General features: G+C 41.4%; 1 protein-coding gene across 1 annotated transcript; it reads right to left on the bottom strand.

Annotated features, from left to right (window-relative positions):
• Nucleotides 1-238: 238 nt before the first annotated feature.
• RBBP8NL (RBBP8 N-terminal like) lies at nucleotides 239-41,487 on the bottom strand. The gene is made up of 13 exons (XM_043985989.1): nucleotides 41,427-41,487; nucleotides 40,105-40,147; nucleotides 38,789-38,884; nucleotides 37,027-37,139; nucleotides 33,747-33,819; nucleotides 31,648-31,811; nucleotides 31,138-31,220; nucleotides 28,220-28,383; nucleotides 23,530-24,391; nucleotides 13,513-13,633; nucleotides 5,308-5,369; nucleotides 4,880-5,009; nucleotides 239-509 (listed from the first exon to the last, which is right to left on the bottom strand). Exons 1-13 carry the CDS (start codon nucleotides 41,485-41,487, stop codon nucleotides 364-366), a joined length of 2,118 nt encoding a protein of 705 aa, XP_043841924.1. The 3' UTR covers nucleotides 239-363.
• Nucleotides 41,488-121,896: the final 80,409 nt, after the last annotated feature.

Raw genomic sequence — 121,896 nt, 5'->3', positions numbered from 1 at the left:
TCACAGTCCTCAGAGTTTGCTATCAAAGATTGGTTATGTTCATTTTACTTAAGAGTGGAGGCCATCTCTTTCTTGCTGAGGTGGTTTGTGCTTTTAGGAACTAGTTAAATCAGGTTTATCCCTGTTCGCCCCTTCCCCTTCCCCTCCCTACCAAACCAAGTCTTCATATTGCCCTCTGCTAGCCTTACTCATTGATTGGGAGAAGTATGGGGTGATATTGAAATCCAGGAGAGGGGATGAAACACAGTCCAATATTGCTGACACTTTGGGGTTTGGAGATACTGGACTTGGTCACTTGGTCATTTAATCTCAAGTTCCTTTTTTTGTGTATCTTAATGAACACAGAACTTCCTGAATTCTCACTCACGGCCCACTCAGGGATGTCTCCTCTGAGGCCCCATTGCTTGAAGCAGGGCTGGGATTATCTTCTTCCTTTGGGCTTCCCTCTTCTTCAGTCTGGGCAGAGATCCCTTTCACTCTCTTTCTTCCTCTTGAGGATTTCTTAGCTACTGCAAAGAAGTCAGATATTGGAATTATCAAGGTGTGAGAACATTTCAGAAAAGAGGCTTCGTGGGTTACTAGATGTGAGAGTCACTGGGAAAAATGGATACTAAGCTAGATCAGATCTGAGACCAGGGCCTGCCCCAGGCAAATTGCTGAGAAGGTACCCACTCACTTTTATTTCTGAACATTTCCTTACTATGTATCAATCCTCCCCATCTATTCTCCAGAAGTCCTGGGCTTTCTGGCTGTTCACAGCAACACTTCTCTCCCTGCTCCGCCCCCATGTCTTCTCTCACCCTTTCCAGTGCTCCATTTTTCCAAATCCCTCCCAATCACAACTCCTAGGCCCTCAATATGGAAACTCTTGGCCAGATGTTAGGAGAAAAGCCTTTGATAAACTAAGTCATACTAATCTGTGAATGATCCATTATCCAATTTTCAAGACTGGAGAGGAGGCTTGTTAACTTAAAGAGCTCTATAATTGGTGCCACTTAAGATTGGAGCAGTTTAAAGAATTTTAAGCCTTGTGGAAGAGGACCTTTTGAGAAGTGCAACCTAGTCCCATGTTCCCAGCCAATAAACATCAAGCAAGTCTTCTGGACTGTGGAGGTAGTCACTTTTGGAAGAACATTATCTTTCAGGGGTGAGGCATTGACTCAGGGAAATGTAGCTTCCTGAGGTTGGAGTGCAGGGGCAAGAAAGGAATAACAGAATCTTTGCATTTTAGGACTGGGAGAGGCCATTAACTCCAGCCCATACCTGAGCAGAAATCCTTTCCCTTCAAAAGTGCCAAATCAGACTTGTTACTAGATTTGATTTTTATTGCCTTGTTTGATAATCAGTTCCAAATTTGGGGGCTGGATATGTGGACATTTGGATGGCTAGTTTCCAAAGAAAGAGGTGACAAGGAAACCCATTCAATGTTCAAACTCTACCCAACACAAGACAATCTTCTTTGGATAATTACAAAGGCAAAGGAGGGTCATCTTTCTGAAGACCATGCAAAATACATAGAAGTAACCTAGTAAGGTGGCAAGTGATGTTGGATTTAGAATTTAGAAGACCTGCCTTTGCCACTTTCTACCTGTGTAACTCTTGGCAAGTCATTTAACTTCTTTGGCCTCAGTTCTTCAACTGTGAAATTGAGGGGTTGGACTAGATGACCCGTATAATCCTTTCCAGTTCTAAGTCTATGATATCTATGATCTAGTATATATATATATATACACATATATACATATATATACATATATATATATACACATATATACATATATATATATATATCTCCAAGCTTAACTTTCTTATTATTTGGATTCTCAATAAATAAGTTTTACTATTAAAAAAGCCTTTTGGGCTACCAGAAACATAGTGCAAATAGTGTACTTTCTCTGGAGGTTGGGCCTATCCTTTTAGTGCTGGGCCCAGGCTGATTTTCCAGTGGTTTAGGCTACTGATGTGTTCCTCTTTTTCATAAAACTCTCTGTTCCCTGGGATAAGGAGATACCCAGACTGGGTATCTTTCCTCTAAAATGATTTGATTTTTAGTGAGTCCTGTCATTGACTTACATGAAATGGAGAAATAATACTTTTTCCTGGATACTTATGGAATAAGAGGTGTAGTCTGAGAAGCATTTGATTTTCTGCTACTTTATGCCTGTAGTGTTTGTCCAGGAAGAATTTTCTTTGAAGGTTTGACTAACTTTGAAGATGTACTTAGGGGATTAGTGGCATTTGCTGATTTCTTATGCTTCCTGTGTGGCAAGACAGAGTCCTGCACCTCAGGGTGTAGGCAGCTACTTCCAGGGAGGTAATTCTTTTTGTTGCGACTTCAGAATTTAATTATAGCACTTGAATCCAGAGTCCCTTAAAACCAGGGGCAAAACCAAACCAAACAAAAACCAAACAAAAAACCCCAACACATATGTGGCAGCTAGTTGGTACAATGGATGGAGTGATGGGCCTGGAGTCAGGAGGACCTGAGTTCAAATATAACCTTAGACACTTACTAGTTATGTGACCCTGGACAAGTCACCTAATCCAGATTCCAACCCCCTCCTTCCCCCAAAGCCCACCAAAACCAGGGCACAGTGAAGATTGCTTGTTGGTAAAACATAAGGGAAGATTTCCTTACAGTGCAAGGAAGCAGATACTCTGGGTGTACATGGCTGAGGGCATGGGAATTCTACTTTTATGGGCCCTTTCTCCACAAGAACAAGTGGTGGTGGCCTGGACCCATGGACAGTGCTTTGTGGGGGGGTCTCCAGGGGACAGTCAAGCTAGCTCTATGGGAGTCTCACTCAGGTAGTACTTGATTATTTTTTCTTTTAATAATATTTTCTTTAAATGAGAGGCAAATAAGAGGTAGTAGCTTGAGGGCTGCTCTTGGAATCAGGAAGACCATGTTCACATCTTGCCTCTAATACGTATAAGCTGCTTGGTTGTTGCTGTTGAGTTGTATCTGACCCTTTGTAACCCCACTGGTGGTTTTCTTAGCAAAGTTACTGGAGTGGTTTGCTGTTTTCTTCTCTAGCTCATTTTACAGATGAGGAAACCAAAGCAAACAGGGTCAAGTGACTTGGCCAAGGTTATATAGCTAGTGTCTGAAGCCAGATTTGAACTCAAGTTTTCCTGATTCCAGGGCCAGCACTCTACTGTGCCACTTAGCTGCTTGGTAAGTCACATAATTTGTCAGTGTCCCTGGAAGCTCTCTAAGGCTATAGGTTACAGATGACTTGCTAATCTTCATCAGCGGAGGGTGTTTCCACACTGGGAATTACCCACACTGATTACAAATACTTATCTGGATCAAAAAAAAAGTTTCAAATGCTCAAAAGGGAGTCAAAAACCAAGTTGTAGGGTCACCCCACATTAGAGGCTGACCCTATTTGCTCTCCCTGTGCATTCAGGAAAATCTATCATGACCAAGATTCCCCAGATGGAACCAGGAATCTCCTGTGAGTTCCCCATCCTGAACTGTACCAACGAAAAGAACTGACTTAATAAACCCACAGCTTCCCCCCCACCCCATGGCCCCACGTGGCCCATTTGTACCACTCTGCAAAACATCTGGTTTACATGATGAGGTAGGATATAGCCACTGAGCTTGGGGCTGCTTAAATCTTGGTCTTATCAAAGGCAATTTTCTGCTTATTCACCAGTAGGAAATAGCTGTACAACCCATACCATTGTTGGAAAGTCCAACCGCTACAGCCGGTCTGGAAAATAAACAGGGGTTGCTTAGAAGCTTTCTCCAAATGTCAATAGCTTATTGTGGAGTGTGTAGCCTCTGCTGTCAATCTACGTTTCTGGGTATTGCTTGGATAAACACTGAGGGACTTGCATGTATTAGCTTGTGTGGGAAAGAGGGCTCTTTCAGAGGCCTGGTTGCCAAGCCTGGATGGCAAACCATTAGCAGGAAGTCCTCTGGGTTGGAGAGATACGTGGGGTTCCCAATGTACAGGGGACCGTGTCTTATCACAGGGAACTCAAACCCCAATGGTATCACCCTAGGCAAATGTTTGAGCAGCCGAACTTCATGTGGTGGGAACAAACAGTCAGGCTTTGCCCTCTCCAGCTCTTCCACTTTTAAATGGAAGTTTAGTTCCCAATCCATCAAGCTCAGGCTTTGGGCCCCAGCATCCTGGGAAGGGGCCCACAGCAGATTCTGACACTTGATTTGGAACCTTTGTTACAGAGCAGGATAATGATAACGGTGATGACAAGAAGTCTCTTTGTATGATACTTTAACTTTTTGTCTCACAAACATTATTTTCATTCATCATTCCCCCCCCCCCCACACACACACCTTTCTCTTCCAAATTGCCTTAAATTACTCCAGTTAGAAGTGACTTTATTTCAGGCCAACCCCTCAATTGACAGGTGAAGAAACTGAGACCCAGAAAAAAGAAAGGGCAACATGGTATGTTTGATAGCATGCTTGATAGAATATAATTTCTTTGAGGTCCAGGTTGTTTTGTTTTTTAAATTTGTCTTCAATGCAAGTGCTTGTTAAGATGTCTATTATGTAGCAGACACACAAATATAGAAGTCAGATAGTGCCTACCCTCAAGGTCCTTACATTCTACCAAGGAGAATAGAATACGTTCAAGGTGCTTTATAGTTTAGGAAGTTTAATCTCAGTTGAATGTACATACTGGGCTGCCTTGCAGTGTGATTCAGGTGGTTTTAACCACACCTTTGAGTAGATCTAGAATTGCTGGGAGGTAAATTCAAACATGATTAGAAGTCAGAAATAACAGTTGCTCCCTGAGGCTTGGCTCTCCTCCCCTATCATCCTCTCCTCTCTCTCCCATAATGCTCTTTGCCACCTTGGAAAAGCCAACTTTTTAGGCTAGGCCCTCTTCCCTTATACCTTTACTCCACAGATCTTGTCCCCGTTTCCGTTTCTTGGGCAATCCCTGTATTTTATCCTTCACACAAAAATACCTTAGGTCTTCTCCCTGGGTGTCTTGGTTGGTTCCTGGGTCATAATGAGGAGCCACCTGAAGTGGATGAGAGACATTGCTTAGGTTAGGATAAAGCACCTTCTAATCCCAAATCATGGAATCATAGGGTTTAGAGCTAGAGGGGTTAGAGATTGTGGAGTCCAACCACCTCATTTTATAGAAGAGTAAACTATGACTGAGAGAGGGACACACAGTTAGGAGTGAAGCTGGGATTTGAACTCAGCTCCTCTGGCTTCAAATCTACAGCTGGTTCCACCCTTTCTTTCATGTTATCTTCTCGTTCAACCATTATCCCCTTTGGTGCCCCTAAATCCCAGGCAGGGCAGGAACGAACCTCACTGTCTGAGGTATCTAGGTCATCAGACTCTGGCTTCGAGGACTCAGCATGGTTGGTATCTGTAAGGCACAAGAAAGAATATCAGGCTCTTGGTTTTAGTGAACAATGGCTTAGAAGATCAGCTGTTTGGGTCCACATCTTATTTCATTGCACTAATGGGTCTTTAACTTCATCAGAATCACCTATTATAGAAACCCCCACTGTAACCCACCCAACAAGTTGTTGGGGTGCCTTGACTTGAAGACCTACAATGAGGGGGAACCCATTACCTCCCAAGGGAGCCTGTGCCACTTTTGGATAGCTCTACTGGTTAGGAGGTTTTCCCTCATGTTAAGCCTAAACTGGCCCTTTTACCCCTTGGCTGATGACTTTGCACAGTCCTGCCTCACTTAAATTCACTTCACTTGCAAGTCATGACATCACCTTCCTGATGTCATTGGTCCTCTTTGAGAATGAAGGAGGAACAGCAAGTGCTCATAGTTCTGCCCCTTGAGGTCAAAATGTGATAAGGATAAGAATTGAGCCCATGATTTTATAGGCTATATTTTGTACCTATAGGTATAAGGAACTCGAAGGTGAGGAAACTTCCTTTATCATTGCAGGTAGAAACTTTCTCTTCAATTTATAGCCTTAGTGAATTGCCTTGAGCATTGAGAGATTAAATGACTTAACCACAGTCACACAGACAGTTTATGTAAAAGAGGTAAAATTCAAACCTTATTTGGAAGCTGGCTTTTTATCTACTATGTCATGCAGTGTCTCCAGGACAAGCAGGACAAGCCTAGTCTTGAAATAGTTGAACACAGCTTTTATGTTCCTCTAGACTTTTCTTCTCCAGGCTAAACATCCTTGAATTGATTCACATATGATATGGACTCAAGACTCTTTACCACCCTACTTTCCCACCTTGTGACAGTTTAGAGCTTATCAGTATCCTTCTTAAATTATGGAGCCTAAGCTAATGCATTAGCTTTTTAGTTCCCATTATATTGTTGACTCACATTGAGCTTGCAATCCACTAAAACCCTCAGATCATTTAAAAAAATATATTTTTAATTTATGGAATAAAGTGAGCATTTCCATAAGATAGCATAATTTAAAAAAATATGATTGCACATGAAATTACAAATCCATTATGTACAATTTACTATTACTTTTAAATATGTAATAAAGTTATCATGTAAATTTATTTATTTTCTTTTTTCCTTCCCTTCCCTCTCTCCACCCTAGAGGTGGCTATCAGATACAAATAGGTTGAATATATGTAAAATTATTCTATACAAGGCAGCTAGGTGGTGTAGTGGATAAAGCACTGACCCTGGATTCAGGAGTTCCTGAGTTCAAATCCGGCCTCAGACACTTGACACTTACTAGCTGTGTGACCCTGGGCAAGTCACTTAACCCTCATTGTCCCCCCCACACAAAAAATTATTCTATACATACTTCTGTTTATTAGTTCTTTCTCTGGATGCAGATAGTGTCTTTCTTCATATGGACTTTATAGTTAATTTGGGCATTTATAATAGTCCAAATGACTTATTTGCTCAAAGTTTTTTTTTTGGGGGGGGGTGGGGCAATGAGGATTAAGTGACTTGCTAGTAAGTGTCAAGTGTCTGAGGCTGGATTTGAACTCAGGTCCTCCTGAATCTAGGGCTAGTGCTTTATCCACTGTGCCACCTAGCTACCTCCCTCAAAGTCATTCTTAAAACAATATTGCTGTTACTACATACAATGTTCTTTTGGTTCTGCTAATTTTGCCCTTCATTATTTCATGCAAGTCTTTTCATGTTTTTCCCCAGATAATTTTCAAACTGCTATCTCTTTGATCTTGTACTTGTGAAGTCTGGGTGGTCCCTCTACAGTGCAGATCACATTGGATGGCAACCTTTTTCTCCATCTTTCTATAAGTCTTCCAAGTAGGGTCCATTCAACATGGAGGAGGTCTTTTTCTAATTGTTTTTGTATCTTTAGTATACTAGTCAGTGTGGTATAACATGTGCAAAACTGAACTCATCATCTTCCCCCACCATTCTTCCTTCTTCCTAACTTTCTTATTCCTGAAGGTTCCATTGTCCTCCCAGTCACCTAGGATGACAATTTAGGTCACTCCTCACTCTCTCTCAACCCCCCATGGTCATATCTAATCTATTGCCAATCTATCTCCCTTTGCAATACCTCTCTCATTTTATAGTTTTCTCTCCATTGACACTGTCACCTTTGGCAACGTCTCCATTGATATTCTATCTCCTTTCCATTGATACTATCACCACCCTGGTGTCAACGCTCATCAATCACCTCAAGCTTAAGCTATTGCAAGAAACTGCTGCATGGTCTTCTTGCCTCTAGTCTATCCTCCATTCAGCTGTCAAATCAATTTTCTTAAAGCTCAGGTCTAATCATATCACTTCTCCATGCAATAAACCAAGTGTTTCCATATTACTTCTCATTTTATATTCCAGTTTTAGTTTTCTAGGCTCCCTGTCATCTCCAGGATAAAATATAAAATAGTCTCTGGCATTCAAAACCCTGTATAACCTGGCCCTTTCCTATGATTCTAGTTTTCTTATGCTTTATTCCTCCCCCATACACTCTGTGACATTGTCCTCCTTGCTGCTCCTCAGCCAAGACCTTCCAGTTTCCAACTCTATGCCTTTTTACCAGCTGTCCCTTTTGCCTAGAATTCTCTCCCTCCTCACTCTCTCCTGGTTTTTTGAAGTCTCAGCTAAAGTCTCACCTACAAGAAGTCTTTCCCAGTTCTCCTCAATCTTAGTGTCTTCTCTCTGAGATGATCTCCAGTTTCTCCTGTCTATATCTTGTTTCTACATGGTTGTTTGCATGTTGTCTCTCCTATCAGGTTATGAGATTCTTGAGGGCAAGGACTGGTTCCACCCTTCCTGGTCCCCCTTATATCAATAGTGCTGAGCACTGTGTTTTGCATAGAGGAAGTGTTTAACTTCAATTCTTGTTGACTTGAATTATAGGGTCTCCTAAAGTCATAGTCATTCACAAAAGTTCAACCTAGCAACCTCCATGGTAATAACTTAAGTGTATGACGAATGCTTATTATCCAGGTTAATTGTAGTTGGGTGAACTGCCAACATTGAGCTGATCCAACAGTATAGACACAACAGATGGACACTGAATTGTCTAGAATTTTGAGTAGTAAGAAGAATAGGTTGGATTGCATTTGGAAAATCACCCAGCCCTTTGAATGCCTTTGTCTGCTCTTTGAAACAAAAATCAACAAGTTAAGTCAACAAACATTGATTTGGTTTCTACAATAAGTCAGGCATTGTGCTAAGCACCAGGAATACAATAAGGGCAAAAATAGCTCCTGCTTTCAAGGAGTTTACTCACAATATAATGGGGAGACAACATACAAACAACTAAATATCAACAAGATATACATCATAAATTGGAGTTAATTACCATAGGGAAGGCACTAAGATATAGGAGGACTGGAAAAGGCTTCTTATAGAAGGTGGGATTTAAGCTGATCCTTGAAAGAATCAGGGAAGCTAGGAGGCAGGGACTGAGGAGGGAGAGAACTCCAGGAATGAGGAACATGGGGTAGTAAAATTTGTGGAGCTGAGAGACCTGAGTGTCTCGAACAGTAAGGAGGTCAGTATCACTAGATTGTAGAGTATGTAGAGGGGTGTAAGAAGACTGAGGAAGTAGGAAGGGTCCTGGTGATGAAGGGCTTTAAAAGTGAAACAGGGGAGTTTATAGTTGATCCTGGAGACAATAGGGAGTCCTTGAATGAGGGAGAGGAAGGGGCATTAGGAGAGCTTCACTTTAGGAAAGTCAATTGAACAGATGGGCAGAGGATGGACTGGAGAAGAGAGAGACTTGGAACAGTGAGACCAGGGAGCGGGCTTTTGCATTGGTTCAGGTGTGAGATGGCAAAGGCTTGTTCCCTAGTGGAGGCAGTGTCGGGAGTGGTCAGCCAGCTAAATCCTGCCCAATAGCAGTGACTAGAGGCATGCACCAGCACATTTGACTAAATGCCAAAATAGCTGTCTTGTCACCTTTGAATCTCTTCCTCTTCAGGTTAACTGTTCTCAGTTCCTTCAGCTGATCTTCAGATAGTATGGTTTCAAATACCTTGGCTACCCTGGTGTCTATGATCAAGTAGTACTCCAATTTACCAAAGTAATTACTGAAACAAACCCAGAACTGAAACCAATATTCCTTTCCTGCCTGGATTCAAGGCACAGCTAAAATCTCACCTTTTGCAAGAAGTCTTTCCCACAAGACTTAGAAGAACTGATGCAAAATGAAGTGAGCAGAACCAGGAGAACATTGTACACAGTAACAGCAATATTGTACAACGATCACTTAGTTCTTCTCAGCAGTACAAAGACCCAAGACAATGCCAAAGGATTCATGATGAAAAATGCTACCCACCTCCAGAGAAAGAACTGGTGGAGTCTGAATGCAGATAGAAGCACACTTTTTTTTTTAAACTTTATTTTTCTTATTTGTTTTATTTTGGCTTTTTTGGGGGGGGGTTGGGTTTGTGTTTTCTTTAACAGCATGGCTAATATGGAAATATATTTTGCATGGCTGCACATGTATAAAATATGTCAAATTACTTGACCCTTCAAGGAGGGGAAAGGAAGGAAGAGGTGAGGAAAGGAGACTTTGGAACTCAAAATTTAAAAATAAAGAATGTTAAAAATGATTTTCACATGTAGTTGGAAAAAATAATTCTTTTCCATCCCTACCCCTTTAATGCTGATGTTTTTCATCTGTCAACAATCACCAATTTGTCTTGTATATATCTTGTGTATGTAGTTATTTTTATGATATCTTCTTCATTAGACTGTGAGTTCCTTGAGGGCAAGGATAGATTTTTGCCTTTCTGTCTATTTTCAGTGCTTGGTACAGTGCCTGACATATAGTAGGTGCTTCATAAATGCTTGTTGATTGACTCTTCTCATTCTTAGTACATAACCAGCCCACCTTCCTTTCCAGTCATCCATATCCTAGATTATGTCTGATTTCTTTCATAACCAGAATGTCAATATGGATGTGGTTCAGTTCCTCCAGCAATATGTCAATTTACTGACTGTTGGCCAAATAGCCCATGTTAAGAATATGAACAATTAAATGAATGTTTGTATACTGTATAAGAACTGTGTAAATAATACCTTCTGTACCCTGCTTCATCATTATAGAAGCTAAAGGGAAAGAGGAGCAGGTAAGACTGAGGACCATTTTGCATTTTGTTCATTTCCTGGTCTCTGTACTCTGCCTCTCCCACCCCCAAATAGTCATCATTCAGTGGGACACCAGCCCTCTGGCAATGTTCCTCTCTGCACGTAGCTAGGACAGCAGATTCACTCTGTAGGTGAAAGTCTATGTGGACAATAATAACAACCTTTTTCTGTCTCATCAGGGTATACACAGCACTTCACAGTGGCTTGCAAAATATTTGAGAATGAATAGAGCCTTACTTGATCTTACTTGATCTGTACTGCAGTAGACAGGATAGAGATAATTATCCTAATTTTGTTGTTGCTTTCCTACCATCCATCTCTTAGGGAATCGAGCCTTGCTTTTTTAAAAAAAATTTTTAATTTAAAAAATTTTATTTATTTATTTTTTTGTGGGGCAGTGAGGGTTAAGTGACTTGCTCAAGGTCACACAGCTAGTAAGGGTCAAGTGTCTGAGGCCGGATTTGAACTCAGGTCCTCCTGAATCCAGGGCTGGTGCTTCATCCACTGTACCACCTAGCTGCCCCCAGCTTTGCTTTTTTTAGACACCTTGCTGAACTGGAATAGGATTCATCCCTCCCTGTGGGGAATGTAATGCCAGGTCAAAGAAAGCCTGTCACCCAGGAGAGGAACTTCCTCTTTGACATGTCATTTGCTGGCCCCTCCATGCAAAAGAATATATCGATCCCATTCTTGAGAGTAGTTTTTGATTTAGGAAGAGAAAGGGAACCTGAAGAACAAGGGACAAAGGCCCTGGGCCCAGGAAAAGGAGACTGGGAATGTTAAGCTTTCCTGATTTCCCAGTTTGCCAAAGGTCGGCTTGGCCCAGCACTAGGTTTCCCAGCCACACCTCCAACCCAGATCTCCTGATCTCCCCAGAATCTTCTTGCTAGAACCAAGGCTCAGTTTACATAGTGAGCTGGCAGTGGTCAAAGTAGTCCAAGTAGCCACAGCTCTTGAAGTGACTCATGGGCTGGCTCCTAGGCAGTGGGCATGAAGGGAGGTGACTCAATTACAACAACATGGGGAAAGTTCAGAGCATGACTAAAGTCAGAAGGGAAGAGGTAGGAGGAGGATTCTGAAGTTTCAGTCACATAACATTATGCAGAAATCTAGAACTGGAAGGGCCTTCAAAGGAACTCTGGTCTAGCCCCTCCCCATCCAGCTGGGCAAATATCTAAGCCACTCGAGCTACCCCTTGTGAGTTGTATCTTGGTTCTGTAATAACATGGCTTTTATATAATACTTTACATTTTTCCAAGCAATTCTACTTACATAAAACAATCATTCTTTTCCAAATATGTTTACCTCTTTGTCATCTTATCTTCCCTATATGCATATGAGATAGTTAATGTAGAGTTATTCTTTTTCCCATTTTACAGATGATGAAATAGAGGCTCAGACAGATAAATCATCCAAGATCAATGCCCTTTATGATACTACCCTGAACTACTTTTCAGTTTTATCAAGGTTACTTTGAATCTCATCCTCGGCAAACTTGTGGACCATTATTCTCCCTGCCATTGTCTTCATCATCAATAAGCAAATTGAATAAGGTGGGTCGCCAGGATTTGTTCATTCTGGATATCCCTCCAGGTTCACCATGACTCACTAATAATACTTAGTCCATAACATGGATGCAACAATACTAGAGTAAGAAAGAATATTGGATTTAAATCAGGAGGCCAAGATTCTCATACCAGCTCTACCATTTGCCATTGTGTTACCTTGGGGATGATTATAGTCTCACTACCTGGAAAGGCAACAGAGCAACGGGGTAGAGTGCTACACTTAGAGTTAAGAAGACCTGGGTTCAAATCTAACACTTAAACTTGGACCCATGGGCATGTCTTTCTGAGGTTCAGTTTCCTCATCTCTATAATGGAGATAATACCTATAGTATCTAATTCTCATAGTGTGGTTGTGAGGGCAGAAGAAACAATATATGATAAGCACTTTGAAAACTTCAAGGTTCTTAATCAATGTCATAAGTAAATGTCTAAATAAATTCTTACTATTACCTACCTCTTAAAGGATCCAGTGAGATCATGTATATAAACTGCTACAGAAATATAAATGATTTTTATTATGATGACACCCTCAAACTGGATTTGTTCTTTAATTAATAGATCTCTTAGGATCATGGGATATAGAGCTTTAAGAGATCTTAGAGATCATTTAGTCCATTCTATAGTTGAGGAAACTGAGGTCCAGGGAAGATAAAATGGTTGTCCATGGTCATCCAGGGAGTAAGTGGCAAAGACAATACCCTCTATGCAATTGTTTTACATTTTAGCAGAAGACCATGGTTGGGAGAGGGAATCAGAACTGTCCCAGAGATGGAACTGTAACCCAAAAGGGCAACAAGCAATGAATTTTTACTGCTAACAAATCAATATGCTAAATTAAGATATTTAAAAATAATAACTAATGTTTCCATAATGCTTTAAAGTTTGAAAGAGATTTGCATATATTATCTTATTTTAGCCTCACACCAACCCTGTGAGGTAGGTGCTATAGGCATTATTATTTCCCTTATATAAATTTGGGGCAGCTAGGTGGCAGAATAAATTGAGCTCTGGGCCAGGAGTCAGGAAGACCTGAGCTCAAATCCAGACTCAGATGCTTATTAGCTATGTGACCCTGGGCAAGTCACTTAACCTCTCTCAGTCTTGGTTTTTTCATCTGTAAAATGGGGGTAACATTAGCACCAACCTCCCATGGTTGTTGTGAGGATCAAATGAGATGATAATCATAAAGTACTTAGTACAGTGCCTGGCACATAGTAAGCACTATATAAATGTTAGCTATTATTATTGGGAAGCTGAAGTTCCCAAAAGTTAAAGGACTTGCCCAGGATCACACAGGTAGTAAGTGTCAGAGGTAGGATTCTGAACCTAGATCTTCTGGACTCCCAGTCCAGCAAGCAACCTGTCCACTATGTCCCTTTATTTATTATTTGGAGGACTATTAGTAGGATTACCTGATTGACCATCTGCTTCTTGTTTTCGGAGAGACAGCCTCAGCCTGATTCCTGGTTCATGTTCAGCCTCATCTGAATCGAGCTTGCTGGGTTGATGACCTTGTGGGGAAGGCATTCGATCCTAGGAGACAATATGGAGGACAACAGTACTTAGCATCTCTAGTGCCCTGTGTGCTTCCTGATCTAAGCTTCTGATCCTTCCAAAGCTGGAGCTTAAAGAAGCCCTCACTGGTGTCCCTCCTACCCCTACCCTCACCCCCAACTCTTGCTTCAGAACAGGAAATTCCTGGGCTTCAGACGCAGACAACGTTCAGCTATTGTTCCATATTCAATCATATTTCAAGTACCATCCTTTGATATATGAAATGTCATGGGTTTTTCATAGGATTTTACAAATCATAAAGTGCAACCCCTAATTTTTATAGGTGCTAAAACAGGTTCACAAAGTTAAGTGGTAGAGCTGGGATTTGAACTGAGGTCTTCTAACTTCAATTCTAGCATTCTTTCCACCATGTCGGACCACAGCACTGGGTGATTTTTAAGTACCCTCTCTAAGGACTAGATGATCTCTAAGAGTTTATCTAACTCTGGGTAGCTAAGCTTCTTTGGTTCTTGGTTTTCATCAGTTTGCTTTTTGATGATGGGGTAATTTTTTTAAGGAGCCCTATGAGACATTGTTTTGGGCACAGAAAATTTTACTTAAAGTACAATCGATACAATAGTCTAGAAATCACAGTGCATGACTTAAGAAATTTAGAGGCCACTGAAGGCACAGCAGGGTGTTTTTTTTTTCTTTTTAATTTAAACATTGCTATCATTTAACTGTTGTAATCTCTAAGTCCCATAGCTGTTACTGCAAGGAGAATAAGGAAGGTGACAAGCAATTAACACTTTTTCATAAGTATATATAGTTTTCTAATATTTCCTGTGTGGGAAGCTTGTCTCATGGTTAGAGAGACAAGGAGGAGACTTCTCATATGCTCCCCAAGCACAGTGAGCATATATTCTTCTGAGTATAGGTACTATAATTCTAAGCACATGTGGATGGGGTGGGGTTTCAGGTTCTGGAAAAACTTGTTGACTTACTGATCAAACAGGCCAAGAAGAACATGGGACTTGGAGTCACAAGACCTAGGATCTATTTCTAGCTCTGCCATATAATAACAAAAAATAAGTTAAAAAAGCATCACTCTGATTTTCTTTTTGTCTGAAAACTGCCTGTTCATATTCTTGGACCATTTCTCAATTGGGTAATGACTTGTATTCTTATAAATTTGACTCAGTTCTCTATATATTTGAGAAATGAGGCCTTTATCAGAGATACTTGTTGCAAAATTTAAAAAAATTAATTTTATATAATCAAAATGATCTATTTTACATTTTGTAATACTCTCCATATATGGTTTGGTTTTAAATTCTTCACTTATCTATTGATCTAACAAGTAAACTATTTTATGCTCTCCTAATTTGCTTATGGTAACACCCTTTATATATAAATCATGTACCTGTTTTGACCTTATCTTGATGCATGATGTAAGATGTTGGGCTATTGGCTATTCTTAGTTTTTGCCATATTGTTTTCCAGTTTTCCCAGCAGTTTTTTGTCAAATAATGAGTTTTTGTCCCCAAAACTTGGATCTTTGGGTTTATCGTATACAAGATTACTCTGGTCATTTCCTAGAATGTATTGTGTACCTAATCTATTCCACTGATCCACCACTCCATTTCTTTGCCTGTACTAGCTTGTTTTGCTGTATATAACCCATTTCAGATTGCTTACCATCTCAGGGAGAGGGGAGGAAAAAGAGGGATGGAGGGAGGGATAGAATTTGGAACTCAAAACTTTAAAAAAAATGTTAAAAATTGTTTTAATATATAGCTGGGGAGGGGCAGCTAGGTGGTGCAGTGGATAATCCTGGAGTCAGGAGGACCTGAGTTCAAATTCGGCCTCAGACACTTAACATTTACTAGCTGTGTGACCCTGGGCAAGTCACTTAACCCCAATTGCCTCACCAAAAAATAAAAAAATTAAAAAAATATGTAGCTGGGGGAAAATAAAATATTATTCTTTTTTAAATCACTTTAAGATTGACTAAGCACTTTCTTCATAGCTACTCCTATGAGGTAAGTAGTGTGTTATTTTCATTTTACAAATGAGGAATCTGAAACTAAGGAAGGTAAAATCACTTGTTTAAGATCACACAACTAGTAAGCAACAGTCCTGGGATTTGAACATGTCTTCTGACTCCAAGTCTAGCAGACTAGCTGTATAACATTTTACTTTGTGCTTCATTTTTCTTCACTGTAAAATTAGTGAATTGGTCTATTTGGCCTCTCAGGTCCTTCCCCATAGCAGATCTACATTTTTATTATTCTAGGCCTAAGCTACAAGGGGTGGGGGGTCTTAGGCCCCAAGGCAAACTTGTGGATGGGTTGGATGGCAATGGAGCATGGATTACTATGGGAGGTTGGGGTAGAGGAGAGAAATCCCACTTAGAATGCCCTCTCCTCTTTTTTACTCTTCTACCTATCCTTCAAGGTTTGAATCTTCCAAGATTACTCCAGCCCACACTGACTTAGCCGTTTTCTAAATTCTGACCTCACCTGGAGTTCACACTCCATATTTTACTACTTCGTTGTTCTCTTTTTCACATGTGTCAGCCTTGTTTCCTTAGCTAGACTGTAAACTCCTTGAGGGCAGGGTGTTGGCTTTTCTAAACCACACTTGAATAAGATTCTCCTATAATATCCCCAACAAATGGTCAAGTCTTTGCTTGAAGACCTCTAGGGACAGAAGGGACCCACTACCTCCAGAGGCAGCCCGTTCCATTTTTTGGATAACATTAATTGTTATGGGGTTTTTCTTTACGTGAAGCCTGAGTTTGCCTTAGTAACTTTTATCCACTGCTCCTAGTCTTTTTCTCTGGAGCCAGGAAGAAAAGTTTAATCCACCATCCAAGTGATAGTCCTTCAAATACCCAATGACAGTTTTCTAAGTCCCTTGATTTCAAATTCTGTTTTCCCCAGTATCAGCTTGTCATTCTGTCAGCATCCCTGCTACTTGTCTTAGCTCTAGATAATCAGCTACTCATGTTCTGTGACTTAAGGACACTGTGGGATAGAATTCTGAAATGCTGTGTAAAAGGATAGTTTGTAGATATCTCCAAAAAGGAGCAGTGATCATGAGAAGTTGGAATGGCTCCTCCCCAAATGGGGTAATTTAAAAAAGCCTAGCAGCCCTTTTTGTTGTGACAAGAAAATGGAAAGAAAAGGCATGCCCATTGACTGAGGAATAAATGAACAAGTTGTATAAATGAATGCAATGAAACATTATTTGATAAATAATATTTTAAAAGAAATGTGTTGTAAATACTATTTTCACTTTTGTTGTTGCTCTTTTGTTATTTTTCTTGTTTATTCTTTCTTGCATTTTTTCCCCCTTTTTGTTCTGATCCTTCTCTTAAAACATGACTAATATGGAAATATGTTTAACATGATTGTAATGTATAGCCTATGTCAGATTGCCTGCTGGCCTCAGGAGGGAGGAAGGAAGGGATGGTGTGATAAAAAATTTGGAACTCAAAAAATATCTTTGCATGTAATTGGAAAAAACAATTTAAAATAAAACAAACAAAAAAAGAAATATGCTTTAAGTATTAGAAGAAATTATAAAAATGAGGAATTCAGAGAAATGTAGGAAGACTTGTATGAATTAAGGCAGAGTTTAAAAAAATAGAACCAGTAAAACAATATGCAGGACCATAATAGAGTAAAAAAATGCTAAAAGATAGCTGAATGCATAGTAAGTGAAATGACCTATATTGCTTCCAAAGGACAGATAATAAAACATATTTCCCTTTTTCAATAGAAAGGTGATGGACTATGGGGGCAGATGAGGCCACTCTGTAGGTTTATTTTGTTTACCTGTTTGTCAAGATAATGGAATGTGGTAGATGAGATTTAGCAGATACTCAGGGGCCCACCTGGAGATTGATTTAAACTGATTGAATTGGATAAAGTGACTGACTGCTGACTTGAGTTTCATTTTGTTGTTTTTCTTTTTCCCTTCTGTTATTATATACACCATTTGTAATATGTATTCTGTGCAGAGGCCCTCCCTCTGTAGGCAGTGTCAAAGTGCCAGTTCATTAGGGATCACCCCTCTGGACAAAATTTCCCCTCTTTTTTTTCCTATGTTGTTATTTATATATTGTTTGTTAGCATAGGGTGTGTTTCATCAAAGAACACCCTGTTTCTCAAAGAAACAAAGGGGGGAATGTGTCAAGATAATGGAATGTGGTAGATGAGATTTAGCAGATACTCAGGGGCCCACCAGGAGATTGATTTAAACTGATTGAATTGGATAAGGCGACTGACTGCTGACTGGCTTACTAGATTGTAAGCACATCTGGCTGGTATTTAAGAGGGTACTTAAGAAGGTATTGTTCTCAGAAGCTAAAAACTTTGAACTTTACATTGAGACCACCTTTGGGTCCAGTGAACTGATGAATTTGAATGACGCTAGCCAATCATCTTGAAGAACCTCCCATTTCTGGGAGGGGAACATAAAGGAGGAAGCAGACCCTGGGGAGAGAGTTTTTGGCTCTTTTGGTGCAAGAGATTGGTGTGGTGGCAGAGGAATTCAGAAGTGGGAGGTTTAGAAAGGCTAGGATTGCCAGGTTATAAGAAATCTGTTCTCAATCTTTCTCTTTCTTTTATTATATTTTAATAAACCCTTAAAAAACCTAAATACATTGATCAGTGATTTTAGTCAGTTTCCACCTAAAACTGGGGGGACAGATTAGAATCCACATTTAGAATTTTAAATTACACACCTGTTTTAAATTGTTACAAGGAAGGACTCTATCAGGAAATGAAAGTGATGTACAAAACAAAAGGCATTAATTAAACATTAGAAAAGGTCATGCCACACTAAACTTACTTGCTTATGTGACAGTATTATTAAAGTAGTAGATCAGAGAAATATAGTAGATACAATTAACCTAGCTATTAGCAAAATATCTGGTAAAGTCTCTTATGTTATTTTGTGGGAAAGATAGAGAAATATAGGCTAGATGATATTACAATTAGGTATATTTGGAATTGGTTGAATGAATAAATCCCCAAAATAGCCATCTTGTCAATGTCATCTTGGAAGGAGGTGTGGCAGGCAAATATCTGTACTTGGCTTTGTGTTGATAAACATACTCTGCTCTGAACCACCCGGACAGCTCTTTAGCCTCAGCTGAGTATGCTGAGGCATGTTGGAGGGCACAAGGCACTTTGTTGGTAGGCACCATGGCAGGTTCCTTGATGTCTGTTTGAAAGCCAAAAAAAAAACCTTTTGAGGGATGGCATCTCCTTTGGGAACCCCTGTTGATGCTCCTGCTCTGAGGAGCCTGCTTTGGCTTTACAGAAATCATAGATCCAGGTTTGTTTCAAAAGGCAGTAGTTAACGAGTATTATTTCTAGCAGACATCAAGGTGCCTGGGGCAGTGTTGGAAACTCCAAAGGCCCCTCCCCTCCCTAAGTGGTTCAGACTAAAGTATGGTGCCAGTCCATCCAGGAGCTCAGGCATCCCAGTCTTTCTCCTCCCAGTTGAGCCTCCTCCAGCCCTAGACCACCGATCTCCCAGGGTTCCAACTCAAAGTCCACCTCCCTAGGAAGCCTTCCTGGACTCTGCTACCTACTTCAGGCTTTCCCTACGTAGTCTCTATCTTGTCTACACTTTTCAGAGACTGACTTCCAAATCAATGAACAAGAGAAAAACTGTTTACTTTTCAAGTGCCAGGCACTCTGCTAAGCACTTGGGTACAGAGACAAAAATGAAATATTCTCTGACCTCAGGGAGCTAATATTCTAATGGAGGAGATAACATGTGCAAAAATAGACAGATGCAAAGTACATACAAAACAGACACTATACAAGGTATAGTGGGAGGAGAAGGTGGGAGGGTGGGAGAGGAGGTGGGGAGGGTGGAGACAAGAAAGGTTCTCTCAGAAGGTGGCTGCTTAAGCTGAATCTTGTAGGAAGCCAGGGATTCCAAGAGGCAGAAATGAGGAATGTCTTCCCTCTCCAGTCAGGGGAGACAGCCAGTAAAATGCATGAAGATGGGACACAGAGCATGATGTGTGAAGAACAAAAGTATGCTTGGACCTCAGAGTACCAGGAGATGAGTAATGTGCAAAGAAAAACTGAGCCATAGAAGGCTATCAGGAATTGACACAAAGGAAAAAATTGGGACACCATCAAATATTGTGGTGCTTTAAAAAGCATATTGGACGATTAGGCTGGAGGTGGCTTTTACCAGTGATGAAGGAATGAAGAGAGCCATTCAGGACTATGAGAGACAGCAGTAAATCAGCATGACTTTGAATGGTGATGAACTCTCTATTTCCCTCTTGGATGGGGGTAGGGTAGGAGTGGGGGCGGGGGTAACACAAGCAAGAACCAGATATTCCTAAACATAGTAAGAGGAGAAATGGAACAGATATGCTTGCAGTGGGAGTCTGCCAGACTCTAGAGAATTTGAGAGTCACCAGGCAATAAATCAGGATTTGTCACCTGTATCCACAGGAGTCAGAGTAAGGCCACTCGGAATACTGAGAGTAGAGGGGAGGGAGGGAAGGGAGCAGTTAAACCTCAATAATTCCCTTAGGAAGAATAAAAGGATGAACAGTCATTAATGCTGCAGTGGGGCTGCTAGGTTTAGAGATTTAGATCCCCTTTTGTTTACCTGTATTATGCTGGCCTTTGGGAGTCTCCATACTATATTCTCTCTTAATGTCTTGGACTAAACACACTTAAACCATGCTGTGAGCACCAGACCTGCATTCAAAAGGACCTGAGTTCAAATCTGACCTCAGACACTTGATACTTACTAGCTGTGTGATCCTGGGCAAGTCACTTAACCCCCACTGCCCCGCCCCCCCAAAAAAGAAAAGGATGGTGAAATGAAATATAGGTTATGCTTGGATATTTTCTTAGAGCTTAAATTCAGAGCGAAGCCAAAGTACAAGCAGAATTTGTGATGGAATTATGAAATGCAATTTATATTCTGAAAGCTCTAGAAAGAACCTAGAGAAACCTGGACCAAGGTAAGCAAGGGAAGTAAGAAAAAAAAGTAAGGGGAGGGGAAAAGTCAAATGTTTGTTGCATTTGGAACAAGTTTCTAACTAACCTGACAAGTGTCACTTTCACTCCCTATCTACCTTTAATGCACAATTAAATACCTCATCTCATGAGGATCCAGTTTCATAGCTGCCTGTGGAATAAGCATCACCCACCCTATATCCATTGCTGATATAATGTATTAAAGCATTTTGAAAACTGAGCACCATACGTGTCAGCTATTGTTATTTATTATTATCATCGCACCTTTTACCCTTCTTTTCCATGTTAACCTGGGCAAGTCACTTGCCTGCTATGTGAATGAGTCAATTTCCCAAGACTTACCTGTGATGGTATAGACCAGTTAGATGACAATCTTATCAGACTTTCAGATAAGACAAAGCTAATATGATTAGCTCATGCACTAGGTTACATAATGAGCATTCCAGAAGAACTTGATAGGCTAGAGCACTGGGCTGACTTTAATAATATTAAAGTCTTATTCTTGGGTTAAAAAAAATAAACTTCACCAGCACAAAAAAGGCAATGGTGTGGTTAAATGGCTGTTAATCTTAAATTATCTAGGAATTTTAGTGCATTGTATGCTCAGTAGAAGTCAACAGCATTATATGGTAGGTAAGAAACATAATAAATGCAATTTTAAGCTTCATTAACATAGGCCTGATGTCTTATTTCAATAATGTCTGACTTTTGTACAGATTTAGTCAAACAGCTCCTCTACTCAAAACCTTTCCATAGCTTCCTACAGTACAAAGTAGCCAGCACCTAGGACAGTGCATGAATGTACTAAGTGCTTAGTTGATGCTTGTTGATTGATAGTAGATACTTAATAAAAGTTTGTTGAATTCCTTTTGGGTAAGCTTCTGTTTCTCATCAAAGTACAAATACATTTTTAACACATCTCTTCCCCATTAGCCAGGTGTACAAGTACTTGGAGCTGTTATCAGGCACTGACGTTGGTTTATAAGTGTATTTCCTGCTGACTGGCCAGAACAAGGAGAGAGCTATTAGACATCCAGCAGGGAGGTCAGCCTGGCTTCTCTGAGCAGGTGAGTGACAGTGGGTGGGCACCTGAGGGGGGCACTGGGGTAAAAAGAAGCTGCTCTGAAGCCAGACCTGGAGACCTCAATGATCTGAACTGGTCCAGCTTCTGGCTTGTGAGCAACACTGTTAAAAAGAGAGTTGGGAGGTGCTGGGGAGTGAACTTTACTCTCATCAGAATTGCTTCAGAGAGGGAATAACATACACACTCAGTTGGGTATAGTAATCTATCTTACTCTGCAGGAAAGTAGGAGGGGAAAGGGGTAAGGGGGGGTGATAGAAGGGAGGGCATTTGGGGGGAGGGGGCAGTCAGAAGCAAAACACTTTTGAGGAGGGACAGGGTGAAAGGAGATAGAAAATAGAGTAAATGTCAGGGGGAGGGAATAGTATAAAGGGAAATACAGTTAGCAATAGTAACTGAAAAAAATTTGAAGCATGTTTGTCTGACAAAGGCCTCATTTCTCAAACACATAGAGAACTGAGTCATTTATTAAAATAAGAGCCATTCTCCAGTTGATAAATGATCAAAAGATATGAAGAGTTTTCAGATGATATAATCAAAGCTATCTATAGCCATATGAAACAAAAAAGGTCTAACTCACTATTGATTAGAAAGATTCAAGTCAAAACAATTCTGGGATACTACCTCATACTTATTGGATTGGATAATAAGGCAGCAGAGGAAAATGACAAATGTCATAGGGTATATGGGGGAGATGAGACATTAATGCACTGCTCTACATTCTGTAGAGCAATTTGGAACTATGGCCAAAGGACTACAAAACCATGGATACTCTTTGACCCAGTAATACCACTACTAGGTTGCTATCCAAAAAGAGATAAAAACCAAAAAGTTAAAGGACCTATATGTATAAAAATATTTATCCCCCCCAAAAAATACAAAAATATTTATCACGGCTCTTTTCTTGTGCAAAGAATTTGAAATTGAGGAGATGCCCATCAATTGGGGAATGGCTGAACAAATTGTGGGATGAGATTATGATGGACCGCTGTTTTACTATAAGAAATGACCAGGATGGATGCTCTCAGAAAAACCTGGAAAGTCATGAGCTGATGTAAAGTGAAATATAATGTATACAAAGTAACAGCAATATTGGAAGATGATTAGCTGTGAATGACTTAGCTATCTATTCTTAGCAACACAATGATCCAAGACAACTCTGAAGGACTTATGAAAATTGTGATCCATCTCCAGAGAAAGAACTGATGGTGTCTGAATACAGATTGAAGAATATTTTTTTTAGTTTCTTTTTCTTAAAATTTTTGGGGTCTGTTTTCTTTCACAATCTGACTAATATGTAAATATATTGCATGACTACACATGTATAACTTGTGATGAATTGCTTGTGTTCTGGGGGGGGATGGGGAGGGAGGGAGGAAGAGGATTTGGAATGCAAAGTTTTTAAAATGGCTGTTAAAATTGTTTTTACATGGGGCAGCTAGGTGGCGCAGTGGATAGAGCACCGGCCCTGGAGTCAGGAGTACCTGAGTTCAAATCCAGCCTCAGACACTTAACACTTACTAGCTGTGTGACCCTGGGCAAGTCACTTAACCCCAATTGCCTCACTAAAAAAAAAATCGTTTTTACATGTAATTGGAGAAAAATAAAATTCTAAATAAATAAAAAAAAAGAAAAAAGATGTCACTGGGAAATATGAGAGAGAGAGAGAGAGAGAGAGAGAGAGAGAGAGAGAGAGAGAGAGAGAGAGAGAGAGAGAGAGAGGAAAGATTTGGATTCCATCAATCACAGGCTTACTTAGTGAGGCTTGCCTGTGCGCGGTTTTGGGCGGAGGGTGGCGCCCACTTTGAGCTTTGGTCACTTACCAAAGTTGCAGGGGGCTCATCTCTCTCCTGGCTGCTGACTCGATCTGTATCTCTATGAACGTCTGGGGGATTGGAGGCTGGAAATTTGCTTAGGGAATCTGAAGCCAGAAGGGAATGAGCCCCTTTGGCCCTCTGTGCCGAAGATCTCTCCCCCAGCCTTGGACTTGGACTGCGAGTTTCCGGGGGACTAGGGGACTTGAGCCAATCGGGGAGTCTAGGGGCTTCCCGACACCGACCGTAGTCGGAGAGGTCCAGGGGTTTATCCAGGGCATAATTCCGGGTCGCCTCCTCCTTGTCCCTTGGCTCTGAGCAGTCGTTCCCTACTAGGAGCAGGGGTCTCACAGTCTCTGCGCAAGACTCTCTGGGCGGATGCTTCTCTTCCTTCCGTATCTCTTTCCCCCCAGAGTCTGCAGCCTGCTGGGGAGGAGAGGGCTGTTTCTCCTCTGTCTCCGCTGGGGTCGTATCTCGGTCTCTAGTGCTCTCCACCCGAACCCGGAGCCCCCGAAGCTGCTGCTGGGCCAGGAGGTACTGGAGCCTCTCCCTCTGCTCCAGGAACTGGAGCGTGCCCTCCAGTCGCTGGTCTCGCATGTACACGATAGCTCCCGGCAGATCCAAGAAGGCCGGGCGGTCCTCCCAATCCTCCTGGAGCCGACTCCGGACTTCCTCGCCCTCCCCGCCCTTCATCCCACTCCTCGAAAAGCTCTGGGCCCCAGTGGGAGAAGAGCAGTGACTCCGGAGGCCGAAGCGATGCAGGGACAGGTGGCGGTTGAGAAGACAGAGGTGCTCGCTGCGTGCTGTCAACTTCAGGGATTCATAGGAAGAGGCTGCTTCTCGGGAATCCTGTTTGTTCGTTTTCATGTAGCTGAGCCGGGCACCGGGAGAAAAAGACAACACAGGCAACTGACCAAACTGACGTGAGAATGAGAAAAATGTACCTAACCTCCTGGCATCCGTTTCCCTTTCTGTAAAGTGAAGGAGTTAGATTTAGAGGACTTCCAAGGTTCCTTCCAGATCTGACACTGTGTTTTCTGGTTAGAAAAAAAGCTAGGGTGCAGTGGAAAGAACACCATTTTGCATTATCTGCCCCATGTGGTCCATATATTCAGAGGTAGAGGGGACCTTACATTTGATAGATGGAGACATTGAGGCCCAGAGAGATTAAATGACTAGTCCAAAGTTATACAAATGGTAAGCAGGATTTGAATCTAAGCTTCTCTGACTTCAAGAAAAAACACTTTTTAACATTGTTATATTCCATGCATCTTCATTCACTCTCCTTCTAAATCATACTTCATAGAGCTGCCAGGCTTTTGGTCATGTCCCTGCTGAAAAATATGTACTAATCTGAATTCTATGATTCAAGGAAGTTAGCACTTTTACCCCATGTTAGGAGTCTGATGGATGTCCAATGAAGACTTTTTTGTGTGTGAGGCAACTGGGGTTAAGTGACTTGCCCAGGATCACACAGCTAGTAAGCTCAAGTGTTTGAGTCTGGATTTGAATTCAGGTCCTACTGACTCTAGGGCTGGTGCTCTATCCACTGGGCCACCTAGCTGCCCTGAAATGAAGACTTAACAAGCACAATAATGAGTGTCTCCATCCCTCTAAATATTCTTTCACCCTAAAGTAGGAGAACAAATAGGTGATACTTTTTTCTTTATGCCTAGTGTAGTAGCCAGAAGGCTGGCATTGTGGTCAGGAAGCTCTGGATTCAAATTCTGCCTCTGACAAGTACTGGTTATGTGTTGCTGGGTAACTTCTCCATATTCCAGATATTTTTCTAAGACTAAGTTGCAGAACAGTTGCATATCTGAATCATTGGAGGGAGTTTCTAAACTAGATTTCTATCCTGATGAAATCCCAAGTCTAGACTCCTATTGCCTTCTCACACATTCCACATCTGGGGAATACCCCAGTATTGCAAAATTATAGAATATTAGATCTTATGGGGAACTTGAGGTGATCAGTTGTTACTTCCAAGTGTAACTTCTTTCTGGATAGAATGCCTTTCCTATTCTTTTTTTCACCCACAGAATCCCTTAAGAATCAACCAACCCAATGTCAAACTCACAGCTCAGCCACATAGTACATCACTAACCAGATTAAAATATAATTCAGAAATTTTTAGCAAAAGAAATAAAAATACAACATAAAAAAAAGAATCAACCCAGAACTGACTCATTGAGCCTTTTCTATAAAGCTCTTAATGATCCCTCCCACCACTGAGTTTTTACAGTACTTTGGTTTGTCCCATCCAATGGGCACTTATTACCTAGAGCCTTTGATTATTAGCTTGTTTTGCACACTGGTGAGACTTGTTTCTCCAGTAGACTTTGAAGTCCCTGAGGGCAGGGACTATGTCTTCTCTTTCTCTTCTTTCCCCCTACCACAGGACCTTGCTCTCAAAAAAATGTGTTAATTGGTATTAACTGAATTCGTGTTCTCTGTGCTCACACCAACCCAGGGCTTCATGGACTTGAAGCTGTGGAAACCATATGTTGGGGAAATAGAATTGGGGTGGGGGGAAAACCGGCTTGCAAGTACATTTTTGTCACAGAATACCACCAATGAGGAGCTAGACACAGATAATTGAGAGCTGATTCTATACAAAGAGAAAGAAAAATAATTTTGGGGGGTGGGAGGGAATATTTAAATTCAACTCTCACTTCTGCCAATATCCTAATCTTTTCAAACAACTAACTATAGAAAATAAACATCTAGTTTCTGGTGACAGACTTGGATGAATGTGGAGCAACAGGAATATTTCCTCCCACTTGGAAATTTTTGTTTTTACCTTAGATGCAATTTACATCTCTGTACCCCAGATGGATTCTACTGATATAATTTCCTTTTTGTGTGTGTCTGTCCTCCTCTCACAGGGGGACAACTCACAGGGAGAAGCCATCAGGGATGCTGCCTAGTGAGAAACAGCAGCCTGGACTTTCTCCATAATTTAATACTTAGTTATGCTCTCTCAGGAATGAAGAATCATGGGACCAAGGGGATAGTAATAGACCTGGGATTTCATTGGTATAGGAAAATCCAAGGTGGGGAAACCCCCTCTGCCAATGCCGGTCAGACCTTCTCTGCAACTTATGGTGTTAGGGAGAAGCCTAGAACATAGAGAACTTAAGTGGCTTTCATAGGGTCACATAGTCAATATAAGTCAAAACATACCTAAGTTTTCCTGGTTTTGAGAATAGCTTGACTATGCCTCAGTGCCTTTCCATAGGATCATAGAAAAGATAATAGAAGGTTAGAGCTGGGAAGGGCATTGGAGGTCCCCTAGTTCAACCTTCTCATTTCATTTTACAAATAAGTAAACTAACGTCCAGACAGAGGAAATGACTTGTCTATTGTAACATAGCTGGTTAGCAAAATCTAGTAAGGGAATAGCCCCATCAATTAAAACAGGCTCTTTCCTCAAGTGAGGAGCAATTAATTTGGTTATATGATAACAGAGTGTATTCATTCAAAATGTCTCTGTTGTAAAATTCCCCCAGAATTAGTTGGAAGTGATTGAAGCCAGATCCACAGAGGTACCAAGGTACCAATCATTCATTCAATCAACACATATTTACTGCATGCTCAGCCCTATTCTTGGTGCTATGGATTGGACAAGCAAGGAGAATGGTCCTAGCCTTGAAGAGCTCACTGACTAGTTGGGAGAGAGAATAAGTACTCACACAGGAAAGTAGTATATAGTGCATTGTAGAGTAGCAGAATGGAGGGAGGGAGGAGGGTAGGAGTGTGGGGGTGGGGGTGGGGTTCAGGTTCTAACCTCAGCTCACATACAGCCCTATTAACCTGAGCTCTGGGAAGGAGGGAAGTGAAGAAGTAGTTTCTAGAAATCTTGAACAGGCTTAATTTGATTTGGAAAGCCCAGATTTAAAGGTTCAGACCATGAAGGGATTAACACAAGGACAAAAGGGACAGTTTCCCCACAGGTTCCTAGGTATCTGGAGTTCCAAAGACCTACTTGGACTAAGAGTGTGGTAAAGGGCTGGTTCTGCCTCTGATCTCCCCTCTATCAGTTTGTTCATTCTTCCCCATCCCTTGCTCTGATCCCACTCCCAAACTCAATCAATTCCATCAGCCTGGGGATTGATGGACAACAGGGTGCTATCAGGTTAGACTTAGTTTAGACACTGTGCATCCCTGATGTTAGGTCCTGGGGGAATGAACAGGGACTCCACCCTACCACAAGGATGGAAGCTTGGGTCAGAGCTAGAATGAAGATCCTCATTCAGGAGGGTGGAAATGGTGGGGGAATATGCTACAAGGGGCAGCTTCTGGGGGATTCCTAAGAATGACCAGGAAAGGGGTCCCTTTTGACTAGGCTGTTCCAGGGCTCACCTTGTTCTTAATTACCAGATTATAGAGTGAGACTATATATTATAGATTTATATATTTTAGATTATAGATTGAGACCAGCTGACAGGGACCTTAGAGGTTATCTAATCTAGTTTCCTCATTTTGGAGGTAAAGAAACCAAAGATCAGAGAGGTTAAGTGATTGCTCCAAGGTCACACAGGTAGTAAATGTCAGAGTTGGGATTCAAATCTTGAGCTTCTGACTCCGTGTTCTTTCTGTTGTACATGTTCCACCCCTGGCTCAGCTGTGATCTGCTCAGAGCCAGTGGACAGGTGTATATGTGCCAAGGAGATTAGGGAAGGGGAGTTCCACTCACCTGTCCAGGGTATGGCTTTGGTCAAAGGGTGGGGATGGAGGGCTGCTTCTTGTGGGGGGTGGAGTGGCCACCTCAGAAGAGCTCTTCTCAGAGAGGCAAGCCCGGGAGCCTGGTCTGACCACAGCAATGGTCCCATGCAGCTGATTTGAAATTCGCTGGGGATTCTGAAGAGAGGGGAGATGAGAATAGCATCAGGGTTATGATATTCATTACACCTAATCAAGGGCACATGGAATCCTACACATACATGCCTCACTTCAAGCAACTCTGTTACATGTGTATAAATATGCTCAACACGTAAGTCAGGGATTGGTTATTCACATTACAGAAAGAATAACAACACTACAAAAGATAGTGATCTACTCCTTATACCTGTGACTTAGTGTTTGATCTTGGCCAATCATCAGAACTCACTGGCCCTCAGTTTTCTCATCTATTAAAGGGGGGATAGTACCTGCTCTGTCTCTCTCATACTGGGGGAATAAAATATGAAATTTAATTGAAAGGTACAAAGCTCTATAAAATGCAGAGCTTTATTCTTAATTTCAAATAGTAAGTTACTCATTGCATTTAAGTGTTTGTTTACAGATTACAGAATCATAGAATCTCAGAGCTGGAAGAGACCATAAGTATCATCTAGTCCAACCTGTACTCAAACAATTAATTCCATTTGTAACATCCTTGGCAAATGGTCATTCAGCTTCCACAGGAAGATCTACAATGATGGTCAGGACAACTGGCTGGAAATGTTCAATAGACAGCAGTTGGTGAGGTGGAATTAGAGCTGAGGACATAAATTAGGGCTGGATATAGAGATCTAAGTCATCTATAAAGAAATGATAGTTGAACCTAAGGGAGATGATAAGATTACCAAGAAAAAGGATGTAGGGAGAGAAGAAAAGAGGAAAGTACCAGGGCAGAACCTTGGGTGGGGGCAGGAGAGAAAGAGAGAGTGAGAGAGAGAGAGAGAGAGAGAGAGAGAGAGAGAGAGAGAGAGAGAGAGAGAGAGAAGGATGGAGATCTAGTGTAGATACTTTCTCTTTTCTAGGCATTTGACTATGAAAGGAAGGAGAGATATAGGACAGTATAGCTAGTTTCTAATTAGTGAGAATAAAAAATTTCCTGAAGTGATTGATCACATGTATGTGTTTGCATTTTTCAAAGTTATAATTATATAAAATATGGTCATTTGTTCTAGCTCAGTGGAAATATGGGGACCTAGGTGCAGCTTTCTATTTTAACTGCAAAGTGTTAGTTGTGTGTGGTCACTCTGGGAACAGGCCTAATCCATTTTCTATATGAGAATCCTTCAAACATTTGAAGACAGCTATCAGGTCTACCACCTAAACCTTCTCGTGTCTAGGTTAAACATCCTTTGTTCCTTCAAGGCATTTGTTATGGTGTGGTTTTGATATATTGGTCATCCATCATGGTTGTTATCATCTGGGAGAGTCTATATCTTGTCAATATCTTTCCTTAAATGTGATTCTCCAAACAGTTGAACTTATGGGTACAGTTCAATGGGACTTTAGCTTCACAAAATGTCAGAGCTTGATGGGCTCTAGTCTAGTTCCTGACAATTTACAGGTAAGAGAATTGGGACTAGAATCCACGATTCTACAGAAGACAGAACTTTACCCCTTTCTCCCCAGAAATAAGAGAGGAGGGAATGTTATGGGAATGCAGTGGGACCCCAAGAAGCCTAAAGATCCTGACTCCCCCAAGGAATCCTTGAACTTTCCCAGGGGAGGGGCAGCTCTGTTTCCCATCTCAGAAATGGGTGTTGCTGAGACCCTGGTAAACTGATGTGCAAGATATGGATGGGTGCTGCATATCTTACTGATGCCCCATTATTCCAAATCCTTTCCCTGTTACATTTCCCTCCCAGTTCTTTGTAATGCCCTTCCCTCCCTTTTGTCTGGCAAAAATACAAAAGACCAGTCTTCTCTTACTCCAGTGGGACAGTCACCAAGGTGATCTGTTCCCTGGTCATATGTTCCTCTCCTAATAAATCTTTTTATTTTACAAGAAAAAAAAAAGAATCCATGATTCCTGACTCTCAGGGATGTGATAGGACTTGGAACTGGGAAGATCTGAATTAAAATCCTGCCACAGGGGGCAGCTAGGTGGCACAGTGGGTAGAGTACCGGCCCTGAATTCAGGAGGACCTGAGTTCAAATCCGACCTCAGACCCTTGACAGTTACTAGCTATGTGACCCTGGGCAAGTCACTTAACCCCAATTGCCTCACACACAGAAAAAATCCTGCCACACTTACTAGCTATGCCAAGTTATTTACTTCTTCAGTGTCAGTTTCTTCATCTGTAAAATGGCACCTACTTGTTGTGAGGATCAAATGAGAAATTATATGCAAAGTACTATGGACTTATTATTATTATTATTATTGTTTCCACTATGTCACACTGCCTCAATCTAGTTCTCTCCTTCACATAGACAACACGTAATTAGAGCACCCAAAATATACAAGGATTTGTGTAAAGTGCTGAGGAGTAGAGAAAGCTGAATAACCCTCTCAAGAAGTTCCCTCTCTTGTTAGTCTCCCTAAACTCTTTTGGGGTAACTGAGTTAAGGAATCTAATTTAGTTAGATGTCTGTATTTGGGGTAGAGCTAAAGCAGAGTTACCTTGGATAGGATACCCCATTTAGGAGCTGGTTCTAGCATCAATTAATAGTGTCTAAGGGTTATAAGGGTATTCTATGTGCTACCATTTTTCCTATAGGTGACATGATATTCTATGGGCACAACTGTCTTAGACAGACTTGGAGAATGAGGCCATCTAGAGAAGCCTTTTAGCTTTGGGGAAGGGGGATAGAGAGGATGGCTTTGAAAACAGGACTCCATTTTGCTTTGATCTAGTCCAGAAGAAGAGACATGACGCCAAACTTCCCAACCCTCACCATGTCCAGAACTCGCTGCTCCTGCAGGTTTGTGCCAGGAGGGATTTTGGGGATTGGAGAAGTCTGGTATCCTGTTGACTTTTCTGTTTTTGAGAAAGAAAGAAAGAAAGAAAAGGTCAGAGAAATTGATGGTCTCTGAGTTTCATGTGTGTGTGTGTGTGTGTGTGTGCGCATGTGTGTGTTTGTAACTGGTTAGACCTTGGATTTTATTTCCTTCTCCTCAGTGCAGCTAAATTCATACATTTCTGTACTGGACTTCTCATGGATTCTGCATGGAAGATGTGGTTTTGGTGGGCATAAATTTGCTAACTGAAACCTCTTTCCCCTTCCTGCCAGTTACTCACACCTCCAGTGGGATAGAAATTGTGAACTCAACTGAAAGGAAGAAAGCTCCCTCCCCATATGCATCTCCTACCTTCGAATCCTGCCCATTTCACTTGGTGTCCACTTGCTCAGACTCTGTGTGAGAACTCTTTCTTTGCCCTCTCTGTTTCATAGTCCACACTGTACCTTCTCCTAGGGGAGTGTGGGGAAGATAGTCCTCCTCTGTCTCCCGGCTTGGTGGTGGTTTCTCAATGCTAGGCTTCCGTCCCACTGGGGATAGTAAGGGCACAGGTGAATCTGGACTGGAGCTGCTTTCCCTGGACATAGCCCGGTGGTGCTTGGGTCTGTCTCTAGGATAGGAGAGAAAAAGAGGAATGAGGATGGCACCAAAGCATCTTGGTGGGACTGGTTAAGGTAGACTAGTCTTAAATATAAGCATAGTCAGGGGCTCTTATGTGGCATGATTTGAGAGTTGCTGAGAATGAACATCTGATCGCAAAGATCATAGGACCATAGAGTTTTAGATTTGAAAAATATCGCAGGGAGCACTAATATAATTGCCTCAGTTTACAGATGAAATAGCTGAAGTTCAGAAAAGTGAAGTGATTTACCAGAGGCAGGGTGGTGACACAGTGGATGGAGACCTGGAGTCAGGAAATCTTGAGTTCAAATCCAGCCTCAGACACTACCTAGTTGTATGACCCTGGGCAAGGCTAGTCACCTAATCTCTGTTTGCCTCAGTTTTCTGGCACACAGTAGATATTATATAAATTCTTATTCTTTTTCCAAGATCACAGAGGTAATAAGTGGAAAAACCAGAATTCAAACCTAGGTTTTCTAGGAAAGAGTGAATGCTCTTTCCCTTACATGCTATACTGCCAGCTCTACTGTTTGTGAACTTGGACAAGTAACTTCATCTCTCAGAGCCTCAATTTCCTTACTTGTAAAATAAAGAGTTTGTTCTAGAAAACCCCCAAGGTCCTCTCCCTACCTCTAAAATCCCAGAATCCCATAATTCTAGGGGAAAAAACCCAATAAACTTTTTCCTCCCCCAATGGTCCATGAAATCCCACCATTACAGTTCCATTCTTTAAGGTTAAGCACTTGGCTTCCTAGGTCCTCTTTTAAAATGTAAATATTTCCCTTTCCTCCAAATGAATCTCAGTTTCCTCTTCTGAAAAATGGGGATACTTGACCTATCTGTTTGCAGGGTTGTTGTGAAGAGAGCAGTTTATTAATTTTAAAGTGCTCTGAGAGTAATTATTACTTCTCTTATAGGGAGAGAGATTGGACCCATAATTTAATTACAATAGGCAACTCTGAGGTGAGGAAACTCCCTCTAGCATTGCAGATTGGCACCTTATCTGCAATTTATAGCTGTGGAGTATTGTTTTAGCATGTCCTGATGGGGAGCCAGATGAAAATGTAATTGGGAAATATCTAAAAAAACACACACAATAAAACATAAATGATGTTACTCTGTGGTTTTCTAAATCAATAGGCAGCTATTGATAAGGGATACTTATGAAGAGTTAGTGGTGCCCATTGCTATTTGAGTTTGACATCACTGCTCTGGACCATTGGTATTAGAAACTGATCAATATGTAAGTATCTCTGCTGCTGCCTCAGTTTAAAAATGTAATGTTATCGATGTTTTATTTTATTTTAATTTATTTTGTTAATTTTTTTCCAATTATATTTTAACTTCCTTTCATAGCACGTGCCTGTTTGACACCTCTAGTCTAGAGCACTGAGAAGTGACTTGTCCTGAGTCACACAACTCTTATGTGTCAGAGGCAGGTCTTCCTGGTTCCAAGGCTTGCTTGCCCTCCACTACACCACATTGCCTTTCACTATTATTATTTTTGCTGTTGTTGTTCAGTCATTTTCAGTCATGTCTTCATGACCCCATTTGGGGTTTTCTTGGCCAAGATATTGAAGTGGTTTGCCATTTCCTTCTTCAGCTCATTTTACAGATGAGGAAATGGAGGTAAACAGGGTTAAGTGACTTGCCCAGAGTTATACAGTGTCTGAGGTCAGATTTGAACTGGGGAAGACAAGTCTTCCTAACTCCTGGCCTGGTGCTCTGTGCACTATGGTGCCATCTAGCTGCCTGCTACTATTATAGTTTTAACAAATTAATGGTTAATAGCAACTGAACTGCACCACCTTTCCCCTTTCATGGGAATAAGGTGACTAGGGAATTGTCTCCCAAGATGGAGATACAGGACCCATTTGCCCAGACATTGGTGGGGTAGAGGGAGGGTGGATCAGTCATAACTCACTCCAAGTTTCGAAGTCTCTTCAACTCTTCCTTCAGAGCTTTGTTTTCTTCCTTCAGCCCATTCATTTCATTGGCTATGAATAAACAGGAAAAAGATCATCTTGGCTTGGGGAGGTATTAGAAGCAGAGGAGCTTTGGGCTTGTCTGTCCCGGGAGTGAACTGCCTCTATGTAGATAGTCAGGTACTTTGAGAGAGCTCATCGCTGTCTGCTGTAGTTCACTTGCTAGAAAATATGATAGCAATACCCCCCTAAATAACCTCTTAAGCCACTAAATTAGTGCCTCAATGGGATGTGGATCATTATCTTTTCTTGGGCTCTGAGTCTCAGTTTCCATATCTATAAAATGGGGTATTGGTTTTACCCATCATGGTGGACAACATTGGGTTGGATTCTCTTTTCTCGTTTGCCTAGTAAATCATGGCAAATGGAGTGATCCAGTGGTTGGGAAGGATTCTCAGGGGCAAATGGTAATTTCAGTGCAGAAAGGGAGTGGGGAGAATACAGAAGATAGGAATCACAAAATTGTAGATTTGGAAGTGACCTTGGAGGTCATCTAGTTCAGATTTTACTCACACAGTTCTCTCCCATCTTTACCTGTTGAAACCCTTGCTTTCTTTTTTTTTTAAATCATAAAAGTATTTTATTATTTTCTAGTTACATGTAGAGATTGTTTTCAACATTTGTTTTCATAAGATTTTTAGTTCCAAATTTTTCTCCCTCCCTTCCCTCCCCCACCCCTAAGACGGCAAGCAATCTGATATAGGTTATAGATGCACAATAACATTAAACATATTTCTGCATTAGTTATCTCGTGAAAGCAGAATCAGAATAAAAGGGGAAAACCTCAAAAAAGAAAAAACAAAAACAAAAAAGGAGCAATAGAAACCCTTGCTATCTTTCAACCCCAATTCCAATGCCACCTCCTCTGTGACACTTCCCTGGATCCCCGACAAATGGAAATTATCTAGTCCTCTTTTTGTTTTTGTGTTTTTTTTTTTTTTTTTAGTGAGGCAATTGGGGTTAAGTGACTTGCCCAGGGTCACACAGCTAGTAAGTAGTAAGTGTCTGAGGCTGGATTTGAACTCAGGTCCTCCTGACTCCAGGGCCGGTGCTCTATCCACTGCGCCACCTAGCTGCCCCCCTCTAGTCCTTTTTTGAAGTGTATGAACACTCATTTTTATGTTTCCTATGGACTTAACATTTATTTATTGCATTTCTATGTGTTCCTGACTCCACTGAGAGCTCTTTGAGACCAGGCCCATACTTTCATTGTCTTCCTCCCTTCCTTCCATTGAATTTAGGGGCCCAGGGATGATGAAAAAATACAATCACAGAAACAGAATGAGGAAAGGACAAGACTCCAGCATTCAACCGGCCTCCTCTCTTTTTTTGTTCATTCCACAAATGCTCCACAATGTGCACAAGACACATATGTACACGTGTGTTTATATACAGACATGCACATACACATGGACATATACACGGGCACACTCACCTGTTCTTACACATCCATACAGCATCCTCCCCCACTCATGCAAGCATAGGTGTACACACACATACACATGTTACTGTTCAGTTCTTTCATCCATGTCTGACTTCATCACCCTATTTGGGGTTTTCTTGGCAGAGATAATGGAGTGCGTGGCCATTTCCTTCTCTGGATCTTTTTACAAACGAGGAACTGAAGTAAACAGGGTTAAGTTACTTGCTCAAGGTCACACAGCTGGTGTCTGAGGCCAGATTTTAACTTAGGAGAGTGGTCTTCCTGATTCCAGGCTCAGCACTCTATCTACTGTGTTACATAGCTGCCCCACTCACACACAGCATGCACATGGTTATTGAAATTGTATGCATGCTAATACTGCATATACGTGCATACATATATATTTATATATACATATATATATACTTTATAGTCATGACTTTGCTTGAACCTCATAATAACTCTGTGAGGTATATGCTATAGAGATCTCCATTTTACAGATGAAGAAACTGAGACTCAAGGAAGTTATATGATTCATTCAGATTCCCATAGCTACTAAGTGGCAGAATTTGAATGCAGGTCTTCCTGCCTCCACGTCCAGCTATTTTTCTGCCACACTCTACTAACTTTCTAAAAATGAACCCTTATATAAGCACAAGCTCTAATAAGCATTTATATGCAGGCATACTCTCACAATACAATCCCTTTTACTTGTGAACACAAAGTCATGTGCCCGTTGACAATCATCCTTGGGATTACTTTTTAGAAAATGCAGAAACCTGAAAGCTTCCAGGAAGGTTGTTTGCACTTGCCAAAGGGGTTTTTCTAAGTCATAGGTCTGAGCATGTGATTCCCCTACTCAATAAGCTCCAGTGTCTCCCTATTGCATCTAGGAAAAAAAAAAAGATTCCTGTTTGACATTTAAAACCCTTGGCAGGGGGCATCTAAGTGGGGCAGTGGATAGACCACTGGCCCTGGTGTCAGGAGGACCTGAGTTCAAATCTGGCCTCAGACTCTTGACACTTACTAGCTGTGTGACCCTGGGCAAGTCACTTAACCCTCATTGCCCTGCAAAACAAAAAACAAAAAAACCCCAAAACCTAAAAACAACAACCCCAAAACCCTTGGCAACTTGGTCCCAACCCATCTTTTTTTTGTGTGTGTGTGTGTGTGTGTGTGTGTGTGTGTGTTTTTTTAGTGAGGCAATTGGGGTTAAGTGACTTGCCCAGGGTCACACAGCTAGTGAGTGTGTAAAGTGTCTGAGGCCGGATTTGAACTCAGGTCCTCCTGAATCCAGGGCCGGTGCTCTATTCACTGAGCCACCTAGCTGCCCCCCAACCCATCTTTCTGAACTTGGTGTGTATTACTCCCTTTTCCATACTCCCTAGTGCAGTCAAAATGGTCTTCTGGACATTCTTCATGTATCACACACCATCTCTCATAGGGTCCGCCTACTTCTTGATCCCTCCCCCATGCCCTGATTACTTATCTCTGCTTCTTAGAATCCTTCATTTCCATCAAAACTCAGCTTAGGCACCATTTTCTACATGAAGTCTTTGCTGAGCCTCCCCACCCCCAAGACCCAGCTCTGAGTGCCCTCATTCAAAAGTACTTTGTCTTATTTCATGTAATCCTGTGTGTGTATATGTGTGTCTATCTATGTATATGTGCACACACAATGCACATGCACCTATACACCCCCACACATGTATATATGTGCATACATACACATACACATATATGTATATGTGTGTGTATGTATACATATACATATTTTTATTTATGGATTGACTTACTGAGGATGAAGATATGCTGCAGGCTCTGAAGATGGGAATTCTCATATTCGTGTTGTTTCTTCTTGGCCAGCTCCTGGGTCACCATACATCTGTCACAGAGGCCGGCCCTCAGCCTGAAATGAGATAGCTAACTAGGTGAATCCTTCTATACCAAGGCTGTACCTTCCTCTCTCCCTCCTCAGGGCTGGCCCATTGGAGGCACCCTTGTGACCATTGGGGCCTGGGAGGAATCCAAGGTTGTGATAACCTAAACATAGTTTGAGATTGGAAAGGAGCCTGGAGTGTGCTGTGTTCATTTTTGGTTGTGTTTTAATCCAGAAAGAGGAAGTCAAGAGATGAGAACAAACCTCTCTGGACAGGTTTCCTCACTTTATATTCTATAGGTGTTACTGAAAAGTTGAGTGTAAATGGAATCTTTGTAAAGAGAATCCTATTTTAAATACAACCAGACAGATTTCTAGGAAAAATACCCTTACAGGGAATTTGTTTGTATTCAGATAGTCCTATTCACAGGAGGCATCGTGGTACAATGGGACGTGAGATTGGCTTCTGAGTCTGTCGCTTACTATCTGGGTATTTGGGGCAAGTCACATCACTTTTCACAGCCTCAGTTCCCTCATCTGTAAAATGAGAGTCATACTACTCAAACTACCTACCTCATAGAACAGGATCAAGTGAGATTATATACGTGTTAACAGTTTGAAGAGCCAGTGTAAAATCTTTAAAGTGCTATATAAATGATTTGTAGATAGCTTTACATACACACATACACATGTATGTATATGCATATATGTAAAGCTATCTACAAATCATATATATGATTATATATACAAACACACACACATATATATAACTGGAAGCAATAACTAGACTCTCCCTTATTTGGTTGATAAATTTGAATTTTCATGTATGAGAATTATTGGAAAAAGTCCTGAATTAAGAATTAGGAGACCAGAATTTTTAGTCCCTTCTTGGCTGACAACTAGCTAGCTGTATAATATAGGGCAAATTGTTTATCTTTTAGTACATTAGTTTCTTCATTTATTTATTTATTTTTTTTGCAGGGCAATGGGGTTTAAGTGACTTGCCTAGGGTCACACAGCTAGTAAGTGTCTGAGGCTGGGTTTGAACTCAGGTCCTCCTGAATCCAAGGTTAGTGCCTTATCCATTGCGCCACCTAGCTGCCCCTGTTTCTTCATCTATTAAAAAAAAGGATAATACACCTACCATGCTCATGGAGAGGGGGAGAGAATAGAGAACCATATGGAGGGGGCAGCACTTTAAAGCTTCTAAAGCTCCATACAAAGGTGAGGTATACAATCACAGATTGTTAGATTATGGCTATATTTTATTCAGTCATTTCAGTTGTGCCCAACTCTTTGTGACCCCATTTGGTTTTCTTGGCAAAGATACTGGAGTGATTTGCTACTTCCTTCTCTAGTTCATTTTACAGATGAGGAAACTGAGGTAAACAGGGTTAAGTGACTTGCCCAGGGTCATACAGCTAGTCAGTATCTGAGGCTGGATTTGAACTCAGGAGGATGAGTCTTCCTGACTCCAGGCCTGGTGCTCTATCAACCTCACCAGGAAAGTGGGACCCACCAATGCTTTGGAAAGGCTCTGTGTTTTTGGAATCTCTTAAGTGAGAAATCATTTCCAAGTCATGTTGTATTCCTAAAAAAGGGAGATTGAGTCTTTAAATAGAAGGATCCTGTGGGGGTACTGCTCATTCTGCTGGGTCCTCCCAACGGGCAGGACTTACCTGTTCTCTAACACCTTAACATTCTCCTTCAGGGCTTTCTGCTGTTCCCGAAGCTGGTGGTTTTTGGCAAATAGTTCTTCAATTCTCTGGGCGTCGCTAATTCAAAAAACAAGGAGGACATAATGAAAATGACCCTTTTCTTTCAGCAAGGAAAATTTCCAAATCAGAGAAGTTCTTTAAGGTTGGCCTGGAGAGGGGAAGGATCGACAATAGGGGGATACCAGCTAGGAGGCCATCACGGTAACCCAGGTGAGAGATGAGGAAGGCCTGAACTGGAATCATAGAATCATAGGGTTTTTTAATTGGAAGGGACCTTGGAGTCCATCAGGGCTAGAGGGAGGATAATGGGTAAGGTAAGGAGGGGATGGATGAGGGAGCTATTTCCAAGAAAGCATATATTGGACATGGTGACTGTGAAGATGTGGCGGACGAAGGAAAGGGAGGAGTCAACACCGAATCTGAGGAAGCTTGGTATGATGGACGGCTAGATGGCACAGTGGATAGAATGCTAGATCTGGAGTCAGGAAGTCCTGAGTTCAAATCTGAGCTCAGACACTGACAAGTTATAAATGAGCTGGAGAAGGAAACAGCAAACCACTATAGTATCTTTCCCAAGAAAACCCCAAATGGGGTCATGAAGAGTTGGACGTGACTGATCGATAGAAACAAATGGTATAATGGAAAGATCACTGCTCTGGTAGTCAGAACATCGGGGTTCAGATCTTGGCTCTGCCACTAACTTGCTGTATGATTCTACCCCAGTTGCTTAGGATCGTTGGATATAGAGCTACAAGGATTCTTAGAGAGTGTTTAATTCAATTGGTATGGATTAAGTGACTTGGACCAGGTCATACGGAAGGTAACTGGCAGAGCCAGGTCATGTGACTTTGCCTCTAGGATTCCTGCCACTATGCCACAGCTGCCTTTCTTAATTTTTCTGATCCTCAGTTTCTCTGTCTGGAGAATGAGAGGGTTGACTTCTATGTGGTTCATTCATATGAAGGATGGAGGACAAATTCCAGTTTGCAAAGGCTGCTTTGCCTCCTCTACCCTCTCCTCCCTATGGGTCCATTGGTCCTATTTTAAGCTTGGTACCCCAAACCTCCACTTTGAATCAGGCCAAAAACTCCAAGGAAAAAGCTCAGCATCCTGCAGGCTTGATATATCTCCTGGGGCTGGGTGATAATCCCTGTGATGGAAAGGATTTTTGCCAAACTCTGATAAGTGTTTCCTTTGAATATTTCATTTGGATCCTTAGAGAGAACACCAAGGTTCAGCCCACACGGCAATGGGGTCCCCTGCTCTGCTGGACTTACCGGCACTTCTCTGTGTTAAGCTCCAACAACTTGTTCTGCAGCCCTGCAGGAAGGAGAGGATATTAGGACACTGAGTGTTCCATTTTAGAACAGACACTGTCTGTTAAGTGCATGGGTGCCTCAGATGGCAGACAGGGGTGGGAATGAAGAGGCTCTGTGGTCCTCTTTTGTGGGAGGAGCTCTAGCTGAAAAGGGCTGTTAGAATTTCAGCCCTGGCACCTTATTTTCTTCTCATCCACAGCAGGAGCCTTTCTTGGCTGCCTTTAACAATAAATTACTGGGGCATCTAGGTGGCACAGTGGATAAAGCACCGGGCCTGGATTCAGGGGGACCTGAGTTCAAATGCAGACTCAGACACTTGACACTTACTAGCTGTGTGACCCTGGGCAAGTCACTTAACCCCCATTGTCCCACAAAAACAAAACCAAAAACAATTAATTACTGTGCTCTCCTATCCAGGCTATGTCTGGGTATTTCTAGAGCCCTCCCTCATTACCCTTGCACTTGTTCTTCCAGTCCTGGTACTCATGGAGGCATTGGGTTTGCACTTGCTAGGCAGCACAGTGGAATCAGGAAGAATCACCTTTATGAGTTCAAATCCAGCCTCAGACATTTACAAGTGTGTGGCCCTGGGCAAGTCACTTAATTCTGTTTGCCTCAGTTTCTTCATCTATAAAATGAGCTGGAGAAGGGAATGGCAAGTCACTCTAGTACCTTTGCCAAGAAAACCCCAAATGGGCTTATAGAGTGTTGGACACAACTGAAATGACTGAACAAGAAAAGTTTGACTCTGCTACTTTCTACACGAATGATCTTGTCTTTTTTCTTGTCTGAAAAATGGAAGGTTTGGATTAGGTAGTTTTGTTGGCTCTTTACAGCTTTAAACCTATAATCCTATATCTTCCTCAGGGGAAGGAGAAGACTCAAAAGAATGGTCCCTCAGTGTGCACCAGCATCTCTGGACCCAGGCTTTATGCACACTTATCCCTTCCATCCCTCATCCTGGGGTACCTTGAGCCTTGTTCCTACCCAAATGAATCCTGCAATTCAGTGATGGGAAGGAGATCCAAAACAGGAGGGTGTGTTCTCTTTTTTCAGGAGAGCTGTTTATTTTATAACCAACAAATGGTCTTTATGAGAGGCTGGCTTGGGGCCCTACCATTTTACACTGCCCTGGATATGATGTCTGCATTTAGTGTCATAGGATCAGGGAATATCTAAGATATATATATATATATATATATCTCAGAAGGTTCCAGCCCTAAAGATTGCATGGCCCACCCTGTGACCGTGCTCTTGTCTCCCTGTAGGCTAGGTCATACCGAGGACTTCTTTCTCGTGGACATCCTTCAACTTGTTTACGCATTCGGTAAAACTGTCCATGGCTGTGACCTGGTCCTAGGAAGGAGAGGAACTTTCTTCCCCTATTCTTCCAGTCGTAGTGGCAACTTTCTCCTGGGTCTTATCTCATGTTAGTCTCCAACCTTAAAAAAAAAAAAGTCATTACATTTAGAAAGTATGAAGAGCAGCAGTGAGGGAGTCACCCAGAACCCATATGGGCCTTCATTTGAGATTAAATGTAAGAATCTGGAGAAAGGAAATATCACTTCTGACTGTGGTGATCAGCAAAGGTTTTTGGGAAGATATGTTCCTTTAACCAAGCCTGTCTACATAGGCAAAGTGAAGTGAATGGTGAACTCTATTCCCAAGGACTTCCTGCTTCTCCGTATCACTCCCCCCAACCCCAACCCTCCAGTATAATGAGCGAATGAATGCATTACTGAAATTGGGAGTTACAAGATCTAGCTTCAAATAGCAACATTTTTTTTCTTTATTACTTGTGTGACTACAGACAAACCCCTTTAGTTTCCTCAGTTTTCACTCTTTATAATAAGAGGGTTAGATTCTGATATCTAAAGTCTTTTTTTAGTTCTAAATGCTGTCTTCCCATGATTCTCTGATCCAAACCACAGTCTTCCAAGCTTTCAGATATGTTATTGGCTGAACACGGAGAGGGCAGATCTGACAACTGGGCTCATTGGCACGATAAATCTTGTAGAAAGGAGAAAAGGCATCCTCTGCTACTTAGGCATTGTGAATGAGAAACCCCCCCCCCTCCCAAGAATCAGTGAAAATTTCAGTTGCCAACCTTAGCAGTGTATATCAGGGGAACACTGAACAAATAAGAAAGTCTGTTCCTCCTACTGGATTAAGGCACCAAAAGTTTTGCCATGAGTTATGGTTGATCCATTTATTTGATGTTCTTAGTTCTACAATAGAGTGCAAAACAGGCTTGTGACTTGGTTGTTGAACCTAATTAACTGGTATTTAACAAAACACACAAGGCAGATTATGAAATCTTTTCCCAAGGTTCCTTTTGGAAACTGACACTGAAGTAATGCCAAAATGAATGCTGAAGTATGTAGGAAGCTGTATTCCAAGAGTAAGGATCATTTTGGGTTAGTTCAGACCTCATTGTGGCCATTCCTTGATTAATTCGTCAATTCATTTATTGAACAAAAAATTATCAAACACCTCCTGGATGCCCAGGTTGATGCTCCTGGAACTAAGAGAGTCAGGAGGAAAAGATGCAACCCCTACCCTTGAGGAGCTCACATGCAGTAGAGCAAGACATGGTTTAGTAGAAAAAGCACTGGGCCTGGACCCAAGAAATATGTTTAAATCTTGGCTCTGAATATTAAAAACAAAAACAAAACTCACAGTGCTCTCCTTCTTTAAAAAAATAACACAAACAAACAAACAAAAACCAAAACCATGTGACCCTGGGAAAGTCACTTAACTTGCTTGTTGTAGCAAATAGAGAACTGGACTTGAAGTCCAGGAAAACATGGATTTGAATCCTTCTTTGGTAATTTATGAACTATGTGACTTTTGGCAAATCCATTAACTACTCTGTTTCCTTACTTATAAAAAGGGGATAATAAGAACACCCATTTCATAGGCTTGCTGTGATGATCAGATGAGAGAATGCATTTGGAAACCTTAAAGTACTATCTAATGCCAGCTCTCCTTATAAAGAGGTTAAATGTGTTGTTTGGAGCCACTCAACTTAGAAAACAAAGATGGGAAGAGCAGATGGAGCAGACTTAATATGCCCAAGGGAGTTCTATGCTGAATGTGCCATGATTTTGAGGGAATTAAGGGGCTGGATGACAACATGGCTGAAAGGTGTCTTGGAAACAATTGCTAATCTTATTATTACAAAAAACCAGGCAGCTAGATGGCGCAGTGGATAGAGCACCGGCCCTGGAGTCAGGAGCACTTGAGTTCAAATCTGGCCTCAGATACTTAACACTCACTAGCTTTGTGACCCTGGGCAAGTCACTTAACCCCAATTGCCTCACTAAAAAAACAAAAAACTAAAACTAAAACTAAAAACCAAGATGATCTAGAAAATATCAATAACTACCGACCCATAATCCTATTTTCCTCATCTCTAAAAAATATTTATAATAATAACTGATATGTATCTGGAGCTTTAAAATGTGCAACACACTTTACAATAATTTCAGTTGAGAGTCACAACAACCCTATGAAGCAGGTACACCAAGCATTATTATCCCCAGTGGTCATTGCCAACCCATATCCCCAATTACCCATGGTCACATGATTTATAAACATCAGAGGTAAGATTAAAATGAAGATCTTCTTGGCTCTGAGTCTAACTTTCTATTCTTTCTACCACACTGTCTCTCCTTTATCCAATGAATCTACACATGTATTGAGGATATTTTCAATGAAGGCATTAGAAAGGTAATAGGCAGACTACAAATAATATTGCATAGTAGACCCACATCTTTTTGGTGAGATAACTGATTGAAAGGTGCAGCTATTTCTGTACTTAGTTGGTTATAACAATTTTTGATTGAGAAGAGAAAAATGATGCTTTAAAAGGTGTCTCTCACTTATATTTTTAAAATACAGGCTTCCCTGAAAGAAGTTAACAGCAGCAATAACTTTAACAGTGCTTTGATTAATATCAAGTAAGGTATAAAACAGTTATATGCTTGCCAAAGATGTTTGCCATAATGATGTAAAGATTAAATCAAAGAAGAATTCTATAGATGGTAAAATTCTCCATTGCATTGATTGCATTAAGATCCAGCGCATTGCAGAGGCTACTCAGTGAGATTCATGATTTTGCAAAGGAGTTAAGTCTAACCATTCATATATGAAAAACCAAGTGGATGATGAATATCTGTTATAAAGATTATTATATGCAGTTGTATGGACAGCCCATAAATATGTATATATATAATATATAGGTACACTTATATAGTTATGTATATATATATATATACATATTATAGATACACATATAAGTATACATCTTCTACAGACACTTTTAATGGATGATGATCTGAGTCCAGAATTAAATAGCAGCAGTAGAACAGGCTAGATTAAATCTGGGAAATTGAACTATGCTTTTAATGACCCCCCAACTCAAGGAAAGTCTATCTTTAAAAAAAAAAAAGCATGTCTAGTGATGCCATGAGTTATAGGATATCATAGTATCTGAAGAATTTTATTTGAGGGTTACCAAAATGGCAATAGAGAGGACCATGGTGGGCACAAGTAGGCTATAGCATAGAGTGCTGGGCCTGAAGTCAAGAAGACTTGAGTTCAAATCTGGCCTCAGACCCTTACTAGTTGTGTACTTTGGGCAATAACTTAACTCTGTTTATCTAAGTTTCCTCATTTGTAAAATGAGCTGCAGAAAGAAATGGCAAACCATTCCAGTATCTTTGCTAAGAAAACCCCAAAATGGGTCATGAAGAGTTGCACATTACTGAAAATTACTAAACAGCATCAACAATGAAGAATTATGCAAAAGTTTCATAAAGGGTATTATTTGATGGTTATAGTACTGATCAAAGGTGGCTATCTTTCATGTAATCAGTGGCAGCTCTATTTCATTCACATGATGTGAAGGGAGGTAGAGTTAAATATCTAGCACATTGGTGGAACCCCTATGGAGGATTTATTGAAGGACATAGACAGTTGTTGCATAAGATGAGCAAGCATGTATGGGCTGTTATCATTGGAACAAAAATGATAAGGACATCAATTAAGTCACAGATCCATTTAAGTATCAAGATAAATGTGAGCTATTGCTCAGGGAAATAGCTAAGAATGGCCTAGAAGAGACCTTTCTCCCTCTACTTTCTTGCTGATTCTCCCTTCCTTTCCCCATCCTTCATAAACACTGCCTCCTCCCATCCTCACTCCTTTAGGAAGGAACACCAAATCCCTACTCTACCAATCTTCAAGGCTACTCGCTTCTTTTCAATGGTGGCAGGCTGGGCTCCTCCAGGTTGGTTCCCATGAGTTGGGAGTCACCATTCATAAGCCTCCTTATAAGATGGAGGAGTATCACGTCTTACCATGCTCTGTCACTCTGATCCTTCTGGTCTTACAAATTGCCCTGTCACTCTACCATTCTGACCCCCAGACACTTCCATCTGTTCTACCAATGCACCCTAAAGGACCACCAGACCTTACCATCCACCCAGTTACTCTAGTCTTAGGACTTAAGGACCTTTCTATCCATCGCGTAGCTGTACCTGCCAATGTCTGTTGTCTTCCCCATCTAAAGTATGAGTCTGAGAGGGTGACTGTCTCATTTTCTATTTCTATCCCCAATATTTAGTGCAGTGTTTGGCATATAATGTGTTTAATGCATCCATTTTCTTTCATTCATTCTTTCTATAAGTTATTATTATTAATGCTACTACTATTATTAAACAATTACATAATCTTTTTTACTGGATCTGTGATTTCCTTGCTATAGGGAACTTCCAGTGAGAAGATTCCTACCTGAGCAAGTCAACAGCTGCTTGTAACTTTTGGTCTTAAGAGAGTTGTTTGAGGTACTAAGAAGTCAAGTGAGTTGCCCAGAATCATGCATCCAGTTCCTGTCAGAAATGGACTTGAAACCAGTTCTACCTCATTCTGAGGCTAGCTCTCTATCCATTGTGCTATGCTCCACAAACACCAATATAAGATGAATGCAGCTGTCTGGGTTTTCTATTTTATCCATGCTATCTGAAAATTACAGGATCATCAGGCTGGAAAGGCCATTGGGAGGCTATCTAGTTCACTTTCCCCTTCAATATAATAGTCTAATAGATTTTTCTTTTTTGGTGAGGCAATTGGGGTTAAGTGACTTGCTCAGGGTCACACAGCTATGGTTATAGATTTTTAAACTGGAAGAGACCTTGGAGTTCATCTAATATAACACCTTCATTTTACAGGCGATGAAACTGTAGCCCAAAGAGCTATAATGACTGATCCAAAGTTATACAGATAGTAAGTAGCAGAGTCAGGATTCGAACTCAGCTCCTCTGACTCCAAACCCAGCATCCTTCCCTTATAGCATATCTTTGAATCTTACCCTACCCAGGTATAAACTGACTCTGTTTTCCTTTAAAAATGTCCAAAAGCAAAGGCAGAAGAACTTAGAATAGGCCTGGAAGAGAACACAGAACAGCAGCATTTTCTTTCCTAGTTTGTTAGTTTATTTGATTAGTGAGGCTTTGTTAAAGGATGAAGTGGATGTAAGATTTTTTTTTGCCCTTTATTTTGTGTGTTTATCTGACTTTTGCTTTTGATGATAGTTTTAAAGTTTATAATAATTAAAAAAATAGTTTTAAAAAGGGTCCTAGGGATCTACTCCTGGCCAGGACTTTGGAGCTCTGCTTTGAAATTGCATACTCCTTCTAAAATGACTCGATGTTTTCATAGGTCTTTTCTTCTGAGTATCTCAAAGTACTTTACAGATTGATTTCCTTGATCCTCCCACTGATCTTTTGTGAGGAAAGGAGGCACCAGACATACAGCCTCTACTTTTCCTTTGAGCTTTTTCAAAGGTAGACTCTCCTTCACTATAAATGCAAAGTGGGATTGTTAATCATTTTATAGCTTAAAATGCCTTACCTTATACCTCCTACAAGTATAGTGTTTTAAAGTTCAACAAAGCGCTTTCACAACCATTACACCACTTGATCCCCACAACAATCCTGTGGGATAGTTAGGGCAGGAATTATCCCCATTTTATAGCTGAGGAAGCTGAGGCAAGGAGAGGTGAAATTACTTGGCTAAAGTCACATGGTTGTGATAAATCTGTTCCTACCTCATTATGACAGTATAGCCACTATTGGCCAAGCACAAATTGGTCGGGGGTAGATTAGATGATGACAAAAGAGAGAAGGCAGAACTATTTAATTATCGTCCAGAGAGAAAACTTTTGGTAATCATGGCAGACCACAGTGTGTATTTAACCTGTCAGGGACTGTTGGTTGATTTATGTAGCTTCACTAAATTCAGATTTGGGGGGATAGAAAGACTCTTAGACTGCTAGAATCACAAATCTCAGACCTCAAAAGAACTTTAAGTCATCTGGTCCAATCTCCTATCCCAAATAGCAAATCCCTTGTACAACCCCAGCTTCTGCTTAAAGTTATGGGTGGGGGAGTGGGGGGGTGGGGGGTGTTAGAAAAGCACTTACAACAGCCCATTCCTTTCACTTTTGGGAAATTTGAATTATTAGGAAGTTTCGCCTTTCATTGAGCTAAAGCTCTGCAACAGAGTTCACCTCTTGGTTTGGATTCGACCTTCTAAGGGGTGTGGTGGTGGAATTTTTGTTGAGACAAAGGAAAGGAATTTGAGTGAGGTAGTCAAGTTATTAAGAAGTGATAATTGCCTGTAAAAAGTTTTAACTAGGTGTTTAAGGTTGAGGTATAAACATTCACAAGCAGTTTCGAGAAACCAGGTTGGAAACCTCAACCACTGTGGTGAATAGGGGAAATTGTGAAGTGACTCTTATAGAGTGTGAAATGTTTTATTTCCACCGCAGCCTAGTGCCTGCTACCTGTGTGTTCCCAGTGTAGGCTGATCTCTTTCCTAGAGGAGAAGGTGTAGAAGCTGGAAGAATGTCTCTGTACATCCCAGGTGGTTAGAATGAAGATTTAGTGAAGCAATAGATACAATGTTTCCAAGGGGGGAAAAAGAACCTGAGGAGGAAGGGAGCTAGCAGGTGAGAGATTATCTGGTATAGGTTAGAGGAAGAAGAGTGGTAGTTGGTGATTACTCACCTGCTCAGGATACAGAGACAGCTATTGTAGGACCCAATAACAAAATTAGAGAAGTCTATTGTCTTTCTGGTCAGCTAGGTGTTAAAGTGAATAGAGAACCCAGCCTGGAGTCAGGAAGAATTATCTTACTGAATTCAAATCCGGCCTCAGACACTTCCTAGCTGTGTGACCCTGGGCAAGTCACTTAACCCTGTTTTCCTCAGCTTTCTTATCTGTAAAATGAGCTGCAGAAGGAAACGGCAAACCAATTCACTATAACAAAAAAATAAAAAACCCAAGGGGTCACAAAGAGTCAGACACAACTGAAATGACATAACAGAGATTGTTATGGGCCAAGGCCACCCCAGAAGTTCTCTGGGGCACATCAAAGAACCTTCTCCTTGAGAAACTAAACCAAAGGACAGACACACCTAAAGAGATAAGTGGAACCAGATCGGAACTGAGCTAGCTCTGGGACCACCACCCTTCATTCCAATCTCCATCACCCCCTGGGGAGATAAGATTGGGTGTGGCTGCTGCCTTTGTGGTGGGAGGAGGAGAGAGATGGCTTGAGAGATCCACAGCCACCCCTCACCCAATTCCCCCAGCCACCACCAGTGGGAGACGGTCCTCCCTCAATAAGGGAACCTTTCCACAGTCAGATGATCACTCCATCAGTCCTCTATAAAAGTATCTGCCTGTCTCCTGCTCAAGGAAAATGGTATCTCAGAGCCATGCTCTGTGCCATGCCTTCTCCCCATGAGAAGTCCAAGGATTTCTCTCTCTTGTTTCCCTTCCCCAGCCCCTAAATAACTACTATCTTATTCTATAGGATTTGTGACAAGAGGGTGTAATTATTATTATTATTTTTTTTTTTGGTGAGGCAATTGGGGTTAAGTGACTTGCCCAGGGTCATACAACTAGTAAGTGTCATGTATCCAAGGTCAGATTTGAACTCAGGTCTTCCTGACTCCAGGGGCCTATGCTCATCCGCTGCGCCACCCTAGCTGCCCCTAGGTGTAATTCTTTAAAAAGGAATTCCTAAGGACCATAATCCTACCGCTATCCCAAACTCCAAACCCCCTACCCTATTTACCCAAAACAGAGATCATTCCAAGACTTATCCAAATAGTTGAAAACTACACACTCTGGAAGTTTCAGCTAAGGCATAAAGGATGCTATCAGAAGAAACTTAAAAAGCATTACCAATAATTATAAAGTCTTAGCAAGAAACAGAAGACCATGGGGGTGCAAGTCATATTTTCCTTACTATTGCCTATCAAAGTTAAAAAATGCAGAAGAGGGGCAGCTAGGTGGCGCAGTGGATGGAGCACTGACCCTGGAGTCAGGAGTGCCTGAGTTCAAATATGGCCTCAGACACTTGACACTTACTAGCTGTGTGACCCTGGGCAAGTCACTTAACCCCAATTGCCTCACTTAAAAAAAATGCAGAAGAGGGGTGGCTAGGTGGCTCAGTGGATAAAGCACTGGCCTTGGATTCAGGAGTACCTGAGTTCAAATATGGCCTCAGACACTTGACGCTTACTAGCTGTGTGACCCTGGGCAAGTAACTTAACCCCCATTGCCCTGCAAAAAAAAAAAATGCAGAAGAGAAAAATTAACTTGGGAAGTGAACATCTGGTTGAGAAGGCATTTTTGAGAATGAAATTTATATTTCTCCATCATGGGTTTACAATATAAGTCTGACAGATTCTTGGCCAGAGACTGAGTACATTTAACAAAGACTGCTAAGGATGTTTTTGTTAGATGTCTTGAAAATTTAATCAACACACCTTTAAACTGAAAAGGATTGGGTGGTTTGGGGGAGGATTGTGCATATCCTTAAAAATCAGATGGTATAGGGAGTCGCCTCAAAGAAAGAAGTCAGTCAGTTGGCAAACTAGGATTATTAAGTGTCTACTATGTGCCAGGTATTGTTTTAAGTGCTGGGGGTACAAAGAGAGGCAACAAACCCTGCTATCAAGGAGCTCATAATCTAATGGGGGAGATGATATACAAATAACTATGTAAAAACAAAATGTGTATTGTACAGGATAAATTGGAGACAATCTCAGAGGGAAGGCACTAAGATTAAGGAGAACTAGGAAAGGCTTCTTGCAGAAGATGGGACTTTTGCTGAGACTTAAAGAAAGCCTGGGAAGCTAAGAGGTAGAGATAAGGAGAAAGAATGTTCCTGGTATGGAGGACTACCAGTGAAAACAGACAGGAGACGAAGTATTTGTGTATGAAGAGCAAGGAGGATGGTTGTCACTGTCGCTGGTAGGAGAATAGTTGAGAAATTAAGAAATTTACAAATCCAGGAGACATAAACCCAAGAAAAGGAACCAGTAGAAGAGCCCATGGCCTCAAGTGTCTATATGTAAACACCCAAGGTTCAGGCAACAAAGAAGAAGAACCAGTGGTCCTAATTCAAGTGGGCAAATTTGACCTCAAAGGTATCACTGTGATTTACACTATAGGTAAAAGAAGCGCTGTATTGCATATTTAGAAGGAATACTCATATATGGAAATCTTGGAACCAGATTTAGGAAGCATGATGTAAAGTATTTGGGTGAAAGTCAAAGGAGCTAGAAATAGAAGTGATTTTTGTTGTTCGATTATCCTACAGACCACCTTGACAGAAAGAAGAAATAAATGAGGATCTTGGGAAACTAATCACAGCTTAGTGCAGCAGCAGCTTGTGGCAGTGACGGTAGACTTCAACTATCCAGACACCTTCTGGGACTCTTTGCCAAAAGGAGATTAGCTAATAGCATTTAGCCTTGTCTTGATGATAATTTCATTCTTCAAAAGGTAGAGGAAAAATATTCTGCAACTATTTTTCACTTACAGAGTGAAACTGGCTACTGGAGTGGAGATGATGGGAACCTATGGGATAAGTGATCACTAGCATTTCATCCTAGAATTTATCATAGAAGAGAGGAAACCTGAGCACAGTCTGATATGCACCCTAGATTTTGGAAAAACAAATTGCAATGGGTTCAGAGGAAAAATGGGTAGAATCCTATGAACTAAAATGTTTCAAAGAAAGTCAGGCTAGGGGGCATGGGAGATGCTCAAGAATGAAATTCAGAAAACACCAAGGAAAATACAGTAATTAACATAAGGAGGAAAAATGGGATTTGTTTGAAAAGACCCATGTATATGCATAGAGAACTCATGAACCAACTTAGATTTTTAAAAATGCACAGAAGATGGGACACTAATGCACTGTGGTTGAACTGTGAACTGATCCAACCATTTTGGAGAGCAATCTGGAATTATGGCCAAAGAGTTATAAAACTGTGTATACCCTTTGACCCAACAATACCACTATTAAGTCTATTTCCCAAGGTAATCAGGGAAAAAGGGAAAGGACCTATATGTTCTAAAATATTTATAGCAGCTCTCTTTGTTGTGGCAAAGAACTGAAAATCAAGGGGGTGTCCATCAATTGAGAATGGCTAAACAAGTTGTGGTATAGGATTGTGATAGAATACTACTGTACTCTAAGAAATATGAGAAGGTTGATTTTAGAAAAAACAACATGGAAAGATTTACATGAAATAATGAAGAGTGAAATGAGCAGAACCAAAAGAACAGTGGGTATAGTAACAGCAATATTGATAAAAAAATAACTTGAACGACTAAGCTATTCTGAGTATTATAAATACTCAAATCAACTACAAAGAACCTATCAAGGAAGATACTATCTCCCTCCAGAGAAGAACTGATATAGTCTTATATACTATACATATCTAATAGTATAGGTTTTACTGCCTTCTCTTTTTCTATGTAAAATATGACCATATTAGTCATTTTACATAAAAAGACTCAAGTAAAAAGAAAAAAAGAAAGTGCAAAATAGCCTGCTTCAGTCTGTGTTCAATCAATATCAGTTGTTTCTCTGGATGTGGATAGTATGCTTCATCATTAGTCCTTTGGGATTGTCTTTACTGCCTTCTCTAATGTGGGGTGGGGAGGTAGGGAAGGAGACAGTTTAGAACTTAAAATGTAACAGAAAACAAATAAAAATAAAATTTGAAAGGTGTGCATATGATAGAAGTGAGGCCAGGTAACAAAGAATGGATATAAAGGTAAGGCACAGACCTATACAAATAGTGTCAGCTGGTTAAGGAAACTAAGTACAGTATAACTTTTTTTTTTGGCGAGGCGATTGGGGTTAAGTGACTTGCCCAGGGTCACACAGCTAGTAAGTGTCAAATGTCTGAGGCCAGATTTGAACTCAGGTCCTCTGAATCCAGGGCTGGTGCTCTATCCACTGCGCCACCTAGCTGCCCCTCAGTATAACTTTTAAAAGTTATATTGGCTAAACAAGCTGTAGTATATGATAATGATGGAATAGTATGCTCTAAGAAATGACAAGCAGGATGCTTTCAGAAAGTCCTGGAAAGACTTGTATGAACTGATATATAGTGAAGTGAGCAGAGCCAGAACGTTGTGCACAGTGACAGCACAATTGTTTGATGAAGAACTGTGAATGACTTAATTATTCTCAATAATACAACAATATAAGACAATCCCAAAAGACTAATTATGAAGCATACTATCGACTTTCAGAGAAAGAACTGACATTGATGGAACACAGACTGAAGCATGCTATTTTTTCGCTTTTCTTCATTTATTCTTTTATTCAAATTTTCGTTGTACAAAATGACTAATATGGTAATGTTTTACATAATGTGGCGACATAGTGATGATCCCTATGTGATTTGCTTACCCACCTCAGAAGGGGGGAGGAGAGGGAAGGAGGGCGGGATAAAAATTGGACTAAAATTATAAATTAAGGATGTTTATTATTTTTAGAAAAAGTTTATACTGGTCATAGTGAAAAAGGCACTGCCGGAGGGACAGAGAGACCTTTAGCTGGGGTGGGTGGCTCGGTGATGATACCAAGAAAAGGATATTCAATTCTGATTTTTCTTTCTGTTTTCTCAGCAACATACAATCACATCTACACTGGAAATGACTGCAAAAATGACTAAGGGGGGCAGCTAGGTGGCGTAGTGGATAAAGTACTGGCCCTGGATTCAGGAGGATCCGAGTTCAAATTCAGACTCAGACACTTGACACTAGCTGTGTGACCCTGGGAACCCTCATTGCCCAGCCAAAAAACAAACAAAAAAACCCCCAAAACAAAAACAAAGGCCTGGCATGGCTTTATTGAGAATGACTCATGCTAGACTAAACTCATTTCCTTTTTTTTTTTTGATAGGTTACTAATGTAGCAGTTGAAGTAAATTCTGTGGATAGAATTTACTAGATTTTAGCAAAGTTTTTGAGAAAGGATCTCATACAATTCTTGTGAAAAAGATGGAGAAATATAGGTTATATAATAATATAATCACACAGATTCAGCACTGCTTAAATGGCTGCATGCAAAGCAGTTGTTTTATTTTTTTTATTTTTGTGGGGGCAATGAGGGTTAAGTGACTTGCCCAGGGTCACACAGCTAGTAAGTGTCAAGTGTTTGAGGCCAGACTTGAACTCAGGTCCTCCTGAATCCACGGCTGGTACTTTATGCACTATGCCACCTAGCTGCCCCTAGAGCAGTTGTTAATGGTTGAATTTCAACATGGCATCTGCACTTGGCCCTGTAGTGTTGAACATTTTTATCAGTGACTTGGATAAAGGCATAGATAGATAGATAGATAGATAGATAGATAGATAGATAGATAGATAGATAGATAGATAGATAGATAGATAGATAGATATCAAACATCAGATTTTTCAGATGATAGAAAGCTGGGAGTGATAGTTAACATGCCAACTAACAGTTAGACTCCAAAAGGACCTTGACAAGGCTAGAACATTATACTGAAGCTAATCATAGAAATTCAAAAGCAATAAATGTAAAGTCTTGTGTTTTAGTACAAACATCAACCCTATGAGTATAAGATGGTAAGATGGAGGAGGCCTGGATAGATATCACTTGGTCTGAAAAATATCTGGGGTTTTAGGTGGATAGTTTACACAGACACAAAGGTATATATATATATATATATATATATATATATATATGTATGTATATGTGTATGTATATGTGTGTGTGTATGTGTGTGTGTGTACTTATTAGCTATGTGACCCAGGACAAGTCCCTTAACTCTGTTTGCCTCAGTTTCCTCATCTGTAAAATGAGCTGGAGAAGGAAATGGCAAACCACTCCAATATCTTTGTCAAGAAAACCCAAAATGGGGTCACAAAGAGTTGGACATGACTGAGCAACAATAACAAAAGCTCAATATTAATCTGCAGAGTGATATGGCAGCCAAAAAAACCCCCCAAACCAACCCCAAACCAACACCCTACTTCAATCATAGGCAACATTAGAAGGGGGCATAGATTCCAGAAAGAGGGAGATGATAATCCCATTATATTCTGCCTCTGTCAGATGTCCTCTGTGGTATTGTGTTCAGTTCTGAGTGCCACGGTTTAAGGAGGACATTGACAAACTGGAGTGTGTCCAAAGGAGGGAAACCGGTATGGTGAAAGGTCTTGAGCTCATGAAATATGAGGATCTCTTCAAGCAGCTGGGCGTGTTTAGCCAGGAGAAAAGGAGCCTGGGAAGGGGCTGAGGTGGAACATGATTGTCAGGTTCAAACAATTGAAGGGCTCCCACCTGAAGAGGATTATATGTGTTCTGTTTGGCCCCAGAGGGCAGAACTGGAGCAATGGGTAGAATTTGGAAAAATTGTTAGGAAAAATCTCCTAACAATTAGAGCTGTCCAGGAATGTAATGGGCTGCCTGGAGATCTGGTAGTTTCCCCCTCATTGGAAGTCATTAGGCAGATATTAGATGACTACTAGGTAGGTATGTTACAGTGGGTGTTCCTTTCATGCAAGGATTAAACTAGAGGGCTCCCGAGGCCTCTTCCAAGTCACTCTCTGTAATTCTGTGATTCTGGAGGCAAGTAAAAGAAGTCCAATCTTTCTTCCCTGTGACACGCCTTCAAATACTTGATGACAACAATCATGTCCAGCTTAAATCTCTTCTCCCAGCTAAGCATTCTTTTTTTTTTAATTTTTTTTTTTTTAGTGAGGCAATTGGGGTTAAGTGACTTGCCCAGGGTCACACAGCTAGTTAAGTGTTAAGTGTCTGAGGCCAGATTTGAACTCAGGTACTTCTGAATCCAGGGCCGGTGCTTTATCCACTGCGCCACCTAGCTGCCCTCAGCTAAGCATTCTTAATCTCTTCAATGGATCCTTCTTGTCAATGTCTTCTCTAAAACCTGGTGTTCAGAACTGAGCCTGGGCCCATTTGAATCCCAGGTATGGTATGGATTGTGAACTATTATAAAGTAGAACTAAGAAGTAGAATGAGATCAGTCAAGGTATTTTGAACTATTTCTTTCTTTCTTAAAAAAAATCATATTTTATTTCCCCCACTTAATAGCATTTTATTTTTTTCTAATTATACGTACAGATAGTTTTCAACATTCATTTTTACAAGATTTTGAGTTCCACATTTTTCTCCTTCTCTCCCTTCCTCCCTCCCCAAGACAGCAAGCAATCTGATATAGGCTATACTTGTACAATCATATTTCCACATTATTGATCTGAATATTTTCAAGAATTCATTGGTAAAGCAGAAATGGATGAAAGCCTTATTGAAAAACCTACTGGTTGATTTTATACTGGATTTGTTTTTTTCTCATGAGGGAAAGCCTGATTTCTAACTATGTACTCAGTAAGAATCATCTATCATCTGTCAGAGCAATCTCAAATCCTGAGACCACAGTGACAAAGTTAGCAAGGTTCAGTGTATTGCCTTGCTACTTTGAGATAAAAAAAAGATCATATAGGTGAAACACTTTGCAATGAAAGCCCTATGTAGGGGCAGCTAGGTGGCACAGTGGATAAAGCAGGTCCCAAGGACCTGAGTTCAAATCCATCCTCAAACACTTGATACTTACTAGTTGTGTGACCCTGGGAAAGTAACTTAACCCTCATTGCCCTGCAAAAATAAAAATTTTAAAAGCCCTTTGTAAGTACTATTATTGTTGTTGCTCCTGTTCTTATTTTCTTGTTGGTGTCATCATTGGCATTTTAGCTCTATTACATAATAATTATGTGGCTTTAGGCAAATCACTGGACCTAAGGGGGCTAGACTTGATTTCTTTCTCTCTCTCTCTCTTTTGTGGTGACTTGATCATTTCTAAGGTGTACTCTAACTCTGGAGGACTATGGCTCTATGACTATTGTTTGATAAACTCAAAGACTTCAGATTCTGGTATAAGAACTCACTATTTGACAAAAACTACTTGGAAAACTGGAAAATAACATGGCAAGACTATGGTTCTATATTCTTTTTAATTTCCTTTTTTCCCAGTCTCTTTCTCAACAAGAACAATAAATATTTTTTACTTTTGGTTCTGCTTCTGACTAACTGTGCAGACCTTGTATAAATCATTTCCCTTCCTTGGGTGTCTGTTTTCTCATCTGTAAAATGGGAAAGAAGGGTTTAGATGAAGTTATTTTTAAGGACTCTTCCAGTCATGACATTCAATAGGTCTGAGTTTTGACAGTTAATCAACAAACATTTACTGTCATTAACTTTGTCTAGCCTTGTGCTAGATTCTGTGGCAATTGTGAGGTCAAGTATAGGTCTGACTATACCATCCTCAAGGATCAAATATAGTCCTCCTGTTAAAGCCCTTCTACATTTGGCACCAGCCTACCTTTCCAATCTCATTGTATGTTACATGTGTTCTACAAATGCATCTGCTTGTTGTATCCCAAATAGTCCATCTCCCTTCTCTGTGTCTTTATGTAGGCATTCCCCCCCTCCCAGTTCTGAAATGCATCCCTTCCCCTCCTTCTCATAGCATCCCTAGCTTCCTTCAAAGCTCAGCCCAAATAGCATCCCTGACAGAAAGCCTGTCCCAATTCTTCTGATGGCTAGCACCTTCCCCTTGCAAATTACTAACTATATTTTATATTTAATTTCCCATGTACATATTATTACTTCTCAACAGAAGATAAACCTCCTGAGTATAGGCACTGTTCCTTGTGTGTGTGTGTGTGTGTGTGTGTGTGTGTCTGAATTCCAAGTACCCAAAACACAGTAGAAGTGTAACAGATGCTTTTTTGAATGAATGAACAAAATACAGTTATCCTTTCCACATCACCAGGGTTAGGGGCAAGGTGTCCTCGTGATCTGGAAAATCCACATAAAATTTTTTGGCTTTCCCTTTGTACCAGAGAAGAAATCAGAATTTTTTCTTTTTCTTTTATGGGGGTGTTTACACTATTAGATGATAAAATATGTTAATATCATACAATACTATACATACATTTTGTGCATTTCTGAGTTTCTAAACTTTTTCTGTATCATCTGCGGCTTCTGCAAAAGTCCCCCAAAGTTCCCATTTCATTTATTATGTTTACCTGTGATATATCAAAGCAGTGACGAGGAGAGTTTCGATGTGTAAGGGATAATGGTATACTTGGATTTTGGCAAAGAATTTAGTGGTCTCTCATGCTATCTTTATGAACAAGATAGAGAGTTATGGGCAGAATTACAGTTAGGTAGATTTGGAGTTAGTTGACTACCACAACCCAAAGAGTAGTCATTAATAGGTTTGTGCTAACTTAGGAAGTTTCTAGGGAAGTGTCCCAGGTTTCTGTTCTTGATTTTCTACTGTTTAATATTTTTTTAGCAATGACTTGGACAAAGTTATAGCTAATATAGATAATTGGCAGGTGACAGGAAGAAGGAAAGATAGCTAACACAGTGGATGACAATCAAAATAAAAAAAGATCAGCATGACTTGGCAACCCCAAAAGTTACCATGATCTTAGGGCTGCATTGGAAGAGATAAAGTGTCTAGGATTAGGGGTGCCATCATCCCACTGTACTCTGCTCACATCAGACCACATCTAGGGCATTATATTCATTACTGAGTCCCATATTTTAGGAAAGGCTAGACTTCTGGGATCCCTTATGACCCTGAGATTCTTTGCAACCCCAGGGCTTAACACAATACCTAGCACATAGTGGGTGCTTTAATAAATGCTAATTGGCTTACTGATATGAATTTGTGGACTTCTGAGAAATCAGAAAATTTCATTTGCTGGGAGTCAGGAAACTTGGGTTCTAGTTTCAGCTTTGCCACCCGGATCCCAGATAAGACAAGAGGCAAAGGGATACAATTAAAAAAGTATTGGACTTGGGGCAGATAGGTGGTGTAGTGGATGGAGCACAAGCCCTGGATTCAGGAGGACCTGAGTTCAAATTTGGCCTCAGTCACTTAATACTTACTACTAGCTGTGTGACCCTGGGCAAGTCACTTAACCCCAATTGCCTCACACACACAAAAAAATATTGGACTTGTTAGGAGACCTGGATCTGAGTTCCAATGTGTGGACTTTGAGTAAGTCCTTTAACTTCTCTGAGCCTCAGTTTCTTAATCTATAAAATAAAGATGCAAAATCTCACTAGAGAGAGAACATGGAGGAATAACACAGAGGGATGTCTAGAGGACTAGCAACCCTGGAAGTCAGGAAGCTGTGAGATCAAGTCTTACCTCTGATACCTCCAGACTAGCTGTGTCACCATGGGAAAGTGACTTAACTCCTCAATACCTTGGCGACTTTTAAAGATTAAATTACAATTTACATTTAAAGACAATTTAAATAACTTAAAGGCAAATCTCAGATGAGATGCTGATTCTGCCAGGACAAAATGAATAAATAATTAGGTCTTTGCATTAAATGCCACATGGGGTTGTTGTGAAGAGAACATTTTGTAAATGCAAAGTATTTGTCAGTCAACCAGCATTTATTAATCACTTACTGGTGTGCTAAATGCAGGTGATACAAAGGAAGGCCAAAAGCAGTCCTGGATGTCAAGGAGCATGTGGTCTGACAGAGGACCTGACATGCAAACAACTATATGCAAGCAAGATACATACCGGGAAGGAGGAGAGCTTTTAGGATTCCTTAACCCAGAGTCATAGAATGTTAGACAGAGTTAGAAAGGATGAGAGAAATCATCTCATTCAGTCCCGTAGTAGGACAGATGAGGAAGAGAGGCCCAGGGAGGTATTCAGGATCACACCTTGAGTTGGTGGCAGAGCTAGGGTTTTTTTTTGTTTTTGTTTTTTTTTTAGTGAGGCAATTGGGGTTAAGTGACTTGCCCAGGGTCACACAGCTAGTAAGTGTTAAGTGTCTGAGTCCAGATTTGAACTCAGGTCCTCCTGACTCCAGAGCTGGTGCTTTATCCACTGCGCCACCTAGCTGCCCAGAGCTAGTTTTGAAAGCTAAGGGTTGGGCAGCTAGGTGGCGCAGTGGATAGAGCACCAGCCCTAGAGTCAGGAGGACCTGAGTTCAAATCTGGACTCAGACACTTAACGCTTACTAGCTGTGTGACTTTGGGCAAGCCACTTAACCCTAATTGCCTCACCAAAAAAATAAAAAGAAAAAGAAAGAAAGCTAAGGGTCCTGATTCCTTATGTAGTGAACTTGTCACTCTATCTCACTGCTGTTAGCATTCTCAATATCTTTATCTGGAGGCAGCACAATATGGGAGAAACAACATGAATCTTAGAGCTAGAAACCTGAGTTAAGTGCCAGACTCCTAAACTTACTGGGTTAGGAGAGTGAGTCCTGGGAGGGTTTCCTTCTTTCTTTTTTTTTTTTTTTAGTATTCCTGGGTTAAGTAAACGTCACCTTTCTGTTCTGGTGGTTAGACTTGATGATCTTTAAAGTCTATAGCTCTAAACTTATGATCCTATCATCACAGGACTAGAATCAGATGTCCTCGAGAAATTCTCTTGACATTTCCACAACCTCAATGCTCTTCAAATAACTTAATTTCCAGGTAATACCTTACAGATGAGGAGAATAATGCCCATTTTCCTGCTCTTCTTCCTCCATGTTTACCTCCTCTTTCTCCTCTACCTTCTATTTCTTAGAATCCCTAAGTCTGCAGGGTCTGAAGCTGCTGAGTCACCTGCCTCTAAGGTCTCACTTTGTTCCTGGAATCTCCTCTCGTCCCAGACATCAGGACACTATGGGAACTTCTTTGCTGGTTTTCTGTGCTGATCCTTAAGAAAGTGGCAGAGGGTTAGCTCTTAGCTACTGGCTGTGACTCAAGCTACACATATTTAACTGTGAATATGAGGGTGGTTGCTGCCCCCTACCCGTAGAGTTGAGAATAGCACTTATTAACTACAGACCTGAAAGAGGCACAGCTTGGCCCCTAGGGGATAGGAGAATGTGCACATGCCACACCCCGCTAGTATTCATAGGCAAGCCAGTCTTCTGGAGGGGGCAGCTAGGTGGTGCAGTGGATAGGGCACTAGCCCTGAAGTTGTGAGAACCTGAGTTTAAATCTCACCTCAGACACTTACTAGCAGGTGTGACTCTGGCAAGTCACTTTACCCCAATTGTCTCAAACATCCAGGACCATCTCCAATTGTCCTGGTGTATATCTTGCACCTGGGACCAGATGTGCTCTGGAGGAGAGAGTGAGGTTGGTGACTCTGCACAGCCTTCCCTCACTTAAATCCAATTCAGGCAAGCCATGATATCACCTCCAGATGTCATGGTCCTCTTGAGAACAAAGACAAATTGACGACAGCAACAAGTCTTTCTGGAGCAAAAGACCAGCATGTGGGCAGATCCTTAAAGGCTTCTGAACCATAGCAAACCCTCTAGAAGCAGTTGTGAGATTCTAGAGAAATGCTTCTTCCAGTTTTTTTTCCTTTTTTTACTTCAATCAAGATCCCTGTCAGAACAATCATTCCTTCATTTACTCCCCAAACACATTATATTATAAATGTCTGTTATGTGAAGGGGCACTATTCTAGGTTCTAGGTTCAGAAACAGATTCATGGGTTCATAGATTTAGAGCTGGAAAGCATCTTACTGTAGAAATCTTCTGGTCCCTAAACTCCTTCATTTTATAGATGGGAAACTGGATCCCTAAAGAGCTACAGGAAATTACCCAAAGTGGTGGTGGTATTTGTCCCTTCATTCTCAAAGAGGAGGTAAAGATGAGGAAGAAGAGCAGGAAAATGGGCATTATTCTCCTCATCTGTAAGGTATTACCTGGAAATTAAGTTATTTGAAGAGCACTGAGGTTGTGGAAATGTCAAGAGAATTTCCCGAGGACATCTGATTCTAGACCTGTGAGGGAGGGCTGTGCAAGGTCACCAACCTTTCACTCTCTCCTCCAGAGCCATCTGGGTCCAGTGGCAAGATAAACACCAGGACAACTGGAGGTGGCCCCAGATGCAGTAGGAAACCTTAGCCTTTTAAAGGTCAGGTCTTTCTCAGGTCTCAGTTTGCCTGAGGCAGCTCCTAAAGCTAGATAAGAACTGAGGCAAAGAATGACCTCTTTTACCTAGTCAAGAACAAACAAACAAACAAATAAATAAATAAAAAGTGACACTGGTACTGAGTAGCAGAGTGAAAAATTTGAAAACAGACTAGGAGGCAGGTAGTAGGTGCAGTGGATAAGGCACAGCCCTGGATTCAGGAAGACCTGAGTTCAAATTCAGCCTCACACAACTTGACACTTACTAGCTGTGTGACCTTGGGCAAGTCACTTTAACCCGTCATTGTCCCAAAACAAACTAACACAGAAGAACAGACTAGGTCTTTCAACTCTAAACCTAAAGGGGAGTCATAGGAGGGCATTTTCCCTCCCTCTCTTCTGTTCCTGAGGGAAGCAGCTTCCCTCACACCCCAAGATCCAGGAGGGGACATTTCTGCAAACCTCCCCCCACCCCCAATTTAGGTTATAGTTTGTAAGCAGCGAGATGGTACAGTAGATTGAACACTGGATTTGGAGTCAGGAAGAACTGTGATCAAATCCTGCCTCAGGCACTTAGAAACGTGTGTGACTTTGAGCAAGTTACTTAACCTTGGCTGCCTCAGTTTCCTCATCTATAAAGTGAGGATAATAGCCACCCACTCCCCAGGGTTGTTGTGAGGATCAAATGAGATAATATTTGTAAAATGCTTTGCAAACCTTAAATTCTAGTCAGCTCTTGGTTGTCTCTCTGCATGTAGTTCACCTAAATTGTGTTTAAGGTTATGGGTGGTTTAGCCATGAATTATGGCCAATAACAGCAGAAAAGGGCCTTAGAGATTATCTAATCTTGGGTTTCCTTTGGCAAAGATACTAAAGTGGTTTGCCATTTCCTTCTCCAGCTCATTTTACAGATAAAAACTGAGGCAGATCAGGGTTAGAGTGACTTGTCCAGTGGTCATACAGCTTAATAAGTATCTGAAGCCAGACTTTTTTTTTGGGGGGGGGGAGGGGGGGGAGGAGGGGGTTGGTGAGGCAATCAGCATTAAGGTACTTGCCCAGGTCACATAGCTAGTAAGTGTCAAGTGTCTGAGTAGGATTTGAACTCAGGTCCTCCTGAATCCAGGGCTGGTGCTCTATCCACTGCGCCATCTAACTGCCCCCCCTGAAGCCAGACTTGAACTCAGTTCTTCCTGACTCCAGGCCCTGAGTTCTATCCACTGCTCCACGTAGCTGCCCCTTTCACAAGTCACTACCTTCATCTGTAAAATGAGAAAGAATAGAATAGATGAGTGGTTCCTACTTAGTACTTCTCCACCTCCTTGAGCTTCTTGATAATGGTGAAAGGGATTCCTGCTAAAAAAATATGTAATAGCACTTTAAATAGTAAATAAGTACGGAATATTATCAGTAGCATATTAACTTTGCTGGTTCACAACGGGATGGTGGTGATGTTGTTGAAAGGGGATTATGGAACAAAAAATGTTCGAAACCACTGGGAACTCATGAAGAGTTGGACAAGACTGAAAAAATGACTGAGCAACAAAAAGTGACTTGTGAAAGGTCACAAAGTTAGTGAATGGTAAGCATCAGAGCCAGCATTATAGAATCTGAGTCTTCTGATTCTAGGTCCTATAGTCTTTCCCTCCAGTTTATGCTGCTGCCTAGATGTCATCACCGAGCGCCAATGTGTCCAGAGGAAAGAACACTGGATTTAGTCAAAGGTTGATGTTGTTTAGTTGTGTCTGACTTTTTTATTACCCCATTTGGGATTTTCTTGGGAAAGATACTGGAGTGGTTTGCCTTTTCTTTCTTTAGCACATTTTACAGCTGAGGAAACTAAGGCAAATAAAGTTAAGTGACTTGCCCAGGGTCTCAAGCTAATAAGTGTCTGAGTACAGATTCGAACTCAGCTCTTCCTAACTGCAGACTCCATGCTTTATCTGCTGTGTCACCTAGCTGCTTTTAGTCAAAGGACCTGTGTTTGAATCCTGCCCCTGCCCCTTCCTACCCATGTGACTGTGGACAAGGTACTTTTCTTCCATGACCCTGGATTTTTTCATTTATGAAATGATGGGGATCGGATAGATGATTTTTGTGTTCTATGATACTGTGATTGTGTTCAGGATTAGAATTATATACCTTTATCTCATTGGTGCCTCACAACTCTGTGAGGTAGCTCCTATAAGTATTTTATTACGGTTTTACAGATCAAGAAACTGAGACTTGTCTATGGTCATACAGCTAATACATATCAGAGGCAGAATTTGAAACCATTACTCTTACTCCAAAGTCTAGTACACTATGCAATCTGTCATGTTGCTCTTTACACTCTCTGCTATGGAGAATGCAGAGAAACATCAGGAATGTGTTGGGACCAGCTCCTCTTGTTAAACTTTCAGTGTGAGCATTTACACTTCCAGACCGATTTCAGCCAACACTGCAGCGGAGACCCGATTTATTGTTTTAATTGTCTAGACTTAAGAAACTATGGAGAAAATATGAACAATGAAGATTAAACTTAAAAGCCTGTTCTGTAGTAATTTTTTACCCCTGGAAAGCCACTTGTTAGACGTTTACTAACAAGCCCCTGGGGAGGGTGCATTTTATTTCATTTATCTATTTATCTGTTTATTCAGGGCAATGAGGCTTAAGTGACTAGTGACTTGCCCAGGGTCACACAGCTAATAAATGTCAAGTGTCTGAGGTCGAATTTAAACTCAGGTCCTCCTGAATCCAGGGTTGGTGCTTTATCCACTGTGCCATCTCTGTCTCTGTCTCTCTCTGTCTCTCTTTCTCTCTCTCTCTCTCTCTCTCTCTCTCCCCCTCTCCCTTCTTCTCTCTCCTCCCTCGCTCTCTTTTTTTGCGGGGAGGGCGCTTTTTAAGCAAAGGTCCAGTGGCAGAAATAAACCTGGCCCCTCTAACAAATCATAAAAAGAAAGCGCCTTTGGAGGCTATCTAAGCCAACCCCCTAATTTTCCGGGTAAGGAAATTAAAGCACAGAACAGCTGAGTGATTTGCCCAAGGACACACAGGTGGTGAGGGGCAGAGCCAGGATAGTGTGCCAGAGAATACAAATTTGTTTAAATGTCAGGCTGAAAAAAAAAAAGTAATGAGAATACATTTTATTGGGGATGCATAGGTTATCCCTGTTTGGGGGTTAGTCAGGCCCTCTCTCCCCTTGCTTCTGCAAAAAGCCAAGGTGAGTATGTTTAGCCAGCTCTTTTTACCCGTGATTCTGCCAGTCTCCTGTGTGTCCACAGAAACATTCCCTTGAGTGCAAGTTTAGCTGGGTGCCGGGGGCAAGTCTCCACTTCAGCACTATTTGCTTATAGAAAGAAGTTTATTAGTTATGGGTTGAATGAACCCAAGTCATTAAAAAAAAAGCCTCCGCCCTTTCCATCCTCCGGCTCCAAGGAACAGCCGAACCAGTTTGGCAGAGCTTGGCGGGTTTTTCCTCTCCAGGCATGTTCCGATCAGCTTTACAGGATCTGGGGCCTGGCTGAGGGTGTGACTAGTATAGCCATGTCCATGAGCTAAAGTAAGGCAGGGTGGGGGTGGGGTCTAGCCCTGGGGGCTGGAGCCTTTTAAAATGGGCGAAGGGATTTGGTATTTTTTTTTTTCCTCTTCCCTCAGAGTTCTAATTAGAAAGAACACTGAAGGCTTAATTTCCTGAGCTCAGCTCTGCCACTTTCGGGCTGTGTGACCTTGGAAAAGTAATTTCCTTTCTCTGGGTCTCAGGTTCTTCCTCTGTAAAATGAGGGGTTTGAATGATCTCTAAGACTCCTAGTTCTAATGTTGCATTGCATGTGTCTATATAAAAGCTCCTGTGCTTGGAGGTATATATACAGTGTATATTCAATTTCTGGAACCAGCCTGGAGCTAGCTGAGGTTCAGGTCCGCCTGGGCTGGACAGAAGGATCCTTGGGCAGAGGAGGAGTTTTGAGGAGTAGCTGTACTGGCTTATCTTGGCTTTTGGTCTTTGCCTCCCCCATTCCCTCATTTTCTGCTCACTCTCCACAACCCCCAGGCACTGTGCTGTGCTTCAGCAGACAGGGTCTAAAAGGCCTGGGGTATCAGAGGATGCTATTCAGGACGGGGTGGATTTCCACCTCCACCCTTCCCTACCCCCCAGTCCCCACTGTGTTGCAAACATTAATACCATGGATTTTAGGGTATGGCACCTTCCCTAGATTCAAGGGAACCCCTGTGGATACTTGTCTAAGTGGACAGAGGCCTGCAGGGCTATTTGAATGTAAACAAGGAAAAATTCTTGGTGTCCACACTCCTGCTGCTGGCTTGGGAAGGGCAGGCTAGGCAAGTATGGTGTCATGAATAGTATGGACTTAGAAGACTTGGGTTCTAGTCAGTCAGTCAACAAGTATTTATTCAGGGCCTGTTGTCGTTCAGTCATCTCAGCTGTATCTGTTTCTTTATGACCTCATTTTGGGGTTTTCTTGGCAAAGCTACTGGAGTGGTTTGCCATTTCCTTCTCCAGCTCATTTTATAGATAGGGGAAACTGAAACAAACAGGGTTAAGTGACTTGCCCAGGTTCACACAGGTGGTAAGTATCTGAGGCTGAATTTGAACTCAGGAAGATGAGTCTTCCTGACTCAAGGCCTGGTGCTCTATCCACTGCACCATCTAGCTGCCCCTATTTATGGCCTACTGTGTGCTAAGTGCTGGTTTAGACTCTGCTAATTACCTTGGGTGAATCACTTCTTTCCTCTCCCTAGCTGCCTCATTTTCTCTATCCTTCAAGGATCAGTTCAAATTAATTAACCAGTCTACCACTAAGCATTTGTAAACAGCTTACAATGTGCTAAGTAATGCTCCAAGTACTAGGGGTACAAATACAAAATATGAAATAATCTCTACTCTCCAGGAATTTCTATTCTTCTCTTCCCTGATGGAACCTCCTCTGAAGTGTCCCTCTTTAGTAATCCCTTTGGAATTTGGCCCCTTTTCCTTTATCCCACCATTCAAACACCACTTAGAAACTTGGATAAAAATAAATATGTGACCCTGAATGTTATATCTTACATTGTAGTTGTCTCCATTCCACCTCCCGTAGTATCTGAGAGCTCTCTGAAGAACGAGCATGATACATTGGCAAGGCTGGGATTGGCATCCTGAATTCAAATCCCACTATGCTACCTATCACCTGTGTGATCTTGGAAAAGTCACTTCTCTCCCTGGCCTTCAGTGTCCTCATTTACAAAATGATTACTTTTAGATTAGATGACCTTTAAGGTCCCTTCCAACTTTAAATCCTATGGGTTTATGAAAGTAAGAGCCTCATTCTGTGTATTGAGCTTAGGGCCCAAACTGGGCAGATGATCAGTCATTGGTGAACGAATGAACAAACCTGTTAAATAAGGGACTTGGGTTAGATCTCTGTGTTCCCTTCTGGCTGTAACAGGTTGAGATTCTAAAAAGCATGACCTTTGGCCTCTTCATTCCTTCCTCCCTACCACCCCAGATATTTTTCTCCTGCAGGGAAAGGAGACTAAAAGGTGCTTTAGAAGCTGGGCATTTCACCGTGAGGCTGGTCAGTGGTTGTAGTCCGTCTTGTTTCTTTGCATGCTCATCAGCCATGGAAGCCAATGGGGGACTCGGACTTTCAGAGCCTCCCAGCTCAAGTAACTGAGCTGGGTCTTGGTTTCAGATTTCCTGTCCTTCAGGTTCTATTCTCCTCTGCCCACTATTGTTTTGCTCTGTGTTCTTTGGGTTCTCCTTTTAAACCCCCCATTCCCAGTTGCCTCTGCTTCGGGAGGGGTGTGAGCTGGGGCTTGTGGAATGTGGTGGGGGATGGGGTGGATCATCCCAGGCATAGCCTCCTCAGGCAACAGGATCCTCAGCTTAGTGGGCACTCCTGCAAACCTCCTGCCCCACCAGTCTGTCCTAGCCCAGGCTGGCTGGGAGTTCATTCAAAGCCTACCCACAGATATCTGGAGACTTGGCTCTCATTGGCCACTTTTAGTCCCATTCCTGGAGCCTGGAGCAGGTTTAACCTTGTACAAAAAATTCACCTGCACCCTGGGTTACTGAAGACTTGCTGGGAGGATTTTAGAGTCTTTTTTTTTTAACCTTTCCTTGACCAAGGGAGGTTTTTTTGGTGTCAGGGCCACCAAAATCCCAGACTAGGGTGGGATCACCCACCTTTGGAACCAGGCAGGTCCACCCCAAGAAGGCCAATTTCCTGGGTGTTCTAAGGAAGGGACCCATAGGATTCATTCATTCATCAACTATTTGTTTGTCCTTGACTTTTGAATGATCCCTTGTTCTACCTTCTTTTCCAACTCAGTTTTGACATGTGAGGGTAGGAACACTGTCTCTGGTAATCTGCCTTTCCTAGGTTAGATTTACAGGTCAGCTTTAGAAAGAATGATATCACCGGCCCTGGAGTCAGGAGTACCTGAGTTCAAATCCGGCCTCAGACACTTAACACTTACTAGCTGTGTGACCCTGGGCAAGTCACTTAACCCCAATTGCCTCACTAAAAAACAAAACAAGGGATAGCTAGGTGGCACAGTGGATAAGCACCAGCCCTGGATTCAGGAGTACCTGAGTTCAAATCTGGCCTTAGACACTTAACACTTACTAGCTGTGTGACCCTGGGCAAGTCACTTAACCCCAATTGCCTCACTAAAAAAAACAAAACAACAACAACAAAAAGAAAGAATGACATCATCATCATTATCGTCATCAAATAATGCAGCTAATAATAGAGCACTGGGTCTGGAGTGAGGAAGATCTAAGTTCAAATCCAGCCTCAGCTACTTCCTAGCTGTGTGATCCTGGGCAATTCTATTCTATGGGACCAAAACAAGCTTCAGCCCTCTTCTATATGATAGCTCTTCAAATACTTGGAGACAGGCAATATCAACAATAATAAGAGCTTACATTTATATAGCTTTTTATAGCTTGCAAAGTCCCTTGAATGGCATAATTTCCAATGCTCTCACATTATCCTATCAATTTGGGTTTTGAATACCTCTTGACCTTTTTATTGTTTAATGATCAGTACTCTGCACTTTAGACTTCCCCTCTTTTTCTTTTAGGGAGTTTAACATTTGCCTTCCAAGACTTGCTGGTGCCCAGAAGATTCTGGCCAGGAGTCACCAGGGGCTCACTTCTCCACAATACAGAAAGCTTCCAAGTCCCAGTGGATGGGACTTATTTCAACACAAGAATATCCTAATATGAAAAAAAAGTTTGGACAGTCCCTTGGAATTTGTTGTAACAAAGTTTGGGACAAGTTTTTGAGGTATAAGCATTCTCAGTCAACAGATGAGTCAAAGATGGACCCTAGAAGTCTACTTCCTAGTTCCCCTAACCAATATGTTCAACAAGGCTCTGTTCCCTTTAGTGAAAGGGAAAGTACAGAAAAGCTTCATTTTCTTTGTACCAGGGAGGCTCTGTTTGTTAGACAAATCAGTGTGAAGCCTGTCTGAGAATAGACAATAGCAGCAGTATCCTGGCCCTACAAAGCCCTTCACTGTATTTGGATCTCTATGTGTGTGAAGTATTCCAATGGGCCTCTCAATAGGGCCCTGTATTTGCCTGTTGGAGTCTGTATTTGCTTAGGAAGAAGAGAAGTTTCTAATGGGTGTTTCCAGTTGTATTACCCTTTCTTGCCCTGTCCCTTACTTGTAAAATTTTTCCTAAACCAAAGACTAGAAGGCCAAGACAAGTTTTTCTGTGCTCTATTGTCCTGAAACAAAATGAAGACAAGTCAGTGAATTCAGGCTGATTATCTGGCTTTTCCCTCTCTTTCTCTCCCTTTCTTTTTTAATATCTTCCCCCCACCCCTTTCCTCTCTTCTTCCTTCTCTTTTTCCTCCTCCTCCTCCTCCTCCTCCTTCTTCTTCTTCCTCTCTCTCTCTCTCTCTCTCTCTCTCTCTCTCTCTCTCTCTCTCTCTCTCTCTCTCTCTCTCTCTCTCTCCTTTTCCCCTTCTCCTCCCATAGATTGACTCTCTCTGGTGAAGAGATCACTTGAAATCAACCTCCCTTAGAGTTGTACTTTCAGGATCAAAATGGCCTAAAGGGCTCTGCTCCTAGGTGCTAGCCTTCATCTGGTCTAACTTGGTCCAGGAACCAGTGATTAGTCCTCTGCTGGATAATGAAAGGTTGATGGGAGAAGGAGAAAACTCAATCCTTGCCCTTGGGGAGTTTGCAGTCTGTTTTGACAGACAAGTCTCAAAGCCATGGAATACTTAGTGAAGGATTTGGATAGTGTGATTAAGTGTTCAATTGTATGGCACAGACATTCAGAGAATAGGGCAGAAAGTAATAAGGGGCTAATTTGTGTGATGGAGACAAGTGCCAGAGGAGTCATAGAAGGGAAGCGAGCCTGGTGCTTCAGTAAGAGAACCAGAGTCAGAGCACCTGGGTTGTAATATTGGCTCTGGAACTTACTACCCATGTGACCCTTGGGCAAGGAACCTCTCCTGTTCTAGGCCTCAGTTTCCTCATCTTTAAAATGAAGAAATTGTATTAGATGTGACTTTTAACATTCCTTCTGGGGCTAAATCTACATGTTAATATATCCCTTATTCCAAATGCTTGGTGGGGGCAGCTAGATGGCACAGTGGATAGAGCACCGGCCCTGGATTCAGGAGTACCTGAGTTCAAATCCGGCCTCAGATACTTAATACTTATGAGCTGTGTGACCCTGGGCAAGTCACTTAACCACAATTGCCTCACTAAAAAAAACAAAAACAAAAACAAAAAAACAAATGCTGGGTGGCTCAGTGGATAAAGCATCTTCTTGAATTCCAATCAGGCCTCAGACACTAGATACGTGACCCTGGGCAGGTCACTTGACCCTGTTTGCCTTGGTTTCCTTATCTGTAAAATGAACTGGAGAAGGAAATGGCAAAACACTCTAGTAGCTTTGCCAAGAAAACCCCAAATGGGATCATTGAGTTGGACATGATGGAAAATGACTCAACTGCAATGATGATGATGACAACGACAACAACAATGGAGAGCAGAGTGCTAGGCCTAGAGTCAGGAAGACCAGAATTCAAGTCTGGCCCAAGACGATTTGTAGCTTTGTGAACCTGGAAAAGTCAGTTAACTTTTGTCTGCCTCAGTTTTCTCAACTGTTAAGTGGAGATAATAACAGCACCTACCTCCTAGGGTTGTTGTGAAGATCAAATTAGATAATATTTGTAAAGTGCTTAGCACAATGCCTGGCTTAAAAAATACTTGTTTCATTCATTCATTCATTCATTCATTCATTCATTCATTCATTCATGTTTATTACACATCTTTACATACCTATCCTGCTGTCACTCTCAGTTCAGATTAATCAAAACTCAATTTTTATCCTTTCCCCTTCCCCTATCAGATCACTTTCCCTTCCTTCAACTGAGCCTCAGTTTCCTTATCTGCAAAAATTGGGATGATGATGCCTGTATATACTCTCTACTTCTCAGGGCCTAGTGTGAACAAAGAATTGTGTAAATATTAACATCCTGCAGAAATGTGAGCTATGATTGAACATACACACATTCATATGTACTCATACAAACACACTGATACAAACTTGCACACAGACACACCTATAGATGCTGACACATATACAGGCAAAGTGCCTTGACCACATATGCAAATGAGGGTTTAGACCCACTTGTGCACATGCATACATGCTGGCAAAATATGCACTCCTGGCAGCACACACATGCATGCCTATGCTCATAGACATGCACATTGCAGGCTGGCAGACACACATAGGCACACATATAAGAACAATACAGGATTGAGGCACAGCCTAGGTTGGACCTAAGGTGTCAGCTTGCTCTCCTGTCCCCTGCAGCTCAGGTAACAGAAACCACTGCAACCTGACTCCTGGGCCAGGGTGAAGTCAAACAGCTGCCTTTGGGGTGGAGCACAAAGGATGGCCTGGCATGAGGGTTGGGGGCTGGGTGGAAGCTAGGGCAGATTTGGTGGAACATATTCTCAGGATTCAGGGGCTGTCTTTGCAGGAAAACAATTCATTCACTCATGCTGGGCATGGGGCCCATATCTCTAAAATGGGACAAAGCTGGAAACACGAAGGATGTTTGACTTCATAAAAGTCATTTCCAGGTCAGAGAGCCATAGCAGCTATCATATCCCTCCAAGGGAATGATGGGGGAGGGGTGGGGATGGGGAAGGAGACCTTTCCCTTCTCCCACATCCAGGCTCCATAGTCTCTCTCCCACTCCCAAATAAGGGGATTGGGACATTTCTTTTTGCATAGTCAAATTCTTACCTAACAGACTAATGTAATGCCCTTTGTGCTATCTATTTGCTGCTCTCACCTCTATATTCTCTTCCCCAGACTGGGAATAAAAAGGGAATTGAAAAAAGAATTGAGGCTCTATCCAAATGACCATTTTCAAGAGAAGCCAGGGCAGACATCCTGCTTTCCTGAGCCCACTCCCTCAGTGTCTCCCACCTAGTCTAGTGGTCCTCCTTATAGTGTGGACCCTATTCCCTCCTCCAGTTCCATTTAAGGCAATATTTTTATTCACTCCTTTCCAGCTGAGGCAACTGGGGTAAGGTCCAGGCATTCTGGTCCTCCCGTGTAAGGGGGGAGGAGTAAGAAATCACTTTTATGGGCAGCTGTGACTTTGTAGGGAAAACCAATCCCTCCTCTGCCAACTGTGCGATTCAAGAAATGTTTTGGGATTCCAGGCTTGGATTAAAATGCATAGACCCCCTTCAGGGAGGAGAGCAGAGCTTAGAGCCCTGCTTAACCACAGAGACAGTCCCTTTGGCACACCAAGAACAGCACCTGGAGCTCGGCTCTCTCACACACTGGAGGAAACTTAAGCTCCCGGGATCCATCTCCCTTTCTCTTCCTCCCCAATGGTTACACACCGAAGGCAATGCTTCTTTCTTTCTGTTCCATAGACATTACTGACTTCTAGAGCATCAGGGCCAGTGACAGGCCCCTGGTACTTACATCATGGCTCTGCCCCTCTGGTCTTCCCGTGCCCGGTCCCGGCCTCTACCTTTGAGTCAAGAAATGATCTCCTGGTACACAGGAGAGCTATAAAGGAGCAGTGTGTGAACTTGCACAGACAATAAGCCATAATTTTTGACCAAACTCGCTATACTGGTTTGCGTTTCTTCAATCCAGAAGCAGAAAGGAGGGAAAGCCAAGACGAAGTTGCTGAACGAGTTCTGCTATAACACAAAAAAGTGGTAAAACGGGTAGGGTGTGAACTCAAATAGAGATCTGATTGTTTTCTCATAATTACGGCTCGGCCTGTACTGTTGGTTGAAGTCAATCCAGTTAACAAACAGGTCCAGTTCAATAAATGCATTCTGACATTAAGGTCACTTTTGTTTTGGGCAGTGGGAAAACAGATCTCCACTTGGTTAGGAGGAAGAAAATTCTGTAGCTGTGTTTCATTTCCTAGAATCATAGGATACCAGAAATAAAGAAGGCCTTAGAGGTCATTTAGTCTTAACTACCATTTTACAGAAGAAGGAACTGATACTCAGTGGTTACTAAGGTAGTGTAGTAGCTTGAACACCGAACCATTGAATTGCTTTGTGCCTCAGTTTCCTCATCTGTAAAATGAGGACAGCAATTTCACCTACTTCCCAGGGTTGTTGTGAGGATCAAATGAGATAATAGCTATAAAGTGTTTAGTACAGTGCCTGGCACATAGTAAGTACTATATAAACGCTAGCTCTTCTCCTCCTCCTCCTCCTCCTCCTCCTTCTTCTGCTGCATAAAATGGGGATAATAATAGCACCTACCTCATAGAAGTGTTTTAAGAAACAAATGAGAAAACCTATGTAGAGTACTTTGTAAACCTTAAAGTGTTATTTAAATGCTGGCTATTATTATCGCCAATCAATCAATCAATAAACATTTATTAAGTTCCTATTATGTGCCAGGCACTGTGCTAAATGCTGGGGATACAAAAAGAGGCAAAAGATAGTCCCTATTCTCTAGGAACTCACAATCTAATGGGGGAGACAATAAACATATACATATATATACACATATATATAAAATCTATAAGCAAATATATATGTATATATACACATACATACATATGTATATATGTGTATATATGTGTGTGTGTATACACACACAGGATAAATAGGAAATAATTAACAGAGGGAAGACAGTAGAATTAAGAGGGGCTAGGAAAAGCTTTCTGTAGAAAATGTGCTTTTATCTGGGACCTTAAGGAGACCCAGGAAGTCAGGAGGTAGAGATGAGGAGAGAGAGCATTCCAGGCATGGGGCTGTCAGAGAATATGCCCAGAGACAAAAGAGATGGAGTGTCTAGTTCATGGAACAGCAAGGAGGTCAGTGTCACTGGAGGGAAGAGAATAAAGTATAAGAAGGCTGGAAAGGTAGGAAAGGGGCTAAGTTGTGAAGGTCTTTGTATGCCAAGCAGAGGCTTTTGTGTTTGATCCTGGAGATAGTAGAAAGCCAGGGACATTTACTGAGTATGGGATGATGTGGGGAGAGACCTGTGGCAGGTAGATCCATTAATAGGCCATTTCAGTGGTTCAGCATGAGGTAATGAGAACCTATACTAGAGTGGTGGCAGAGTCAGAGGAGAGCAGGTGAAATTGACAAGTCTTGGCAAAGATTGGATGTGGGAGAGTGAGAGAGTGAGGAATCCGGGATGACTCGAGGTTATGAACCTGAGGGACTGAGAGAATTGTGATGCCCTCTATAGTAATAGGGAGGGTAGGATGGGGCAGGGAGGATTAAATGAATCTGGTGTTGAACATAGTGAGTTTAAGATATCTGTCTACTGGACATCCAGTTCAAGATGTCTTAAAGGGAGTCAGAGATATGAGATTAGAGGTCAGCAGAGATATTGGGGCAGGAGAGATCGATTTGAGAATCATTAACATTGAAATGGTAATTAAATCCATGGGAACTGATGAGATCCCCAAGTGAAGTAGTATGAAGCAGGGCTTCTTAAACTTTCTCCACTCGTGACCCCTTTCTGCCCAAGAAGTTTTTATGCAACCCTGGGCATATGGGTATATAAGATAGGTAGACCTAACCTTTTACTGTTGTCAAATGTTTTGTGACCCCCCCCCCCCCCGCCCCGCCCATTCAGTTACACAATTTAAGAAGCTAGGGTGTGAGGGTCAATTTAATATATGGAGAGTTAATTGGGTGACTCACTGAAATATTGGGGTCCCAGAAATAATTAGGGACCTCTAGGTTCAAAGCGCCCTCCCCTCCGAACTGCCCTTTTAGATATTTCTCCCAGGCCAATAAGAAAGGAGCCTTACAGCTTCTTTTCCACAAAAGGATCAGATTTTATTACTTGGGAATTAATTAAACAACAAAGGTGAAATTAATAAAAATCAAAGATAAGGAAGTAGGGAAAAAGAAATACAGATAAATTCTCCTAGCTCTAACCTAAATCTATACAATCCCCAGCTCGGTTTCCAATTAAGCTAATTCAAAGGAATGCAGGGCTATTGTGTTCACTCACCACACCTGGGAAGTCTGCTAGTTGTTCAGCCTCTGAAAGGGCAGAAAAGAGAGAAAAGAGCCAGCATTCTGGAAGCGACTCAGCCTCCCCTCGGTGAGCATTCAATCTTCCTCCCCCAAAAAGGGAGGTCCTTCAAAAACTGCCTATGGAGAGGTTTCTCCTTCTGACAGTAGCATACGCAACTTCAGGGTGGGCCAGGTGTGGCCCCTCCCAAATGAGTTGGCTAAACTCCAGTGATTTTTACCACAAGGGTATAGAGGGAGAAGAAAAGAGGATCCAGGACTGAAACCTGAGGGACATCTATGATTAGAGGGTGTGATCTGGATGAAGATCCAGCAATGAAGATGGAGAAGGAGCAGTCAGATAGGGAGGAGGAGACCCAGAGGAGAGTGGTGTCCTGAAAACCTAGGGGAAAAAGAGGATATTAAGGAAGAGAGGGCAATTGACTGTGTCAAACAGGACTGTTGGATTCAGTAACTTAGATCATTGGTAGCTTGAGAGCAATTTTGATGGAATGATAAGGTCAGAAGCCAGATTGTAAGGAGTTAAGAATAGAGTCAGAGAAGAGAAAGTGGAGGCACTTATCGTAGACAGCCTTCTCAAGGAGTTTAGCCACAAATGGCAGAAGAGATATAAGACTATAGTTACCTGAGATGGAAGGATCAAGTGAGGGTTTTTTTGATGATTGGGAGACATCGGCATGTTTGTAGACAGTAGGGAATGAACCAGTAGCAGAGAGAAATTGAAAATAAGTGATAGAGAGGGGATGACAGAAGGGACAATCCACTGGAAGATATAGGAAGGAATGGGATTCTTGAAGAGGTAGAGGAGTTTGCCTTGGCAAGGACTAAAGCTAAATCTTCACGTGAGACAAGGTTCGTGAAGGAGGAGATTGTGGTAGAAGACCTGAGTGATAGAAAATGAGGAAGAGGGGGCAGCTAGGTGGCGCAGTGGATAAAGCACCGGCCCTGGATTCAGGAGTACCTGAGTTCAAATCCGGCCTCAGACACTTGACACTTACTAGCTGTGTGACCCTGGGCAAGTCACTTAACCTCCATTGCCCCGCAAAAAAAAAAAATGAGGAAGAGAAGGAGAATGGCCTCAATTTTTTTTTTTTTCTGTAACACATGAGGCAAGGTCTTCAACTGAGAGGGTGGGAGAAGGGGGATCAATGAAAAGGTTTGGAAGAGCTGCTGTGGAGAGTAGAATAGTGAGTTGATGCAGCAGGTATAGAAGGATTGCTTAGCAGCAGTGAAGGCCTAACTGTAGTTGTGAAACATACATTTGTGGTGGACCCAGTCAGAATGGTGGAATAGTTTTTTCCAACTTCATTTAGCAATATGTGTGCAGGGAGTGAAAGCAGCAAATGATGGAAGTGTTCAAAGGTTGAGGACAAAATCATCTAAATGATAAAGAGACTAGGGATTATTTTATTATTGTTGTTGATGTTGAATTGACTTGCCCAAGATCACACAGTTGAGTGGTTGACCTCATACTCCAACCCAAGGCCTTTTGTCTCTATATCCGGAACGCTTTGTCTCCCATTGAAGGAGCTTTCAAGATGGTCACACAAAGCAACTCGTGAGCAAAATGTGAGAATTATGAATCACACTTCTTCTGCATGATAGCTCTTTAAATACTAGAAGAGAGTGATCACGTCCTCCCTAAGTCTTCTCCTTTCCAAGATAAATAACAGCAATTCCTTCAACCAGTCCACATATAGCATAGTCTCTGGTCTCCTCATCATGCTAGCTGACTTCCTTTTGACACACTCCAGCTTGTCAATGTCCTTAAAATATGGTGCTTGTTTCTGACTGGAATACTGCAGATTTGGTTTGAACAAGACAGAGGGTAGTAGGAATATCACTATCACCTCCATTATTTTGGACACCCCACTTCTTTTAATTCAGTTCAAGTTAAATTACCTTTTTAAAAAAATTGGTTTAGCTCAGCATTTATTGAGATTGTTTGCTGTCCACCAGAATGCCCAAATTTTTTTCACAGAAACTCTTGTGTAGCCATGCTCCTCAAATCTTGTACTTGTGATGTTGATTTTTTTTAAACTAAAGAATAGGATTTTATGTGTATCTATATTAAATTGCCGCAGTGGATAGAGTGCTGGGCCTGGAATCAGGAAGACTCATTTTCCCAAGTTCAAATCTGACCTCAGATACTTACTAGTTGTTTCACCCTGGGCAAGTCACCTAATCCTGTTTGCCTCAGTTTCTTTATGTAGAAAATGAGCTGGAGAAGAAAATGGCAAATTACTGCAATGTCTTTGCTAAGAAAACCCCAAATGGGGTCACGGAGAGTCAGATTCAACTGAAACAACTGAATAGCAACAATAGCAATTATTAAATTTCACCTAATTTGATTTGGCCCAGTCTTTTTTCTTGTGAAGATCTTTTTGGATCTCAATTCAGTCTTCCACAATATTAGTTATCCCTTTCAAGCTTTGTGTCATCTTCAAATTTTATAAGCTTGCCAGCTATGACTTCATTGAAGTCTTTGATAAAAATGTTAAATGGAATAATGCCAAGGACAGATCCTTGGGCTAGTTTACTTCCAAGTCAACATTGACCCACTAATGACTACACTTGGGTCAGGTCATTCAATCAGTTCTGAGTCTTCCCAATTGTACTATTATTTAGCCTACGTCTTTCAATCTTGCCCACAAGAACACTGTGAGAGACTTTCAGATCTCTGACAGTGGTTGCATAATTATATTTCCTCCAGTCCCCTGGGATGTAGTTTGTCTGTGCACGATGACTTGAATTTGTTGAGGTGTTCTTTTAAAAAAATCTCCCCATTTTTCTTGGATTTCAACTCACTCTTCACCATTTTTAGTTCTATCCTTCCTAATCTGAAAATCATTCTCTTTGGCAGGGAAAAGGAAACAAAACAAGTGTTGGTTAGTTCTACTTTCTCTGCATTTCCCATCATCTCATCCATTCTAAGCAGTCAGTCTTAGCCCTTCTATAATAGTCCTTCTGCTCCAGAATAGCTAACCCCACCTCTATCTTCCTGTTGTTTTTAGTGCTTATCACCAGCCTTAGCTTTTTTTAATCTTTAATGTAACAGTCTCTATTCTTATAGAGAAAATATTTTGACCCCTCTATATCTTTACAATCTCTGCATTTTTTCTTTTAAAAATGTTTTCTTGATTCCTATTGTCTTTACTTCACAGTAATTTCCTATCTCTGCTTCATAATGAGCCCTTCATTGTGACAGACAACCACAATATACTATTTTGTATTATCATATATGTCATACTATATATAGACTGACATTTGGACATATAGTATGTATGCTATATAAAGCATGACATATGTCTTATAGATTATCTTATGAGATCAAATGCAATATCATATGTAGAGTTATTTGTAAACCTTAAAACACTATATTAATGCTAAATATTGTTATTATTAATAAACAAAACATACATGTTTGACATAGAGGCTGTATCTGACAGCATTTGCAAAATTCTGTCCTACTAATTCCCCATCTCACTACCATGAGGTAGAAAGTTTCTTTCATTATCTCTTCCCTGGGACCTTCATGGTTATTATCTAATTCTTGACCATGTCTTTCTACAATACTCTAGAGAGAATTTATGGAGGCTTTTTTTGCGTGCATCCTATTCATCACTTGAAACCACTATCTTTTTACCCATTACTCGCAATAAATGACCAATCTACCTCCTTTTCTTTTCTTTTCTTTTTCTTTTTTTTTTGCAGGGCAATGAGTGTTAAGTGACTTGCCCAGAGTCAGACAGCTAGTAAATGTCAAGTGTCTTCGGCTGGATTTGAACTCAGGTCTTCCTGAATTCAGGGCCGGTGCTTTATCTACTGTGCCACCTAGCTGCCCCCCTCCTTTTCTAATCATACATATATCCTGGGAAGACAAGCATGCTGATACACTATTGAAGATGCTGTGAAGTGGCCCAGACATTTTTTATTTCAGTTTGGAATTCTGCAAGAAAGGTGATTAAATCATCAATATTCTTTGATCTAGCAATCACATTACTGAATTTATTCCCTAGGGAGGTCAAAGACAGAAACAAATGACCTCCATATACCATGATTTTCCTACCAATCATACATGTCTTTAATGATGCCTCTATTGCTATTTCCCCTCTTCATGACTGACTCTACATCCAAGGTGGATTAGATTTTGGGGTCTGGAGCACAGAAAGAACTAAATGGGGCTACTGCTGGTTCTCTGCTAAAGGTTGCTCTGGCAAGAGAGGGCTGGGGGAGTTGGAAAAACATAGCAGCACAATTCATGCAGAAAGAAACACACTCTGAGAAGGGATGAGGCTTCTGCCAGTTGCTTTCTCTCCTCTTTTTTTTTTTTTTAAAGGAGGGTCTAACTTTTTAATTATGTTGTTTTACTGGTCATTGGCCCAGGATCAGGGAAGGAGATTAAACATAACACTGGGGTCATCCTGACCCCATGGCAAGGACTGATGTTCCCAGGATTCCCTGAGCAGGCTGGATAGAAGGAAGAACTTCCTAAATTGTCTCCTCCCACACATTCAGAGAAATGTATTGTCTTCTATTTAGGAATTTAGAACAATTTACAAGCCTGTATTCACTCCCTAGTTGTTTTTGTTGTGTGTTGCTTTTCTAGATTTTAAAGACCAGAGACATCCCCAGGGTCCTGGCAAATTGATTGCCTCAAGTTTTGAAATTTAGATAGCTTCACCCTGCAGTGACAATGTGCCTTCGGCTTCCTGTAATTGGTTGGGTTGGGGAGGGAGGTCCTGTCTGGCAGGGGAGAAAAGGTTAGCTCCCTCAAGTGGTGCCAAAAAGAAGATCCAAGGCCAAAAGGACCCAAGGAAAGAGCCCGGGGTTTCTAATCAGAAGACTTGGTTTTTTTGATTACTCTGACTTACTCCCTCTCTGTGCTTAGACAAATTTCTTCACTCCTCTGGGCCTTAGTTTCCCCATCTGTAAAATTAAGGGTTTGGACAGGATAATCTTGATGATCCCTGTTCAGGGTTTATTATATATATATATATATACATATACATACATACATACATATATATATATATATATATATATATATATATATATATATATATATATATATATATATATATATATATATATATATACTTATATATACTATACCCTAAACCTCACCCCTAAGGGGAAATAGGTACCTAGACTTTTCTTAGTCTTTCTGCCCCTCTGCCTTGGACATATGTTTGTGACACATTCCCCTTGAAGCCTGCTTTGGATGTTTATTTTAACCTCATTTCATCTTCACATAGATATTCGGGAGCAGAACCTGGGAATGCAGAGGGATTTGCTCTGGCTTTGACATCTCCCCAGGTAAAGACCTACTGTTTCTCCTTCCCTTGAATGGCTCAACATCAAGTTTAACCAAAGCAGGTATGCGTTCATTCATTAAATATCAAGTCCCTACTACGAACTTCTGTGCTAGGCACTGAGGAGACTACAACAATGCATAAAATGCTGAGCCTTAAATTTCAGGGTTCTGTAAGATATTAAACCATAATCATTAAACAAAGAGAGTGTAGTATCAAAAATATGAGACAGGTACAAAGGGAGGTGGGTTGTTCAGAGGGAGGAAGGGAGAGAGAAGATCCTTGAGCCACTTTACTTTTTCTATGTAGGTATCACTCAGGGTTATGGTTATGGCAAGATTCCAGAACCAGGGAGGTTGGTGCTGGAAAACCAGTCAATAGTAAGCAAAGCATCACTTCGTATCTGGGCTTGGTCAAGAAATCGCAGATCTCCATGGGACTGTTGTGAAATCCTCTTTAAAGACTTCCCTGGATTTAGCTGTGCTCTGGCACTAGCCTTCTCATCTTTGGAAGGTTCTGAAGTTCAAATCTCACAGAAGGTATTAACATGCAACCTTGCCCAAAGCCTGATTTCTTCTTGGCTGCTCTCTTTTCTATGGGAGCATGTGGTTTATGGGTCTGTAATGATTTATAGAATCTCAAAGCTGGAAAGCAGCTGAAGAGTCTGGAGGGGGAAAGGTGTGTGTGTGTGTGTGTGTGTGTGTGTGTGAGAGAGAGAGAGAGAGAGAGAGAGAGAGAGAGAGAGAGAGAGAGAGAGAGAGGGAGAGAGAGAGAGAGAGGGAGAGAGAGAGAAAGAGAGAGAATGTGTGTAAGAGAGAGAAAAGAAAGAGGAAAGAGGGAGAGGAAGAGAAAAAGAGAAGAGAGAGGGAAAGTGTGTGTGAGAGAGAAGAAAGAGGAAAAGAGAGAATGAGAGACAAAAGAAAGAGGAAAGGGGGAAGTGTCTGTGTGAAAGAGAAAAGAGAGAAGAGAGAACAAGAGAAAAAGAGAGGAAAGAGAAAGTGTGTGTGAGAGGGATATAGAAAAAGAGAGAAAGAGGAAAGAGAGAGAGGGAAATAGTGTGTGTGAGAGGAGGAGGAGGAGAGAGAGAAGATGGAAATGCAGAAGGAGGAGGAGGGGAGGGGGAGGAGAGAGAGAGAGAGAGAGAGAGAGAGAGAGAGAGAGAGAGAGAGAGAGAGAATGTGGTTTCTCATCTATTAATGTCAGCATCTTCCTTTGTAAAATGAAGGAGCTGAACTCAAAGGCAATCCTAATTTGCTTTGAATTCAAGTTGGAGGCAGCAAGGCAGTAGAAGGAATACTGGGGGGTGGGGCATGGGGGGGCAGCTAGGTGTTGCAGTGGATAAAGCTCCAGCCCTGGATTCAGGAGGACCTGAGTTCAAATCCGACCTCAGACACTTGACACTTACTAGCTGTGTGACCTTGGGGAAGTCACTTAACCCTCATTGCCCAGCAAAAAAAAAAAAGAAGGAATACTGGGCTTTTAGTGTCTGAATCCCTATTCTATTTACACATTCTCTGTGAGTGCCAGACTCTGGGCAAGTCAATCACTTCTCTGAGTTCCTAGGTTCCTCTCCTATAGTGAAAGGGGGTTAGAGTCATTCTCTTTTCTAGCTCTAGCTCTGACTTCTGAATGTTTAGATGCACAGATCATTATCACTGGAATAATAGGGAAGTGACAAAGTCCTTGGAGGAGGCTGACAAAGGTGAGAGTGAAGAGCCAGACTTTCCCTGGGGGGGGGGGGGGGTTTAGCATCCAAGGATCTTAGCTGCATGGTTAAAAGGGGAATCAGCTAGAATATATGTGAAATCCAACTTTCCTTTTGTTTTGTCTCTTAGTTCAGATAAAAATAAAGTTCTTTTCTCTGTCAGGGATAAAACCATTTTCTGGGTGCCTCATTACATGAAAACAGGGGTGTTGTGATGGAAAGAAGAATCTGTTTGGGAATCAGCACTATCAATAATTTATGGTGTGACTGTGTCCTTGTCCAGACAGGAGTATTCCCTTCTGTACAATTAAGGGGATTGGATTAGAACAGGGATTCTTATTCTTAACCAGGGGTACTGGAGCTTGTTTTTATAAAAACAAACAAACAAAAAAATACCCCAAACCTCATAGGTGTATCTCATTATAATTTCCTTTGTAATTCTATGTATTTTGTTTTATACATAAATAAAATATGTGGTTTTTTTTTTTGTTTTCCTTTTTTTTTGTTTGGTTTTTTTTGGTGAGGTGATTGGGGTAAGTGACTTGCCTAGGGTCACACAGCTAGTAAGTGTCAAGGGTCTGAGGCCAGGCTTGAACTCAGGTCTTCCTGAATCCAGGGCCGGTGCTCTATTCACTGCACCACCTAGCTGCCCCATAAATAAAATAATTAACCTGAGAAGGGAGTCAATAGGTTTCACCAAACTAATGAAAGCCTCCATGACATACAAAAAAAAAAAAAAAGGAGGGGGGGTACAAACAAACAAAAAACCCTTGGATCAGATTGTCTTTAAGTTCTTCCAGCTTTGACATTCTAAGATACTCTAGGGTGGCCAGGTAACCAGAGGGAGCCCTTAGGATGGGGATCTTAGGATGTATTGGGAGGGGCACTTTCCCAAGGCTTCTGGGCTGTTGGGTGGGATCTTAGAGCACTGTCACACCAATGTACTGTCCACCAGAGGTCACTCTTCAGCCACAGAATGGAGCAACAGTCACGCCTGTTACTCTGAAAATCTGGGAAGGTTCCAAGAATTCCCTCTCGGTTGATTCTCCTAGCCCTTAAAAAGAGACCCAGTGGGACTTAAATCTTTTTAGGATCTCCCCACATCCAAATTCCAGATTCCCACTTCCTTTTTTTTTTTTGTGGATGAAAGGAGGTAGCAGGGACCCAGAAAGACTTCTTTGTTGTCATGGAAAAGGGGTAAAGGATACTCTAGGGTTTTTATCACTTTTTTTTTATAGACCCATGATTTCTTCCATGTAGGGGGGCTCCCAGTGAGGAGCATCCTCTACCAATGTAAATCAGCACCTCCTCTGAAACCTTATTAGAGTTCTCTGGGCACCGAGAAGTTAAGCTAAATACTTAGCCAGGGTCACAGAGCCCCTAGATGACCACAAAAGGACTTGAACTCAGGTCTTCCTAGGCCATCCCTCTATCCACTAAGTCCCACTAACTCTCTGTGGTTATTTCCAGTCAATCGTAGACTCAGGAAATGGGACAATTAGAAGCTCCCTCGGACATCATCTAATTTATTCCAACTCCTCCATTTTAAAGATGAGAAAACTAAGGACTAGGGAAGCTTGTCTTCGGTCATACAGATAACCAACAGCTGAATTATAGTCATTTATACTTAAAGTGTTCATTGAACTTAATGAATCCATTTTAGTCCAGTTAAATGAAATTCAATTCAACCAATAAACAAGCATTTATTATGCTTCTGTCTGGAACCAGGAACTGTGATAGGTGCAGAGACTTTAAAGACAATAATGAAACTATCCTTACCCTCCGGGGAGCAGGACCCTCCCTGAGGGTGGGAATACCTTGTGTGTGGTAATTTTGGGGGAGAAGTCACTAGTATCTGGGAGGAATCAAGAAAGGATTCTTGAGGAGATAGCATGTGAGTCATCTGGGGCTCTGTGGCATAATAATACTGGGTTTGGCATCAGGGGGACCTGGGTTTCTGAGATACTCCTCCATTTATGAATGCCACTGTGAATAAGACACTTTACTTTAAAGGCCCTCAGTTTCCTTATCTGTAAAATGGAATAATAATATTTGTATTACTTACCTCAGAGGGTAGTTTAACACTTTGGTGATTTTGTTGGTTAGCACAAGTAGTCCCTTCACTGATGCAGATTACAATCCCTCTTAGTAAATAATCTTGTAGAGTTTCTGGGGCTGAAAAGATTTATCAACCTGTGACCATGCTGCTGCTGAGCCTCACTGTGCTTGGATAGGCTGGTCCTTGAAAAGCAGACATAGAGATCATTACTAGTCCTGCACTCACAAATTGTTCCAGCTTGGCCCTGCTTATGCTCCACTGGCCTTGTTTTTGAGAACCCTGGGCCACCTCCACCCCAGAGAAAGGCTTGGTATAGGAAGTTAGTGGAGACTGTGGGGAAAATTCTGTGTAAACAATTATTATTATTCCAGTGCTAATGATCTGTGCATCTAAACATTCAAAGTCTGGTCGGAGAGATATGTCACCTCCCCAATGGCAATGACAGAAATGATCATTAGAGTGTCTGAAGAGAAAGTTCAGTGCAAAACATAAATTGCATTATTCAGTAGCAATTTTCTAAACCTCTTTTTCTATTTAAGGGCTCCTCCAGAATGAACATGTATGCATTTTATTGTGACTGATGTGTGAAGCTGGTCTCTCCAAACTGCTCTTCACATCTGTCAGATGGATACCTGTAAAGCACAAGGCTGAGCATATCACTCCTAAACTCAAGAAGCTTCAGTGGTTCCCTATTGCCCCAGGACAGAATACAAAGTCTGGAATTTAAAGCTCTTCCAATCTGATTCCAGCCCTTCTTTCCAGGATGATTATATAATTTTTGCCTTCAGGTACTCTATAAAGTGCCATTTTCTTCAAGAGGCTTTTTCTGATTTCCCCAGTTGTTAGTAAACTGCCCCCCCCCCATTACTTTGTATTTGTTTTGTACATATTCTATGTCTATTCATCTTTGAATAAGTTATGTACTCTAGTAGAATGTAAGTTGCTTGAGGGCAGGGAGTGTCTCTATTATTTTGTATTTGTTTCACAAATGCCCAGCACAGTGCTTGGCCAAGTAGGTGCTTAATAAGTGCTTATTGATTGATTGACTGATAGTGATAAATGTTTTTTTTTTTTTTTCTAGCAAGGGGAAGGGGACCTTGAGCTGGAATTTTAGGAAGAACTTTCCAATAGTAAGCTAGGATTGCCAGATTTTGGAACCTGTCCCTAAAGGAAGGCTAAGCATCTCTGGTCAGTCGGTCAGTAAGCATTTATTAAGTACCTATTATTTGCTGGACACTATGCTAAGTACTGGGGATGCAAAAAGAGGCAAAAGACAGTTCCTCCCCTCAAAGAGCTCATAATCTAATGGGGAGACAACAAGCAAACATATATGTGCGTGTGCGTGTGTGTGTGTGTGTATGTGTATATAAGCTCTATATAGGATAAATAGGAAATAAAAGAGAAAAGGCACTAAAATTAAGAGGAGTTGGAAAAGGCTTCCTTTAGAAGATAAGATTTTAGTTAAGACTTAAAGGAAATCAAAAAGTCACCAAGCAGAGATGAGGAGGGAGAGCATTCCAGGCATTGGGGACAGCCAGAGAAAATGTCCAGGGCTGAGAGGTGGAGTGTCTAGTTCTTGGAATAGCCAGGAGGCCAGTGTGATTGGATGGAAAAGTATTTGGAAGATATAAGATATAAGAACACGGAAAGGTAGGAGGGGGTGGTTAGGTTATGGAGGGTTTTGAATGCCAAGCAGAAAATTTTGTATTTGATCCTGCAGGTGATAGGAAGCCCCTGGGGTTTACTGAGTATGGGGTGACTTAGTCAAGAGTCTGCACTTTAGGAAAATCCCTGAATAGCTGAATTGGAGTGGGGAGAAACTTGAAGAATGCAGACCCACTAATAGGCTATTTCAAGAAGTTAGGCATGAGGTGATGAGGGCCTGTACTCGAGGGGCTGTAGAGTCAGGTGAAAGAAGGGGATATTTTTGAGAGATGATGCAAAGGTGAAGTTGACAGGCCTTCAGAACAGATTGGATGTGGGAGGTGAGAAATAGTGAAGAATCCAGGATAACTCCTAGGTTGTGATCCTGAGGAATGGGAGAATGGTGTTTCCCTCTACACCGATAGGGAAGATTGGAAGGCGGAGGGTTTGGGGGGAACTATAATGTTTGGTTTTGGATGTATTGCATTTAAGATATCTGTCTCCTGGATACCCAGTTGAAGATGTCTGAAAGGGAATTGGAGATATAAGATTAGAGGTCAGCAGAGACATTGGGGCAGGATAAGTAGATTTGAGAGATGATAATTAAATCCATGGGAGCTGATGAGATTCCCAAGTGAAGTAGTATAGATAGAGAACAGGGCCTAGGACAGAACCCTGAGGGACACCTATGATTAGGAGGTATCATCTAGATGAGGATTCAGCAAAGGAGATGGAGAAGGAGTGGTCAGACAGGTAGGAGGAGAACCAGGAGAGAGTGTGGTCTCAAAAATCTAAAGCTCAGAGACTATTAAGGAAGAGAGAGTGATCAAGAATGTCAAAAGCTGGAGAGGTCGAGGAGAATGAAGACTGAGAAAAGAACATTGGTTTGAGAACTAAGATCATTGGTCATGAGAGCAGTTTTGGTGGAATGATAAAGTAGATGCTAAATTCTAAGGGGTTAGGAAGAGAGGGACAGGGAAGAAAGTGGAGACAGCTATTGTAGATGGCCTTCTCAAGGAGTTTAGCCATAAAGGACAGAAGATATAGGATGACAGTTATTAGGGAAGGAGGGATCAAGTGAGGGGTTTTTGGGTTTGTAGGAAGTAGAGAAGGAGATGGAAGAGAGGGAGAGATTGAAAATAAGTGATAGAGTGGGGATGACAGAAGGGGACAATCTGTTGGAGAAGACAGAATGAAATGAGATCACTTGTGCAGTTAGAGGAGTTTGTCCTGGTAAGGAGTAAGGCCACCTCTTCACATGAGACAAGGGTGAAGGAGGAGATAGTGGCAGAAGGTACCTGAATGACAGGAAATGAGGAAGAGGGGAGAAGGACACAGAGTGTCCTCTGTGATCAGGCAGACCTTCCCAGAAGCAGGAAGTTGGCCTAGATGTCCTCTCAAGGCCTGGTCTCTAGCCCTATTGACTCTGTGAAAAAGTTGCAAATCAGAATACAGAATGATGAACTCAAATAGGAAAACATGGATAGACTTGCACAAAATAGCTAAGAGTGAAAAGTGAGCAGAACCAAGAGGATGTTGCGTACAGTAACAACAATATTGTTTTAAGAACAACTTTGAGTGAATAAGTCATTTGGACTATTACAAATACCCAAATTAACTACCAAGGACATATGAAGGAAGACACTATCTGCATCTAGAGAAAGACCTGATGAATAGAAGCGTGTATAGAATGTTTTTTTTTTTTTAACACATATACATAATTGTTTCTAATGGTAGCCATCTCTAAGGAGGGGGGCAAAATAGAGAAAAAAGAGAAATTTACATGATAACTTTATTATATATTTCAAAGGAATAGCAAGTTGTAGATAATAGATTTACAGCTTAATGTGCAATCATCTTTTTAAAAAATTTATTATACTATGTTAAGGAAATGCTTGTATTATTCCATAAATGAAAAATAAAACAAATAAAAAATTTTTTAAAGAGTTGGAAGGGACCTTGGCAGTCATGTAGAAGTGAATTTACTCTTCAGCATACCTGACAAGGGGTCATCCATCCTTTGCTGAAGAACTCCAGTGAATTACATTTTGGGATAGCTCTAATTGTTAGAATTTTTTCCTTACATCAAGCCTAATTTGTCCCTTTGCAACTAACACCCATTGATCTTAATTTTTCCCTCTGGGTTAAGTAGAATAATTTAATTCCTTTCCCCCATGATGGCCAATATTTCAAATTCTTAGAGACACTTATCATGTTCCTAAATTCTCTCTTCTTCAAGTTAAACATATCCCTTTCTTTCAATTGATTCTCATATGACATGAAATTGAGGCTCTTCACCATTCTGGTTGCCCTCCAAGTGATACCTGAGAGGTAGTGAGTTCTGGTGCAAAATATTCTGGACCCAGATATAGGACATCTTAAGTTCTAGTGAATCCACATGCTGACTGTGTGACCTTGGGCAAGTTGCTTAACCTTTCTGGGCCTCAGCATCCTGATCCATAAAATGAGGCTGGATTCAATGTCCTCTAAGGTCCCTTCTAGCTGCGACTCTATAATCCCATGATCCTCAATTTCCTCATCTGTAAAATAGGAACAATTATAAGGAAAGGAGTTGGTCCCTGACCATCTTATTTCCCTCCTCTACATTCTCTTTTCCATTCTAATTTTTGCTCCACTTACCTCACAGGACTGTTGTAAATAAAAGAAACTGTAGAGAAATTAGCTACTATTTTGAGAAACATACATATTCATATTTTTCAAAATACCTTCATATACATAATCTTATTTCAACTTGACAGCAACCCCTAAAGTACAATCATTCCCCTTATTACAAATAAGTAGGACACTAGGTGGCGCAGTGGGGCAGCTAGGTGGCACAGTGGATAAAGCACCAGCCCTGAATTCATAAGGACCTGAGTTCAAATATGACCTCAGACACTTGAGACTAGCTGTGTGACCTCGGGCAAGTCACTTAACCCCTCATTGCCCTGCAAAAAAAAACCCCAAACAAATAAGTAAACCAAGGCAAGAAAAGTTAAGTGACTTGCTTAATACACTACAACCAATCCACTATCCCACACAGTCCTCTTAGACTCAGCCTAATGCTAATGAGACTGGCACACTTACTGTGTGTAAAATGTGATGCTTTATTGAGACAGAAGCAACATGTTTGGGTTCATTTTCACTTAGGTCCCCTTTCTGACCTGGTAAAGGTGGAAAAGCTCTATAAGAATATGTAGGCCAGAGCCAAGATAACTCAATTGTTTACTGTTGATATCAACTTTCAAATAACATTATGTTTTATTGTCAGCTGTGGCCTATCAAAGAGGAGGGGGCAGGAGAAGGCTGGGATGGTTTCTGAGCTTCATCTAAGCAGTGCTGTTTAAAGGAACAATACCCCAGCCATGGGCAACCCATTCCCAGGTTTTATCACTGCAGAAAATCAGAAGCAGCAGGGAAAATGGACCCATGCCCCTGCATCACCAGGATTAGGTCCACATCCTGTATTTGTAAGGGTTTCCTGGTGGTGCATGGTGCCCGTCTCCCTCTTTGACTTCTGGGTTGGCTGGGTCTGTGCTGACTGGTACAGGGTCAGACAGGGTGTGTGGTCAAGGGGGTTTAACCCTTAGTCAGCCTCTCCATGTCCTCTCTGAGCTTCTGGTTCCTGATGAAATATCTATAGTTTTTGAGAAAATCAAATGAGATAATGCATATGAAATGTTTTGCAAACCTTGAAATGCAATATGAACATTAGCTATTATTAGTAATCTATGAGAATATGGAAGAATGAGAAGTGTGGATAGAATGCTGGGCCTGGAGTCTGGAAGACCTGAGTTCAAATCTAGCCTCAGACACATATTTGCTGCGTAATATTTTGCAGCCACTTAACCTCTGTTTGCCTCAGTTTCCTTGACTGTAAAATGGGAAGATAGTAGCATCCACCTCAGGGTTGTTGTGAGGACCAAAAGGGTAATAATTGTAAAGAGATTAGTGCAGTTCCTGGCACAAAGTTGGAGCTTAATAAATGTCTGTTGTTTTATCCCTCTTATAACATAATTTTAAAGGTTTTTAGATGAAGATGATGAGAAGATATATACAGTTTTTAGAGGTTGTGAAGCATTGGGTTTTTTTTTTGGGGGGGGTGAGGCAATTGGGGTTAAGTGACTTGCCCAGGGTCACACAGCTAGTAAGTGTCAAGGGTCTGAGGCTGGATTTGAACTCAGGTCCTTCTGAATCCAGGGCCGGTGCTATATCCACTGCGCCACCTAGCTGCCCCCTATGAAGCATTGTTATTAATACTTATGATGGCTCACTTTTCTATATTGGCCTAAGGTCAACAAAGAATTTTGTTCACAACAACTCTGTGAAGAAGATAATGCAAATATTCTTTTCTCTGTTTGTTGTGAGGTTCACTTGAAATAACATTTATATCGTGCTTTGCAAAGCTTAAAGTGATATATAAATGTTGCTATTAATATTATTGTTCTCATTTTACAGATGGCCAGATGACCAGATAACAAAGCTGAGGCTCATGCAGACTAAGTCATTTGCCTAGGATTACATAGCTAGTAAGGGTCAGAGCTGACATTTGAATTCAGATCTCTGAATTCCAAGTCTAATTTTCTTTGAACAAGTAAATGAATCTATACGGACATCAGTCCATCATTTTCCAAATATGTTTTTAATCATAGCCTATTATAGAAAGTGTAGTTGATAAATATATTCAATAAGTTCCCTGTCCTCAGGGATCTTGTAGTTTAGGATGGAAGATAAGTCACTTATATAAAGGGATGAACTCAAAATACTAGGCATACCTGAAAGATATAGATGACAAATGTTAGGGTTAAAAGAATGAAGACAGCTGGGGAAGGAGTCATGCAGATGATGGGACTTGAATTAAGCCTTGAAAATTCAGTAGGTTTTAGAGAGGCAGTATAAGAAATGCAAAGAAATATGCATGAGCCAGAGGGGACAGTAAGGTGTCCAATGTGGCTGGAGGGGAGTGTGAATATTGGAGAAGCCAGGTGAGACACCCCCTCAGCTAGAGGTTATCAGATGAGCCTACAATTTCAATGGGAAGATAAAATTCACAGGTGAAACAATTAATAACAGTTCTTTTTTTTTTAAGAGGATGCTTTTGTTTCATATAAAATATATATGTAGATATATATATGTAATCCATATTTCTCAATGTATTTCTCCTTATTCTTCTCTCCGAGAACCATCCCTTATAGAAAAGAATTTTAAAAAGAGGAAAAAAAACCCAGTTCAGTAAAACTAACCAATATATTGAATAAGTGTGACATATGCAGTATTTCATTTCCATAGTTCCCCACCCCTACAAAGAAGCCTGAGGGAAGGGCCTTCTTTTATCTCTTCTTTGGGACCAAGCTCAGTCATTATAATCTCACAGCAATTAGTTTTTTTTTTTTTGAGGCAATTGGGGTTAAGTGACTTGCCTAGGGCCACACAGCTAGTAATTGTTAAGTGTCTGAGGCTGGATTTGAACTCTGGTACTCCTGACTCCAAGGCCGGTGCTCTGGCAGCCATCTAGCTGCCCCACAGCAATTAGTTTTGATGGCTTTGTTGTTGTTCTTTCCATTTATATGGTTACAGTTGGTTGTTGTGCCTATTGTTTTCCTGGTTCTGTTCATTTCACTTTGAAACAGTTCAAATAAGTCTTCCCATGGTTCTCTGTATTCATCCTGTTCATTGTCTAAAGAACAATTCTCAATTCTAAGGCAATACATTCTATTGGGAAGATAAAATCCTTAAATACAAATAGATACAATGTAATTGGAGAAGGAAGAGCAAAGGGAATGGAATAAGCATTTATAAAGCACCTACCATGTATTTTACAAATATTATCTCATTTGATCTTTACAACAACCCTGTGAAGGAGGTGCTATTATTATCCCCATTTTATAGATGAGGAAACTGAGGCAAACAGTAGATAAATGACTTTTCTGGGATTGCACACTTATGAAATATCTGAGACTGGGTTTGAGCTCAGGTTTTCTTAATTTATTAATTAGGCTCCTCAAATGTCACCTCCTATAGGAAATCCTTCCTGATCCCTTTAGTTGTTAGTGCTCTCTTAAGGCAGCTAGGTGGCACCTTGGATATACTACTGGGTCTGGTGTCAAGAAAACCTGAGAATGTCATAGGTAAGAAAGGAGTGTATCTTTTGTATGTGGGACAAACAGCCCATGTAAAGGTACTGAGAGTCAGGAAATGGGATGTTGAGTTTGGAGATTGCAAGTAAATCAGTTTGACTGGATCTGGGGAGGGCTAGAAAAGAAATCTAGAAAAGTAGATGGGAGCCAATTTGTAAAGAATTTAAAATCACTAAATAAATGATTATTTGATGCTTTCAAAAGTTGATAATCATTTCCTAGTGACCATCCTTTCCACCTATAGCACCTTCCTTGGAAACAAAGATGTACAAGGAACCAACATTATGGCTCCATCTGATGCCATCTTCCCCTTTTGGCTCTATGTTCCACTACAAGGGTCAAAGATTGGTTACTGCATTGAACAGAGTTCAGATTTCTTTTAATGCTATTTACATGATTTAAATTATGATGCACATTGTGCTCTTGGATCTGCTTATTTACCAAACTAGTTCATATAAGTCTTCCCAGTATCTACAAATTCTTGCAAAGATCATTAAATGCCAGGCTGAAGAATTTATATTTTATCCTAGAGTTGCCAGAGATTCATTGAAGATTCTTGAGCAGGGGAATGATATATTTAGTTGTGAAAATTAGGAAGAGTATTTTATTTTATTTTATTTTATTTTGAGTCTTTTTTTTTGGTGAGGCAATTGGGGTTAAGTGACTTGCCTAGGGCCACACAGCTAGTAATTGTTAAGTGTCTGAGGCCAAATTTGAACTCAGGTCCTCCTGAATCCATGGCCAGTGATCTATCCACTGAGCCACCTAGCTGCCCCAGGAAGAGTATTTTAACCACTGACTAATCCATTCAGGATGGATTTAGAGAGGAGAAGGGCTGGAAGCAGAAAGTCCTGTTAGAAGGCTATTATAAGGGGGCAGCTAGGTGGCTCAGTGGATAAAGCACTGGCCTTGGATTCAGGAGGACCTGAGTTCAAATCTGACCTCAGACACTTGACACTAACTAGCTATGTGATCCTGGGCAAGTCACTTAACCCTCATTGTCGAAAAAGAAGAAAGAAGAAGGGCTATTGTAAGTGAGAGGTGATGAGGACCTGAACTTCAGTCAAGTGTTTTTGTGAGGGGAGAAAAGGGAAGAGATGGGAAAGATGTGGTGAAGGCAGAACTGACAAGACTTGGCAACTGATTGGACATATAAGTTAGGAGAGAGGGAAGAATCAAGATGGTCTGAGGTTGTGAACCTAGGGGACTAGAAGGATGGTGGTGACTTTAAAATGAAAGGGGAGTATTGGAGAAGGGATAAGAGGGAAAAGAATCCCACTTTGGCATGTTGAGCTTGATGTTCAGCTACTTGTTCTATGCTCAGCAGGATCTGCCTTGCATTGAAGGGTAAGAGAGCTCTTTACTGGCTAGCCCTTTCTCCTTCCTCAGAGTATCCTGTATATAGTTCTCTGTTTTTGAGTTGTTTCTCCTGGCATAATGTAAGTTTAGGGAGAACAGAGACTATATTTACTTGTGTCTTTATATCCCCAGCATCTAGTACAATGCTTTGCAAATAGTAGATACTTATTGCATTGGAGATGGATTGGAGATGTACACACATGCATTTAAGTACCTACTATTTGTGAAACATTGTACTAGATGCTAGGGATGTAAATATACATACACGCATGTATATGTGCATGTATACATATGTATATGTGCATATATTTATATATACATATATGTTTAATGTGTGTATAGATGATATTTCATATACACATATGTGTATATGTACATATATATATATTTATATAAATATTGTAGGCATAAGAGTGGTAATTGAACCTATTGGAACTGATGGAAAGAAACAAAAGAAAGGATGCAGAGAGAGAAAAGAGGACAGGGTCCAGAATAGATCCAGCAAAATAGGCTGATAAGGAAGAGTCAGACAGTTAGGAGGGGAACCAGGAGAGAAGAGTGTCTTGAAAAGCAAGGAAGGAAAGAATATCCCATAGGAGGGATGTAGAGAGGTCAAGAAGGATGAGGACTGAAAAAAGCCACCAGATTACTCATTGCCTTTGTGACCTTAGGCAAACCAGTGGGTCATAGATTTACAGACAGTAGGGACCTCAGAGGCCATCTGGTCTCCCTGTCTTATTTTACAGAGCAAGAAATGGCGGCCTAGGGAGATTTAAGTGACTTGTCCAAGGTTACATAGGTACTAAAAGTCAGAGGCAGGATTTGAATCTGCTTCCTCCAATTCTAGAGGCAAAGTTCATTCTACTGGATTATACTTCCCCACCCCTGACCCTCAGTTTCTTCTTTTGTAAAATGAGAGACTGGTTCAGATCAGAGTTTCTTAACCCTTTTTGTGTCATGGATCACTTTGGCAATCTGATGATGATTATAGGCCCCTTCTTAGACTGATGCACAAAAGAAAACACATTGTATTATAAACCAATTATATGAAATAAAGAAATAAATTGTCCTTGTCCAAGTTCATGGATGTCCTGAAATCTACCCTGAGGTTAAGAACGTCTAGAAGAGAGCATCTCTTAGATGCCTTCCAGATCTAAATCCTGTAAGTCTCTTCTTTTACCCTGAGCTTCCTCATGTGTAAATGTGAGGGTTTGAACTAGATGACTGCTAAGGTCCCTAACAGTTTTAACATTTTGCTGTGATGATTTGTGATGTATGTTCTTTTTTTTTTTTTTTTTGGTCTGAGGCAACTGGGGTTAAGTGACTTGCCCAGGGTCACACAGCTAGTAAGTGTTAAGTGTCTGAGGCCAGTTTTGAACTCAGGTCCTCCTGAATCCAGGGCCAGTGCTCTATCCACTGCGCCACCTAGCTGCCCCCTATGATGTATGTTCTACTTGGTAAACTTAGAGGCAGATAACTGGTCCAGGGCTTCAGGGAGCTAGGAAGAGCAGCCTCCAGCTACCTTTGCCTTTGTGAGGTAGGCAGATCTTCCTTTGCCTTCTCTCCAGGCTAGCACCTGGGGAGGAAGGGAAAGTCCTCAGCACTGGGGTGTCTCAGGTGGTTTCTAGCAAGTCGCCTTATTGTCTTGATCTGTGCTTTCATGACACATACTAAATGGGCAACTATCTGAAATGGATAGAAGGAAGGAGGAGACTGTATTAAAGAGGTTGGAGAGGGCTGCAGTTCTCAGGGTTTTTTTTCCGTTTGTTTTTCCAGGAGTTAATACCCAACCCAATGACATGGCCTGGGGGAGGGCAGCACAGTCACTCAGCCTGACTTCAAACCTGACGTTTCTGTCAATATTTATTGGGTTCTTGCTGCATGCTCCACCCTGTGCTAGGTGCTGTGGAGGAGACTGAAGGAGGGGAAATGTAGTCTTTTTCTTGAGAATTCTGTCTTCTTGAAGTGATAATTCAACAAAATTCAATTCACCAAATGTCAATTTAAGAAGCAGTATGATGTGGCAGACAGAGAGCTGAAGGAGTCAGGAAAGCTTATGGGCAAGTTCTTCTGACATATCCTGGCTATATGACCCTGGGCAGGTCACTTCTCTCACTTCCCTAGGCACTCCCCAAGACTAGAGAAGTGGCTGTCAGACAAACTGTTGAATAGAAGTGATGGAAGGAGTTTCCTCTGTGGTAGTTCTTTATATCAGTCTCTTGACAGGGCCAGTCTTTTTTTTTTTTTTTTAAGCAAGGCAATGAGGGTTAAGTGACTTGCCCAGGGTCACACAGCTAGGAAGCATCTGAGGCTGGATTTGAACTCAGGAAGATAAGTTTTCCTGACTCCAGGTCCTGTACTCTATCCACTATGCCACGTAGCTGCCCCTGAATTTGGCTTTGAAGAATAAAAAGCAGTTAAAGGTGTGGAAAAGTGGCTGGGAGGTCATTTTGGGTGGTAGGGACCACATGAACAAAGGTGCGGTGGAAAGGTTTTGGTCTGTGTGGGGAACAAGGAGGAAACCAACTTTGTCATATAGGCAGTTCATGTAGAGGAGCAAGGAGGGATTGACTGGGAAAGGTAGGTTGGAATCAAGTCATGTGGGGCCTTAAACACCAAGCTAAGGAGTGAGAGCTCTATCATGTGGGAAGTGGGGAACCACTGAAGAATTGTGAGCAGGACATTGCAAGCTGGGTCTGCTATGGCAAAGCTTCTTAAACTGTAGGTTGCAATCCCCATATGGGGTCATGTAACTGAATGTGGGGGTGGTGAAAATTTTGGCAATAGTAAAAGGTTATGTACACCTATTTTATGTACCTATATACCTGGGGTCACATAAAAATTTTTTGGGCAAAAAGGGGCCATGAGTGGAAAAAGTTTAAGAGGGCCTGTGCTATGGGATCCAGTCCTGCATTGTACACAGATCAGGGCTTCTCTCAGTGGCCAAGATGCATGGTAATTAGCTCTTTAGAGGGAGACAGGAAGTTGAAGATAGCGCTGTGTTAGAGAAGAATTTGGATTTGGGGTCTGAGGATCAGGATTAAAATTCTGGTTCTGCCACTTATTACCTGGGTGATCTTGGACAAATCATTTAAACTGAGGGTCACAGTTTCCTTGTCTACGACATGAAGAGGTTGGGTTAAATGAACTCTAAAGTCCTGTCCAGCTCATTTGATAAATTCTTAAAGGAGAAAACACTTATCTTTACAAAAGTTCAAGGCCCTTCTTAAGATCTGACTCAGTTTCCTTTCCTAGCAGGAAATCAGGAGTAGATGTAAAATAATGAGGCCTTTTCCATCTGAAAGATGAAAGTGGGGGAGGAGCTGGGATCAGTCTCTAAGTTGTGAAAAAAGGAGGGGGGAAACACGACCTTGGCCTTGATAATTAAATCCTGGGCCATGAAGGATTAGAGGTGGGCTTGAGTGGCTTTGAAGCTCAAAGGAGGTAGGGTTAGGACAAAAGAAATGTCATCATGATCCATTTGTTTCCCAAAGCTTCAGATAGTGTACAGTAATAACCTCATAAGTAACTTGGTACCCCGAGAGGAGGCCAAGGGTAAAGACTTGTATCTGTAGGTGCCATTGTGGGCATTAATATCAATTATGCCTGTGAATGTGTTCATTCCCATACCCAGCATCTACTACATGCTATGCCCTATGGCAGGTTCAGTGGGAGGGATGAAGATGAATAAGTCATTGACTCCACTTATGGTCTAGTTGGGGAGTTGACAGGCTCCTAAGCAACTTAATTTGTTTTATATGTGAGAATGTGAGTCTTTATTACATATAACCTTTGTTAAAAAGTATATAGTCAGGGGCGGCTAGGTGGCGCAGTGGATAAAGCACCAGCCCTGGATTCAGGAGTTCCTGAGTTCAAATCTGGCCTCAGACACTTGACACTTACTGGCTGTGTGACCCTGGGCAAGTCACTTAACCCCCATTGCCCCGCAAAAAAAAAAAAAAAAGTATATAGTCAGGGGCAGCTAGGTGGCACAGTGGATAGAGTACAGGACCTGGAGTCCACAAATGCAATGTCCAAAAATACAAGTCTCATTCTTCATCTGGAGACCATTCTCTCTCTTTAGGATGTGGATAGCATGGTTCAGCATCAGGTCTCCGGGATCACATTTGGCCATTGGATTTTTTTTTTTTAGCAACAAACATTTATTTTATTTTTTCCAGTTACATGTAAGGGTAGTTTTCAACATTCATTTTCATAAGATTTAGAGTTCTAAATTTTTCTCCCTCCCTCCTTCCCTTTCCTCCCCCCTCCATAAGATCACAACCAGGTTATATATGTACAATCCACAAGTGTTCTTTTTATCAGTTCTTTCTGTGGGGGTGGATAGTAAGCTTCCTCATTAGTTCCTTGGAATTGTCTTGGATCTTTGCACTGCTGAGAGTAGTTAAGTCATTCACAATTGCTCATTGAACAATACTGTTGTCACATTCACAATGTCCTCCCAGCTCTGCTTACTTCATACATCGATGTTCACTAGTCTTTCCAGGTTTTTCTGGGATCATCCTATTTGTCATTTCCTATAGCACAAGACCGTTCCACCACAATCATATAGCACAGCTTCTTCCCTCATTCTTCAATTGATGGACATTCCCTTGATTCTCAATTCTTATCCTCCACCAAGAGTTGCTATAAATATTTTTTGTACAATTTTTCCCCCTTTTCTCTTTTTCATGATTACTATTGTTAACTGTTTCCCTTCCATCCTATTCCCTTCCCCATGATATTTATTCTATTATCCATCTTCTTTCATCCTATCACTCTTCAAAAGGGATTTGCTTCTGTCTGTCTCCTCCCCACTCCCCCACTTCCTTCTTTTGCACCTCTCTCTTTATCCCCTTCCCCTCCTATTTTCCTGCAGGGTTAGAGAGATTATTTCACCCAATTGAGTGTGTACATCATTCCCTCCTGGGCCAATTCTAATGAGATTGAGGTCTTTGAGCCAATTCTGATGAGTGTTAGGCTCATTTACTGCCCAGATTAAATAGATTACTCCACCCATTTGGGTGTGTGTGTGTGTGTGTGTGTGTGTGTGTGTGTTAGTCCCTCCTTGAGGCAACTCTGATGAGTTTAAGGTATTTGAACCTTTTCTGATGAGTATAAAATTCATTTACTGCCCTGCTCCTCTCCCATCTCTTCCCCCACTCCATAAGCCTTTTCCTGTTTCTTTCATGTAGGATTTCACCTCTGCCCTTCCCCCTCCCCCAGTGCATTCCCCTCACCCCTCAATTTAACCCTAAGGATGTCATCATGGGGCTCCTGGGTGACACAGTGGACAAATCATCACCCCTGGACCCAAGGGGACCCCAGCCAAAACCCAGCCTCAGACACAAGACAGTCACCCACTGTAAGACCCCAGGTATGTCCCCCAGCTCATATTTTTTATGGTTCTCTAGGGTCTTGTATTTGAAAGTCAAATTTGCTATTCAGTTCAGGTCTTATCATCATGAATGCCTGAAAGTCCTCTTTTTTCATTAAAGTCCCATTTTTTCCTCTGAAAGATTATTCTATTTTGCTGGATAGGTTATTCTTGGTTGTAATCCCAATTCCTTTACCCTCTGGAATGTCCTATTCCATGCCCTCCAGTCCTTTAATGTAGAAGCTTCTAGATCTTGTGCTATCCTGACTGGGGCTCCACAATACTTGAATTCTTTCTTTTTGGCAGCTTGCAATATTTTCTCCTTGACCTGAGGGCTCTGGAATTTGGCTATAATATTCCTAGGAGTTTTCCTTTTGGGATCTCTTTCTGGAGGTGATCGGTGGATTCTTCCAATTTCTATTTTAGCTTCTTCTTCTAGAATTTCAGGGCAATTTTCCCTGAGAATATCCTGGAAGATGATGTCTAAGCTCTTTCCTTGATCATGGTTTTCAGGTAGACCAATAATTTTCAAATTATCTCTCCTGGACCTATTTTCCAGGTCAGCAGTTTTTCCCAGAAGATGTTCCACATTGCCCTCTATTGTTTTTTATTCATTTGGATTTGCTTTATTCTGTCTTGGCTTCTCATAAAGTCACTGGCTTCCATTTGTTCAATCCTAATTCTTAGGCAATTATTTTCATCAGAGAGCTTTTGTACCTCCTTTTCCATTTGACTTTTCAAGCTGTTGATTTTTTCTCATGTCTTTCCTGCATCACCCCCATTTTTCTTTCCATTTTTTCCTCTACCTCTCTAACTTTATTTTCAAAGTCCTTTTTGGGCACCTCTATGGCCTGAGACCAATTCATATTTTTCTTGGAAGCTTTAGATATAGGGGTCCTGATGTTGACATTTTCCTCTGAGGGTGCACCTCAGTCTTCCTTTTTACTGAAGAAACTTTCTATGGTCTTCACCTTTCTCTATCTGCTCATCTTTCCTTTCTTTTACTTGACTTTTAGCCCCTTAAAGTGGGGCACTATTTCCAGGCTGCAGTATCCCATGCTTAAGAAATCCCAGGTGGTATGATTTAAGGAGGATCAAGTTCTTCACTCGCCCAGCCTGTTCCCTTGTCCGTAGATGACCCCAGACCAACTTGCTAATCAACCAGCTTTGTGTGCTGTAGTTGTTATCTCTGATGAGCCTGTGCCCCTCCCTGACCTGGGCCACTGCTACTCAAGCTTACCTCCTGGTTCCCAGCAGGGGTGAAAAACTCAAGTTCTGCCTCAGCACCAGCATAGACCCCTGTAGTCTCCCCCCTGCCCAGGGCTCAGCCCTCTCACCAGATTGTGAGCTTAGTTCCAGACGACACTGGTGCTTCAGCTGATTCAGAGGCTCTGGGGGGTCTCCTTCTCTGGTGAGGCCTTCCTGGGACTAGATCTGTGTCAGGGTGACTGTGGGGTTGGGCTTGACTCCTGTATCAGTACAGCAGCTCCCTCCTTCTGACTTTTCAAGCTGTTCTTGGTTAGAAGATGATTTCAGCACATTCTTCTGTGAGTTTCGCTGCTCTGGGCATTTTCCTATGGTGTTATTTGGATGTTTTTTGGAGTGATTGTGTCATGAGTTCGAGAGCTCACTGTCTTTCCTCCACCATCTTGGCTCTGGCCATTGAATTTTATATCTCCACATTGTTTTTTCAGTAGTTCCTTTGATATGCTTGACTTTTTGTTCTTCCAAATGCATTTTGTTATTATTTTTTTATAATTCAGGGGTTTTTTTTGTGATTTAATTACTTTAGCAATAAGCAGAATATAAGTAACATCCAAGGAATATGCAAAGTAATATAAGGGTCTAGAGGGAGGCAAAATTGGATTTGTTTGGGGACGGTGAGGGGAAGCCTCGAGGAAGACTCTTTGGGCCTTAATATTCTCCTCCATAAAATGAAGAAGGTGGATTCTGACTGACTGATCTCCCTATAAGCTTTAAAATCCTATTGTATCTACTTGTAAAGACAGCTTTGCTTCCAATAATTCTAGGCTGTGTGGTATATTGGATTATTCATGAAAATTCAAGAAAGAAATAACAAGTAACATTGTATCGTGGGGTATTGAAAATGGTATCAAAAGACTTGGGTTTGAATCCTGATTTGTCCATTTATTAGTGTGACATTGAGAAAATCATGGTGGGGGGGCAGCTAGGTGGTGCAGTGGATAAAGCACCAGCCCTGGATTCAGGCCTCCCTAAGTTCAAATCTGGCCTCAGAGACTTGACACTTACTAGTTATGTGACCCTGGGCAAGTCACTTAACCCTCATTGCCCAGCAAAAAAGAAAAAGAAAAAAAGAAAGAAAATCATGTGATTCTGTGATTCAGTTTCTTTATCTTTAAAATGAGGGAATTGGACTAGATGATCTCTGAGACCCCTTTTAATTTCTATGAGTTTTTTTTTTAAAATGATGAATAAAGGGGCTTTGCTGGACTAAAGCAAATGGGACCCTTGGGAGGAAGGTGACTGCAGAGAGACACCAGCTAAGCATAACCCTCAAGAGAATTCTAATCCTTGCTGGGTTCCAGTGTCCTGTGAGACCTTTGGAAAATTGTTTTGCCTCTGTGACCTTTGATTTCTTTGTATTCAAGAAAGAGATATTGCTAAATTAACTGTCTTCGACATCAGAAAAGAGGGTGTACTAAGAGATCATGAAACACTTCATTAGATGAATGGCTTACCAGCCAGCTCCGTACCGTGGTCTCAAATGACTTATCCACAAAGCATTGTTCAGAGTTTTCCACATTTGCCAGGGTCCTAATATTGATGATTCTAATGACTCCAAGTGTCAACAGCAACAGTAAAGCAAGTTTTTGTTTAAATTGCAGGATAATAGACTTATTGATCAATGGGATCTTAGAGATTAGCTGGTCTAACATCCTCACTTTATAGATGAAGAAACTGGGGCCCTGTCTTTCCCAAGTGCTTTGCCCAAGGCCATACAAGCAAAAAGTATTGGAGTTAGCATTTTGAACTCAGGGATTCTGGTGCCAAATCCAGCCTTATTTCCAGTGAATCGTGCCATTCTTCCTTTCCTAAAGACTGATTTCTAGTATTTGTTTTGGGTACCAGGGGCTAGGGTTTTTTAAATCATAGGGTGTGGAGCCGGACTACACCTTAGAGACCATCTAATAATGGAAATCATTCTAATTCAATCCCTTCATTTTAAGGAGGAGGAAACTGATGCCCAGTGAAGGAAAGTAAATTCTCCCGGATTCAAAACCCATGTCTCTCTGACAGGGATCCTCTGACTATTGTGTCCAATTTCAGTGCTACATTTTTGGAGGGTCACTGCTGAATTGGAACATCTGTAGGGGAGAATGAGCAGGGTCAGTTATTGTGCCTTGAAACCATGCCGATGATTTCCTGCATACTTATGGCTAAGTGGGGAAGGGAAGGAATAAGCATTTATACAGCACCTAAAATATACCAGGTACCATGTTAAATATTTTTGCAAATATTATCTCATTTAATCCTCATAACAACTCTCCAAAGTAGGTTCTGGTTTTATCCCCATGTTATAGTTGAGGAAATTGAGGCATTTAGAGGTGAAATGACTTGCCCGAGGTCACATAACTAGTAAGTGTCTGAAGCTAGATTTGAACTCATGTCTTCCAGTTCTAAGCCCAGAGCTCCAGTCACTGTGCCATCCAACTACTTTCTTAGCTAAGTCAGGGCATCCTTTTATTTCTCACCTTTGCTTTACTTAAGATGCTTTCCCAGATCAGTGATGTCATTTTTAGAGAATGACTAGATTTTTTTTTTTTTTAAAGAAAAGGAAACAAAATAAGACCACAAGTACCACTCCTCCCCAAACAGGCTCCTACTGAGGGATGTGAAGAACTCACCTTGGTGGATCCATCCTTCTAGCTCCCAATCTATGATCCTAGGAGTGATACTATGATTGGAACTTGTTCACTGATGGAAAGAAATCAGGATTCAGGCCACTTGGGTTTGAATCCTACCTCTCTCACTCACTACCTTAGACAAATCAATTATCCTCTCTGCACTTCAATTTCTTTCTTTATTAAAGTGATGAGACAAGGCCATCCTAAGTCCCTTTGCATCTCTTGGGTTCTTCACTCCTCTCAAATCCCAGCCTACGCTTGGCTGTGCCTTCTCCTCTGCCTGCCTGTGGTATTCCCTTTTGCCTTCTGTTTCCTTCTATCTCTTCACTCAACTGCTTTCATTTTTATTAAGCAATTTGTTCTCAAGCCTGCCAAGGGCTTATCAGTTTCAGCATATGTGTTCAGGCAAGCCAGACCCCATGACTTTGGGAAGAAGGAGGGGAAAGGGTTGGTTCTTTTTTTTTTTTTTCTTAAAGAAAGAGGGGGGGCGGAGAAAGAATGAATGAAAATCGCCAGTGAAGGGCAGTAGAACCTGGCATTGAATGAACCTGTCTGGGGTAGTGTTTCCTGAGCTGAGGGCAGGGGCCAAGGCTGCCAGGGTCAGTGTGTGCATATGTAAGGAAGAGGGGGGGATTTCAGGGTGAGATGGAAGGCCAGAGCTAGGGTGTGACAATTCTGTTTTTCCCAGGGCTTAACTCTTTAGGGAAATCACCATTCCCTTCCCCCTCCATTCCTTTTAAGAGACTGGTCTTAGATCTGGATTTGGAAAGGATCTCAGAGAAACTAGTCCAATTGCCTCATTTTACAGATAAGAAAACTGAAGTCCAGGGATGTTAAGTGACTTCCCCATGGCCACAAAGGTAGTAAGGGTCAGAGGTGGGTCCTTGGACTTCATAGCCAATGTACTTTTCATTGTTTCATGTCTGGTCTGCCCACATTAATTAATATACTCTCTTTTATAGGTAAAATCATAACATCAGAGATGAAAGAGACCTTCAAAGCTACCTGGTCTAGCTTGCTTATTGTTTATGTGAACTCAGTAGGCCTTTTGGAAAGAGACTGAATCCTCTGCCCCCAGAGGAGGCTAATTTTTCTTTTGATTAGGTCCTGTGCTTGCCTACCTTGCTTTTTTGTCCGTACCTAAAGTGTCCTTTCTCCCCACTCTTTTCCTGCTAAATTTCTATGCATCCTCTAAAACCTAATTCAAATTCTACCTTCTTCACATATCTTTCCATGATTCTCTTCTGCTCATAATGAATGTCTCCCTCAGATTTTGCTAACACAACATTCTGTCCCATACCCCAAGAAGGCATTTACTCAACTGTATGATATAGTTAGCTGTGTATGTCTTTGTATAAGATTGTAAGCTCATTGAAGGCAGGGACAATGTCTTATCAAAATTTTGCATCTTCCCCCGGTGTGCAGCCACAGTACTTTATACACAGTAAATGCTTACTTCACATTTGTTGTTCAGTTGTTCAGCGTTCATATTTTCTAAGGAAAACTGGGCTAAGTCTTGCCCTCCTCTCCCCTACTTGTTCCCCAGAGATAGCTTACCAAGCTCCTTGGGGCAAAGAAGAAGAGCTCTTTTCCTGATCCCTCCAGCCCTACCTAGACAGAACTAGGAAATGGGTGGCCTGTTAAAGTAAAACAGCCCAGGTTTGTTTGGGTTGCTCATTGGTAGGATTAGCCTCATTTATAGGTCGCAGATTTAGTATGATTTACAGAGTGCTACAAAGAACCTTGTCTCGAATATCCTTCTTAACCAATACTTGAAATTCTATCATTCATTTAATTAGGGGTAAATACTGACCCCCTCCACAGTTTTACCCTAATGCATATGTTCTTGCACTTAAGAGACTTGATTTATAGTCTCAGATATGTCACTCACACTGTATGACCTTGGACAAATCACTTAACCTCTCTGGGCCTCAGTTTCCATTTCTGTAAAATGAGAGAGAGGTGATCCCCAAGGTCTCTTCCAGCTCTAACATTTTCTGATTTTGCAAATTCAAGATTGGGGAGTGTTGGTCCTGACCCATGTGAGGCAGGCTCATGGGGAAGCTAAGAAGCTAGAAGTCGCTTCTCTGACACCACAGTAACCTGGACTTTGTGCTTGCCCTAGGGGTGTGTGAGCAGTGGTGAGTCCTGAGCCTGCAGCCTGAGACCAGCAGTCCTTTCCTTTACTCTCCTAACCCTGCCCATTCTCCTTCTTGGCCCCTGCCCCTCCCCAGCAGCAGAGCCCTGGACACGAGCCTGCTCCCCTCTCTGGTGGCTGCTTAGGTGCCCTCCCAGGACTGTAACAGCAAGTGGAACGTCTTGGGGAAGAGGCAGCCCCATTGGGCTTTTATCAGTAGAGGAGAGCAGGCAGAGATAAGGCTTCAAAGAAAACACGCTTTAAATACACCTTTAAAAGCCTTCAAAATGTAGTTTCATAAATGTTTGTGTTACTTGATTGATAGATAACACAGAGGAGTATTGCTGAACTATAGTCCAACTCAAGACACCCAAACGGCATTGTATCCCTATCAGGAAAATGGATTACTTATTAATATGGACTGGGGACCAGAGGGTGGTTTTTGTCACCTTTATGACTAATCTTGGCTATACAGCTTTGGCCTCAGGGACTCCTCCCTACGCCCTTGCCTGAATGCCACCCTCTTTCCTAAGATTCCCAGGCTTTGGGGACCAGAGAAACAATAAGGTTTCCCTATTTTTTTTTGTGGGGCAGTGGGGGTTAAGTGACTTGCCCAGGGTCACACAGCTAGTAAGTGTCAAGTGTCTGAGGTCGGATTTGAACTCAGGTACTCCTGAATCCAGGGCCGGTGCTTTATCCACTGTGCCACCTAGCCGCCCCAGGTTTCCCTATTTTTAAATGAGTCCTAATTCTTCCCCAAATAATCTCTAACCACAATAACCTCTTTCAAGTGAACCCAACTGAAAATCAAGCCCAGTCTGTCTTCAGACCTCTTATGTCTGAAATGGGCCAGTCCCCTCAAAGACACAGGTTTCCTATTCCAGGGATTACATGATCTTTCAATGAGAAGGGACTAGAGGGATCAGGTAGCCTGACCTCTCCTTGAATAGAAAACCCCTTTGTAATATTGGAAGACATTTTCATACAATCTCCACTTGAAGATCTCCAGTAAGGAGGAACCCAATGTATTCTGAGGTAACTCATTTCACTTTTGGATGGCTCTAATTGTTAGCTTCTCCCTTAGATCAAGCTGAAATCGCCTCTCTTGGACTTCCACCCATCATTCCTAGTTCTGCCCTTTGGGACCAGGAAGAACAAGTCCAAACTGTCTTCCACGATGGTAGTTTTTCAAATATTTGAACACAGCTGTTCCATATTCTTTAAGGTTTTTCTCTTCATCAGGTTAAATTAACATTCTCAGGTCCATCAAACCTTCCCAAGCCATTGTTGTGGCATGGTGGAAAATGCTCTGGATTGGGCATCAGAGGACCTAGGTTCAGCCCCTGCTTCTCTTACTTCCTAACTGTGTAACTTTGACTAAGTCTCCTCCTCTCTTTCTGGGATTTAGTTTCCTAGGCTATTGGACTAGACAATTTTTAAGGTCCCTCCTGGCTCCAAGTCAATGATCTCCAATTTTACTCTACTGGTTGTTTTCCTCTGAACTCACTCCCAGTTTGTTATAATTTTAGAAATGTAGTGCTCAGAATCAAATATAATGTACTAGATAGAGTCTGGTCAGGGAAGGGTACAGAGGCACCAGCATCTCCCTGATTCTGGACATTATACTTCCATTGTTGAAGCCCCAGATCATGTTAGGTTGGCTTGTTTGGTTTTAGCTTGTCACTGTTTACTTATATTGAGCTTGACCCCTCCTAAAGTCGCTAGATTTTTTTTTCCACGCTAACTGTTGTCCAGCCATGTTTCCCTCACTAGTTGGGATGTTAATCTGTGCAGGTTGTGCAGGTTTGAACTGAAATGTAGGAATTTACATTTATTTTTTTCCTTTTCTAGCTTCTCCTTCTTCCTCTTATGTTTACCTCTCAAGACTGTTTAATCAGCAGGTCTATATCTTGTACCTCCTGGATGCCCAAGGCCAGTGGTAGGCCCTCTGGGAGAGACCAAAATAGCAGAACCTCAGAGCTAGAAAGGACTTGAAAGGTCTTTTCATCCAACTCATATGTACATGAAGCAGGAATAAGCTCTAAAATGTTCCTGACTGGCTTAAAAAAAAAAATGTATCCTTTGCTTAAAGGCCTCCAGTGATAAGGAACTTACCTCCAGATCCAAGGCCTTCTCTTCCTAAGATGGAAAGTGTCCTTGTCCTTTGTGAGTTTATAGTCAAGCAACTGGCAGAAAAAACTTACCCATGGGAAACAGAGGAGTACCCAGTGTTAAACTGTATAATCCAGATAAGTGAATTTGGAACTCAGACATGAGAGAGAGCCATGTGGGTTAGAGTGGGAGAGCATTGGCATGAATATTCCAAAACTATGGGTAACTCAAAAATAATTTCTCTCGGCTTTTGGCGCTATTTTTCTGGTATGTTGCACTGTGCAGATGAACTCTGTTTTTCAGCAAATAAAATGTGTGAAAATCCATACTTTCCACAGATAAATATTAGAGGTCATTATTTACACTGTGAAAGGATTCTTGGCTTTCCAAAGGAAAAAGCTTCATTGTAGAGTTCCTCAATTCCATTCCATTCAACAAGCATTTATTAAGCACCTACTATGTACCAGGTACTGTGCTTAGAATCAGAAAACATTGGAGCCAGAAGGAACATTAGGATCTGAACCATGACCTTCTTGAAAAGTCACACAGCCAGTGTGTTTCAGGTCTGGCTGAGGCAGGAGGAGCGATGGCAGACCTGGTCAGTTACCACATCAACAGATCGAGGCAGGGCAGCATCAGAGAAAGCCTGCTTCCACCACCACAGGATGAAACTTGGGGAGGACAAAATTGGACAACATCAGACCCCAGCATTCCTCCCATTTTATCACCCAATCTGTCCTTAATTCCCTGCTCTGAGTCACTGCTTCTGCAACCGGTCTCCCACTTCCATCTCAGGCATTTGGATTTGGGCACTCCAAAGGGACTATAGCTACCCACCTGCCCTGCAGGCCCTTTCACTTGGCACTCCTCTGGATCTCTCTGAGTCCCCACCTGATTTCCCCAGGCCCTTGGGCTGTCGTAATTTCTGGCACCCATCAACCCTCTTGCTTAAAAGATGACACTTGAAGACCATCAAGTCCAACTCTCTAATTATACATACAGATGTAGAAACTGAGACCAAGCAAGAGAAAAGGACTCACCGAGTTCAGGGCTTTTTCCAGGGTACCATCTGCTTTCCCCTCAATACCATCCACTTGTGAAGCACTTTATATTTTTCAAAGCCTTTCCCATGAATTGTTAAAGTCATCCACAATAGCGTTCTTTCTCATTCCCCATAGTCAATCAGTGCCCAAGTACTGTTGATTCTACTCTCATTGCATTTCTGTTCTGTTCCCTGTGATATATAACTCCATGCCTTGCACAGGCTGTCTCCTATGTGTGGAATACTCTCCCTCCTCATCTCTATCTCCAGGAATCCCTGGCTCCCTTTAACGCCCAGCCCAAGTGCATGCTACTATGTGGGGCTTTTCCAGAGATTGACTTAGCTATTTGGTATTCCCTCCACAAAATTACTTTGTATATTTTTTGGACTTATCCATGGACCCCTGGACCCATTCCCCACTTGGGCAGAATGTAAGCTCCTTGAAGGCAGGGTCTATTCCTTTTTGTCTCCGTATCCCTATTGCCTAACATAGTTTTTCCAGAAATATATGTGTTTCAGAAGCCAAAGCCCAATTGTCCATTTCCCTTTAGAGCAGCATGTTTGTCTCAGGATTACATTAATATGTCTTCCTTCCTTTAGCCTACAGACAGTCACAAGTTGAGTAATTTGTGTACAGATAATAGACTGCAAGCTGAATATCAGTCAACAATGTGACATGGCAGCCAAAAAAAGCTGCCAAGATTTTAGGTTACATTAAGAGAGGAATAGTGTCCAGAAAGAAGGAGATTATGGCCTTGTTGTTCTCTGTTCTGGTCAGACCACATCAGGGATGTCATGATTAGTTTTGGGAACCACATTTTTTTTTTTTTGGTGAGGCAATTGGGGTTAAGTGACTTGCCCAGGGTCACACAGCTAGTAAGTGTCAAGTGTCTGAGGCTGTATTTGAACTCAGGTCTTTCTGACTCCAGGGCCAGTGCTCTATCCACTGTGCCACCTAGTTGCCCCTTGGGAACCACATATTAAGAAGGGCATTGACTGTCTGGAACAGGATGACCATGATGGTTAAGGGAGCCCAAGTCATCCCAGCAAAACATCAGTTAAAGGAACTGGGTATGTTTAGTTTAGGGATGAAAAGACTGAAGGGGACTATGTCTACTGTCCCTAAATATTTGAAGGGATAGACAATGTGGTATAGTGGATAGAGAGCTGGCTTTAAAACCAGCTCAGGAAGGAAAAAGGGATGGAGGAAGGGAGGAAAGAAAGGATGGGAAGGAGGGAGGGAGGAAGGAAGGAAGGAAAGAAGAAAGGAAGGAAGGAAAGAAGAAAGGAAGGAAAATCTGAGTTCAAGTCTGACACATAGTGGCTTTATGACCCTGGAAAAGTCACTTAACCTTTCAGTGCTCTAAGCAGCTCTCTAAGACTATAAGTTGCAGAAAAGGTACTGCATTAAGGTACTTGAATTAATGAAGAGAATTTCCTCCAGGAGTTCCTTATACAAATGAAACCACGGGTCTAGTGTTTATTGCTGTCAAGGGGCAGTGAATAAGACGGCCTTCCTAAGAATCAGGAAGACCTATGTTCAAGTGCTGCCTCTAGCACAGAGTAACTATGTGATTCCTGGGTAAACCACTAAAACTCTAGACAAAACTCTAAGACTCTAAGTTGTAGAATGATTGCTGATTCATCTTGGTAGAGGGAATTTCCATATTAGGGGTCCCCTACATGACAAATCACAGGTACACATATGTGCCCACACACAGAGAATCGTTCTGTTTGATCTCAGAGGGCAGAACTAGAACAGATAGGTAGAAGTTTTGGGGAGGCAGGGTTAGGCTTAACATGAGGTAAAACTTTCTAGCAATAGAGTTTCCTCATCTGCAAAATAAGGTGAGGGGAACAAATGACCTCCAAAGTCCCTTCCAGCTCTAAATTTATGATTAAGATGTAAATAGTTCAGATTTTGGTTGGAAATTATTTAGTTCAATTATTGGCTAATTACTGTTTGCTGTAGATGTGTCATGCCACTAAGTGGTAACATAATGCACAAAGCACCTGGAGTCAGAAAGACTCATCTCCTAAGTTCAAATCTAGCCTCAAACACTTATTAAGCTATGTGACCCTGGGCAAGTCATTTATCCTCTGTTTTCCTAGGAGGTGACTGGGTGCCAAAGTGGATAGAGTGCTGGGCCTGGAGTCAGAAAGACCTGAATCAAAATCCAGCCTCGCTTACTAGGTGTGTGGCCCTGGGTGAGTCATGTAACCTTTGTCTCTCTCGGTTTCCTCATCTGTAAAATGGGGATAGTAATAGCTTCTATCTCCAGGGTTGTTGTGAGGATCAAATGAGATAATATTTGTAAAGAGCTTAGCACAGTACCTGACACATGGTAGGCTTTTAATCAATACTTGTTCCCTTTCCTCCCCTATAGTCACTACTTAGAGTATCTATGGGGCTTCCATACAATATTGGCATCTGTTGACTGAATGAGTGAGTGTGTGAATGAATGAAAAAAGTATTTACTCAGGGCTTACTATTTGCCAGGCACCATACTAAGAACTGGGGGTACAAATACCCAAAAGGTCTGATGGATAACTTAGGACATCGTTTCAATATGATGATTATCCTTTTCCCTGCCTAGAATAAATTAGTTGGCATTTATATAGCACTTTAAAGTTTGCAAAGTGCTTTATATGGATTATTTCATTTGATCCTCAATAATCCTGTGAAAATAGTTGCCATTATTATTATCACCCCCAATTTTGCCTGGTAAAGAAAATGATTCTCAGAGAGTTCAAGTGACTTTCCCAGGGTCACATAGCTAGTAAGTGTATAAAGCTAGATTTGAATTCAGGTCTTCTTGATTTTAAGTCTAATACTCTATCCTCTCCTGTGAACTCCTTTGGAGTTGGAGCTACAGTACCCTACACATATCCCAAAAGTCTTAGTTCAGTTTTAAGCTTTAATAACTTCAAAAGTAGAAAAACTTGTTGCTGTTCAGTTGTTTCAGTCATGCCTGACTTTTCTTGACTCATTTTGGGTTTTCTTGGCAAAGATACTGGAGGGTTTGTCATTTTTTTTCTGCAGCTCATTTTACAGATGAGGAAACTGAGGCAAATAGGGTTATTGACTTGTCCAGGGTCACATAACTAGTAAGTTTCTGAGGTCGGATTTGAATTCAGGTCTTCCTGACTCCAGGACCCAGCTCTCTATCCACTGTGCCATCTACCTGCCCCCAGTATAAAAGCTACAGCTTAGAAAAAATATTTGAAAGAATAATTATTTAAATTTTTAAAAATATTGATTTGTTTCTTACTTCACTGCAACATAACCACTATCTTGTGCTCTATATATCTTTCTGGTCAATTTTCAAGCTTTGTAAAAGTCTTCATCAGCTGCTGCTCAGTGACAGAAAGTATTGCATTTGCAATCCTGATTTAAGAACTTTCCAAGAGCATGGCTTTGACAGGATCCCAGGAAAAAAGTCTAATGGACATAGATCAGGTGATCAAGGTGTCAACTCTGCTGAAGCAGTGCTCTGAAAATAGATCATTCAGAAACTAGGTGCAATGAATAATGACAAGGTGCCCCCATCTTGTTCAAACTTAAACGTATTAGAATAGTCAAAGTTCACAAAAGTAAATGTTGAAAAGGAGTTTAAAGTAATTAAGCTTTAAATGATTTAAAAAATAAATTTATACCTTTTAAATCTCTGAAGTTGGGGGCAGCTAGATGGCGCAAGTGGTTAAAGCACCGGCCCTGGATTCAAGAGTACCTGAGTTCAAATGCGGCCTCAGACACTTGACACTTACTAGCTATGTGACCCTGGGCAAGTCACTTAACCCCCATTGCCCCACCAAAAAAAAAATTAATAATAAATCTCTGAAGTTGTTAAAACTTAAAACCTCAGACTTTTGGGACACCCTGTTTCTTTCCACCCCTTCCCAGACAATCTCCTTGAAGAAGCTGTCTATACTATATATAGTTTATACTATCTACACTTTCACTTCCTCTCCTCACATTCCCCAACCCTAATCCTAACCCTAAATGCAGCTTCAGAAGCAGCCCATTTTCCTTGGAGAACAAGAATAGGGACATTTCTCTCTCCTCCAGAAACAATGTTACGTTAGTTTTCTGAAGGAAATCTATAGAGGATGAGGGAGGAAAGATAAGTGATATGGATAGTTTCTATCATCGCCCACAGATCCACTCCTCTTTTTTCGTCAAGGTTAAAACATCCTAAGATACTAGAGTATGAGGGAGTCTTAGAAATCATCTGGTCCAGTGTTTTGTGGATGAGTAGGCAGACACTGATGGGGGGGGGGAATGACTTACCCAAGGTCACACAGTCATTAAGTAGCAGAACCTGGATTTGGACCCAGGACTTCTGATTCCAGCTCAAATGCTCTTTCTATCACACTAAGGGGCCAGACTAATGCTAATATAGATTCCTCTTGTTATTTACTTAACCTTTTCTTGCTGAACTGAATACTTAGTACAAGCTATACTAATTCAAATAAGATAATGGATGTAACGCATTTTGTAAACCATAAAGTGCTATATAAATGTTAGCTATCCTTACCATCATCATCATTACTATTGCCATTATTATCATCATTATAGTCTCCTTCTAGATGGCTCAATCCTTCATTCAGTCCTAAAGTTAGGTAGAACATTCTCCAGAAAATGACTCATAGATAGAACTATGGTCCTTTCAGGCCCAAACTCTGTTCCTGACAAGGGCACTGAAGACATTTGTGAGCCCATGGTCATCCTCCCTGAAATAACTAAATGGAGAGGCAAGTTTCCCAAATGCCTTAATTTTTCTTCAGTAATAAAATCTGTTGCTAAAACCCTGCTTGTGCCTGTTTCTATTGGAAGTTCCATATACCCTCTTGTTGATAAGCTGGAGAGTGTTCATATGAGGAGTGTAATCAGGCTATTGATGGGTCTTGACTCCAGGACCTATGACAAGTGATTGGAAAAAACTGGAAATGCTTAGCCTGATTAGAGAAGGTATAGCAGGGGAAAAACTTCCTTCAAGCATTTGAAAACCTGTCATGTGGAAGAGGAATTGATTAGACTTGTTTGGCTTGGCCCTAGAGGTGAATACAAGGAACCATGGGTAAAAGTTTTATGTAAAGAGCCAAATTTAGGCTTGCTGTAAGGAAAGACTTGGTAACAATTAGAGCTACTCCATAGTGAAAGAGATTGTCTCAGGATTTCATGTATTCCACCTTATTTGAGGTTTTCAATTAAAGGTAAATGATGACTTGTTGAATATGTTGTGGTGGGGAGTTGGGCGGGTGTCTGTGTTTGTGAATGGGGTGAAGAGGACAAAGGGTTAGACAAATGGCCTCTCAGGTTCCTTCTAACTCTGAAATTCTGTGGAGTTCTGCAAGCACACCCTTACCCACCGTAGGACTTCAATTTATCCCTTAGTAAGCATTTATATTTACTTAGTGTAAAGCTCTTGCTAAATGCTCCAGGGGATACAATGATGCTTATAGTGTACAGTTCCTGCCCTCAAGGATTTTGCAATCTAATAGGGAGACAGGGCAGCCATATCAATCACTCATGCAGTCCTTGTGCCAAGGCTGGATGAGGTTGTTTTTAAAATCAATCTAGAAAACACATCAGACTGAATCCTGATGGAGTGAAATCCAAGAAAAAGTCACAGTGCCTCTGTGACTTTTCAGGCCATTTCTTTTTTCTTTTTTCTTTTTTTTGGTGAGTCAATTGCGGTTAAGTGGACTTGCCCAGGGTCACACAGCTAGTAAGTGTTAAGTGTCTGAGGCCGGATTTGAACTCAGGTCCTCCTGAATCCAGGGTGGGGTGCTCTATCCACTGTGCCACCCTAGCTGCCCCCAGGCCCATTTCAAAAGAGAGAGAGACAGACAGACAGTGGGTCTGTAGATACTGGGGAAAGAGTTTGGTCAGGAGTGTGCTGTTGTAACAGTTCAGTCAAGACAGAGGCTATGTATCAGGGCCAGAGAAGTCTCAGATCCAAACAAGACACCAGAATGGGAACAGGTACCAACTGGCATCTTTGCTACCCATTACTCAGTTTCTGATCACAGATTCAGAGAGGACTGAGGAAGGTACCTTCATCTAGGGGTGATATTCCAGGGCAAGAAGTAGTTGCAGTCCTTGGGCAATGTATGAAGAGGATAAGATCAGAAGGAAGCAATCAGCAGTGGTTCAGAATCTTTGGGATAAAAGAAGGTCTCAATTTCAGCTTCTAACACAGTCTAAAGACTGGAGAGGAATAATCAAGGCTGGAATCCCAGACCAAAGAGAAGTCTGCTATTCTGTCACTGAACCAGCAGAGTTTTCCAGCTGACTGAGTCTAGTAGCCATCTATCGTAGCTCAAACCCAAACCCAGACTGGGAGTTTGCAGGTTGGGCCAGTGATCAGACTTTGCCTAAATCAAACCGCTTTGAAAGAACTGAAAGCTTGCAGCTTCTAGGCCTGAGCCCCTGCTGAGGGCTTGGAATAATATAATAGGAAGAAAGCAGCAATAAAGAAGGGAATACATCTTTCTATATGTGCCAGGCACTTTTTATAAATATCTCATTTGATCCTCATAATAACTCTGAGAGATAGATACTATTATCATCTTCAGTTTGTCTTTGAGGAAACTGAGGCAGTCAGAGGCTAAGTAACTTCCTAGGGTCACACAGTTTAGAAGTATTCAAATTGTATTTGAACTCCTGTCTTGCCTGACTCCAGGCCCAGTGCTCTTTCCACTGAGCTACCAGCTGCCTCTTCAGGATCAGCCTAAACTTTCTCTCCAGAAGGATGTAGAGTGTAACATTAGAATCAAGTCTGGCAGTGGATAAAACACTGGCCTTGGATTCAGGAGGACCTGAGTTCTAATCCAGCTTCAGACAGTTGACACTTACTAGCTGTGTGTCCCTGGACAAGTCACTTATCCCTCATTGCCCAGCCCCCCCCCAAAGAATCAAGTCTGAAGCCAGAAAATAGATTGTAAGAATGAGTAAACAAATGAAAAAAAATCTCCACCGTAAGAAAGCTTTTATGATGACAGAAATGCTAAAGACATCAACCCAGAAAGAAGAGAATGACTCTGAAATATCTACAAGCAATTTCTCAAAGAAAAATGCATCTAGACTTTACAAAAAACTAAACTAGAATTCCTAGAATAGATGAATCAAGAGTTTAAAAAGAATTAAGGGGCAGCTAGGTGGTACAGTGGATAGAGCACTGACGTGGATTCAGGAAGACCTGAGTTCAAATCCAGCCTCAGACATTTGACACTTAACTAAGCTGTGTGACCCTTGGGCAAGTCACTTAATCTCAATTGTCTCACTAAAACCAAAAAAGAAATAAACAAAATAAAAGGTTAAAATGTTTTATAAATTAACTGGGTGTTAGAGAAAAAAAAGGAAAAAAATGAGAAGTATAGAAGAAAGAACTAGAAAGAGAATGAATGGTTTCCCACAAAAAGTACAAAATGTTGCCTAAGCAAACACACTCCATGAAAATGAAAATGGACCAAATAGAGACCAATGACTCCATCAGACCCATATTAATTATTAAATAAAAATATTAAACAAAGTCAAAAGACTGAAAAAATAGAATAAAATATAATACTTCTTAAAGCAAAAACAACTGATAGAAAACAGATCAAGGAGAAAAGAATTAAGAATCATTGGATTATCTGAATTCCATGACCAAAAAAGAGGCGAGAAATTATATTTCCAGAAATATTAAAAGAAAGCTGCCCAGATCTCATGTGGAAATAGTGGAAGAGGAAATAGAAGAAACTTACCAGTTGTCTACTGAAAGAAATCCCCATATGAAAAAATTCCTAGAAACGTTTTAGTAAAAATCCAGAACTTTCAGGTAAAAAAACAAAGCAAAACTACTATAAGCATTTAGAAAAAAAGTACCAAGGAGTTCCAGTTAGGATCACACAACCACCATTTTAAAGTAGGGTGACGGCTAGGTGACACAGTGGATAGAATGCTGGTCCTGGAGTCAGAAAGACCTGAGTTCATATCTGGCCTCAGATGCTTAGTTGTTGTGTGACCTTGGCCAAGTCACTTAACCCTGTTTGCCTCAGTTTCCTCATCTGTAAAGTAAGCTGGAGAGGAAATGACAAATCACTCTAGTATTTTTGCAAGAAAATTCCAAATGGGGTCAAGAAGAGTTGGGCATAATTGAAACAACTGAACAACAACAACAATTATAAAATAGTGAAGAGTTTGGGATACAATGATCCAGAAGGCAAAGGATATAGGCTTACAGCCAAGAATAACTTAAAAAGCAAAACAATTCTCCTAAAGTGGACAAAATAGATCTTTAATGAACTAAAGGATTTCCCAGCATTCCTGGTGAAAAGATGAAATTTTGTAGAAAACTTTGAAATTCAAACACATAAACATAAAAAGGTAAATATGAACAAATAATGATAAAGGACCAAAGATAAATGGCTATAATCTAATATGGGGAGAACATACATAGTCCTATCTGAGCCCTATTATTATGTGACGGTCATAGAGGAGGTGTCGGGCAGGTGGGGCTCGTTAGCCTTGGCAGGCAACCCGCCTAGGGGAAGGAAACTCTGATTTTAAATCTCTGCTGCCTTTCAGCTATACCAATATACGGGAAAGGCTTTGGGAGTTAACCCTGAGGAAAAATCAGGAGTCAGAGTTCCTTAGGCAGTTGGATGTTGGACATCACATCCCTCTGGCAACTCCTGTGGCGGCACTGGTCCAAACTGTATTGGTTCTGCTTCTCCTTTGGATCCACCAATGTTGCGGAGAGGGAAAACCTGCTGCATGGGCAACAGCTTGTTTTCTATATTGATCCACCCACGGTCACACCCTGGAGAGGACACTCTAGCTACTCCTCATGGGGTGGATACAACAAGGGATGCGGCAGTTACCAGTTATGTCACTCAGGAGCTGTGGCTCCTGTTTTCTGACTGCAACAGCAACACTGTGGCCCTTCAAGGCGCTGATCCATGGTCGCACTGGTGGAGGCCTACTACTACTACATAGAGGAGGTCTGATTAGACAAAACCTGAGCATGGTTCTATTATATTAAAAGAATGGAAAATGGGGAAGAGACATGATATTGGGGGAAAGGAAGAGAAGGTTAGGGAAAAACATATCACATTATCAAGGTGTGCAGGTAGATATATATCCAATGAACTTCACTCTCATTTGAACTAAAGTAGGGAAGAATACACACTCATACACCTACACACAGTTGGATACAGAAATACATTTCACTGAACAGGGAAATAGGAGGAAAAGGGGGAAAGGGAGGAGGGGGAATTATAAAGAGGGTAGATTAAGGTGGGAATTGGTTGTAAGCAAAGCAAATTCTAACTAAGAATGTACAAAATCCTTGTAGATTTTGGGTTTTTTTGGCAGGGCAAGGAGGGTTAAGTGACTTGCCTGGGGTCACACAGCTAGTAAGTGTCAAGTGTTTGAGGCTGGATTTGAATCCAGGGCCTCTTATAGCTCTTTTTTGAGGTGGCAAAGAATGGTAAGCTGAAAGTGTGTCCATAAGTTGTGGAATGGTTTAACAAGTTATAGCATATAAATATGATGGAATACTACTGTACAATAAGAAATAATGAAGGGGACTGTTTCAGAGAAACCTGGGAAGATTTGGATGAAGACATCAGTGGTTTTTAGAGCCACGAAACTGGAAAGCAGTGTGTGTGTGGGGGAGGAGGTCAGATATTATTAACTGGATAACAGAGTAAGGATCCAGAGGTATCTCCACAGACCAGAATGATGCCTGAATCTAATAAATCATGGAACACAACAGTTTTGAAAAAATAAAAAATGAGTAACCCATACTATAATGGAGAGCTGTTTTATGGGTACAAGAAGGTTGCAACAAAGGATAAAAAAGGGAAACTAGTGTAAAAGATATCATGAAAGAAAAGACCAGCCTTGTGAGAAGAGAGCAGGATGGATAGCCCAAAGGTATGCCCCTAATGTAAAGAGGAATTGAGGAAGACCCTTGGGTTGACTTCCTATGGCAAACCTGTAGGAAGATATTGATAAAGGTCATACAGGACATGGATGGATTCTCATCATCAGTAAAGGAAACATTTACATTGATGGTTACCAATATATTTGAGTATTTGAGATCCTTTATATATTTTCACAATATCTTTAATCAAAGATATCACAAAACCCTAGTAAATGAGATTGCTGGATTAAAGGATATGATTCATTTTGTGATTCTTATCATAATATGTTGGCATCAACGTTTGGAGACCCTTCTCCCAGCACCCCCACAAAACAAAACAACAAAGACCCATCACCCATTACGCACAAACACATAGACACACATTCCGTTGATTCCCAAAACAACACATAAAGCATTTTCCCTCTGGCCTTAGCTGAGAAAAAGCCTGGAAATGAAAATACATATTCCAAACAGTAGTAAAAGGTTTATCATGTTTGGGACTGTGAGTCTTCAGGAACTTTTATTACTGTGAAAAATCAATTTATCAGACTTCAGTTTACTGCAAAAGAGTTAAAAAAAAAATCTAAATTCATTGAATGCCAGTGAGGGTTGATTTCTAAGTCCAAAAGCTGAGAGGAGGGGCCAGTTCCAGGGGCCTCAAGCTGAAATCAATATGCTTAAGAGGGGTGACTGGCAGACATGGCCTGGAAGTGCCCTTTTCTCTGTCACACCACCTTTTAAAAAGTCTGCATGAAAGAGAACAGCCCAGATTTTTCTAAAGTGTTTATTATTCACTCAGAGATTGAAGGTAGCTATTTTCTTTAACACTTGACCCTCACCATCTAATTTAACTGTTGAAGTTTTTTTCTAAGTTCCTTCCTTCCTCCCTCCCTCCCTCCCTTCCTTCCTTCCTTCCTTCCTTCCTTCCTTCCTTCCTTCCTTCCTTCCTTCCTTCCTTCCTTCCTTCCTTCCTTCCTTCCTCCCTCCCTCCCTCCCTCCCTCCCTCCCTCCCTCCCTCCCTCCCTCCCTCCCTCCCTCCCTTCCTTCCTTCCTTCCTTCCTTCCTTCCTTCCTTCCTTCCTTCCTTCCTTCCTTCCTTCCTTCCTTCCTTCCTTCCTTCCTTCCTTCCTTCCTTCCTTTCTCTCTCTCTTTCTTTCTCACTCTCTCTCTCTCTCTCTCTCTCTCTCTCTTTCTTTCTTTCTTTTGGAGCAATGAGGGTTAAGTGACTTTCCCAGGGTCACACAGCTAGTAAGTGTCAAGTGTCTGAGACCGGATTTAAACTCAGGTCCGCCTGAATTCAGGGCTGGTGCTTTATTCACTGAGCCACTTAGTTGCCCCCCCCCCCTTAAGTTTCTTTGTACTTCAATCAGTTACACCAATTTTACAGAAGGGACAACTTAGGTTATGAGAGTTTTTTTAAACCTTATTTATGCATAAACGTGGGAAAGAAATCCAAACCAATAACCAGCCTCAGTCATAAAGGCTGGGTAATGTTGGCCCATATGACCTTTTGAGATCCCCTTTCCACTCTGTGATTCATTATTTCTGTGTTTTTCTTCCTTATTTAGGGGAAAACTCCACTTTCCCAGTGGTTATACTTTATCCCTTTCCATGGTCCCTTGGGTTCTCTTAGATGAGAAATTGGTTCCATTCCACAGGATCAGTGAGGGGCAACATGCAGGTAGAGAGCTGGCCTCATGACTACGAAGACCTGGGTTCAGGTCCTGCCTGTCTATGTGACCCTGGGCAAGTCATATAACTTTTCAGTAACTGCCTATACACCTTGGACCAGTAGAGGTGGGGCTTGCTTACTCATCATTTAGGAGTTTTCCTACACAAATGAAATCATAGATCCAGTTTCCATCTCACTGAATCAAAAGGCTTTTTGTTCCCTGGACTCTCCCTCTACCCAGGACACTGGGTACTGAAAAGTACTGGAGGTACTGAAAGGAATTATGGGAATTAACCCTTGTGACATTACCCTCATGTCCTCTGACGTTAATTTGACAAATACATAGGGAGTACCTACTCTGTGTGCCTAGCACTATATTAGGTTATGTGGAAGCACATGGCCTCTGACCTTAGGGAGCTTATCAAACTCTGCCTTGTGTGATTCATTGTTTGTGTCCCTGTCTTTTCTGTCCCACTCAGTTGTAAGTGCTATGTGTTGACCTTACAGATTGTTAAATGCTAAAGGAGCTCAGAGGAGGCAGAGCTCATTTCTGGATGGAGTGATCAGGGAAGCCTTCCTGGAAGAGGGAGATACTTCTTGCTTTCCTTAAAAAATAAACCCATTCTAAATTAACCAGCTAGGACTGTATAAAGCAGCATGAAAACCCATAAAGTTACTTCTAAAAGGTGACCTATTATAGTGTAAAATTGGACAATTCTTTTTTCTTTTTTTTTTTTTTGGTGAGGCAATTGTGGTTAAGTGACTTGCCCAGGGTCACACAGCTAGTAAGTGTTAAGTGTCTGAGGCTGGATTTGAACTCAGGTCCTCCTGACTCCAGGGCTGGTGCTCTGTCTGCTGCACCATCTAGCTACCCCTGGACAATTAATTTTAATACCCATTTATTAAATGCCTACCAAATGCAAGGTACTATGTCAAATGTTGGGTTTATAAAGACAGAAAGGAAATATCTGCCCTCAGGGAGCTTGCATTTTATTGGTGGGACTGGAGAGAGGAACAGATCATGTGCACTGAGAAATCGGTGTGGATTATATGCAAAATAATACAAAATTTTTTGTTGATTTTTTTTTTTGGTTGAAAAATTTATTGTAGATCCAGAGCTAGAAAAGACTTTAGAGATTTTTGAGTCCAACCCCTTCTTTTAGGCACAGAGAGGTTTAGTGACTTGCCCATCATCACACAGCTAGTAAGTTTCTGAGGGAGGATTTGGACACAGGTCTTCCTGAAAGCAGTTAGTACTATAGCCACCCTTACACACATAATTTCATTTCTAACTCCATTCCTTTCTCTTTGTCTACCTGCAGTCATTCCCAGTAATAAAGAAGAAAAAGAAGAGATTAAAAAAGCAGGTCAGCAAAACTAAATCTGACAGTCTATGCAATGTTAAATTCCCATAGTCCCCCACCTCTGAAAAAAAGGGAGGAAAATGCCATTTCTTGTCTTGTGTTGGGGGATTCACCTTTCTCAAGTCAGGGGAATGGGGTATGGGCTATGAGGTTGGGGGATAGCTGGGAGGACTAAAAAAAGGGCTTGTCCTGAAGCTAAGGTCATATTCCACCTGGTTGTCTTCTTACCTGAGCGAGCTGAACATTAACTACCCCCCTCATGGCCTTTTCTGGGAGGTGAGGTTGGCTTTTTCTTTCCCCTTACCCTGAACCATCCTTCACTCTGACTTTTGGTTACTTTGGGACTTGGGAAACTCAGAGCTGGGGAGAGGGTGGGAAGGAGAAGATAGGTGGGCAACAAATGCTCTCTCTGACAATGGGAGGATTGTCATTGGATTAACTTTGGGGGGACCTAGGGAGGAGGATCTAAGGGAGCAGCTGGGACTAACTCTAACCCTGGACCTTTTAGCTGCAGGGACTGGTCTTTTGGGGACATGTTCCATAGTATGGATTCCTTCTGGTGGAGGCTGCCTGTGACCTTTGACAGATTGGTTTTTTTAGAGCAGTGACCTGTATAAGGTATTGTTCTAGCTATTGTGAGCACACAGTAGGTACTCAAAGACTTGGAACATAGGATTAAGAGCTGGAGAGGTCATCTAGTCCCTAGCTTCTTAGACTATGGGTCTCAATCCCATATGGAGTTGCTTAACTGAATGTGGGGGGGGTCATGAAAAATTTGACAACAGTAAAATGTTATGTATACCTATTTTATATTTTCTCGGGCAAAAAGGGGTTGCGAATGGAAAAAGTTTAAGAAGCCCTGATTTAGTCCAGCTCCCTAAATTTGCAGCTGAGCAAGCTGAGAACCAAATTTAATAAGGAGTAATTATCCTAGGCAGAATTTAAATCTGCTCTGGATCCCCTTCTCACTTCATAGAATGAAGCGGGGCAACTTCCAGCATTTTGCTTTGGAATTTAAACTTTGCTGATAGAAGGGCTAACAAATGGTGTCCCCAGTTTTTGAAAGGGGCAAAGAAAGCTTTGTTTCTCCAATCAGCCTCTGATAACCTTGTCAGGTTTACTTGGACCATAATTCAATTACAGAGGGGTATTTTTGGCTTGTCTTCGAGAAAGTGAAGAGTCAGTGGG

The sequence above is a fragment of the Dromiciops gliroides genome, chromosome 2 (genome assembly GCF_019393635.1).
Source record: "Dromiciops gliroides isolate mDroGli1 chromosome 2, mDroGli1.pri, whole genome shotgun sequence".
NCBI classification, from domain to species: Eukaryota; Metazoa; Chordata; class Mammalia; order Microbiotheria; family Microbiotheriidae; genus Dromiciops; species Dromiciops gliroides.
This window is presented reverse-complemented; position numbering and strand designations above follow the sequence as displayed.

What these genes read in the sequence shown, in the direction of transcription:
- RBBP8NL (XM_043985989.1), bottom strand. Translation starts at nt 41,487, where the DNA reads ATGGACAGTTTTACCGAATGCGTAAACAAGTTGAAGGATGTCCACGAG. An exon ending in CCACGAGAAAGAAGTCCTCG is followed by an intron (nt 40,148 to 41,426) that starts GTATGACCTAGC and finishes TCCTTCCTGCAG; the next exon opens with GGCTGCAGAACAAGTTGTTG. An exon ending in GTTAAGGTGTTAGAGAACAG is followed by an intron (nt 37,140 to 38,788) that starts GTAAGTCCTGCC and finishes ATCTCATTTCAG; the next exon opens with GCTGAGGGCCGGCCTCTGTG.